Below are 115192 nucleotides of genomic sequence, written 5' to 3'. Positions count from 1 at the left end.
AGCTGGCAGCAATGACTCAGGGCTTGAGTGAGACCTGAGCTGTGAGGGTGGTGGTGGGGGCAGCTGAATCAAAGGCTGAGTTTTACAGAGCAGCCTTGGCTAAATGCTGGTCTCATCTTCCTCACCAGCAGTGTGGCTGGGTAGAGGAGCAGACCAGGTTTCCCTTCAGGACTACAGCCACTGCTGCAAACTTTTCCAGCCTAAGCAGTACTTCTGTATCACTTCTTGCCTTCACCATAAAGGTAAGCAAAGCCTCTCAAGAACCAGCTTCCCCAGGCCTGAGGTTATCTAAGTCTGTAGGCTTAGATGTTCCAGGAGCAGCTGAGTGGCCTCCAGGGTACCAGTGGCTCAGGCTCTTAATGGTGTAATTGGAAGAGGGGCTTGTGATACTGCATCCTGTGTAGCCACAGCTACCTCTAAGGGGGCTCAGACCAGTTTTGGACAAAATTAGAAGTTTCTTAGTTAACCCTTCTCTGTGTCTTAGGAGGACCCTGTTTTACTGTGTGGAAGAATAGCCAGGTTTTAGTGACTCCAATCCCTTGGACCTAGGTCTTTGTGTGTGCCTTCTAAGCCATCTCCTTCCCCATCTTGGGCTCTTTTGTAACTGCTGCCAGTGAGTAAGGATGCTTGTGGGATGGGTCCACCTGCTGCATCTCCTGGTGAGACGTTTCAGCTGTGGTTTGGTTGTCTCCTGGTGCCCACAGCCTTCCAGGTGAAGAGGATGCTGGTGTATGCCCTGTGGGCTTCCTCAGCCACTGAGGCAGTAGGATTTGGGAGATGGTTTGGGAAGCAATCAGATCTGCCTCTTTAAACTGCCAGTCTGTTATTTTCTCCATGTGTTGCTTTATACTTGGGGATATGCTGTAGGAAGGGGGTGACAGTCACCATCCTGGCCCCCAGCAACTAGTGGGAAGTGGAAGAGGCAGATGGGCCTGGCCCCATATGCAACTCCTTTGGTCTTGCTATGGGTTTGAGTACAGGCTCTGTAGCTTAGGTACCAGCCCTCACAAAGGGTGCTGGAACTGGGGGTGCCCTTGCTCTGCTCCCCAAGTCCCATTCACTACTGCCACAGCCCCACTGCAGCACACAAGGAGCACAAAAGCAGCATGACAGCAGCATGCAGCTCCCATAGGTGCCACAGCAGCAGGTGATGGATGACAGCACAGCAGCACCGCCATGGCAGTAGGACACAGCAGCAGGTGAGCAGTACAGCAAGCCCAAGAGGAGGAGTGCTCCCAGGCCCAGGCAAACTCAAGCTGCCTCTGCCAAACTGGCTGGGGCACAAAGCTGCCAGACACAGCACACCCATCTCTCTCCCCCTGCTCTATCCTGGGAGCAGAGCCTAAACCACCACAAAGCCTTGCTCCCTCCCTCAGTTTGGCTGTGCTCCAGGCTCCACTTAGCATCAATTATTCAGTGCTGACTGACTGAAGCCTTGCGGAGGCACGCAGGGCTTGATGAGCTTTCCGTATCATGGGAGGTGGGCAGGGATGGTGACGAGCACAGCCAGGGCTTGGCAGAGAGCCAGCGAGGACAGACACACTTTGTCTCCCTCCTGTCCCAGCTCCTGCCACTGCCAGTTTGGCTGTTCCTGAGCCAGGAAGGACAGGAGCCACAGGGGGCTGCCAGGCCACCACAGCCAAGCACAGCTTGGGGAGTTTGCAGTTCTGCCTTGGGGAGCAGCCCTGGGAGCTGGAGAGCTGCTTTGACAACAGCAGTGGCTCCACCAAGAAAATGGGGATTGATAATACTGGCAAATACCGAGTGCAGAGGAAAAGGCAGGGGGAGGACCAGTTCCTGGCTCGTAAGACCACTAGAATTTAAGCAGCAGCCTCAACACCATCTATGGCATTCATTTGCTGCTGGTCCCAACGCTGTCCAGCAAGTGGCTATCTGTAACCTTGGGCTTTGGGACTGTCCTGCTCTTCGTCCCCTGCGAGCAGCACTCAGGCCCTGGGGGCACAGCAAGGGGTACTGCTGCAATGACACTGGGGCTGACTACTCTCCCATCCCCTCAGGGACACAAGCCCCTCCTGTGCTGACACCCCTCTGCTGCAGGAACCATGCCATGACCTGGCGCTCCTGGCAGCAGCTGGAGGCCAGGCTGGACACCAGGCAGGTGCACCCCGAGGTGTTACCCTGCTCTGGTACGAGAAGGAAGGGCTTAGGCTTACCTGTGGGCAAGGCCCAGGGGTGGTCTTCCCTTGGGAAGGACTCTGCAGTGGGTGCTTGGCATCCCAGAACCACACCTGAGAGCCCCACCAAGCACCAAGTCAAGGCTGGGTACCTCTGCATTAGCTGGAGGGATGCTGTCAGAGGAGGGGGTGGAGCCATGCCTGTCCCTGGTCCCTGCAGGGACAGGGTGAGAGTACCACAGCCACAAGGCCATAACCAGGCAGATGCAGGGAGTCTGGGGATCAAGGATACCAATGAGCAGTATCTTACTCAAATTTTTTTTTTTTTTCAACAACCAAGTGAACCAAGGCTGTTTAATGGAGGAACACAACCCTCAAACCTAGCACAACTCACCTTCCCTTGGGTAAGCTGCCCTTCTGGACACTTCTGCTCTCTCCTTGGCAGGGATGCTGTTTTAGCAGTTGGATAAATGCCATATTTAAACCCTGCACTGCCTGTCACATAAGTAACCATGGCAGATGTCCAAACCCGGTCCCCTGGCCCTGCCCAAGAGCTAACAGGTTCACGGGAGCTGCTGGCTGGCAGGGGACACAAAGCAGCTTGTGCAGTAAGGCTGCTTGTGAGCACCTGGAACACAGGAGGGATGAGGTTTGCTTCAGTCCAGCCAAGGATCTCACTCTTGCCCACAGCATTGCATCCCTTTGCTGGCATTCAGTATGAAATGGCACAGGAGATATGCCAAGAGCTGCATCCTCAGGGTGCTTCTGTACCAGTAAACACTGTGGTGGTCAGTGGTGCTAGGGCTTTTTGTTTTTCTGTGGTGTTTCAGACCAGGTTTTAACCAGTTAATATAAACGAGCTAATTTAAGGGCACTGGAGAGCAATTTTTGTTCCTGTTTGATCTCTTAGTGAGGCAGGGCAGTGATAGAAGCAGGAAAACGAGCCTACAGCACTCAGTGGGTGACAGACACATGGGGATGCCAATTTCAAGCACTGCTCTTAAATCCTAGGGTTCCATTTAGCTAATTCTGGCCCCTCCACCTGCTGTCAGTCTTTGTGCCCTCCGTGCTACTCTGGCAAAGACAGAGGCCCTGTGTTCACCATCAACATGCTGCTGAACACCAAGTGGCAGCTTTCTCTCAGGGGAGCCAGAACACTGCTCACATTTAACACTTCAAAGGCAAGAGCAGCATGGTCATCTAAGCCCAGGAAGCCCTGGCCTTGAAATCTCGGGTGTGTCAGAGGTACTGCTCACTTACAGCTTTTTAAAATGCATCTTCAGCTGTCAGCAGCACCACCTTACGTTCCCAGTGACTGTTGTAAACGTGACTCAGCCCTGACTCATGAGTGTGAGTTGCACCCACCCACCCACCTGCTGTGCAAGGAGCTGTGTCCACCCGCTCCCCATCCTGTCCAACCCTCCCTACACTGCCTACAGGCAGGAAAACGAACTCCAAACACAAACTCTGGGCCAAAAAACAAGCTTCAGCAGCGCTGCTGATCAGCAGCTGTGCGTCAGAAGGGATGCTGCCCTTTGCTCAGCTGGGAGAGGACGATGGTAAGTAGAAAGGAGCATTTTTCTTTCCACTGCTGCTGGGGATGCCTGTATTTAAGTACAGTAGAAAATCAGGGAGGAAAGCAGAGATGGAGCAGGATGGACCTGTTACAGCTGAAGCCAGTGAACCAAGCTAGAAGTCATCAGGAGAAGGCAACCAGTCTTGGTGCAGCTTTTGTTTCTGTAAAAAAAGCTTGTGGAGTCTGAATTTATGCTAAACTACTTTAAACATTATTATTACAACCAAGTAAAACACAGCATCAAACACTCTGGAGAGTCTGGATCAGTGTAAAAAGGAATGATTGACTTTTTTTTCTAACCCCCCCCCTTTCTTTAAAAAAACACAAACTGAACAAACGAAAAAGCAGACATAAAAATGTTTTTTTCTTAAAAGTAATAATTCTAATACATTAGAAAGAGTCATGGAAGAAGCGTTCCACGCTGTAAACAAGAATAGCAAATAAAAAGGAAAGCAGATGGTAGCCAGGCTCTCAAAGTGCATGGCCGAGAAACCTTAACCTCAACTTCCAGCCCCTGCTGGAGCTCGGTCCTGTGGCTCCTGCTGCCTGCCAGTGCTGCAGCCACTCAAAGTGCTCTATCACAAACAAACAACACAAAGATAAACAAACTAAACCTAAAAAACCCAAACCCACAGCGTTCATCTTTACCTGTACGTGGAAGGCAGCAAGGCCAGCATTGTCTCAGGGCTGCAAGGGCAGAGATGGGGGGAGCTGCTGTCCCATGTTTGCTCACAGTAAGAGCGGTTTTTGCTGAGGGGTTGAGCCTGTTGCAGGGGGCTGGGCAGCACTGCTAGCAGCTTGGGTAAGGCAATTTGTCTTGCTGAGCTGCCATCCTCATCCTTCTCCTTCCCGTCCTATTCCCAGCCAAAGAGCTGAGGCTGGGCCAGGCCTTGCTGCCACAGACCCACCATGGCTGCAGCTTTGTCTGCGGCAAGAGGCAAAGGAGGAGACAGGAGCAGGCATCTCCTTGGGGATCGTGCATTGATGTGTTCAAGTGAGAGCATCACACCAAGGACAGCAATGCACGTTGCTGGTCGTTCCCCCAGGCCTGAGGATGACTGAGGACCTTGCCGTTCATTCCCATTAGGGCTTGGAGGGAGGGACAACCCCCACCCTTTGCCCTATCAAAGTTCATATTCAACATCATGCACCAAATGCCATGCAATGAGTACTGTGCATTTGATAACTCTCCAAAATTAGAGCAAACCACTTCTTTAAATGTTAATACTGCAAAACATCCCAGAAACACTGCATGAGCAGGCTGGGTGCACAAGCAACATGATGCGCAAAGGCTACGTGCCTGAAATGAGGAAAATGGGTTAAAACAAAGGGAAAGGGGTCTCAGCTCTTGCATCAGATGCATTAGAAGGTGTCCTGTGAGGACTTCAAGGAGAGCACAGAGCCCCAAGCTACAGAAGCCAAGCCAAGAGGTGACCAACAGCTTTAAGATACTTCTTGTTGCTTCCCAGTGAGCTCCTCTGGCCAGTGGGCTGCTAGTAAAAGGCAATGGATATCTATCCTGAAATACTGCTCAGGTATTTTAACACGCAAATATGTTTAACTATGCACAGTTACAGAAAAACATACTCTAAATTAAAGACAATTCAAGCACCGTTGTCCTACAAAGGACCTGTGGTGTCTCAAAACACAAACACTGAACATTCAAAGAGCACTTTTCCTCTAACAGCAATGCTTGACTCCTCACAACACCCCTGCGAGGTAGCTAATAGGGTTATCCCTGCTCTGCAGAGGGAGAGGAAGGGCAAGGTTGGAGGCTCAGTGGAAGATGGGGGCCTGGGACAGAGCTGGGGTTCCAATGAAAGCTGGGGGTGCTGTGGTCTGGCTGGCTACCTCCTAACAAAGATCCAGTGCTCCCTTCGACGCTCCCTGCTGCAAACATAAACCACCACACATACACAAGGCAAAATAGACCCTGAAAAATCACAGAACCATAGAATATGCTGAGCTGGAAGGGATCCACCAGGATCATCAAGTCCAGCTCCTGCAACCCACAAAGTAATTTAGTGGAAATTTCCTGCTGGGCTTTCAGGTAGGCTTTAGATCAGGTTATGCAATTGAAGCAGCCTGTGAGATAAAAAAAAATAGTTTTCAGAGTCTCCTTAAACTTAAATGAGCTTTTGCCCAGGATCACTGTCAAAGGAATGGGAATCCCACTTGCGGTCACACCTGAGGTGGAACTCGCAGCTACCATTTCTGGACAGCAAAGTCAAATCCAGTACATCTGGACAACTTCCTGCTTTTTCACTGATCTGCCTTCCTGATGAAGTCCCTTCACCTCTAGGGGGGGAAGCAGATGTTGGAACCAGAATTTTGGACCAACTCTTTCTATGGGGTGTCTCCTCAGATCCCTGCACACCTCCACCCAATGGCCTGGGATGTGCAGCAGCAGCACCCTGGGATGGGGAGGAGATGGACAGGCCTCCAGGACTTGGTGCACAAAGGACAAGTGGGCATGTGGGTACCCATCATGTCCAAGTTTTCTTCCTGTTGTTAATTCTGTGTGGGCTCAACCAGAAGGGTTAAGATCAGGTTCTGGGCAATGTGCTCCCCCTTCCCCAGTTCCTATGACCTTTCCACTCCAACACTTAACTTACTAAAAGCAAAAATGGACTTATCTGGGGCACTGCGATGAGATGCCATCACACCTCCAGCAGCTAGGTAGTGCAGGCAGGTTTCCTGAGCCAGCAGCCCCTTTTCCTGTTTGTGGAACAGAAAGGCAGCGAGCCCGCTCGCCGCACTGGCCCTGCAAAGGGAAAGGCCAGCAGAAAGGGCACTCAGCTCGAGAGACAAGGCTCCACCTTCATAACTGTCCTTGTCACCTTGAGAACCTGGGAAAGAACCACTCTGCTGGCAGCCCCCACTAGGGTGACACCAAGGAGATGTCCCAGGGACTCAGCAGCTGTTAAATCTGTTCTGAACACCATCCACCCCAGCACCAGGAGCCAGATACAGCTGAGCACTGCTTTGTGGAATTGCATAGAGGGGGCAGCGGGCTGTCTGTGTCCTGCCAGGACGCCATGGCACTGCCTGGAAATTCTGCTGCCTACAACTGCAGGTCTGGGAAATGAAATAAATGCTACAAAGCCTTTGAAAGCAATGCTGTGGCAGCACCGATGGGGCATTTTAAAGAAAGCATTTTGGACTCCAACACCTTGTGCCTGCTTGCTTGGCCGTGGGTTCCCACAGCAGACAGGAGCAGGAGAAAACACGCAACAAACTCACCAGCCCTGCCTCCTCCCCCAGGTGCTGGGGCTTGGGGAGCTTTGAGGAACAAAAAACCGAAAGCATTTTCCAATTCGTCCATAGGAAACATGCAAATCTAATCTGCTGGTGTCTCCTAGCGCTGGTGGCCACCACTTCGTCTCCTTGCTGGGCACTCGTACCAAAGCACAGCTTGACGTGCGATGGTGCTGTGCTGTCACCCCGACAGCCCTGCTGACAGAAGGGGATCCTGTAAATGACACAAGGGTGCTTCTCCAGAACCCACTTCTCCTCCCTTAACTTCCCCTTCCCCATCCCCACTAGAACGTCACCGATTTGGGCAGCTTTGCCAGGGAAGGAGAGCCTGAAAGGAAACTGTTCTCTGAGCGGGATTTGGCAACCTGCGGCGGTAATTTTGGTTTGGGGCTCAGCGGGGGTCGTGGGGCTTTCAGTGCATTTAACGGTTTCTGAAGGCTTTTCTGAACCTCTACCTCCTCTGAGTCCGGCGTAAGAGGTGGCAGCACGGAGGCGGTAGGCGGGGCACGTCCAGTCTCTGACAGAGGCAATGCCACCTGCTTTCTGTTCAAGAAGTCCTGCTCTGTCGCATGGGCCAGGTGGAGGGGAGTGGTGGTTTTGATAACGACGTAGGGGCTGTTCCCTTCCACCACAGGGGACGGTGCCCGCTGGGCGGGGCAGCTCTCGGCCAGCCCCGCCGCCTCCGGCTCTCTGCGGGACAAGACGGGCACGCTGCCCCCCGCCTGCCTGTGCGTGGGCAGCGCGCCCACGGCCTCGGGCCAGCGCGTGGGGCCGGTGGCGCTGCCCAGCCCGTTGTGCTGCAGGCTGAGGAGCTCTCCTGTGGATGCAGCTTTGGATGTCGAGCGCTTCAGGCCCGGTTGGTCCGGCAGCACCGCCCTGCGGTGCCTGTCATCCCCCGCCTCCTCCCCGCGCTCGCTCTCGGGGGAGCCATCGCTGTGTGACGTGCAGGAGAGCTGCTGGCAGCTGGCTGGCACAGGATGGGGGGCTGCTTCGAGCACTGCGTCTCTGCTCAGGGAAGGTGCCTGTTCTTCTGCCGGCGGGGCACTGGGATTTGGCTGCCACGCTGCCTGGTCTGGAGCAGAAAGCTCAGCAGTGCTGGAGACAGGAGGAGCCGGTCTGTCTTGGAGAGAGGAGTCTAAGGAGCTGTACTCAGCTGGGGCCTGGCGGGAGACTCCACGGCCCACCACGGCACAGCCAGGGGCAAGAAGAGGCTGCTCTGGAAGCAGGACCATGGGCAGGAGGTGTTGCTGGGCCTGTGTCTCGCTTGCCTTCGGAAGAGATGATGGCTGCCTGTCCACGATGGGCTGCACCTGATCCTCCTCATCCGATGGCCGCCCACCCGGAACAAGCACATTCGTTGCTTCAGCTGCTTCACTACCCTGGAAGGTGGGAATCCTCGCTTCCACCACTGTCATTCCTCCTGGTGCGCCAGGAACTCCGTGGGAATGGGGCTCCCTGTCTGCAGCGTGCTCGCTCACCCGGCCGTTCTGGCCATTGGCCGCTGCGTTTTCCTTTATGGCTACTGGGTTGAGGGAGAGCTCCAGGCCCAGGGGTTTCCTTGGAAACTCCTCAGGCTTTGCTGCATTGGAAGCAGAGAAAACAAAATAAAACCCAAACTGTGCATCAGTTTGTTTTTGCACGCCCCGAACGTGAGAAAGACAGATGCTTCCACACAACAGCTGCCAGCCCCTCTGGGCTGCCCCAGCTCCCAGCCACACGAGCGGGATGCTCTGGTCCCTGCTGGGGTGCCCACCTTCCCCTCTACCCACCTGGCGGGGGCAGGTCAAATTTCATCTTGCGCAGTTCAGTCATTGACACCTGCAGCTGCTCAATGACAGCGTCGTCCTCGTACTGCAGGGAAGCAGCGATTTTCTCCTGCAGAAATTCACGTAAATCTTCCAGTGTCATCTTCAGCAGACGCTCTGGGGGATGGGAGAAAGGAGTAATGACAGTGGCACGGACAAATTTCAGGGTACCACAAGCGTGGGTTACATCACACTTTGGGTTTATCTGGGATTCTGTTGCTGTTCCCACTCCACAGTGAGACAGCCTGAATGCTTTTGCCTCTCTCCCACCTTCCCACTACTGCTCAGGGTCATCCATACAAGTATATATTCACACCGCCTGAGCAGTAGCTTCTCAGTGGCAGGGCAATGGCAGGGCTGGGAGCTGTGCTGATGAGGATGCAGGTTTTGGGCCATTTCTGGAAGTTCTCACCAATGCCTCTAGGAGGAGGAAAAGCTCCATGAGACAGGCCCTGAGCGTCAGGCTGATCAGTCACTGCCGGCAGCTGCCACCACCAGCCAGGGATGCCAATTTGCACCAGCCAGCAGGCAGGGATGCAGGAAGAGGTGCTGGCCCTTACAAAGGTTGCGGACAGGGGTGGGATACAGGCAGGAATGGGTTGTAGGAAGAGATACCAACCCACACTACACATTCCTCAGGGAGGCAAGATTTCACAGCGAAGCTGAAACTTCTGCCTGTCTGCCAGTTTCCCACTTTTTGCAGATGGATAGGATACTTCAAGATTTATTTCTGCATAGCCTGTTCTTCATTTAACTGAAGGAAGAACAGGGCGGCTGTTTGCAGAAGCCAACACATGCAGTTTCATAAATTCTGCTGGCCCAAAGGTTGCCATCATGCACTCCTGCCTCAGATGGAGGCCAAAAGAATGACACAGCAAAGCTATCAACTTATGGGAATGAAGGGATTCAAAGTTACAAAGATCTCGAGGTAGAAACATCACTGCCTTAATGTTATGCAAGAAAACCAAGTTACAATCATTTTAGAAGTGTATTCATGGCTTTACTTGTCTCTCTGCAGAGTTTTCAGTTGAGCCACCACATAAAGTTCTGCAGACAGATGGGTTGCTGTCTGTATTGCCCCTAAAAGCAATTTTTGGGGCATAGTACATAGGAAGACGCAGCTGGGAGCATTTCAGGTGTGGTTTCTGTGTGCTGAGCACACCAAGTCAACCCTTGGGGCATATAATTTCCTCCCCTGGACTCTGCCTTTGGTGGCCAGCGCAGGGCACAAAGAGGATGGAGATGGCCAGCAAAGCTTTTCAGGTCAGCAGCATGAGGGTGGTCCAGCACGGTGCCACCACAGCCACAGGGGATGCAGTCAGGTGGGAGCTTACTTTTGTGCAGTTTGAGGATGGTGTAAGCCATGGCTGTCAGCACCCGCTCCCCTTCCAGGATGTAGATATCCCACAGCCGCAAGGTCAGAGTGAATGGGGTCTGTTCCAAACACAGACAAATCACAAATGGGATGATGAAACAGAGGCTGCTGCCATCACTGCATTACCTTGCACCAAAACACACAACAGGGCTAGGCTTTGCAAGTCAGGGATTCATCTAAAACACAAAAAAACCTCTTTTATCACCTCTGGTTTTGCCTTAAAGCTAATGAACTTGGGTGGCCAGGGAAATATTTAAAACCCATCCATGAATGCAGACAAAAGAGAAACTTCCCTTACAAGCATGCTAGCATGTGGATTCTCCTACCCTGGAGGGACTACTATCATCTTTCAGCCTGGTGAGCACAAAAAACAACTCCTATATCCATCCAGATTTCCCAGAAGGGCTATTTATGGGATAGGTCTGAAAGCCCAGTGATGCATCACTAAGCATAAAAAAAGAAAAATCATTCATCTGGTGTCCAAAGAAGAGGTCTTTCTTATACACATGCTTATTTCTGCCTGCTAAAAACACTTCTGCAAGAGGTTTTCATTTGCACTCAGACCCAATCTGACAAACAGGATTGAACGGATCCCCAAAGTGATGGAGCAGCCCATACCTCCCAGAAAAGATCTAAGGCACCTAACCAACACAAAAATTATTAATATTAATCCTGCTAAGACATTTAGGTTCAGATTTAGGATATTGCACTGACTCTCCAGAGTTTGGCACAACTGACCACTGCAGCTCTTACCATATACTACGGCAGTTAAAGGGATTTTGCATTTTAAACAGCTTTTAGTGGCAAAAGCAGTGAGTTCCCTCTTGAGGGGAAGAGGCTGTCCACTATTTTATAGAACACAGGGCAGCAGAAAATTGAGACTGGAGCACACAGATGTCTTAAATATTAGCAAATCTGGACACTGCACTCAAGTTCAGTAAGCACAATGCTGACCCTAAAAATAAAGTAGTCTTGGTTCAGGACTAGCAAATTAGCTCTGGACAAATCAGGGTAATTTTCTCACGCTTTCATATGTTTCCAGTCCCAATCCACTCCTCTGCCTGCAGCTGCTGCACTGCTATTTGTTGAGGTTCGTGCCCCGAGCTCTTCTTCTTTCTGTATTGTTTCCAGAGCCAAAGTGAGGTTAATTGCCTTTGCAGCAGTGCCAGTGGGCAAGAGAAAGATCTCTCCTGACTCTAAAGTTTATACTGCTGATGCTGAGCCATCTCCCTGCGACTGCTTGTGATGAGGCAGCAGGAATTGGCTTATCATCAGTGGCATGCAGTTATTTTTAGCTTCTCCCTTTTAAATTTTTTTTGCCTTACGAGAGTGTGCATAATATCCCACCTTACAAAATATTAACACCTTCTTCAAAGTATGGTATTTATAAAAAACAGGCAGATTAACTACGCATGCAAACAGCAGAGCAGCAAAAAACCTCAGAACATCCTTACCCGGTCAATGAAACACTGCAGGAACCACTTGGTTGTGTAAATCCCGGTAGTCATCTGCTCCTTGTCCTGGGGGAAGACAGCAAAGAGAGACAGGCATTTCACCAGGCTGGTTACTGGAGGTTCAAGCAGCTCAAAAGGCTTTGAAGGAGGCTGGTTGGTTAACTTATTCTAGGGTCTGGGTGCAGGGTGTGGCTGTGGTTCATCTCCCAACAAAGCCCCTGCTTTAAACACCGGTGTTGAAGCCCTGCTTTGGTACTTTGCCCAAGACATCCATTGACCCTGATCCTTGATGTGGCCAGACTTTAGCCATAGCACTGGAGCAGGATTTCTGGTAGAAGCTTTTCTGGCCTAATACCTACTCCAGAGATTTATAAAAACCTTCCAGGAGCCCAAACCACTCACTCCTTGCAGACTACCCTTTTTGTTTCCATAGCAATTCCCACGCCAGCCTCTCGGAGCACAGTCAAGCTGGTTTTGGAAGCACCACCTCATTGACATGGCATGGCTGCTGCAGGAGCAGGACAGCCTTACAGGCTAAGCAAAACTCTTAAAAACCTCACCATCACCACCTCAGTCTAACACTTTTCCATCTGTTGCCCAGTGCTGAGATGTGTGCAGAGCTGATATGACCTCTGCTGCAAAGCCAACAAAGCAGTGGGGATGGGAAGAGAAAGAAGCCTCAAGAGATGAATGACCAGCTCCAGCCTTTGCTTTTGGCTGGTGCTGTGCACCTGCAAGCCTGGAAAGCCTTCAGGAGCAGGAGGAATGAGCATCTTTCTGAGTTACTCCCATCCCCTCCCCTGTTGCCATATTCTATTAGCTTTCTGTGAATGTTTATATTCTGTAGTCGAGTCTTCTCACGCTTGTAACATAAACAAGAGTTGTTTTTCACATTCCTCTCTGATGAGGGACAACTGATTGACTTCTAGCCTGGCCACTGGGATGGAGAGGTGGTAACTTCATTCTCCAATCCCTGGTCACTGTCCAGAATCTATATAAGCGAAGTAACCATAATATAGTTAGCCTTCTTTTAGATTATGAGTACCATTTCTCTTCCTGTCCTCTAGCGACACTCCCCTGCCCATGACTATAATTAAGTGAAAACCTAAGATGGTTCTGTTTCACTTTTAGAGCCATTTGCAGCATGAAGCAAGAGCTGTTGGTTGCAGATGATGGTAATACAAACACCTTTTGCTGGAGATGGGGGCCACCATGCCCCTTGGGAGCATAAGAAAACTTTAGGAGTCTAGCCACTGAACACCAACTGTCTACACCAAATGCAAAGGGGGGCAAGGAAAAAAAAAAAGGGGGCAGGGGAGAGCAGGTGCTGCAAAACAGTGGCCTGGACATTAGACTGGAGTCAGTGTGCCCTGCAGATGCTCTTGCAGCCACCAAATGGGCCTGTACCATCTGCTAGAGAGAAGAGCAACTGGACGTGCCCAAGCAACAAAACATCCAGCAAATCTTATGTGCCTCCTGACTTAAAACAACAGCAAAGCACTTGGAGTTAATAATTACTGAAATAAGACTCCAGACAGACCAGCATCAGCCTTTGGGCCTTGCAGCTGCTGTAAGAACACAGCCCAGCTTCACTGCTGTTCCTCCTGCTACAGGCTCTGTAAGCCTTTCTGCCTGACTCTCCTAGGGAAGCTTTAAATTTTAGCAGTCCCTCCACTAATGTTGACCAGCAAGCAAATGATTGCCATTCACCTCAGCAAGATTTGGGCAACCCATTTAATAAATGTCTGCCTCTGCAGCTGAAGCAGTCCTATATATGGTTAGAAATATGTTCAGCTGTGCATCTGTTTGGCAGAACACTATATGAACTGGTTTATCATTAAAATGTAGCATTATTATAGCAAGACTGATAGTAAAGAGATACCATGTGCTTCTTCAGTTTGGGGAACAGTTTGTTTAAAATTTGCTCGTGGTGGGCTTGAAACCTCTGCAGCTTCGGGAACCCAGGAATGAAAAAACCTTAACAAGAGAAGACAAGAGAAATTTTAAAAAATACCATCAGGAAAGCTCTGTAGCAGTCACAGGGATGGCCTGATTTTCTATAAACTCATCTCTTGCATTGCCTGTTGAAGTTGGCTGAAACACAGGGTGCCCAGCTACCTCCTTTACACCTTCCTTTCCAGAGGTCGCCCCTCACCCCATCTGGGCAACAGGACCCTCAGACCAAGCCCAGCTGGTCCCTCTCACCCAGCTCCATGGTGCAGGCCCACACAGCTCCCACTGCCTGCCTGCCTGCGATGTGGCTTGGCCAAGAGCTCTCTGAACATACCTCAGTGCTTACCTAGGTTCAGAGAAAAGCTGAAGATGTTTGAACACCACAAGCTTGTGCAGTGTCCTGTAATCTAGTGGGACACACATTTAAGACTGTCCAAAGTTATCAAGGCATAAGGTTTAGCTTGCTGCCCATGAAATAACCCTCTGTGCACAGATTACAGCTAACCACAAGTAAGATGAAAAGATCTTTAATGTGTTTGAAATAAAGTAATACATCACACATTTAGTGGAATTACATCCACATTTAGTGTGGATACTCTTGGATGTACTTCTGTGAGACTTCTTATAAACTCATAACCTTGAGTTAATTGATTGCCAAGGGCAAAGTATCCTGGAGGGAGGAGAGCACTTCTGTGAAAGTGTTAATTACCGAGCGCTAAAGCTCAGGTGGATAAAACTCAGTTTTTTTGATAAGAACTTGTCTGCCTCCAAGAGTGAAGTTCAGCTCCCTAATCAGACTGTGCAAGTGGTTACGCCTCACCCACTTTAATTAAACAAATAATGTGAGGAGAAACAAGGCTCTACCATCCAACCTGAACGATCTTCCCTTCCTTTGCCAGGCACCCCCAGCCCCAGCCCAGCCTTACCATGCATGGCGTGGCGCTGGTTGGTGAGCAGCTGTGCCAGCGCCCAGAACGCATCCTCTTCGTTCAAGTACATCAGGAGGATGGCTGCAATCTGGCTCATCCCTTGGCAGTAGCTCACTTCCTGCAACAGTCAAGAGGGGCACACGTGCCATGCTGGCAGAACCTACCTAATGCTAAAGCTGCCTGTGCTTCCCTCTCCTCTTCCAAGGTCTGTCCCACTTCAAAGTCTTTACTGTTTATGTCCAAATTCACAGCTCCCATATGTCTATAGCATCTACCACATCACTGACTCAAGGAGTAGTTTGGGTTGGAAAAGGACCTTTGAGGATCATTTCATCCAACCCTCCTGCCATGGGCAGGGATGGCTTCCACCAGACCAGGCTGCTCAAAGCCCCATCCAAACAGACTTTGAACACTTCCAGGATAGGGCATCCATAAGTTCTCTGAGCAATTATCTCCATGCCTCACCACACTCATTGTAAAAAACGTCTTCCTTATGTCCAATCTATCTTTGGGATGACAAACAGCATGGGGCTCCAATGCTGTTTTGGATTCCTTCAGCCATATGAGCACTGAAGTAATTAAACAGTAAATAAATCTGGTAAACATTTATCTGGCATGAGGGAGGCTCCTTAACTAAACCCCTAAGCATCTTCTGGGATAACTGTCCCCTCCTGGAGGTGGAGACAGTAGCTTCAGCTGTTAATTTTGGCTTATTCTGCCTGTGTCCTTCAGCTAAAAATGACTGGTTTGCTGTAGTAAATAAGTGTTTTCAACAAGGATGCCATTTGGTGTAAGACAAGAAGTCAGAAACATGACAGACTGCCAGAAGACCAGTGTTGCTGAAAAGCCAAAGGGCAATCCCTTGTTCTTTGCTGACATTCGCCCAAACAAAATCTGCCAGATGTCATTTACCAGGTGACAAAATGAACAAGGGAGTGAAACAACTGTGGAAAGATTCTTGTGCTGCCCAAGAGTCTTGCAGCTCTCTGTACAACCCACTGTTAGGACTCAAAATTAGAATTACCACTGGCTAAATACATATCCATTTATTACATATATATACACATGAAAATATGTATGTCTACACAAATATACACATATATTAAGCTTTTCTTTAAATCTTTACATATAAATACATATAAATATATAAAGCACAATACTGTTCATGTTAACTGGATTTACTACTTACAGTGTTATAAACTGAGTATGCTGACAGGACATGGAAGAGTGCCTGCTGCCTGGGGAGAAAGAAGGATATTAAAACACCTGAGCATGACGTTTCCAGCTTCATGAGCACACCAGTGCATACACACAGAGAGTGAAGATTCTGAAAACACCCAACCAGCTGGTACTAAAGGCTTTTGCAAGGAGCAGAGCTCACAGAACCAGAAAGCTCATTCCTTGGAGACTCTGTAGGGCGACCAGGTATGACTTATCCCAGTGACAGTCACTTCGTCACCTCTCTCCAACCCCATCTGTTGTGAAGACCCCATGCCTCCCAGATGCTGATGGGCCCACCCCATCATCCCAAACCAAGCCTTCTGCAACTGTGACCCCTGGGGGACAAGGCACTGCAGCATGCTGTTGCTTGACTCAAGAACTGGGGCTGAGCATGCCCCAGTGTTGACCTCTCTGAAGAGAGAATCAGCAGTTCATCACCTGTGGGTCACACTGTGTGGGGATGGTTTGAGGAGAAGGCAAAGATGGCTTTGCTGTGAGCCAGGGAACCGCTGGACCCCCATCCAGCTCACCCCTCATGCATGCACTGCCACGACTGCCCATATAAGCCACAGAAGCCTTCCATACTCACTTCACACCGTAGCGATCCCGAAACATGATGTGGTTTCGGAAGGTGCGGTTAACGTCCAAATCGATCTGCTTGATTTCCGATGAAGAACTCTTGGCTCGTTCTTTCATTTGCTGCAAGGGAGAGGGGCACACAAGAGGCTGGAATCGGACACCATCTCAGCCTGTACCTCTCTCCACACAGTGAGAAGGCAAGATCCCTGCAGCAGGAGTGGCAGCTTGAGAGCTGCACAGAGCTATCCAGAGCAGGGGACACTGATGTCCTGCAGTGAGCAATGAACTGCAGCCCGAGGGTAAAGCCCCTGACCCCTTGTCTGTGCCGCTGGCCCAGGGAGAAGGGGATGACCCCACGCTCACAGGCTAAGACAGCAGCAGCTGCCAATCCAGCCTTCGCCCATCTTCCAATGCAGATACTGAGTTTTCAGAACCTAAAACTTTTCCAATTCAATTCCACTCTGATTTATTTTGATTTCTTTGCCTGGCTGACTATCATAAAGTACTGAGAGCACTGTTGATCCTTAAGGAACTATTATACAGATGTACACAGCACTCTCAGCTTTTCAGAGGCTCAATCAAGTCCAAACTGTTATGACAGACTCTGTGATCTCCAACTACTACTTTCCCTGCAGAAGAGAATCATCTTTGATTTAAGGAGTTTCCACTAGAAAAGCAGTCCTGGAATATTCCCTTGGACTGGCACAAATTTTAAGAAAACGTGTAGAGTCCAGAACAGAAGCTAAACTCAAAGCCAGGAAATCCCCATGTTCCCCCCCCAGGCTGGCTGATCATTTAAGACAGCATCACATAGAAAAAGAACTGAAGTCCACTGCAAAAAAAAATGGAAATTCAAATGAAAGTTTAAGACCACCTTAACCAATTGTGCCCTCAGAGCCCCAAGATGAAGATGCTCCATAGACAAATCTTCCTGCAGTCCCATTTGCAAACCACTGTTCAGCTCTGTACTGCAGGCAAGGACCACTATGGCTAAGCATCTCATCTCACAGCCTTTCGATACTAGCAGCGATCATGCCCTCCTCCTTTAATCTCTCCAGGGTCAATTGTATGAAGAAAGTACATTTTGTGACTGTCTTCAGGCACACTGAGATTCACCAGCAAGCTGGAGGCAGCAGAGTTGAGCAGGAAGCCCAACTTGCCTTGAGCCCAGGGTCAGGACCCCTCTTGGCTCACAGAGGAGACAGAAAAGAGAACATCTCCACAGATACTTATCATCTGTTCCAGCAGTTGCCATCCTATGAATGCTTATCAGCCTGATACCAGGCGCCTCCAGGCTGCTGTTGACCTCCCAAGGTGGCCACATCAGCTCTGGGGAACATCAGCAGGTCATTAGCACTCACGTGTGTCCAGCACAGCCAACACTTAGGACAACCACAGCATCTTGGGAATATTAACTCCAACCTTGAAAGCAGTTGTAGGGAGGAGCAACTGTACAGGGGCTATTTTGAATTATTGCCTGCACAGGACAAGTGAGGATAAAAGTGATGATGAACAACATAATTTTCCTCCTGTAAATACTGTGATCTCTGTATCCTATGGCTCTTTGCCCTCTATAAAGAAGGCAGATTACCTGGGAGAATATGACTATTCATGTGCACTGGGTCACTTCAGTTAAAATTTTCATGCTAAAGGCCTTCTTGTTTTCCCTGCCAGAAAAACACAGAAATCTCCCAAAGACTGTAAATACCCTACTTTGGGTATTTTTAAATCATTGCTCATGAATAGCAGGTAGGTCACGCAGCACTTTGTCACCTCCATGCACCCAGGAGGCTTTACTAATTGTGCACACTAAAAAAGAAACACAGGGTGGGTTATTCTCCTTTTTTCTCTAGTGTAAATAACCTGGGGCTCACAGATGCTCCTTTGAGCTCATTAGCGCTGTGAGTCCTGCAAGCTGCTGGCGGAGCAGAGGCTGGAAAGCTGAAAATCCCATCCCAAAGACCTTGTACAAAGCAGTAGGTACAAGCCAGGATGCCTCTGCTCTGCCCCATGGCCAATATGTTTCTCCTGCTGTCTTTTCAAGCTCCCCTCAAGCCCTCTAGCTGCAGCTAACAAACCTCAGGGAGGCAGAGCATCACACATACATCAAAGGCAAGCGTGGAAATGTCCCATAGTAGCCTTCAGGCTTTTGTGTCGTGGGCTATGTCCCAGGGAGAAATGGGGTGGCCTCAGAACCAGTCCCTCCAGGACACAAGTCTGAAGCTGAGGCTTAGTCCCTTCTTGAGAGCAAAACCCCTCATCATCCAGGACCTGCACTGAGCCTCTTCTGGAGGAAATTAGGGGAGATCTAATTAGTGGCAGCAGGCAGCACCAAAGAAGAGGTAAATTAAGATGATCTTGCAGAGGGTTTGCATCCAGCAAAGCCTATTAGTCCTGAAGCTCCTGTTTGGCACAGACCCCTCTGGAGCACAGATAAACTCCTTGCGACTTTCATTTGTCTGGATTGCTTCCCCGCCTGCGCAGCACAGCTTTGGGAGGGAGCACAGTTTGAATCTGCCTGCTGGGAGAGCTTCCTTATCTGTGCTGACTGTGGTGAGCCCAGCCTGCCTTCCCCCAGCCCCCGCGTGTGCCTCCATCCCCGCGGCACTTCGCTTGACTAACTGTAGTGAGTGTTAGCATCATCCTGCTTAATAGGCAGGGGTTGTTAGAAACACCTTTTGGAAGCAACACTCGACCTCCTGCCTCTGAAAAATAATTGTCTCCACAACACCCTGATCCTTGCCTTGGTACATGATGCAAGTTGGAAAATAAGTTAATTATCCACCATGGTCTTCCACATGCTGCCTATGGAAAGCATCCCCTCACTCTTGCCTGCATCCTTCTCTGAAGATGCAGTAACACTGACAGCAGCTTTGATTCCAACTTCCAGCAGAATAAATGGAAGCGGCATATTATGGAAAGCAGCCAGCTAACATGCTAAAAGACCCCAGCTTAATATAAACCCATGAACAAAGAGTTGATACCCTTGGCATTTTCAGACCTCACCAAACCCAGCTCCATCAACCAATCTAACCTCCCTATTACCTTGCTCCTGCCATCTTTGCCAGGTAGAGTCCATACCTCATATTTTCCTTCATTCTCCTTCTTCATCTTGTCGACATCCAGCAGAAGTGACCAGACCTGGCCTCGCACCTGAAGCGGGATCCCTTTGTACACACGCCGGCACATCTGCAGGGAGGAAAACACATGCGAGGTTAGCTGGGTCCTGCTGATAGCAAACACATTTTCTCCATGGTTTGCTGCTGCAGATAATCAACCATCTGAGCAGACACCCTAAGCAATCAATTCCTTTCCCTGTGCTGGCGAAGAGAGGGAATCTCCGATCTGATGGATGAGCTGAGTACCTGCATCCAACGGATCAGTCAAAATCACAGAACGACAGAATCATAGAACAGTTTGGTTGAAAGGGACCTTACAGATCATCTCGTTCCAATCCCCTTGCCATGCACAGGGACACCTTTCACTACACCAGACTGCTCATAATCCCATTCAACCTGGCCTTGAACATTTACAGGGATAGGGCATCCACAATTTCTCTAGACAACCTGTGCCAGTGCCTCATCACTCTCACAGTAAAGAACTTCTTCCTTACATGTAATCTAAACCTGCCCTCTTTTAGTTTAAAACCATAGCCTCTTGTCCTACCACTATCTGCCTGCGTAAAAAGTCATTCTCCCTGGTTTTTATAAACCCCTTTTACGTACTGGAAGACCACACTGAGGTCTCCTCAGAGCCTTCTCTTCTTTGGGCTGAACATCTCAACCTGTCTTCATAGGAGAGAGGTCTTTGTTCACTTCATCTCACAGAGGCTTCTTCCCTTTTTCTTGTCATAAAGCTCCCATTAAATTTCAATGGAAAACAGTCCATTGCTGACTATCTCCATTAAAAGAAAAAGCTTCATAAGAAAGAAAAATATCCTTTTCTGAATACTTTCCTTCATCCCACCTGTGAAATGCCTTGCAGCTGCACTACAAAGCCCACTGTAGCACTCCTCCAGATTCCTGAGGACCCTTGGGTACACAGAAGGACCTGTGGCATATGCCCAAGCTCCAGCCATGGAGGGCATTTATGTTGCCTCATGGTTCTCCCTCAGAACCAGGCAATTCTCCGGGAGAGGACAGAGGTGCCAGATTTCCAGTCATGGGAATGAGCTTGGAGCTGAGAAGGGCAGTGCGCCACCAGGCAATCAACTGGAGCTACTGTCACTGCCTGGTACAAATGCATCCAACCACCTTCAAAACCCCTCTTCTTTTTCCATAGGGTGTCCTGCTCCACGCAACTCAGGCTGATGTAAGAGAAGGACTGCAATCCCCAGGGAAGCACAAGATCCTAACAGAAGACTCTGGATGTGGACCTGCTACATTGCCATTGCCACACCCAGCTGAACACCTGCTTCGCTTGCCTTTCCTTTCACACCCACCTAGGACAACCAACTTTTTTATTTCCAACCTCACTTCTTAAGGCAAACCTCTCACTAGGACAAAGACCTTAACCATGGCACTGTGCTGGCTCACAGCCTCCATGAGCACAAACCGATGCTCCTCATTTCCTTCCTGTCTTTGTGGCAGCATTGTGTCTACTGAGGGCAAAACCCAAGAATGGTGGCCCTTGTCCCAAGGAGTTGCAAGACCAAGAGGTAAAACAAGAGATGGGCTTTAAGCAGCTAGGCTAGGGGACAGCAAAGGACAAACACCTCTATACCGGTTAAAAAAAGTATGTAAAATAACTCTGTAGTAAATGCCAAGATCACTCTGTAGGACCAGAAGAACCAGATGTTTATGAGGATGCTTTTCCACTCCATTACAATAAATATTTCAGTATTTCTGCTGACAGAGAAAAGTGTGACACATTCTGTTCCTGAGAGTGTAATGGACATTCGACATTTAAAATGCCATCCTCAGAACTTCCCAAATGCTTGCTCTGTCCAAAGCGTTCCTTAGCACCAGCTGTGAAGGTCCAGTGCATAGCCAGGACTAAATCCTGCAGAAATCCTTTACCAGATCCTGTCCTTCCCTCTGTATGCACCAAATGAAAGGTGGCCCCTAAAAGCAACCTTCCCATCAAGACATGCTCATGGGAAGGTCACCACCCTGTGCAACAGCATCCTGCATTTCAATGGGACATCACTAATTCACCATCTGCACACCTAAAGGCTCATATAAAGAGGCACTTCTAAGGACAGCAAACCTTTGCAACACGTGGGACAGATTCATCCCCACAGATCCATTTCCCAAGAGTCATTAAATCAGGATGAAAGAAGTGCAATGCATCAAGAGACACAAAGCAACAGGATTAGATCAACTACATCCCCAAAGTATTAGGTGCCCAGAAAAGCCTGGCTCCTGTAAACACTCATGACTTTATGAAGCAAAAGCTGAGGCGGAATCGAGAAACTAGAATACGTACCAATTCTGACAAGAATAATTCAGAGAAGATTACTTATTTCCAATGGATTATGAGAGACTGACAGCTGCCAAGGCATATGATGATACTCAGGTCCGTAGGAAGGAAATAATTTTGTTTTGAATTTCCAGAGGTGGTATTGTTATACTTTAATGAGTGCAACCCTTAGTGGCATATGGTAAACGTCTCTAATGATTTTCTTTGCAAAAGTGCTATAAAGGAACAGGGGAGGTGGAAAACATGCTGAGATGGAACTGAAATGAAATGCCTTCTTGTTATTTATCCAAGGGCTTTCCTCCTCCCACCACCTCCAGACATGAAAGTGATAAAACCTCAGAGCTGTGAGTTACCCAGAAGAAAATGAGCAACTCTTCATCGTGAAACTTGAAGGAAAACAGGGAAGTTACCACATAAGCAGTATTTATGATGGGATGAAAAGACAGAGGTAAGGCAGTACATGATGATAACTCCTGTACCACATGACAGTCAAAAAAGCCCCTCAAGGTCACTCTCTTTTGTCTCTTATAGACCACTCAGCTCTTACAGATAGGCTGACATGCAGGCTGACAGACCAATGCACAGGCAAGAAGAACAGACACCATTCTGCTTCACAAAGGGAGATGCTGGTGGTCAAAGCAATGGTTCAAGACACTGTAGAAAGGCTGTGTCAGCCAAGGACTGAAACCAAGTGTCTAAAACTTGCTCCAGGTTTTGCCATAGCATCATCTATAGAAGATCCATAGATCCATTTTGCTCCAGTATCATCTTCCCTCTCCAGGCTTTAACACACAAAGCTCATGGCACAGAGGCCATCATCACCCCATCCCTATCCCCCCCTGCCTACATATTTTATCTGTGGTAGACAGGATGGGGAACACTACGGAAGTACAGACAGCTCCATCTTCCTACACCAGCAATCTCCTCTGAGAAGTACCCAACCAATTGTTCCAGGTCTTGAGTAAGAGGGATGGAGTCACTGCCTTTAAAGACAAAACACCTTTTGCAGAAGTAAAAACAGCGAGATTAAAAAGAATTTGGGAGAGGTGGGTTGGCTTTTGAAGCAGAATATACACATTGCAGCTCACCTTCACACTTTGCAGCTCACCTTCACACTTTGGAGTCTGTCACTGTTATCTTCTCAGCCATGTGCATGGATCACCAGGAAGAGACTGCAGGAGCAATGCCCAAATTTTGGGTATACATGGTGACATCACTTTCAAGCCTTTCCATATATCCAGCACATGCCTCTAACACCCTAAAGCGGGGGCAGCCCCCCTTCCTCAATACCTTTAGGGCTCAAAGAGTGATCCTTCCAAAGAGAAAGGACTTTACATCCTCTGCCAGTGATACACCAGGGGAACTGAGCTGTGCAAATCTTCACCTGGAGTGGAGGATTTCCTTTTAGTACCACAAAGCCTGCTAACTGATGACATGGTTATGCAGGATGTTTGGCAGACTGGACATCAGCTCACATGGCTTTCTTTCCATATAGTTAATGATTGCTCCCAACTCAGCTGTTGTGCCTGCAGCTGGAGCCTCTGCAGCTATTCCTGATGGGGTGCCAGCAAAGCAGGGGCAAATTTAAATCCTAAAGCTGGTGGGGCATGGGCAGGCATTTACAGTTATTGCCCAGGCTATCTTTGGAGGGGAGGAAAATGCTACCTGCCTTTTCAAAATGCAAAGGAAAAAAAAAAAAGAAAGGGCACCCTGCAGCTCCCAGACATAACCCCCTTTCCTTCTCATGGCATTTGAGGCAGGAGATCTGACTTCAGCCAGCCCTGGCACAACAAATGTCTGCTGGCTCTCCCTGGCATTAGCAGACTGCTCACTCTTGGGGGTCTGTGTCAGTCCATACAGATCCCCTATTCATCCTAAACCGCTTTGCTGGCATGCACTGGATTAAGTGCCCTGCACTCCCGTGACCTTAGCAGAGAGGAGGCTTCCCCTCTGCACAAAGGCAGGCTTTGCCTAAAAACCAGACATCTATGACCAAAGACATCCCTCTCTAAAGGTCCCATCCCACATGGCCAGCAGCAAGATGCAGCTTGCAAATGATGCAGAGGTCATAGCCTCCTCCTATGACTGATGCTTCTGGCTGAAATCCATTTCAGGGCTATGATGAATAAATTATCCTGCAGTTGCAGTGCACACAGCACAGCCTTTTTTATCTGCTAAACTGTGCTGCCTGAACTGTGTAGATTCTTACATGGCACCAGCCATTTCCTAACCTTCCCAGCAGAGTCAAGCTGGTGTTTAAACCTGGGTTCAAATCACAGTGAAGAGGAGACAGACCACGAGAGCCTCCCTGTGCCGAACCCTGAATAACACAGTTTAGCACTTCTTTGCAGGTTTGACTTACCCTAACCCTGCAAAACAATGTCGTCCTTTCATGGATGCCTTTATTTTTGTACCCTTTCCCTTGTGGAAGTTCAGCCAGAAAACGGCACCATTGCATCATTCTAACCCCACCCATATGAGGAATTGGGCTGGGTGTCACTTTTTGCTGATCTTGCTACTGCAATTCAATTAGATTGTTACAAAATGTGTCTAGAACAGAGATGGAGACAGATCTAAGGCAATGATGAGCACAGGGAGCCCCAAGGCATTACTTTAATTAAGATAATCCTATTTGTTGCTCATCCTGAAACAGGTTATGCCAGAAATTATTTCAGCTCCTAGTCAGGTCATTCTAGGCAAGGAACTATAAAAGGTCCCCCTCTTTTTTTCCAGCCTTATTTCCTATAATCTGTGACAGTCACAAGACCCAGACTGCAATCAGCAGCACGCAAGGATGTACACAGGCTGCAGGTGGGGGAACAAAAAGCCAAACCTGCTGCTCTCTGGCGATGGCTCTTGCCAAGGGTCTGAAACAAGCTGCTTTCTTGCCCACTGACAGGTGGCTGCTTTGGGGTCAATGTCCTGGATGGGTACACAGCCTCACTCCACCTGCTGACATTTCACAACACAGAAGATGAGACAACAACCTAAGCCTCGATCAGATACTAAGATGCTGCAAAACACAAAGGCTTGCTTGCTAAGTCCCTCTTCATCAAACAATAGATATGATCAGATGTCTGCCAGCTCCAGCACATGAACAGGGACCAAAAAGGTTGTCCCTGAAGTCCAGGAAGTCCCAGTCTGGAAAATAAGATTAGTTTCTATATCATTCAAGCAGAGTCAAAGTCAGGGCAACTTCCTTGTGAAACTGCTTGCGGTTCCTGCAACAAGATTTTTTTTCTCCTCTAATAAAGCACAGCATATCAAAATTAACATCAAAGGGAAGGTTCTTGTTTTCAATAAGAGGATTTTTTCAAAGATGACACCTTAGTCATTGTTAAAACACAGAGCGGCTGTCTTGTGACATTTGAATTTCTATCATGTCAGCCAAATGGTGAAAACAAACCTGAAGGAAACGTGCAATGCAGATGTGGCAGCCTGAGCGCTCAGAAAAGGAACAGAACCAACCCACTCTGTTTTAGAAAAATCAGATCAAGGGCTTGTCACGTTTACTTTAGCTAGAACAAAACACATAGCCCTCTGACATGATTGTGATCCCAGCAAAAGGTCCTTGAAATGCCATAGTTGAACTGCATCCAGCTGTGGCAGCAGGAATATCTGAGTAGCTTCGATGCTCCTGACACAAGAGCATGGGGTTTCACATCTAGGTGTAGGATAAAACCTAATTTTACTTTTTTTTTTTTTTTTAATTAAAAGAAGGCACACTTCTTTTGTGCCTCTCAGTGTCTTTGCATTTAATGGTGTGTGGCTGCTACAGACCTTACAGCCTGCACTTGCCTTGGTGCAAGGCAATGGGTGTTAGGCTGGACAGGACTGAAACCAAAGCTCCTTTCTACTCCCCAGGGTCACCAGACTGCTCCTCCCCTGCTTGGGGCCAAGCACTGCTTCTCTGTTTGCTGGGCAAAGGGATGGTCATTTCCTGTCTCCCAGCATGGGACAATGCCATCTCTGTCCAAGAGTTGTCGACCATTTACAGGGTGTTATTTATAACAGCCTGTATTTATAACAGCCTGATTTTCTGACCCAAAGACCCTTAAAACCCTTTGCCATCCAGCAGATCTGAGTGACATCAGCTACAGCTTAACACCCCCATTAATTATCAAGGGAAATCCAAAACAGGGATCAGAGATCGCTACTGCTCCTGCCTGTCCCAACCACCTGACCCTGGAAAACCAAGGTGTGCATCATTACCCACCCCTAACACCCTCCAGACCTGAAGGAATTCCCTGTAGGCCTCTGGAATTTGGTGGTTTACCCATAAGGCCACTAACCAATTAGTGCTAACTTCTAATTAGAAAGAACCAAGTCACAGGAGAGCCTCCGATTTTGCCTGTGGAGCAGCACTGATTAACAAAGTAATTAGAACCACCCTGAAGTGAATAGAAGGATTGCAAAACCCCAAGCCCACCTTCACCCCACCCCTGCTGTCATCAAGATGATTTTGTTTCTGGTTCTTTTTTTTTTAAAGAGTGAGACTACAGCTGGTCTTTGCCTGGCTGAACTGGATGTGACTCTTCATAGCTGGGCAAGGAGGATGCTCTGCTCGATGTTGTCCCAGCAGCTGTGCAGGTATATCTCTCTACACAGCCCGTTTAACCAAGCTCAAATTTCTCCCAAAGACTCCCAGCAGGAGCTAGGGGCAGTCCAGCCAAACACCCCAGTCCTCCTGCTAAACACGAAGGCTGCAGAGGCCATGGCAACAAGGTAATGCCAGGCTTCAGCCCTCTCCTGTGCAGAGTACCACAAGCAGAGCAGGTCAGACACAACACTCCTCCCCCTTATCCAGCAACGGTCTTGTCATTAGGTTCAAAGGGGTTTTTGTTTCAAGAGGTTTGTAAGAGGAACGTATAACAAATACTGTTTATTAAAAACAATTCAGTTTTGAAGTGGTGTTCGGTGCAGAGTTCATTTTAACACCAAAGCCAAGACTCAATGTTGGTGTCTCCATCCCTGATTTCCACAGACAGGTGTACACAATGTAACACCTAAGTGGTTTCTCACAGGCACAGCTAGGAGCAAAATACAAAATCTAAGGTATTGTTCTAGACAAATAATTCTTCCCCCAGGGAGAATTACAAGGAACATCAACTGGGCCGTATCAGCCACATCTTCCACATCATTTCCAGGAGGTGGAGGCACAGAAGCGATCTGTGGTGTGCACTGCCCTCTGCTCTCACAGGGCAGGGAGCCAGCTGGGCACACAAACATCCCTGCTGTGCTCCTGCTCGCACAGGGAAGCAAAGTGCAAACACAGCAGCAGCATTTAGGAAACCCTTCGTAAAGCTATGTAAGTCAGAATAGGACTTCTACCTCGACTGGTAACCCAGAAATTTCTAGGAAAGCTTTAAAATATTAAAGATTAACAAGTAGAATCAGGCAATGTTCCAGAGATCTCAGGTTTTTTATTGACTTTTCAAAAGCCTGACTCATCATAAGGATCCATCACATCCACCCTTCCAGACATACACTCTTTCTTTTCCTCCTTACCTTGTCACTGTTTCTGTATTTGCCCCATTTCTTCAGCATCTTAAGCCACTTGTCCACACGTTCTATTTCCTGCTGTCTTTGCTGGTGCAAGGGAAAAGAAAAAAGACAAATTTAAGAAAAAAACACCTCAGGAGATGCCTCCTGAAAACACAAAACTTTGTTGTCTTAGGTTTAAACTTCCATGCAAAGACTTCACATCAGAGATGGGAATAATCCACAGGAGTGTGCAGAAACTGGTAATTTCAGCACTTGGTAATTAAAAGCAGCATTGGTGAAAATGACACGACACACAGGCTTAACATAGAGAAAGCATTCCCAAGAGTATTCCCTGACAATAAAAATCTTGGCCAGTCCAGCTAGACTCAAATCCTATACCAGATCAGCAGAAACGTGATCCATTCTCATTTAGCAGGGTCCTAACAGATGACATGCTCTCATCTCAGGGGAGATGACGAGGGAGATGAGGATGGACATGATGGTAACTACACCTTCCACCATCTTCCCTTGCACATGCAGTCCCTTTTACAAGCCACAACTGCTGAGCACTGTGCCAAAGCAGAGGGAAAAGCCCAATATTGCTTAGGAGGTGCTTTTACAGTGCCATGTGGAGGAGTAAAGCTGTTTGACACAGCAAAATAAAAGCTTCAACAGCTGAGCATCATGCAACAGCTGAGCTTTGTGCAGAGCGTCTAGCTCTGAGCGAGCAGCAGTGACCAGCGGGTGCTGGCTGTCTGCTTTGCTCTTACTTGCTCACTTGTTTTCTCAGAAAACATTCCCTCCCCAGCTGGTGTGAAAAGGATGCCACATCCATGATGACAGAGCTGGCAGCTCTCACCTTCTCCTCCAAGGCGGTGCGGGATGGCAGCTCCTGCTCGCTGGAAAAGCAAGGGGTCACTGGTTACTCCATAGGCAAGAAAGGGTGTGGAGGCACACAGGGTGCTGCAGCTCACACACCACCTCAGACACCTGAGGGGGTACGTCCTGGACTTTGTGCCCTTCCTACAGCTGTCCGCAGTATGAAAGAGGCAGGGGAAGCACCATCCAAAATCCCATCACCCAACAGCAGCTCTGGGGGGTAATCAAGCACTGGACATAACTGGAAATCCTGGGCATATATCTCCTCTTCAATGCACACATGATCAGCCATTTAAAGGGGGGGGAAGAAGAATTTCTGGACATCAACGGCTCAACCCACACCCCCCAACTCCCTGCACACAAAACACCCACTTATTATAACTTTTGTTCAGAATCAGAATTAAAAAAGGTCTTTATAAGCATTCTTCCCAGGCACAGAGTGTGCATCTAATTCATGTCCTCCTTAGGATGGAGATTTCCTAAGGGAACCAAAGACGATCAGGTATCTTGTCTGGTCTCTTCCTCTATCTCCCTGAATCATCGGGTGCAAACACAAGGGCCCCTCCCTCTGTGACACACCATGGAGACACAGGAGCATCAGCCTGCAACTTCTAATGCCAGCCTTGTGGTAGGAAACCATTACTGAGCCTTGTCTTGCAGCAGATTGAAAGCATCAGTGTCTGGACACGCACAATTGAGGAAAGAGGCCCATTTAGTCTTTTCTCCTGCATTTGGGATTGACCAAGTCAAGCCACAGAGCAGCTTATGGGAGAGATGCTGGGCCAGTGATGCTCAGTGCAGAAGGATGGTCCACACACAAAGGTCAGAGAGGAAAGGAGAGGGCAGGAGGACTTACTGCAGGAATCCAAACCGGTCTGTAACTTTGTAGAGTGTGAAATCAGCATCTTCCCACTGGTCAATCTGAACTCCTTCCTGTCTGCCCTGAAAGCAGAAAGGACAACTGTGAGCTGGTCCCAGCATCAGGAAGGCCCCAGTGTCTGCATCCTGCGCCCAAAGCCCACATCCCTCTCTCCTGAATGATAAAAGGCACAGAGCCAGAAGAGCAAAACCCGCACTGAAGAGCCAAATACAAGGCAGGCAAGAGAAAAATGCCAAGTTCAGCCTATCCAGCATTCCATGTGTGCCTCTGCTAGAGGCTGGGAAAAGCTGCACATCAGAAAAAACAGTGCTGTTGGGCATAAGCCATCCTGGTGTTAAGGGAGCACTGAAGCACTGGAAGCTCAGCACCTTCCAGTATCTATGCTGAGCACACATGGGACCCTCAACAAACTCAAGGGATGTAGTGAGAGGGGATGTATAGGAAGAGAGCTGGCATGGAACCTAATGGCATAAAGGTTACTGGGGCGATGCATGCAGGGAAGCAAAAGTTCTTATTTGATGCATTCCTAATTGATTAAACAGCTTCAGCCCCAGCCAGCATGCTGGGGAGAGGCACGAGGCTGGTACCTTCTCATACTTGGCGACGATTTCTGCTTTTTCCTGGGCTATTAAAGACTCTATATCCTTCTTCATATCAGAAGCTGTAAGGAGAAAAAAAGCAGGAGGGAGGGGAAAGGAGATAAGTAAATGTGCACACAGCATGTGAAATATTTTAGGAAAAGTGCTAATACAAAAAACGTTTACTGACAATTATAGCTTCCAGCCATATCCCACAGCTAAAATTAGGCTGAGGTTGCACAGCGTTTGTGGAGCTTGCCTGCACGCAGCAGGACCACCAGCTTCCAGCTCTGGGACACAGCCCAACCCGAGCAAGGGGGAGTCTTGTCTTTGTTCTCAGGCACACACATGACAGTATGAGAGACACGGCTTCTAAATCGAGACACGCAAACCAGCCACAGAGCACTGGCCCAGCACAGGACAGGCGCCAGCCGGGCGCTGCTTGGCACAGCATCCATGTGGATGGCAGCAAACAACCACGCTCCTGCCCCACCTATGGATGGGAAGCCAGGAGATGCTCTGCAGGGGCATCCAGAGGCAGATGTAACATCAAACAAGAAACTGAAAGAAGTTTTTGCCTGCTGAAGTGCGTATGAGACAACTGGCCTCTAGGTGATTACATTCTATATACAGCTCCAAAAGAAAACAAAACAGCAGCACGATGTCCCCACCTGTGCTGAGAAGGACTAGTCTTAGCCTAAGCAAGACCCAGTCTAGGTCCCTGAGGTCTGTGCCCACTGCTCTCCTTCATCCCATACACACACGTATGAGCAAGGTAACTTCCCACATCAAACACAATTTGAGTTTTGTCCTGTGCAAACCCAAAGAAGTATCCTCCCCGTCAAGCCATAACTAGTTCCTCATTTACTAAAGGTGGACCTAACACACCAAGGAGAAAACGCAGGCAGACACAAACCCCAGGGAACTGCAGCTCCCGGGGTGGCTGCAAGGAAGAGGGCTGAGGGAAGGTCCACCAAGTCCTCCTCCTCTGAAACTCTATGGAGCCATGACCAGCCCAGCTCAGACCAGCTAAGAGCTACGGCACCACCAAAAGCCAGGCCACCACAGGCCACATTACCCAAACCTTTTGGCCATTATAGTTCTCTAATGGATAGCTTAAACCACATCAAAGAGCCATCCTGACCTCTCTTCATCAGGATCCTGAAGGGTTCTTCCCATAGGACATGCTATCCCAGCTTCCGGCTGAAGATACATCTCAGCAGCAGCGCTGAACACTGAATGAGCCAGAGCAGCCAAAGGCATCACTTAGGATCATCTGATGAGTGGGATAAATTGAGGAGAAAAAATCCTCAGGGAGATATGAGGAGCAAAAGCATCAGCACTCTCCAAGGCTCACCCCACTTGTCTGCCCCTAAGACACCTGCAAGAGAGTATTTGTCTCATCCTAACAGCTCCTTAATGCAACCTGCTTGTTGCCACTATGTCTTTCAGGCATGGATGGAGATGGCCAAGAGATCCAACCTTCCCTAACTCTTCCTTTTGAAAGCAGAAATTTCTGCTAGTTGTCAGCCGTGTGATAGAAATATTGTATCGCATACAATATAATCAGGGCTCTTCTATGACCCATTACCAGGCAGCAGCACAAGCATGACACCGCTTTACACTCATTCATTCAGACACTGGAAAAATGCAAGTTCTTCAAATTCACGCCAGGAACGGGTGTATCTTCCCCTGTTATTGACTCCACAATCAAAACAAAGCAAGGACAGAAATATTAAAGTGTATTTTGTTATTTTATTTTTCCAAGCTGCAACTCCTACTTCAAATGCGAACTCTGATCAGTACATTTTTGAGCACAGCTTAATTTTCCAGTGTAGCAAGGTCTGAGTAACTGTCTCATTGTGTCACCTTAATACTTCTACATCTCCTCGTTCTCACATCTCCTGTGAAACTTACAGACAATTTCATTCCCCCAGTTCTGACTTTTTTGTTGTTGCTGTAATGAGGCCAAAAATTCCAATTATGTCTTTTACATGCTGCTAAAAATACAAATATTCTGCAGGCAACAGGGGAAAAATAAACTGTATGTCAGATTAAATGGGCAATTTTTCAAGACACTTACAGAGTGAAAGCTATTCTGAACATCTCTGACCACACTCTAAGAGAGTAACAAAGGAAGAACAGCTTGGTACCATGGGAGGATTTACCCAGCAAGAACACATGTCTTTTGGCATTCACCTCTGCAAAAGCCTCTCTGCAGCCAGAAACATCACACTTGTGCAAAGGAGACAGTTTTTCATCTCATGCCTGGAACATTTTTTTTCTCTCTATAACAGTGCAAAAGCCCAAATTTAGGAAAAAACTTGAAAGCAGAGAAATGGGTGATGGCAGTGGAAGGATGGAGATGACAAGTGGCTTCACCAGCCTTGGGGTGTGACCATAGTGCTGCTGCTTGGGAGAGCACAGAGACGAGGTGGTTGTCAAAGTACTCTGGAGAGAGAACAGAGCATAGCCTAGCTCTGTAACAGCATATATTGAATGGGGGTATTTTTATTTAATTCTGCACACGCTCAAACTCCAGAGTAGTTCTGACATAATGTTATATAGCCTTTCCTTGAGGAAAATGACACCTCGTGTACATGGAAACTACTGAGACTTATTTTCTGAAGGATTTCACGAAACACATCTTTTTTTTAATTGATGCAAACAGGCTTCCTATAAATAGGAACAGGCTGTACCTGCCATGCTTCTCCATATACCTATGTATGACTGCATACTTTTATTTTTTTAATACACCACTCTAATTAATTTCTCCAGCCTGCCACGCAATTGTCTCCTGAGAGTACTGTATTTTCCTAGCAGAGAGATTTTTTTTCCATGACAAATACACAAGATAAAGCTGCTATGAACAGGAATAGTAAGAAAATGTGAACTATGCAACAATGGTATTAGATAATTTACTAGGATATAAGCAACAGAAAGTCCCGAACTATGCACATTTAAATTCAACCCCAAAACAAAGTTATGAACTAGCTCCTTCTAAAAAGAATGAGTTGAAAACACCCACAATCTCATCTCGCACGAGCATTTGCAGCTTCCAGTTTACAAGTTAAGAAAGTAAAAATTAATACCAATGACAACAAGCCTAAAGATGTTTAATGATAATGCATTAGGTAGGTTACTACCTACCCGCATCGAACGTTATCCAACCATCAGCAAACCTGAAATAAAATACCCAATTTTTGAATGAAATCAGCTTTCCCTAAACTAATTCACCAGCTAGGAACTCAAATATTGACAGTGAGAAGAAAGTATCTGCATCAAAATCTAAGATTTCATGTCAAAATTGTTCTCCGTAAATCAGATTTACTGTTATACCCTTCCCACAAACCCCTTATTTTTCCAGTCAGATCTGCCAAGCTCCCACTGCCCCACATGGGACAGCACCCCCCAGGACCAACCTGGCTGGGAGAGGGGAACCTCCCTCCACCACTCACCAGCTCAGTGCTGCAGCCCTGCTCGCTGCCCAGGAGAACTAAGCATTTCCCACGGCCCAGCAGCAGTGCTCCTGGTGACACAGCCCAGGACACACACATCACCTGCACCCCCAGCCACAACACAACGTCTCACGCTTATCAATTCATCAGCAATCACCCGCTTGGCAGATGGGCTTTTGAAAATGAAAATACCAGTAAAATCTCTTCTTAGGAAACACAGCATAGCAACATGTTCTCAGTCTCAGGCTGGATTTGAGGATATTCTGGAACCCAGTTTTTAAATCTTTTGTACTGTAGAACAGTATCTGCTTGAGCCATTTGAGATTAAGACTACATGTTTTGTAGTTGGTTTCTATTTGGCAGGTCATTGAAAAAGCAGAAATGGGTTTAGGTGAATGTGTGTTCCCATTCCACTTTAAATAGAGACTGCTGCTAGGAGACAAATAAAAAAAAGGCAAGTTTTGACACACCGTAGTTCACTACCACTCTGGTCTCTATCAGAGTGAAACTACTGCTGTGGAATAAAGTAGCAAAGGTAGGTTCTTACTACAGTCACACCCCCACTGTTGAAACACAACAAGTCACCGTTCCTGTTTCACGTTCTATTTTAGAAGCACATTTAAATACAGCATTTCATGTCTTTGGCCATCTATGGTATCAGCCTGCAATTTTTGCTTTAGGGGAATAGTTTTAAAGGAAAAGTGTATACATATATGCAAGTGAAAATGCTTATACATCTGCTAAGAGGCAAAAGCCTCTCACAAGGTACACCTGCAGTCTGCACCACTTCCTAGCAAAGCACTTTTAAAACTACTACTCACTTGTAAAGCTACTACTAGTTGTAACAATGACTCATGTACTTGAACACCTTGGAATAAACCTGGCCATGCAGAGCAGTGAAAGCAACTAAAGCAAGCTCTGAGAAGCTGAGTAAGCCCTACCAGGGCTTTTTAAGTGCATGAAACAGGCACCTTGACACGCTTCAAACCACACAGGCTAAGGGCTTGGAGCGACCTGCCCGTCCTGGCTGTAGAATCTGTGGGGACAGTCAGTAGCTGCAAACCAAAAGGAGCTGTCATCAGAGACTCTTTTCCCAGATGCTCAAAGCCTTTCAGAAGCAAAGTGCATTACACCACTGCACATACCTACCACGCACAGCCAAAGTGAGCAGGGCTTTGGGACTGCTCCAACTGCATCACCACAGCCTGAGGAAACCTCAAAGCCCCCCAAGGCGCCCAGGAGGGGCTGTGGGCTGTTACAGGTGGGCACTGGCTGCCTGGATGTGTGCCAGTGAGGTGACAAGCCAAGGAGGAAGCGATGGCCACACGCTGCTGACTGCAGGCAGAGCTTTTGCTTCATGAGACCCAGCCCCACGTGGAAGTCAACCTACTCCTGAGGCTGTGGTACAAGACTGGCCAGCATTCCCATCCCTGGTGTTGCAGCTGCTGCAGCATCGCTTTACTAGATCCCCAAATTTCTACTCCAAAATGGACAACACACTCAGAGCACTTGCATCGAGGACTTCTGCTGATCCCCATGTGCAGATTCTCTCTCGTTACCAAACCCAGACTGCAAACATCCTGGCCAGAACAAAAGCTGGCCAGTTTCAAAACACACCACTGGACTGTGCATCCCCAACCTTAGCTCAAATCCAGCACACGATTACACCCCTGCTACCAGAAAGGAAATCAAGACCTGCACTTGCAAACTGAATTAACAGCTTCAGGAATTAAATTACTACCAAGCAGGATGAACCAAGAATAAGGAGATCCTGTTTGCATATTTATTTCCTTGACTACAACCCAGAAGAACACAAGCAAGCTTGTTTGTTTGTTTTTTTAAGAGCATAAAGAGCATTAAGCCAGCTAAATTACAGGAAGGTTTGCTTTAACTGTCTTGGGGACTTTGAAAATGATCTGTCCACAGATCACTTTAGATGAATCACAGATGTGCTACAGAAAATTCAAATGATCCTCTGTCCTAGTAAACTTGCATTGCATCTGAAACTGCACTGGATGCTGCACTGGATAAAACCACCGTCACCTCCCTCAGCGGAGGCAGTGGGAACACCAAAGCAGAACCTCTACTGCAACTCACTTTGATGCCACCAACAATACCCCAAAAGCCAGAGCATCCAGCATCATTGTAGATGAGATTATTAGCATGTGTAACCACAGCATATGACAGCTCTCAGTGTGATTCTTATTTGCTCCAGAGCCAGTTCGTGAGTTTGGAGAAGACAGGATGAAAACGCAACCCAGCTCCAAGCAATGTGCCCTTACCTGAGCCTTCTATCAGGTGCCAAGATTCATCAGTTCAGCTGGAGTTGTCCACTCCCCTGAAGGCATCTACCTGGCAGCAGTTGTCTCTGCTGCAGGGTGGTGAGGACCCTCCGTTGTCACAGCCCACCAGCTGAATGCCCTTTGGCTCACCCACACGGCCCCAGCTTCTCGTGGCTGCTCTCCTCCACCCTTGTCCTCTGGCACGTGAGAGCTCACCGCACGCGGCTGGCAGAAGAGGCGACCCACGCCCTCTCGTCCCCTGGGCTCACTGCAAAGGAAATAAGAAGTTGGTCAGTTTTCCAGTTCTGGCACAGCAAGGCACCCTTCTTTACCAGCACAGGAGTCTTTGAGCACAGAGGAAACGCAGGTCCCTTTGGAGCTGGTGGGGAAGGAATAGGGGAATAGGCTGTAACTGCAGGGCATACAATGGCAGAGAGTAAACTACACTCGTTTGCACTGTAAGAAAATCCTGGTCTGGTTTTCCTTGCCATTTTCCACCCAGGGTTTCCCAAGAAGGTCTGAGGGCCCAACACACCTTTATACCAGCAGGCACATTGCACTGGTAACTCAGGGGCAGAAGATGCCCCCTACCCAAACCAAAGGCACAGTATTACACCCAGCTCCAGCTAATTTAAGAGCATGTTGCCTCCAAGAAGGGCTGCAACAGAGGGTTCAGGCCATGCCTTCAGGACTTGGGTCAGGTTAAGACCAGTACGCAACACCATGAACTTGCACAGCAGAAGAGCTGGCAGCTGTGGCAACATCATGAACTTGCACAGCAGAAGAGCTCGCAGCTGTGCCATCTGAGCCACCTGAGACACCTTCCAGCACTTGCAGCTCTCCCTGATACATCCAAACAGCTACTCAGCAGAGCCCAACACAGAGCTATCACTTAGAAAAACCAACATTTTAGTTCTCACCTTCAGCAACCCAGAGGAGCAACACACTAGTTCCACAAGTGTGAAATCAAGACAGCATCCTAAAGCAAGATGCTCTGCTTGAAGTCAGCAAGCACTGGGCGGAGGAAGCACAGCTCACTTCTGTCATGACATGCCACTTTAATAACACCACCTCTCTTCCAATCCCCCTCACAAACACCAGCAAATGGACTTTTCCACACAATCCTAAGCTGTCCTGTGCTGAATTTCCCCTGTTGTCACCTCTCCAGCACGCAGACACAACTTGGAGGCCCTAAAGTGCAGAAGGCCTCACACCCTTTCAGAGGTGGACACCATTATAATCAAGCAACCCATTATACAGATTATATTTTATATATGTTATCACCTAGTAGGTTATGATGTGTCTTACACACATTAAATGCACATTACACACAACTGCCTCTATTCTCCCAATTTGCTCCAAGCTTTTACAGTACAGTTGCAAGCTGTGGTGACAACGATGACACCACTTTGCTGCTAGACTACGGCAATATCAAGAAACCCAAATACATTGGCCGAGTCTTCTAGTTATAGGAATAATTAAAAAGCCATGTAAGACTGCAACTATATGCTATCCAACCCCCTCAACACGAGCAGCACTACCAATAAATAAAACCTCCCTCAACCCTCTCCCTACCATCCCTCTTCCTTTGCTCCCAGTACTTACACCTCTCTCACACAGGTTTTTGGTGCTGTGCCTTCTCCCCAACGATGGAGATGGGAGGCTATAAACAGGAGGGCTGATAAAGAGATTTGGTCTCCTCCCTGCTCAGGCTCAGTAAGCCCAGCCTTGGTGCTTCTGCACAGCTCAGCTGTTGCAAAGTCAGAAAAGGCAGCTTAAGACGTAAGCTAAACCCTCTGAGCAGAGCAGTGAGTCTATAAGCAATTCTTTTGTCAGCTTCTGTTTTTAGACCTCACAGGGAATAAAAGAGCATCCAAACATTTTTTAAACTCTTTTTAACGTGAACTCATCTTCTAGAGACAACAATAGCAAAAAAAAAAAAAAAAAAAAAAAAATTCAGGTAAAGGACTGCACAGAAATCAAAGATGCATGAGTTATTTTTCAAAAGCGTCATTATTTAAATGATTTTTCATTTGGAAAAAAAAAAAGTAATCTGAAGAATGCTTCTTTTGGGAATTGAAGATTAATTTTCTCTCTGCATTCCCTCCTTTTTCTATTCCAGAGTCTATAAAAAGGAGGTGGGGGGGAAGCCAGAGGGAAAAGAAAAAAAAATCCTCTTTTTTTCAGGTGATGCACTGACCTGGAAGGGAACTATATCAACACAGAGCTTAGTAAATGGCTTCTTCTGTTTGCTTAAGACTGGAAAAGCAGGTTGCATTTCTTTAACCATAAACTAAAGGAAGCTACAATGATGGTCATTCTCCACTTGGACATGCATTCCTCCTAAAACACTATTTTATTCTTTTTGGTATATGTAGCAACACTACAGGACACACTACTCTTCCTTGTCATTCTTGCCTCCAGCTATACTTGGCAGCTTTGAGTAAGCTAAAGGCTCCTTTTGCTATTTAAAACTTTCTCTGGTTTTGGCAGTGTCAGCTAGAGGCCACCCACCCCCAACACGTGCTTGAAGCAGCAGGACGAGGACACGTGTCCTGGCTGACACCCAAGATGTCACCCTGGGCACTGTGGAGCCAGTGATGAGCCCTAGCCAAAACCAAAGGAACAAGGATGCAAGCATAACTTACCGTGCTGCCCCCTGTGCTCTCTTTGGCACAGAGAGGCAGCATCTTTTTTAAAACACATACGAAGAAATAACAAATGTACCGTTATATAAAACTGCTGGTAGAGAAAATGAAATAAAAGAGTAGGAAGTTAAAAATCCACTAACAAGATTCAGCTTGTCTGTGAAAAACTTGTCCAAAATAATTATTGCGGGGAATGACTTGTATGCTGTGGATATATAAGCTGAGTTGAAATGAGAGCTTTGTGTATCTTACACTGCTTTCCAGAGCCTCTGACTTCACCTCTTTTTTAGGAGGGAGGGATCTTCAGCCATAAGCCTGACCCCAACTAATGCCCAGCCACTAGGAACCACCCTCATTCCTTCAATCACTTTAATGAGTTTAATCAGCTCACACTGCCTCCAAATACAGAGCCCTTGCAGGAAATTATTTGTCTTTGGCAGCCTCTGCTGAGGACACTCCCTGACCATTTTGCTGGCATCCTGGACTTGCATTACCTTCAAACAGCATCTCCAGATGCTAATGCATGAGTTTTTGTTAACTTGTTTTCTTCTCTCAAAGCCCTATCCAAGCATATCCAGTAATAGAAAACCTGAGGGAAACAAGAAGTACTTGATCCAACACCAGAAAGTACCAAGAAAATGTCTCCCAAAGCTTTTGTAACAGCCTTGGAACTACATGCAGGACAGCATTAGGATACCTATTGAGAAAGATAAAGATTTTAACAAAGGGTCCAGGCCATTAGTTATTAGCAGTTAGTAGTTAGTTGTGGGTATCCTCTGTTCTATGTATCAATGTTATCTGTTAGTTATCTGTTTAATGTACTGTTGTACCCTAAAACCCAATCGTAAATGCACTGATTCTGTGGTTCGAATGTTACATTCATCCCGTCCCGTACTTTCCCTGCACCCCTACCTTAGTCTGTAAGCCCTGCTGCTCTCCGAGACACCGCCCACATACCAGCCTGCCCATCAACTTGGGGGCCTCGCCCACTCCTCGCCTGCTCTGGGCCTGTCACCGCCTCTATGCAAATCGAGTATAGCCGGAAGTGAGTTTAGAACCAAGAACCGCTCAGAACAGCGAGCCCGATCAAGACCCGGAGAGACGGAATGCAGCACTGAGTGGGGAAAGAGCCAAGGTAGCTGCCAGTATCATCTATAAACACCGAGAGGAGTCGCCATAACCTCTGAAGACCCTGCTAAGAGTCACCCCCCCTAGACATTCGAGCCATCAGTGAGCCTAGGGACTCCCGTGAGGCGTGGCTTCCGGCTCTGTGACGACAGCGGCGCAGATCCGACAGGATCTCCTCCTCGGCGGTGTCCGGCTGGTGCAGCGTGGGCAAGGGCATCCCTACCCCGAGCCGTCCCTCTCCTGAAATCACTAATAAAGGCATTAAAAGGAGATAACATCGACTCCTGCCCATTTATAACACCTATTTTTTTTTTAAATTGTATGAAAGGAATCTTTTTAATTACAACATATTTTTTCTCTTCCTTTTTTGCTTGTTGCTAACTCCTAAAATGAGCCTAAATTAAGAAATATGGAATTTTTTTTTTTTTTTTTTTTTTTTTTTTTTTTTTTTTTTGGTGCATGTGTGCACAAACACAACATCTTACTAAAATCATAGAATCATAAAATGGTGTGGGTTGGAAGGGACCTTGGAGATCATTTAATTCCAACCCCCATGCTAAGGACAGGGATGCCATTCACTAGACCAGGTTGCTTCGGGCCCCATCTGGCCTGGACTTGAACACTTCCAGAGACAGGGCATCGACAAACTTTCTGGGCAACCTGTTCCAGTCCCTCACCACCCCCTGAGCAAAGAATTTCTTCCTAACATTTAGTCTCTCTCCTTTTAGTTTGAAATCATTCACCCTTGTCCTATCCATATCTGCCCGTGTAAAAAGTCACTCTCCCTCTTTTTCTCTATGCCCTTTTTCAGTATTGGAAGGTCCTCTAAGGTACCCAGAAAACCTTCTCTCTTCTGGGCTCTCTACATGTTCTCTCTACATGTTCTCATAGGAAAAGTACTCCAGCTCTCTGATCACCTTTGTGGCCCTTCTCTGGACCTCCCCTAACAGTTCCATGACTTTTTCATGCTGATGACTCCAGAGCAGGACACAGCACTCCAGGTGGGGTCTCACGGGGGCAGAGTAGAGCAGGAGAACCCCCTCCCTCATCCTGCTTTGGATGCAGCCCAGGATGCTTTGGCTTTCTGGTCTATGAGCATACACTGTTGGCTCATGAAGAGCCAGCTCCAAGACAGAACCCTGAGGGACATCTCTTGTCACTGGCCTCCAACTGGACACAGAGCCACTGACTACAACTCTCTGACTACATCCAGCCAGCCAATTTCTTTTCTACCCAGCAGTCCACCCTTCAAATCCATATCTCTCCACTTTAGAGACAAGGGTGTCACGTGAGACCAAGCTGAAGGCCTTACTAAACTCTACATCGAAGAGACCAGTTGTTCTTCTTCCCTTGTTGGGTGTTGCAGTCACTCCACCAGAAAATGCCACCAGGGTTGGTCAGGCACAATGTGCCCACAGTGAAGCTGCGCTGGCTGTGTCAGATCACCTCCTCGTCTTTTGCACATGCACTAGCATTGCCTCCATAAGGATCTACTCCATGACCTTTCCCAGGCGCAGAGGTGAAGCTCACTGATCTGTAGTTACCAGGGTCCCCCTTTCTACCCTTCTTAAAAACAGATGTGATGCTTCCCTTTGTTCCAGTGACCAGAAACTTTGCCTGACCACTGTGACATTCGAAAAATGACAGAAAATGACTTGCCAGCCACATCACCCAGTTCCCTCAAAATCCTGGAATGCATCCCATCAGGCCTCACAGACCCGTGCTTATTTAGTTTCACCAGATGGTCTTGAATGTGGCTCTTTGCTTACATTGGGAGGGACTTCACTCCCCAGTTCCCACCTCAGAGATGTAGAAAGCCTGACTGCCGATGAAGGATGAAGCAAAGAAATTGCTAAGTACCTAAGCCTGATCCAGACCTGTAACTACCAATTTTCCATCCTCATAGTGGTTGTCCTCCCTTTGAGGGAACTGTCCACACAAGAAGTCCTCCCCTCTTCTCTTAGTGGAAAACATGTTTATAAAATCCAACCATAAGTAAAGACTTCAGGCAGAGATAATACTTCAAGCTTATGAAACAGCAATGGTCATGTAGGACACCCTGTTAAAAGCAGCTTTCCAGGTTAGGAGTTAATATGAAAACAACTCAAGGATTCTAGTGGTTTTTGAAGAGTGTTGAAATCAAGATCTGTGCCATTTGGTCCGGCCTTCAAAACACATCTCTCAATTTATTGTGTATTTGGCTGTTAGCATTTTACTGTGGATGATATGAACTTTTTATAGTTTTATAAACCATAAAACTGCCACAGGGCCCAAAAGACAGATACAGCTTTCCAGACAGGGAAAATCAAATGGTACCAACATTTTGGAACAAGTGATATTATTTCACTAGCAGTTTCTGTATTTAAGTTATACGTGCAATGAAATGATACTCAGGGGAGTGGTGGAAGAACAGCTGGGTGGGGTGGTGCTGGATGCCTGCCACCATGGAGCCCAGGATCCAAGGGAGCCAGGTGACATGGACAGACAAACCAGACGCCACCTTTCCATTTCTGGGTTTTCAGAGGCATTCAGCAACTTTGATCAAACACACTTGAGAAAGCAACACAAGGAACTTCAGAAAAGCCCAAGCTCAGAACCACAGTGGATCTACCTACTACCAGCATTTACTGTTTTGCAGGTCCTCAGCATTTTTGATGTGAATAATGGACAGCAACAGAAGTGGAAGGAAAGCAAGTCAAAGGGGACCAGAGCAGGCTCAAGTCTATCAACAGGAATACTTGAGAACAGTTTTCCCAGTAAAAGCTGGAGCTTGCAAAAAGGAAGTGACAGTATGAATGGAAGAACTAAAAAACTCACAAAACCTTTTATTGGATGAGATAAAAAGCAGAGGGGGAAGTTTAAAACAAGCAGAGAGAGAAGTTTAAGTACATGAGAGCTTGTGGCCATCATATAAAGACAAGCATTTGGTATGATGGAGGCCCATGCAAGGCTGTCCAGAAAAGCAGCAGTAGATGCTGTTCTCTCCAGGAAACAAACACAACTCAAGTATCACCTGCATTTCAAGATGCAGTTCTACTTAGCTGAAAACATGCTCAGCTGAAGAAAAAAGAAAAGTACTTTGAACTTGAAATGCACATTTACCTTAAAAATGCTTTAACATTTACCCAGCAAAGCAACAACTAGACAGCTCACTTTAAACAGTTCACTTATAAACACAAAATTTCAGTTAACTGCTACAAAAGGCATTTGCAAGCAGGATGATGATTTCCTCAGCAGCTTGGGAAATGAATCTTCCTGTTCCAAGATCAAAACCTAGGAGACCACAATGCATCCTACTGAAGGGCAGCTGTACTCTGCACTGTGCAAGAAAGCCTGGAAAAGGGAAGTTGCAAATAAATAAGCACCTAAGGGCAGTGGAGTGCCTTTTGATAAGAAAAACTTCTTTTCCCTAACGCAAAGAATGGTTCCAACACAAAGAATAAGATCCCTAACTGAGTTAGAACATGCCCGCAGGCCTTCAGATAAGACTTCAATCTAATATTGCATGGGAGCTTTTTGCCTTGTTTTTTTAAAACAAAGTATCAAATTCTTCAGCAGGGAAGGATCTTTCTCGGGAACAGAGATCCGAGCTGGTTCACACTTTATCATCACTGTCAGTTGAGTAGAGAGGGGCCTCCCTTTAATTTAAGGTGCAGTTGCTTCAATCTTGTCCCGGCTGAATACAAACCAAGGACTTAATCTGTTTCCCACTTCCCCTGTAAGCTTGGATCTGGATTTCCATCTTGGCCACAGACCTTCCTTTAGCATCTACTTCAGACACATGCACTGCTGCAGCAAAACAAAAGCTGTGTCTTTCCCACCCACTTTAAGCAGCCCTTCCTCATGGATATCTCCCCTGCTAGAGGAACGCGTGCACTGAATCTCTTTTCCAGCAGTAAAGCCTGTGCTACAACATGTTTCTCCCACTTCCTTCCATTGACAGCAAACAAAAGCTTGTTGCTCACTGTTACCAGAAAATATTTGCTTCCCAAATTGTTTCTGCCCCTTGTTTCAGAAGAGTTTTTAGTAGAGTAACAGCTCACTCCCAGCAATAAGGAGCAGCAGGGGATGATTTGAGACAGAGGCCCTCCGGAGCCCACCCAGTAAACCCAGCCCAGACCGGTCCTGCCCCTCCCAGCCGTGCGGTCTCCAGCACCTCCTCCATCCCCTTACAGGTCCCATAGAGAAGATAATGTTCCAGCAGCACGGCTTGAAGAGACAGGGCCACTTTGCACCACCAACCTGGCTTCAAGTGGCTGTTTTCCAGCTGCAAACTATTCCCTGAAGATACTGGGCCCACCCTGAGTATCTGCTGTACTCTAAATAGGCTCCTTTGAGAACCTGCTCTTCTCACCACACAGTGCACTTCCTTCCTGCCAGATCCCTTATCACCGCATTTCATCCCCAAACGACACAGATGAAGGTTCCACTCTTGCTGGTGCTGCTCCTTTATTCAGTAACCAAAGGAAACATTCTCACACCAGGCACTAAGCCCATGGTGCTTCTGCTAATGAGTTGTGATAAAAAAGTAAACCCAGGTGTGACATGAAAGCAGGCATCAAGGTTACAGTTCCCAAAAAAGCACTACTCAGTCACTCTTTATTTTCAATTTAATCTTTTTTTAGGCAACCAGAATATCAAATGTCAGGTCCTAAACCTAAGAAGGGCACCAAAAGTATTATTCAGGGTATGGAAAGCTCAACTATGGCGACCCAAGCTGACACACTGCAGACTCATGACTGAAACCTGCCCACGACTGCCAATGCTTTCATCCCGAACAGCTTTCAGCCATGGGTGGGGTCCCCTGTAATGAAAGGATTACCCAGATAACCACTTTGTGTCCCAAATTTGATGTACAGGAAAACGCACAACTGGCACCTGCAGGAGCTCCGCACCAGCCCTGCCCCATCTCCTCAAGAAAACTCCCAGGAGGCCTGAACTCCGGCCTCCATTTTGGCATAAGGCGCTGCCGAAAACAGATTTCAAAAACACGAGCTTCAAAAAAAAGTAAGTAATTTCCTGGTGCAAGAATATGGGGCCAGGGAGAGTGGTGCAGAAAGGACCACTTTCGCAAGTTTCTGATGTTGAATGATCCATAACCTCTTTCAAGCAAGATCCCCTTTCTGTGGCAAGCCCTGCCCAGCCCTGGAGCAGTGTGGGACTTGCAAAAACCCCACACCACACAGCCCACTCTCCCCAGCCAGTGGCCATAGGATGTGGGCTCAGTATTTTGGGGAGCAGCAAGCTTTTTCTTTTTCCTAACTCAAGGTTGAACACCTTGAGTCTTAACACCTTCACTAGACTGGGCTGTCATTTCTGACTGTACCTCTGGTCATTAAAAAGGCACCACAGCATAAAAGGATTTGCTGGAAAGCAAAACAGCCTCAGCTCATTTAATTTATTAGCAATTATCAGAAACCACTGATCTGGATTCTGATATATATATATATAAAAACAAGCAAACAACCATTTAAACCCATTCCTCATCCCTTCAGCCAGACACCTCTCCAGCCCCTCTACCAGGTTCTTCCTGGAGAATTTTCCTGGTGCCCTATGAGATGCAGCAGCACACCACAGATGCAGCACAGTCAGACCACCCTTGTCTGTTCTTCCTTCAGCTTGCTTGCTTTCATGTGTGTCTATTATTTACCATCAGCTTAATTCCTTTCCTCCCACAATACCACCAGAGGCAAGCCTGGGGAAATACATAACTGCTGTTCCCTTCGGCGAGCCAGACCATTTCCGTGCATAGCTACTGAGACACAACGTCAGCAGCTCAACCTGAAAATGCTTCTTCTCTCCTATCTTTTATATCACCTCTGAGAAACTTTTTCACAGCACCTTTGATGTTCACAAAAACCCAGGATCAGCTCAGTGCTCCCTCAAGATCTGCACTTGCTTTTCAGTCTGTCAGCAGGAGGTGAGAAGCCCAGCACCTGTTGGATGATGAACTTCAGGTTTCACATGGAAATTTATTGGCTCTCTTATCTCAGAGACATTTGCAGGTAAATCCCAAGAGACTCCAAACAGTCAGCCACACCCCAAACCATAAAGACCTGAAATTTAAACTGCCATTTCTTACACCTGCCCTTTCATGGGATTCCTGCACTACAGCATCTCTATCTGCACATCGTTCCTCTGTCCAAAACTTCCTCTTTCAGCTATTTAAACCTTGATCCTGCTTTCAACTGCTTTTAAGAAGCAGGCAGTACCAATCAGGCAGTTGCTACGGCTGGAGGAAAAGCTGAAGCACAAGCCATCTCTCTGACCTGGGAAAGGTCCTTCACGAGGTACACCCAGCTCTAACATTGCACCCCCTTAGACACCAGTATACACCAGAACACAGATTTCAGTAGTTCTGCCAATGGGCTGCTGCTCCCTTTACTTCTCCCCTGACATTTGACTGAAAAAGCTTCCAGAAATACATAAACTCTTTCTTTAGAGTTAAAGAAATGGATTATTATTAGAAGGTCACAAAACAACAACTTGAGAATAGCTGCATCTAAAAATACCCAATCCCCACACCCTATCTTTAGAGAAATCATTATCAGATGTCACTTCCCAGAGGTAAAAACATTTGTGGGGTTTTTTTGTTTGGTTGGTTTTTTTTCCCAGGGACCACAACAAGAGATCCTAGGAAAAGACCTTGTTTGTCCCCACAAAGACCCCACTTTTCTGCGCTACCTGAAAGACTCTCGGAAACTGGCACCTGCAAATCTGTATTTTCTTCTACCACCTCCTAACTTTGCAAAATAACTTTCTAAAGAGAACAAAGTATTTTGGCTACCCATACAATGTTGCAGAGTATTTGCGCAATATGGATTTATTTTGAGTTTTTATTATTTCAGAGTATCAAGGAGGTCAATATGGGAAGGACAACAAGTGGAGCAGCAGTGCAGAGCAGGTATCAGCACAGGGCTGGAAACTGCCACTCATCAAACCCAAATTCTAGACAGGACTGGAAAAATCTGCATTATGGACACACTAAATTAGTCTGCTTCTCAAAGTCTCCCACCTCTAAAGAGAAATAGCCATGATGCACATCAACTTTAGGGCTTACTTCGAACACTAGAATGAGCAGAACCAAGGAAATCAATTAACTCCCTCAGCAGAGACTTCTATACCTTTTCATTGATTAAATAAGCTCTGGTTTATTGATCACATTAAAAAAAAAAAAAAAAACCCAGGAATTACTGCAGGCAGGTAAGGAAACATCTGCAATAACATTTTAACAAACTGTGCACACACAAGGGGAAGCTTAGCACACCATAGCATGCTTTCCTCTCCAAAGACGTAACTGAAACCCAGAAGTAACTTCTCCAGAAGGTCCACAAACCTTGTCTAGAGCACACGCACTACTTTTTAACCCTTACCAAATATACGCCCTTCCCCCATTCATAAATGCTCAACCAATACTTTTTAAAGAAATCACTCACTAAATAATTTTGATAGTGCATTACTTTGGTGGCCAGCTCCTGCTCTGCTGCCCTCCACCCAATGCATCCTTTCCTCCAGGATAAAACAAGCAGTACATCTCATTATGTGCCCATTCCTGCTGCTTTCTGCCTGTCCATGCGGACATTTTTAACATCACTTCACCTGCTTCCCTGTTAAAGTTATTTGAAACTGGCCTGATGCAAAGTTTGGTAGCATCCCAGAGATTCAGAGTGCAAGCCTCCTGCTTTCGTTAGAAGTTAAGATGAATACACACCAAAGAGCACTGCAAAGGACTAACCTGGAAGTGATGAGCAGGAAGACAAACAGACCACCACAGCTATATTCTACTGCTAAAACATTTGCTAAAGATGTATCAGTGTGCTGGGGGACCCTGCTCTCTCCCCAAAGGATGAGGAGGAGGAGGAAGATTTGGGTTATTTTGAAGGACAGCCACTGAACACAACCACAGGGGTGTATTGGGAAAGGGGCAGGGCTCACATTCACAGCCACCACCTCCCTCTGTCCGTTCAGCCTGGAGAAACTTGGAAGACGTGCCCACATGATGTCATTAGTGAGCTGGTGTCTAAATAAAGGAAGCTTTTTATAGAATTTCTCACTGACAAACTAATTCCGGTAAACCCTGATAGCCAAGACGTCAAGCAGAAGGGAAGGAAAAGGGAAAACAATACCCGTAGCCTTGCTGGGGCCTGGACAGGTGGGTGGTGTCTCAGGAAAGAAACCTAAGCAAATGTACTCCATAATACCTACTTGGTGGATACAAAGCACAGAGAAGAGTAGGGCACAACATAAGGGAGACAGATGTGTTTTTACACCATCTGTCACATGGACACACAGCCTACTTTGGCATCAGGGTAGGGGAAAAAAGGATGAAGATGAGGAGAGAGGATAGTGAGAGAAAAAAAAAAACTGCTTACAAAGAGAGTAAATAGAACGTACTTCCATGTCAGAGGGGTTTTCCAGCTTCATATTAATCACGTGGCAATTACTGTGCTTCCTACAAGCAAACTGGGAGGGCTCTGCATATTCAAAAGACTTTTGGCCCAAGTGCCTTAAGTTCAAATCATCAGCAAATACCATTTGCTGGAAGTTTCAAAAAGCTAAAACCAAACCAAAACCCCCCAAAACCAACCCAAAAGTCTAACTAAAGGAAAACAAAGTGTTGATGTATGCCCGTATATCATCGTCTTCTTCATAACTCTTTGTCACTTCCAGAACGCTGTGGAGCAGTTCCCCTTCCTCCCCCTGCTCTGCCGTGCATCTTCAGCCGGGCATCCACATGGAGAGCAGTTGCAATAGCCTGGTGACTCATGCTGCAGTAATGTGGGTGGGAACTGCTCCCATGCCCAGCTCCGAAGGACACAGCCTTTTATGGTATTTTTAGCATGGAAGCTGTGGTGGTTTATAGCACTTTGCCTTTTGTCTTTCAAGAAAAGAACTCACAGTTCCCCCCGGGGCTTCAAGGATGCAACAGTGGAGCCCAGGCAGGTGATGAGCAAGGCAATCCTGGAACTTCCACACCCAGCCTCGGTAGGGATGCTCAAGGATGCCACACCATGGCCAATCCACAGGCTCTCCCTTCCAGGCAGCAGGTCCTTGGGTGGCTGCACCCCCCAGCAACCTCAGAAGAGTGGGTGGGGCATGTGTGTCATTTGTTCTGTGGACACTAACCACTGCAGCCCAGCTCTATAAGGAGTCACTCCCTGTGTCCCCGAGTCCCAACCACCCCGTGGCAATACACTAACAAGCTCATCCTGGCAAGCCATCAGACATTTAGTTTCTACCCTTGATGGGCTGCTGGCATATGAAAAGCTGGCAGGTACCATCTGTCTTCCTTCAATTAACTTAAGACTTCATCTCTCCAGAAAGTAGAAAATAAACTCTCTAGGGTTTCTGCTCCATACAAATGTAGGTGAAACGGGGCTAGAGAAAGCAAACAGGGATGTTCCATTGAAACCAGGTTAAAAGCACCAGGGCATGCAGTAGGAGACAAGCCACTCTCCTGGGCTTGAGGACCACAGCACACGGGATTCACACTTGCCAAGGTAAAAAAGCAGGCTCAGCTGTGCTCTTTAAAAGCTGAAGCTCACACATGAGATTAAAAGAGTATCCCAACATTACCCCATAGGGCTTGAAGCAGAACTCTGGCTGCAGACATGCAGTTGATTAATCACCTTACAGGACAGCCCCCCATTCCCCCTTGCAGCTGAAGCATTATCTGCTGTAGAAGAGAAAGTATGACAGTTTCTGCATCCCCAATCACTACTCCAAACAGCTACTGATTTTAGTCCTTTCAAAGTTATTAAATTCAAGAGGAAATTAAATTATAATCTGCACATGCCTAATAAGTCTAGGACGAAAGCTAGCAGGATGAACGAAAAAGCAGTGATCAAACCTCCTGACACAAAGCCACTGACATTAAAGCAATTTTTTTATTTCTTCTGAAACTCCAGCGAGCTCTGGAAGGAGTCAGCCTACCAGCTGGGCCAAATCAATAACAGAGTGCCCATACAGACAGATTTAATCAAGTGGGAAGCACCAGTGAAGAGCTGCTCTGAGTGACTTCTCAGGTATGAGAGACACAGTGAAGGGGAAGTCTGGGGGCCGTTTGTGTGGGCAAGCACTGCACAGCCCACAACATACCTTGGAGTTGAGCCAACAGCAACAGATGAAAACCCTCCAGCCCTAGAGTGCAAGTTTAAAGGTCACTCAGTGCATTGCCCTGAGGGCAATGTTGTGCCCCAGGGCCCAGCAATCCCCAGCATTTACCAAAAGAGATGCCCCACACCAGGGGGGCAACAGGGCTCCCTAGATAGACCAAAACAGAATCTTTTGCCCCTCGAGCAGATGAAATACGTTTCCAAATTTAGGACGTCTTCCTGCTCTTAGATAACAGATCAAGATTACAGAATTAAAGTTTAAAAAAAAAGGGGAAAAAAAATCACGTGAAAGGCTCCATCCTGTTCAAAGGAATACAATGCTTTTCCTGTGATCTTGCCCTAAATACCAGAACATCACATTCGATTACTATCCCATCTTACTCCTAAATTCTGCACAACCATTTTGGCTTTGAGGGCAAAATGAGCTCTGCCTTGCCTCATTTCTCATTAAACTGCTAACTACACAAAGCAGTAGCTGCGTAAGAGGCAGGCCAAGTTACTTAATTTTCATTATCCTTTACTTGGACCAATACTATGGAATTGGAGTAAAAAAAAAAAAAAAAGAAAAAAAAACAAAACAGGAAGGAAAAAAGGAACATAACAGAATAATCAGCCTAAACCTCCTACAGACAGAAAAGGAATGTATCCGAGCCTGAACTGAGGTTTACATATCCCACACTAGACAGACCTCTCTGTACTAAGCCTTTAGTTATCAAAACCTGCCATCTGTACCCCTGAGAAAGCCAGGAAAAGGAGGAAATGCCAGTTTGTCCCTACACGTTCAATTCTGCAGTTGCTGCAGGCAACTTGGTGCTGCTCTGACCTTGGTGTCCTGGCAGACCCCAGGGACCCTGCCCCCTGAGACCACCTGCCGCTCCCACCTCCAGCTGTGCAGTACACCTGCATTTAACATGCTTCTGGTACCTTGGCCCACAAACAAAAAGGCTTTCCCAGGCAACAGGTTCTCTGTAAACCTAAAAGCCTTGGATGCTGATTCTCACAGAGCAACAACTGCCCTTAATGCAGAAGCCAAGCGGTGCCGGCACAGCCTGGACGTGGGTGCACTGGTGCTCAGATGCATCCAGACTTTGCAGCTGATGGTATTTTCAAAGGAACAAGTTCAGTCTCTAGTGCCTGCAGCCCTCTCTTCCTCCAGAGGGTGTCCAGTGACCCTCCTGCCATACACCTCCAGAGCTGGAACACACCCCACTTTGGAGTAGACCACACTGTGGCTTGCTGGCACAGCTGTAGGAAGGGATGAATGCATTTCTCCTCCTCTTCATGGGGAAAGGGCTCCCTTTAAAAACAGGCTGCAGAGGATGTGAGGCAGATGTGCCTCTCCAGAGGAAGAAGAAGAGACTTAAAGCACTGGTGAGCGGGAGATTGCAGCCCTGGCTCCACTGAAATGAATGGGAATGCTGCTAATGAATTTACTGTGCAACTCAGATTTCCACTGCTCTCCACACAAGGCCCATCTGAACTACATGTAGTGTTTGCTGAAAAAACTCAGCTTTACCAAACTTCAGTTCCTTATGAGTTTTCCACGCTCAGCTTCTCACTTCCCCCTCTCAAATGTGCAGATGGGTTCAAGTACAGCAGCTTCTGCTCTGGACTCTTCTCAAAGCAGTTTGCATCATCAGGGTTGTTAATGTAATGACTACAGGAACCCTAGGCAGGAGAAAAAAATAATTCAAGAAATTACATCCTTCACAGGATCTACAGATGGCATGCTCCTCTCAGCAGTACCAAAATTGTTTAAAGGACAGTAGGAGACTTCCAGAAGCAGATGCAGATATTGCCATCACAGCCAGGTAAAAAGAAGGAGTCGATGGATCATGAGCCAGGTGGTGTTTAAAGCAGACCATCCACTGCTTTATAGGAAGGACCAGGGGGAAAAAAAATACAACCAAAAGAAGCATCCCATGTGCACAGACTTCATGACCTATTACCTTCACCAGTCCTTTGCAGGGCCACAGCCTTCAGCTGAAGATCTGCTTAGCTGGAACCAGTCGACAAATTTTATAGTAACTGCAGGCTTTAAAATCCTTGCAGGAAAATGCAATAAAATAAATAAAAATCAGCTGGGCAAGTTCTGTCTGATGACTCATTTTTTTTCCCTATCCAGTACATTGCCATGTGGAGAGATGTGGTATGAATCAACCCATTTTGGCAGCACAAGACAAGCCGGGATCCATCACTGCTCCACCGCACGGGGAACACCCTCCAAAAGGCTCTGTTTACCCAGCAGGAGCCAAAGCAATTCCTACACAAAGCCTGTAAGTACATTTAAAGCTCAAAAGTAATCTGAAACAGGTCCATGCTCCCCTCCAGCTCCATAAATACAACCCAAATTGGGTCATGTCCTAACAATAAATGAATGATACTCACTTAAGCCTACACTGCTGACATAATTCTAGGCCCTTTCATTCTCCTTGTACTGCAAGTACTAAAGATGCTTTTGTACATCCTCTGAAGTACTCCATTTAAAAAACCACGGTAACTAGGGCACCACATTCAGCTGCTCTTGGAAAGAAAAGCCATTCCCCTTCCCTCTCAATAGGCTCTTAGGAGGCTTTTAAAGAAAAAAAAAAAAATTCACCTAATCCAAACTCAGCTCCACCAGGATGGCTGGAGCTGGGTGCTGGAGATCGGGGTGAGCATGACTACCAGGTACACTTGGCTCTGTGGTGTGACAAACACCAGTAATAGCGCTGCACGTGGGGAAAGAGAGCCATTACCTGTGTGCTGCACTTAAACAGCACCCAAAAGTCCCACTTTAAGTCGTTGAGTGTGACAGCACAACTGCAGCATTCAACGCGTAAAACATCTTATTTTCTTTAAAAGCTATTGGCCGCTCCTAAATATCTCAGGTTCTTTTTAGGGGATGACAAGATTATTCAGTTTCAGTACTTTAGCATGACAAGGACTACAGGAACCAAGAAGCAAGTTTTTCTGTTATTTTTGCATGGCAGTAAAAGTTTAAGGGGTTTTGGTGTTGTTTTATTTCTTACTCATTCCAAATGCCTCAGAAAAGTGAACTTCCCTACATGGCAGCTTTTGAAGTTTGCCTGCTGGCAACCAGAATCCTCCTCCTTTTCTGAAATGGAAACATTCAGAGATGTGGGCACAGAGATCAGATGGAAAGAGCAAGGCAGTTCCCACTAAAAAAGCCATTTACTAGGAAAAACCCCACCATCCTCAAAAAGAGACATTTGTCTAAAATGGAAGGTCCATTATTTGTATTTTTAAAAAGAAAAACACTCATTAAAAAAAAAAACCAAAAGACATGCATAAGCACCAGAAAGTCTAACAACTTTAACATGATCTGATTCACTATTCCTTGTACACAATTTTAGCAGACTTTTTCCAAATCCCACTATGTACTGTTATGGAGCCACATTCCAAGAGTCAGGGTTTTAAAAATAGAAGCCTTTAACCGCAACATCTGCAAAAGTACTTTTAAAAAAAATAAAAAAAGAACCAAACAAAACTAAAAAGAACCCCTTTCAAGTTCTGTCCTGTTATGGAGGCCATTCCCTAACTGATGCACAGAAGCTCTTGGAGCCTCTCTGGAGGAAGCAGCATCAGACTCACGACAGCACTGCAAAATTATAGCAAAATTCATGCCTGTTTGAAAGAGATACAAACTTGGGAGAAAACAGGCAGTTTTAAAGGACACATTCTTAAATGGGGAAACTGAGGTGTGTAATGATTAGCCAATGCCTCAAACAGCAAAAAATGTATTCCTTCTGACTAACACACTGTCATCCTTGCTAACACAGGCTGTCGCGGTGAGAGACGTGAGAGGGTGAACTGAGGACAAGTGCAGCAGTTATCCTTGAATTCCCGACTCTGCTCCTCACACCATCCACTGTTACTTATCAGGAGAAAAACAGGAGAAAACTTAAAAAGGAAAGCAAGACAATAGTGTGGGAAAACGCTCTCAACCAGATAGGTCAGCCTAGATTGTGTGGGACTTAGAGCCATAAAACAGGTACAGCACACCTGGCTGCCTTGAGAGACATGCAGAGAATGAAGGTGTTTGGAAGCTAAACCACTGGACCCTTATTCTCAACTACAAGGGAATAATATTTTAAGAAGTATTACAACTCATACATGAGGCAAAGAGTAAAAGCTAAAATAACAAGAGGCTTGTATGAGATGTCCCCATTGTCACATTTCAATAAGTACCACAAATAAGTACATTTTTTACAGCCAATATTTAGCATTGCTTTGTTGCTACTTTTCTTGAGACTCCAAGAGCATTCTCCTCCATATGAAACTTACAGGATGAGAAAAAAATAGGAAACGCTATCACTCGGGGTATTGCTCTGGCAGGCCTCTGCTCATTTAGGCTTTTGAGGGTGGAAATTTGTTATGGGAATTAATGAAGAGAATTAATTCTGGAGCCTGCTGCTCCCTGCCATCTCTCCTGGGATGAGCACAGCAGCTCCTGGCTGCACTCCCTTGTCTCCATTGAGCATGAAGCAACTGGGAATTCTGCTCATAGTCAATTTTATGAATGTTTCAGCAATTGCATCCTCCTTCAAGTAGCTATCTGAAAGCTTACCCAAGCCCGGGCCTTCTGCCACACCATCCGGCTGCTCTAACTAATGAACTCCTCTGTTTGTAAATCCGTGCCCTGACAGACACTCTCTGCCACGTGGGCACAGCACGCTCACACAGCCACACACGCTCCCTGCTCCCAACCCGCCGCAAGGCTTCTCCAGCCCCTGCACCCTGGGGGACAGCAGCCCCTTGACTTCAGATTGACAAAGGCGGGTACTCTGCAAACTCTGCTCCGGCAGGAAGGGAGAGGGGCAGGAGAAAGTTCTCCAAAAACATTTTACTCACTTTGCAAAGCCAGACTCTGCCAAAGTTTCATCTCATGGTGGAAAGACACCTGGGCACACCAAGCCCCACTGAAATTTAGCTCCCAGAATCACTGATGCAATCTGCACTGTGGCAAGTCACCTTGTTTAATGTCTGTCACCTTTGGTCCAGGCTCTGCTCCTCCCTTCAGGAGAAGGCACAACTCGAACAGCGGAATTGTGGTGCAGTGTTGCCACATGGTTTTTCAGGAACACAAAAGATGAAAGAAAGCTACTTGCATTTGGAGCAAAAGACAGAGAAGTGCTTTGTTTTAGCATAAGAGTAAACATTAACCAAATGCTTTTTGGGGAGGAGATGACAGCAACCTGGTTCTGCTGCTGTTACTGCTAAAGAAACACTATGCATGTTCTGGTCACAAGCAAAGAACAAATCCTGCATGCACAGCGAATACAAGTCTCACAGGAAACTACAACAGGTACTGTGGGACCACCCAAAATGCCGGAAGAGAGGAAACGTCCTGCCAAGCCATCAGCGTCTGATCAGGCAGGCAGCTATTTTCTCTGCTCAGACTCGTCAATTAGTCATCTTAGTGCTTGGAGCCCTTGCCATGGATAAAGGCTCTTCTCAATCTGCCACAGGAACAGGCACCAGAAGATGGAGAGTTTTGAGGAAATTCCACTGGAAAGAGAAACCAAGACACACAGGAAAGTTTCACCACAACAAGTTACCACACACTTTTTACTCTAATGTTGATGGATCTCCAACTCTCCAACATGGACCAGCACAGAGAAAACACAAGGCTTAGCAGAGAAGTAGAAATCTGTAGGCTTAGCTTCTGGCCTGCTCCCTTCCTCACCTCACCTGGAGCAAGAGCTGGCAAAGCTTTCCCATTGTCACCCAAGCCCATACCAAGCAATATGCACAACGCAGAAGTCCATAGACATTGAAATATAAATCTTTGCTGAGGGGAGATCAGAAAAACCTACAGACAACACAGGAAATTAAGCTGCTATTAAGTGTACTATTTGTTGTGGAACATGATGGTCAATTTGCTGGATGCAACATTATTTCCATCAAGCCATCTCAAGCAGTGGTGCTCTTGTACAGGAGCCTGTGAGTTGGGCTTTGGATATTTGGCTTTTTCTATGTGTATGGACATCAGCTCTGGAAAATTTTAGGAAATGGGGCTGGTTATTTTCTTATCACAGCATTCGGAAAATTGAAACTAGTTCATTTGTAGCTTTCAGTACTTTAAACTAAGTGAATAAATGGAGAGAGCAGCCAACTTCTCTCTTTGTCTAAATGAATTGCTGAGATCATGCTGTTAGCTAACATCACTCACTTCATTTTTGGCTGGAGAGGCAGACAGTGCAAAGGGGTGTCCAGTTACAGGATGGCAACACTGATAAATTGCCTAAAGTTTTAGCAAGAAAATAAATGCAAGATGTGCAACAAAAATGCCTGCTGAGTAATAGATCTGGGGTCATGTGGGCACGTTTCTAAATTCCTTCTCTTCGGTATGTTCAACAACTCTTCCAGCTAGAAGCACAGAATGCTTTTGCAACTAGGTTTGCCATTACTCTATTTTCTCTTCAATTACAGGTCAGTTCTAACCCCTTTCAAAGCATCCACAAAGCATTTGCCTGAATTCAGACTCCAGAACAGCACAGTCAAAGCAGAGAGTGGATCATCATGAAATATTAAGCTGTGGGCACCACAAAAAAAGGTACCTACGTACTGAGGCAAGAAAGAAAACAACCTGCAGGACACACTGGTGTCATGCAAACCATATTAAGAGCAAAGACCAAGTCTTCACATTGAAAGACCATGAGACAGCAGATAAAAAAAAGTTAACCAGAAGGAGAAAATGCCTCTTCCAAGTGACCCACAATTGTGTTGTGGCATGTTCTGCTACTCAGAGCGAGTTATAGAAAGTATCTGCAAAGTACCATGGAAACTGCAGGAGGACAACACTGGTGCAGCTGTTAAACCTTGAGACTCCTCCTTCCCTGAGGATCCGCTCTGGTTGTCACCAGGGCAGTGGCCAATCTGGACCTTGGCTGGAGTCAGTGTGGCAGGTATTCCACTCTTAAGCTACCACACATAGGCATTACAGAAAAGCTGGGAGAGGTTTGGGCTCCAGCATTTAAACCCTTTGACCAGGCATCTTAAGAGACTGCCTCTGACAGGGCTCTGAAATACAAGCAGAACAAGAGGAGATCACAGATACTTCCAATTGTTCATGCGGAGAACATCTTTCCTGGACAGAGGATTCAGAGGAGAAATGTTTTCCCTGGTGCAGAGCCCCAAGCAGTGAGACACAGCATGTCCTGTCTTCTCCACATCGTGATACTCTGAAACAGAAGCTGCAAGTGTTCAAAGAGACAAGAACAAGTGCAATCCTTCATCTACCAAAAGGCAGCTCAAACTCCAGGACGGAGATCCCCAATGCGTGGCACAAAATTTATCCAGCATCTACAACCATCAGCCCACTAGAAAAGACACACACTCATGATAATTGGGCCACAAACTTTATAAAGGAAATCTGAGGGCAAGAGGCATCTCCATCTGCATGGACATCCCTGCCACACAGACCACTGCTATCTGATGGTGCAACAAGCAGATTGTGTTTACAAACCTCTTGTACCACCAGACATGACAAACTTCCAGGAAGATACAGCAAGATCACCTCTCTACACCACAGCTTTCTCATGCACATCAAACCCTCCCAAAGCCATTAATTGATAGCTGATGCTGGAAGGCCATGACAATCACTGCACTCACAAAAAACAGGAAGGCGGTGCTGTGGACACTGCTGAACCAAAGGAGCTTAATTTAAGCCACTTTACTCTTGCACTTCTCAGGCAGCTGAAGGACTGAGGCACTGTTTTCAAGCTGTTCCTCTGTCTCACTAAGTACCTTAGTCAAAACCTGGCACAAAAAAACCTGAGAGGGTGTCTTTGGGTGTGTTTTGCCTCCAAAACAAAAATATCTTTCATTAACAGTGGAAACATTCACGGCAGGGAGGAAGCTGATCCACTCGACTCAAAGGCTGCTCTGTCTGTCAGAAGACGCATGAACTCAAGGTCCAGGAAACAGGTTAATGGCTCACACAGAGGACACCTATATCTCCTTGAACCAGGAGCAGATCCAAAACCAGTAACACGGAGCAGAGATCCTTCTCCTTGTGGCAACCAATGCTCCAGAACAAACTAACAACAACAAAATCAGACAGGCCTCTTCTTCTGAAGGTTTTTTAGCCACTTCTGCTTTGAGAGAAGAAATGATACGGACTTTATGGAGATCACTCAACTTGTCCTCCAAGCCAGAGCATCTTGTAAGCACTCTGCCTGGATGTCAGACACTGCATGTGCACATAAAAGGAAGCATTTGCTCACTGCTGTAGCTACTTTCCTACCAGGCTGACAAAATGCTTCTGATTCTTTGTGCTCCTCCTGTGCTTCCCATCCTAGGCATCTGCTTCAAGTGCTCACATACACTAAGAGGACTGAGGTACTCTCACACCAGGTTACTCATTTCTGACTAGAAGAAACCAAGAATTTTAAGGAACTAAAATGTTAAATTACCAAAATTTCATGAGGATTCTCTCACCAGTTGCTGGTTAAATAAAAAACTGAGCTCTCTGAACATTGCAGACAGCAATAATGAGAGTGATGATCACAATTAGAAACTGTGGGACAGTCATCTCTTGCTCCACAGAGAGGTGCAGATAAACAACATGGCACTAAACAGCTCTGGGGCTGGCAGGGACCACTCAGCTAAGGGGGTAAAAGCCATTGCTTGTGGAAAGGTGCACACAGAAACATGTTATGCTCTGGGACCGACAAATCCCTCAGCTGAGAAGGTTAAAACCAGGACATCCCATCAATGGGGTTTTTGCATTCATGGTCCCCCAGCTGTGAAAAAATGAGAGCTGACAGCAGTGCCAGTACAAGCAGTCTGTCCTTCCTCCTGTTCACTAGGTTTATGTGCCGACAATGCAGCCTGTGGGCACATTATACTTCCTCTTTGTATTTGGCATCCAGCTAAAACAATCCTTTCTCTTCTTTCGTCTCTCACCTCGAAGAGTTGGGCTTCTGGCAGTCCTGCTCATGTGCTTGCAGGGATGCATCCTTAAGCCAGCATACAATGCTATGGCAATAAAAACAGTAACCTAAGCATCGCTGCCTTATGCCAGACTTTCAAATGAACCAACCCACCTCAGCCTGAAGTGCCCTGTGGACCAGGGCTCCTCTCCTGTTGCCATGGAGAGATGCTCATTCAGAGTGGCCAAACAAGTCTCTCAGCACTGCCACAAACTGGTGCCACAATGCTTACTATGCAAAGTGAAACTAGAGGCCAATGCTGGGACAAGTTTCCTTCCTTCATTCCCACAATACCTCTCATTGCACCAGAAACAGTGAACAGAACCGGAGCGGCCCTGGAGAGGCACATCTCAACCCTTCTAAACAGGGCAAGACCAGAGTCCTGGCCTTCCTGCATCCTAGCTCAGCATCATCGGTCACTTCTCATCACCCAGCCTGCTTTTGCCTAGGATAGCACCACAGAACCATTTGCATCACCATCACGCTCTAAAAGTGCCTGCCATCTCCAAGCTGCAGATTCCTGGCCAAAGCAGCAAGCCTTTGGAAGTCACTGATGACTTGTTTTTTCCTCCCTCACCTATATCAGTTCATCTGAATAGCAGATGCTTCCTTTGTTAGTTTTGGTTTCTGTTTTGTTCAGAGGTTTGCTCGCTTCTCTTATTTGAGCTGCTCTTAACAAAAAGCCCAGCTTCAGGCATGGCAGATTGCTCTTTTTTGATCTGCTAATACAGCTGATTTTTTTCCTCTTCATTTCCAGGGAAGAACAGCTCAGCCCCCAGGAAAGAGACACAGCAAATACACTTACCTCAGACCAGCAGAGCATTTTAGTGCAGAGCTTGCACGGAGCTGGTGCCCTCCAGCATCTGCTCTGTAGGCAAGAGCACACCAAGGGACAAGCTCAGCAAATGGGGAAAGCTGACAGCTCCTTGCCTCTTTGCTGCAAAGCACATCCCAAAAATCCTCTCAAGAACGTACAATAAGCCTCTGATCCCCTGCTACTTTCATAAATTGAAATTCTAGATTTGGAAGGAGAAAAATATGTCGCTGAAATCAATCTAAAGACTTCTCTTTGTTAGGGTCACATTTCCACAAAAAAAGGAGGTGATTGCCCAATTTACAGATCAATGCAGTTTATAGAGTTCTCAGTAAGCACAACAACTGTGACTTTTCAAGTGCAGTCCAATAGCTAATCCTTCATTAGATATATTCATAGCTAGGTATAAATATGAACAGTTACATCTACAAGTGAGGTTTTACATAGGTAAAAATTCACACTGTATACCCTTTGCAGGGTGTTCTTATTGATACATGAATCATATTTTCATGCGTACAACTGCAACTATTAAGAAAGCATTACAGGCATCTTACACTTGGTCTAGTGGAAGGTGTTCCTGCTTATGCAGGGGAGTTGAATGAGATGATCTTTAAGGTCTCTTCCAAAACAAACTGCTCTGATTCTATGATCTAGCTGCTAAATTATTAACACTTAGTCTGTTTTCCCAGACATCATCTTTGCAGCTTTTGCAACCTGGTTAGGAACAGCAGGGGATTATTTTGTCACAGATACCAATACAGAACAGAACTGCCTTGTACCTTTGCAGCATGCCAAACTGGAAGGACAGAACTGAACTTTGGTTTGTATAGGAGTTGTTTTAGCTAGACTAATATACCACTATCATTACCTCAACAGCATAATTAATGAGTTATGGCAAGATCATAATAACAGGCTCTTTAAAAGGTGTGCCAACTGCCAACCCTATCTGTATCACTTTGCATGACAAAGTGTGCCAAGCCTGATATTCTGCTTGAGCAATGGAAAAAACAGCTTTTTGGGCAGATCCCCAGGACAAACACTCACAAGCAGACACAGCAGCTGGTTTTTCCACAGACGCCGAGAGACGAGTACGCTCGCAGGCTTTTCCATACATAGACAGACATACAAAATCCCTTGACTCAAAGAAAGTTTAATTCAGAGGGTTTCCATCAGGAAAGCAGGAGCCTCTTTCAAAACATGCCTGCCAAACCTTCAAGGCTAGGAAAGCTCAAGCATAGATTTTTTTTTTTCCCTTTTTCATTTTTTTCCCCCACAATTAACACCGTGGGTAAAAAACCAGCCTTGGTATCAGGCTACTTACAAAAATGTTCTCTCTCAACACTAACAGTAAAAAATGTTCAAAAGAGCTTTCTAGTTAAAGTAGAAGATAAACTAATTTAAACACAACCATGCATATCTGGAGGGATTTTAGTACACCAGACAAAAAGAGTCAAAGAGAGAAACTACTGCAGCACGGAGATATCTACTCGTCCGCTCGCCTTGGATGCCTGAAGTGGATCTCCCTTTTGGTGGCAGAAGGAAAAGGAAACAGCATTTTCACTCAGAAATAATATTCAAAGTGTCAAATATGAGTCCTCCTGAAAATTACATTTTTTCAGTTGACCTCTAATTTGAAGCAGATTTTTCAAGGAGGGGCATCATCAAGTTCTTATTACACCTTAGGGATTTTTAAGTAATGATGGCTACACCTGATGCTGCAGTGCCAGGGTTAGGTCCTTTAGTAAATTACCCATTCATTTAACCTACATGTAAAGCCTTCTGAAGGCTGAACATGAGTATTTTTGGCTAATATCTGAAAACAGCCAAAAGAACAGCTGCTTCAAACAACCAAAAGGGAAACTAGATTAAAGAAGGAAAGAAAGAGCATCTTTTCCTATGGAAATAAAAGTCATGCTTGGAGTATTACTCCAGGTCAATATAAGCAAACAGTTGTGGAGAAAGTGGTCTTTTTTGTACTGCATACTTCAACACTGTTTTGAAGATAAATAATTACTATCCCTCTACACCCGTCTCCCAAACTCCTCAGAGAGGCTGATACAGTGTGGCATGACTTGAAAGGAGAACAAGGGCTGAAAAAGAGGACAAGCTCTTCTGCTCTGGGGCTAACCCACCGCACATATTGCTGTCCCACCACAAAACCCAACCAAGAAAAAGCATCTCTCGAAAAAACCCAAGGGTTTTAACTCACATTAAAAGGACTTGAGTTTGCAGTTTATACACACGAACTCTGAAGAGATGCTCTGAGAAACGTTCTTCTTTTGCGGTTTTTCTAGCAGCATCATCATTACATCATTAAAGGAGAGAAACTAATTCCTTCAACATGCATTCAGCCTCTAGTCTCTTAATCCAAACACTTCTCTATTGCCATTCGAATAGTCAGACGACACGGAGGCTGTTTTGACTAGAAAACACACCACTGGTTTCTCCCATGTGGATTTTATTACAAAATTCTGTTGTCATACAAAGGATGAAAGAGAACAAGGACTTGAGAAGAAGTCATTAATCTCTCTGTGTGCCCCATTCTCTCCTTCCACCCTCTTTCCCCCACCCCTATCTTAAGGAGAACTATAGCCAACAGAGCACATTGTTTATCAGAGCATATCCAACTTGGCTGGACAGCTGCAACAGGTACTGGGATTGCAAGTTCAGACAGTTACCACTCAAAACCTATCTCCTGAGCATCAGATCACACACACTGCAAACGCTGCAAGGTCACGGTAACAAGTGGCAGCTGAGAAGATCGTAGTGACTTGCTGTGGTTGGCGCCTCACATCCTGTCCCTGAGCAGCTGGCTCACCACAGCCCTCTCACTGCTGGATCAGCAGGCTCCCAGGACCTGACAGGTCAGGAGACCTTGTGCCCACTCAACAAGACAGACAATTATTAGAAGAGAGGGGAAGAAGTCAGACACATCCTAGGAAACATCACTGCTATTGCTACAAGTACCATATACCTGGAAAAATGCCACCCAAAGCTGTTCACTGCTGTTGCACTGGAAGGGGGAAAACCCAAAAATGCAAATCAACCCCCATCTCAAATAAATAATATTTAGTTCTATAAGAACCTGAGTGGATAAATTCTTTATTGCAACTAATTTTAAATTACGGAAGCAAATTTAAGTGTTGGCACAGCCAGATCATCGTGCTCTGAACAAACCAAGGGAGGTTTGCAGATGTATTCCATGCTGACCACAGGGTTCAGCTTCAGAGTGCAATGTAGGTAAAGAGACACTTTGGTGCAAAGCTATGTCAAGTCTGGTAAACACATATGCATAAAGATCCTATTAATAACCTGTTATTTCTGCAGGGAATTGGGGGAGGTTGAAAATTGGTCTGGAAGAGTGGAACATGTTTAACATGCGGGATGCTCTGTAGAAACTGGTAGTAGCGGGTTATGTCACTAGAAACGTTTCAACAAAAGTTAACTCCGACAAGGTTATGAAGATCTGCTCAAAGGTGAATTCAGCACAATCTTAACTGCAACTGGCCAAAACCAAACAAAAGCTACACAAGAACCTTTCAGAAACTCCAGTGTGAGTGCTGCAAACAGCTTTCCTGCCTAGAGCTTTGAATATAAGGCCTTCTATAACAGGAAAGAAATATTTTCTGCAAAGTGACCCAAAACACTCCAGAAGTATTTAGGGGACTGCTTTCCCCTTTTGTCAAAGTCAGAAGGGGAAAAAAAGCCCATAAAAGTGGAATACAATGTGAACAATGATGAGCTATTCATTCCAGAATGAAAGCTGCTTCTGAGAGAGAAGGGGAAATACCCACCACAATAGCTTTGGAAAACACTGCCCAAAACCCTCAGGAAAAGAATAAAAAAATGAAAACATACTTTCACAAATCAGGAATGATAAAAGTAACACAGAAAAATTACAGCAACTGTATATTAGGAAATAAAGACCAAAAAGAAAATCACCATGGTCGAGCCATTTATCATGGTTCCCATAAGACAGGTATTTACTCAGTTTAATCCAGGACTGCAATTAGTAGAAAACTGGTACCAGGGGTTTTGGCAGCTTCTGGCACTCATACCATGCAGGGTTCCACCCCCTGAACCTCCTGAGTCCAATGCTCCCACAGCTTCCACCTAGATGTGGGACAAGCCCAGCCACCATACCTGGGCTGCGGGCACCATTGCCAGGGCCAAAAACAAAGAGTGGAGGATTGATTGTCAATCCCTTTTAAAAAATCCTCTTTGATATAGATGCAAGCTGCTAAATCCCTGAGGGACTATGCTTCTCCTTGGTGTGCTCCTCACCATGCAACACGGAGGTCTGGAAACACCTGGGGCTGATGGCAGCACTGTCAGCACTATCAAGGGCTGTGCATGTGCCTGGCCCTGCCCTCCTGAAGAACCCTTTGACAGTCTCATTTCCACTCAAAGCATGACCACTGGGGCCCCAAAAACAGCTACCCTAGAAATTATATTTTTTTAGACAAAACACATATTTCAGGAATGAGTTAATACACTTGGAAGGAAGCACAAGACACCTCCTTGTACTGGCATCTTTCCAGCCTCCCATCAGCCCTGCCACAGCAATTTTGCAGGGCTAGATAAATAAAGGAGGAAACGAACAGCAAGCAACAATTCTAGGAACCTACCAAAAACCTTTGCCATTTCAGGTTGCCATTTTCACCTTTTTTCTCAGCCTCATCTTCTTGGTGTGGGACCCTGCAGCATCCTCTCCAGGGCACTTAGAGAGTGAAGTCCAACCACAGCTGCACAATGGCCAGCTGTGACTTAACTCTGCATCTTCTCTACAGCTAAAAGGCCAGGAGCAATGCAAGACCACTCAGGTTTTGTGGACTGTGCCATCCACAGCATCCTGGAACTCAGCAAGGGTTCAAGCAAGAGGCTGTAACTACAGTTTCATAAATCACCAGCATACCAAACCCATGTTTTCCAGCAATGTTATTGTTCTCCTCCCCTTCCCCTCTGCACAATATCTCAAAGAACTAAAAACACTTATTATTTATCAATCCAGCAATTCTGAGAGCTACTTAGGAAGAAAAAACACCCTGACTCTTATCAGATGAGACCAGCAGGACTTCAAGGCAGAGCATTGGCACTTGTCTGGAAAAAGTGGAGCCACTCAGACAGTCTCAAGGAAGGAGCAAAACATAGCCAAAAACACCCTTAACGAAAGCTGTACCTTTTCTCTGAGGAAAACAAACAAGTGAACTACATGGAAACTCAGCCAAAAAGAAAAAGTAACACAATCCCTTGTGAACCGATAAAACATGAGATAGCCCACTGCATTCCCAGCTTAGCAAGAAGCAGCAGACCATTCTTACTGCTTAGTTTCTTTCTAAATCTGGGATATGCTTTTTTGGCAAGCCTGGATTTCACCTGAGGGTAATGCAAAAAGGAGCATAAAAAATCCCAACATGAATGACAACTGAAGAACAGCCATCTGTGTGGGTGTCGCTCTTTCCAAACAAAACTTGGAGTGAAAAGGGTTTTACAATAAGCCAGCCAAGAAAAGGGAAACTTCATCAAGAATCACAGTGGGATCTGCCTGGAGATTATGCTGCAAGCAAGTACCAGGGCTAAAAGCACTCCCCCTGCCCACTACCGGCAGTCCTCCGAGATGTCCATCTGTCCACTGTTCCTAATTTTCCCTTTTGAAAACTGCAGTGAACTGCTGGGGAGGACACAACGTGTGGCAAGTAATTACAGAGCAAAGCAGAGCAGAAGCACCTTTGGGGATAAGCAGCAATTCAGGCAGTCACCGAATGTTGACCCTCCATGAGGGCTGCATGAGGTCTCTGCTTGTGAAACCAAGCTGAGGGACACTGGCACACTTGTGCTGGGAGGGCTGGGTAAGCACAAACTGCGGAATGCCCACAGAAGTGCTCACCTGCACTAAACAAAGGTTTTAAAAATGGCCATGTGAAGTCAGCTCCGTTCTTTGCTGCAGGTAACCCAGAGAGTGCCAGAATTCCCACTGCTGCAGCCTCCCATGCAGACGTGAGTTCCAGCATTCAGCCACAGACACGGCAGCTGCCCACCTGCCCCAGTACCTGAGACTGGAGGCTATCAGCCAAGTTCAGCTCTCAGCCTACTTAAAACCCAGCACATTTGCAAGGCACAGGGTCAAGCTGGAGCAGATGGAATGCTGAATTAGGCTGCTCAGCCTCCATCCAACTCCTTCCAGATCATCTCCTGTTACACCACTGGAGACAGGGTATTGATTCAGACATCAGCAGTTTACACGCACCTTTGGGCCAACCCAGGACAGTGATTTTCAGCGTCTTTGCCAGCAGATTACAACGTATTCCCACATACTTTAAGCATAGATCAGTAAAACCAGCAAAAATTCACTGATAGAAAAAAAATTTTCTTATCAGAGTACTCAAAACTCAAGGTGGACATCTCCTCCTCCATAAACTCACTTGTCTGGAATGAAACCCTTCTGAGCATCAGAAAAAAAGCTGACCCAAGGATGCCCTGAGATTCCTGCTCATTTTGTAGCAAGCCACTGTAAGAGGAAATTGAGCTGAATATTGACATGCTTAAGGCCATTTAAAGCAGAGACTAGCTTTCCTAACACATCAGTGCTCTTCCAGCCTCTGAGGGAGAGAGACGGAGAAGAAGAGAACTGCTTTTGGGAAGAAAGCACAAATAAGATAGGAATTTCCCTGAAATAACTAGCAATGTAAAGAAAAACCACAAAACCCAACCACCCACAAACTTTCCCTAAGGAAAAGCTTCAAACATACGAAGTTTCTATATCCACAGGTCACCAGGTGTATGGCAAGCATGGGGCCAACTGCTGCCTCAGCACTGGGGCACACAAGATCATCTGGATGCCACATGGACAGGAGATATGCAAATAGGTTTGCAACTAGGAAGTCCCCAGTGAACTAGGGAACATTGAATAGTTAAAACAATCCTGAATTGCCAGCTAATACAGATGTTTTTTAACAGAAAAATAATAACAGGCCTTGGGAAGACATAAGCCCCTCCCCCACAGAGAGAAGAGTGTCACCTCGGCGCTTATTTTTTCCGAGTCTTCTCAGGAAGCTTGGCAGGAAATGGTAGAGACTTCCCGCACTGCATAAATTCTTTTATCAGGTTAAATCAGATTAATTCCTTCAGGAAGATTACTGTGGCAGGCAGTTGATGAGTGCCCCTACCTTGATTGTCACGGTGCTTCTACCCCAATGACTGAAACAGCACTTAAAATTTTGTTTCATCCCCAGTCCTTTCACAAAGATGCAGATCTGTTATCTGCAGGCAACATATACCCACTTGGACCAAATGCAGAATACACCTAAATTCCTAGTGTTACTTCCTCTCTTTTTTCTGATATCCACACATTCAGAAAAAAAATTGGAGTTGAAGAGTTGAAGGGTTTCTCCTTGTTTTTTTAGTGGAACCATGACAAAGTTGCTGTGCAATTGTCTCTTGGGGGAGTCAGGGCAGGGAGAAAATGAAAGATAAAGCAAACTGCTGGAGTTAAGCTGCAGCAGGAAACAAATCATTTGCATGCCCACATGTAGAAACAACTCTCATTTTGTCAGAGTAAGCACCAAGGGCTTTGAACACAGTCATCTACTCTCTGGTGTCATTCTCAGACATCTGCTATGTGCAGCACTACCAGCTAATGGTAACAAAGATGACTCTGTAAAAGCAGCGGTGGAAACGTCTGAGGAGATGCAAGACCAAGAAGAAAACATCCCTGCACCCCTGAAAGGTTGCTGCTCACATGAGAAACCAGTACAAGACCCAGAGTGGTTAGAAGCAGTTGGTGAAAGCAATGAGGCATGTGCAGACAGTTTGTCCCTGAAGCAGCAGCTGCAAAAGAGAGGAGAAGACAGCTGCAGCACTGCCCCAGGACATCCCATGTGCCACCCTAATCATTTCAGGGTATCTGACAAGGGTACTCAAACATGGGCATGACACATTCCACATCATCCAAAAGCTCAATCCTAGATGAGCCTCCAGTAGCCCCAAAAATGGGTGCAACAGGACAGTGCAAGGCACTGCAAGGACAGAAATTTTCCCATGGATGCTGCAGTTTAAGGTGACTGATAATTCACGGCTCAGGGTCAGGCCAAAAGGCTGGCTCATTGACCACCTGCCCCTGAGCAGCATTTCCCACCCACTCTGCTTAACTTCTGTGGCAGCCGTCAAAAGGAAAAGCAAGAGCAACTGAGACTGAGTTAGCTCCACTGCAGCAACACAATGCTGTTCTCAGCTTGCACTACTCAACCCTTATGCTCTCACAACAGTGTCCTACGTTGTTTTTCAAGTCAGCATTTAGCTTTTTTGCTAGCTAATATAACATTTCCTCTCCCTTCCCCCAGTCCAAGGATTTGGCAAAATTACTTCTGCAAATCCTTCTGCAAATGCTGAACTTTTGCCAGTTAGACAGGGAAAGTCTTGACTAAAAATAAACCACGTTTCAGAAAATAGATCTCCTTCCACTACAATGAAGTAGTGGATAATGCACGCAAGCAGATCTGCCAACAGAACACAGCCTCCGGATTTGCACAAGAATCTCCTCAAGCTCAATAGACAGCTGGAACTCCTGCGACTTATCCCATCTTAACAAAAAACAAGGGCAGGGGGGAAAGGAGAGAGGTAAGGTTGAGGGTGCTGAGATAAATCAACTTTCAACCCGTAGTGGCAGGAAGATAAGCACCACCACCACCACTTGCCTGTATCCCCAGTGAAGCAAGTTGGCCATAACCCATGGGAGGCAGAGGATGGCATTCCCTGCATAGTCACTGCAGAAGGCAAGAGTTTGTTACAGGAAACTTGCTGCAATTCAGGCATGAGAAGGGAATGACCTGGGATTTTTGCCACCTGAGTCACCAGGAGTCTGGGACACTGACTAAGTGCTGGCTCCCCCGACTCAGACACACCTGCAACAGCTTGCTAGCAAATGGAGGCACTCCTACCTTTGTTGTTCCCCTTATTGCGGTTTTCTGTTTAAGAAGAAGCCTTTTACAGCTGAAAGTTAATTGAAGAAAAGGAAAGCATAAGGAGAAGGCCGGCATGAGAAGCACAGGCAGTGCTCAACCAACCAGTTCTGCTCTCAGCTCCGAAGTGGAGGGCACGTTAGCCCACATGCTGTGATAAAACCCGGGAAATACAGGAGAATTAGGTGGAAACAGCTCCACCCTGACTCCTACTCCTCCAGCACGTCTGCAGCACCGCCCAGACAGTCCTGGATCAACCAGGTTTTCAAGAAAGATCTCTTTCCATAATGAATCCATTTCACTTTTTCAGGGATCAAGAAAGCTTTATGTAGCAAGTTATGGTTATATCCTTATACAATCAAATGGGCCATTCAGGCAAGCTAAATGCAAGGCAACACCATTTTGATGAGATCCATGAGGGATGGATGTTTGCAGAAGGAGCTTCTTTTGCACCTAGGGCAAGCTGAAGGTTCGAGCTCAGCGTGCCAGGCCAACCCTCCTTGTCCATTAACACTCCCACAGCAGGATCATCCACTCCCTTTTCAGACCTCCCCCAAGGAACCACAGATGGCAAAATATTCCACTCCAATTCCAGTTGCACACACACCTCTGAGCAGCTGGGAACACAATTCCAGATAATACAATTGTAGACTGCAACCCAGCCCTATACTTCCCCCTCCTCAAAGTAATCCAGAAACTGAAATCTAGATGCAAGCAGATCTGCTGGTAGCATAGCAAGGGGCGTCACTGAAAGCATGTTTGGCATGTCAGGGACTTCAACCGACATAAGCAATGCACTTAGAATGTCAAACAGTTGCAAGGAGCACAGATTAGATTTTTCATTTGAGCACTGATGCCTTAGAGCAATAACAAACCCAATAACTCAGGAAAAAGGATGGACAGGGCAGTGCAGGGGAGGTACTACTCCACTGCTCCTGAGAGCAATCAGTGGCAGAGCAGCGCAGTAATTATCCAGGGAGGAATAAGCTGCTACAGGCTGTTCTTGCCATACATGAAGAGAACAACAGCAGATTTGTTCCTGGTTGGATACCCACATGCACACAGTTCCCTCCCAGCCCTCTCGGGACGCAGGCGGACGCGCGCCACGGGGGAGCTGCCCAAGGTCAGCTGAGCAGGAGGGCGCAGCAGCGCGAGCTGGGCCGGGATTCCCCAGCTGGTGCTCCGGGAAGGAAAAGGCAGCGCCGGTGTGAGCAAGGAGCGTGGCCTCCCAGGAGCTGCTCTGCAGCAATGCTGTTTTCCAGCCTTCTCCTCAGAGGGCTCTCAGCAAGGCTAAATGCAAACCTTATCTTCTGCCTGGGTGTTTTCATAAAACCTCTGGATGGAAAAAATAACTATTCACTGCAGAGCAGTCTGCAGTACAGGATCCATTCCACACCCATCAGGCAAACCCTGTAGACATTTCACCCCTGGCCATGCTCAGCCCCTCTTCCCCTCACTAGGAACATGACAAACATACCTCTTCAGAGCATCAGCTTCTCCTATAGCACTGAAAAGGAGCCAGAACACGATTCCCATCCGCATACAGGAACTGGCAAATCCTGTAAGCATTAGAGAGAATAGTAATTAGTGACATTAATAAGAGCTGGCTGGTGAAAAGGAAAGATGCCAAAGTAATCTCATGAGAATCAGGAGGGTGTTAGATCCCTGCCCTGAACACACTCCTGTCTTGCCCTGGCATCACAGCAGAGGTACATGGCATGAGGCTGTCAAGGGACTTCTCCAAAATCACAGAAAGAAGCCAAAGTAAAAGGCAAGATGATGAGCCCCAAACCACAGCTGTTCATCCAGTAAAGCCTCCTCAACAGCCAACAAACTGAAGACAACATCTATGGGCAGGGGCAGAAGAGGCTGGTAAATGGGATGGAACAGATCACCTACAATGCCCCTACTGTGCTCCCTGAGATGCTGCTGAAGATCTGCTCCACAGCACCTGTGCAATTTCTTCTAGTTTGCAGAGAAGGCAAATTCCACATAATGTCAGAGCCAGGCTGCTTCCGTTTTTTCATCGTTATTGATTCATCATTACAGTTTCATAATAAAAAAGGCTTTATATTTTCCACTGATGGTGGTATAAGCTTTTGTACCTTAGTCACACAGAAGACATTTAACCAGCACTGAGCAAGACCTGTGACAGAAGTCACCACTGCAGGCTGCTAAAATACCTCACTTCGGGCATTTGAAGTGCCTGCTGCATGCCAAAGAAAAGTTGGAAAAAATGTTTTACTGGAAACAATTCTAAGCAGCCACAAGGAGAAGTTTTTCTGATGATACAATTGAGGCAAAGATCACCACATCTAATGTAATTTTACTTTTCCCATCCTGTTCATGCAATTGTTCGGGGATAGCAAGGAACATGGTGGATGGAGGAACCATCCTCAAACACAATGTAACACAGAGAGGATCTGGAAGCTGAGGGAGGTAAGGAAACAGTGAGACAACATCTCTAGTCAAAACACCAAACCAGCAAGAGGAAGGTACAGAATCAGCCTGACAATGTCTCATGTACTTCCTGCCAACTGGACTTCATTATGTACTGTGAGAAAACTTACTCATGCAGCACATCAGTTTACCCTGGACTGAGAAAGAGAGACTTGCTTGCTTTCCACAGTCTCTGCAGGCGATTCAGAGACCTGTCATTGCCCGCTGGTATTTAAAGAACTGAGAAAAAGTCTAATCCATTTGTGGTTCCCCCCTTTCTGTTTTCCCTTTATGGAAGGGCTGAAGGCATTTCTAAGGATGAAAATAATGCTAAAGGCCACAACACTACAGCACAGACCTCGGACTCCAGCCTCAATCATAAATTTTCCACCACCTTGTTGCTCTACATTAACCAAAACACAAGTGTTATCTACTCCTGTTATGTACCTCCAGGAGGGTCTTCTGTTGTTCTTTTGAAGCCAGTAAATGAACACTGTTCAGCAGCTCTACAAGGACAGAAATAACAGGACAAATCCAACCTGGCCAATAATCTTCAGCGGTAGCTTATGTACAAAAGTATGGAAAGGAAGGAAATTCACACCTTAACTTCACATGGCTTAAATCTGAAGGGGGGCTGCCTTAGCTTTGTAGGACTTCATCTGCACTGGTATTGACCCATGCCCGCATCAGGACTCAGCACATGCGGAGTATCAACATGGCTGCCACACAGACAACTTTTTCTCCCTTCCTCCTCCAGTTCCTTCTCCATTTAACAACTTTCTCAGTACAACTCCTACTCTCAGACAATGCTGTAGAAACATCACTGGCAAAGTTTTAAGTCCTCGCTTCCCAGTACTGCCAAGCAAGGCAGAAAGAGATGCCTGAAGCTTTTTTGAGTGTTGCTGGATTTAATCAAAGCCATATGAAGGTGGCCTGGCTTGCCTTCCCAAAGTAACTGCAGCTCTCAGACAAAGCATTTTGTCCCAGAGCAGACAAATATACGGGAAACACAGCAGAGTGCCAAGGAATCAGACTGCTCAGCTTCCTCCTTGGTTCCCAAACTTCCCTCTTGTAGTGCCCAGCAGAGTCACTCATCCCAGGGCTGCTTCTCCCCAAGACACAACCAGGCTCCAGGCAACGCACAGTATGGATGACACGTTCATGACAGCTAAGCTCCTCTGCTGCCTTCTTGCAGCTCCAACTTGTCCATCAAAATATGTATTTCTCAGTGTCACCATCCCAGCAGACCCTCTGTCCTTAGCCAAGGTGACTGCTTGTTGCAGACTGAAGCTGCATTGTAGAAACACGATAATCTTTTGTTTCATCTAATGCAGCAAACAAAGATTCAGCAGAGTTTATAAAAAGGTTATGAAGCAAGGCAGCAGAGGACTGAGTGATACTGGGTGACTACAGAGATGGGGCGTCCACAACTTCTGGGGGCAATTTGTTCCAGCAGCTCACCAGCCTCATCACAGAAAACTTCTCCCTTATATTCAATCTAATATTCTCCTTGATACATTCAGCAGGAAGCTTTACTTAAAGCTCAAAGTCCTCCCAGAGGGAAACCTCCCCTGGGTTAACTGGGGAGCCAAACCGGCAGCATGTGCACGAAGCCATCAGTCAGCAGTGCCCCACGAAGGACTCTTCCAACACTGTAGCCTCGAGAAATATGAATGCGCTTGGCAATCCTTGCCACCCTTTTACATGGAAGGAAACCGGAACAGAAGCAGGACACGCTCTACCAGGGGCTACACAGCTGCTCTTCAGCAAGCCATGCCCACTCCCACATGCTCCTCAGCTCAACTGATCCAAAACTACCCTCTGCTGCCACAACAGACAGTCCTGCCTCTTCCCTTCCCCCACTTCTACACATCCCAGCCATCTCTACACTAGAGGTAACAACCATCATTTGCTTGATCCAACTGGAAGCTGTCCCAGAATTAAGAAAATAAAGGGGAAGAATTTCTGGCAGGAGAACAGCCTGAGATCAGCTAAAGTTGATAAGAAGCATGACCTCAGAAAGATGTGGCACTGTGGCATAGTGGTACATGTGTAAACCTAGATGAAACTTCAACCCATCATATATTTGTCTTTGCACAGGGTTAAGTCATGTAAAATCAGTTTAACAGCTCTATTCACTACTGAATGACTGAGCATGCTCCGTTGCTCACTTTTCCAGAGGCCCATCCAAAACAGCCTGTTGGTTGCTCTCTGAGGTCTCCAAACTAGGCTGATGCACCCAAACAGCAACACACCACAGCTATTGTCAGCCTTGCAGCTTACCAAGGCACAGCAGTAAAAGAAAATTCCTCCAAGAGGTTGGGGGATATTTTTGGAGGAGGAGGGGAAGGGGGTGTTTCGTCATAGCTGAAGGGTGTTCTCAAAATATTTCCAGGAGCAGAGGAGCAAGGACAAGCATATGCAAAGGATCTAGCAAAAGCTCTTAAGCAAAGCAGACAGCAGGAAGTTGAAAATAAATACGCAAAGCCCTTTGCAGCACCAAAGTTCAAATCCATCTGGTATTTCTAAGGTTGTCACGGCAGCCCAGAGAGGGGATTTTCCAATTCCTTGCAGAGAAACCCTGGAAAATGATGATGGAAAAGCAGAAGCACAGGCTCAAACTCTAAGCCAGACCTTCATCCCAGGAGTGTGGAGGAGTGTGGAGGGAGGAGCACAACACAGCCCCACATGGTCCCCACAGGCTGGCTTGTCCCCAGCACCGGGAAGCTGAGTCCCCTCCACTCCCACCCTGCTTCTCCTCTGGCACAGGTGTCGGTGGAGGGGTTGCAGCAGACACAGGTGCAGCTCAGGGTACCTACCAGAGGGGCTGCCAGCACAAGCCCTCACACGCCAGCCAGTCAACCTCACCTCCGAAACCAGCAAGAGGCACAGTGCCCACCTACAAAGGACATGCCACAGGGCCATGCTGAGTGAAGGGAGCTGATCCATCCATTTGCCCAGTGGTCCCATCCAAGCATACCAGCAGCAGTATGATGGAGCTCCCCACCACTAGCTCCTTACAGAGGGGAAGGAGGCAGAGCTAATCCTGCCTTGTTTTTCTGAGTTACACAACATTAGTCACACAGGCTTCTGCCCCAGGGCCCCCAGGCAAGCCTTGCCTTCGATGGTTGCTGTGTGCTCCCACTGAAACCACCAACTCTCGACAGGAACAGACAAGCACAGTTCAAAAACTCACATTTGAGCCTCCTTTACACACCTTTCACACAAGCACCCATAGCTCCCCCTCCACTTAACACAGCTCTTTTTCCCCCCTCACCAGAAAAAGCAACAAGTTACTCAAATTGAGTTTCCAGGGCAGTGAAGTCAATTAACCAGCTACAATCTCCAATTGACCCATTCCCAGTTTTCCCGATAACTGTTACCATGCAGACCACATGCACACCCCCAAAATATCCCAAAGCATCCTTGAGAAAATCATGGACTTTCTATGTAATATAGCTCAAGCTTTTGTCTCCGCAGAAATGCGTCTTAGTTTAAAAAAAAAATATAAACAACCACAATGAATCAATTCAGGTCAATTTTTACCGAGAAGAGCTTCAGAAGTCAGCTCCAGCTTGGTGTAACCACAGTGCTCATGCAAGGCAGGACAGAAGAGCCGTCACATCACACATCCAACATTCACGCTGGGGACCTTCCAGTTGCCTGCGTGCCACCTCCCAGCAGCAGGGACTTGGGGCAGAGCACAGCTCCTCAGCTTGCAGGGAAAAGCAGCTCATTGCACTCACTGAGACACCAGTGACCACTGATAAGAGATGGAAGCAATGCCCACACCTGTTTCTAAGTGCAGATGAGCTGCCAAAGCAATCAAGCGAGCAGAGCCCTTCAGCTGCACCTCCACAGAGGTCTTCTGGCCCGTGCCACAGCTTTGCTTCCCTCATTCGCTTTGCAGCACCAGCAGGAATTGCTCTGTAACGCAGTTTTGCAAGCAGATGCCTGCAGCGGAAGCAGCCTCCAGTGCACAGCCTCTTTGCTCATTTTAATGCAATTTCTTGAAATCAAACAAGAACAGCTAAATTCATTCTCTCTGAGCTCCGGCAGGATACGGGCTAACCCAATCTTCATCTCAGTCTGCCACTTCCAGCAGTCAGAGAATATGGAGTAGAAACATTGTTTGAGCCATAAACTAAAGACCAGGGATGCATTTCCCAGGGGCAAATACCCATCCTGCTCAGCCTCGCTGGGAACGGACCTCTCTGTCCATCCAGCTGTCCTCATGCCAGATCCAGCACCCTGCTGTAGGTGATGTGCTGTCTCCCTGTACTGATCTGCTTGGATATGCCATGGGGCAGTGGAGATCCAGCTGGCATCCATGCCCAAGGCAGGACAGCAGTAAGGGAAGAGATCCCTGTAAAATCCAGACAAAACTCTTGAAAAACTGCTTCCTTGGACACACAGGAAGCTGACAACAGCCCACTGCCAAAGAGGGGCAGAGATACCCCCTGCCCCTTCTCCCTCCAGTCTGCTGGAGGGAAAAGCTCTGGCTGCCATGGAGCCTCTGCCTGCCATCAGACTGAGTGCTGGCACATGAGGGTAAGATGACATCGATTTCCATCCAGACCTTCAGATGTCAAAAGCATGGTGAGGGCAACGCTGCAGGAAATAAAACTGCCTGAGTTCTCACAAGTCTGTAGAGAGGCAGAATAGCTGAAGGGATTTATAGACCAAGCCTGAAAACACACACACACACTTGCTGAGTCCACCCCTTGTATCGACACATGTATGGTGCAATTTTTTCCACAGAAACCGGATTACAGCACCCTACTTTAGGAGATGACTAATCACATCTTAAACACATCAGCTAGAAGCAAGTTCAGCCTCTTCAGTCGTTAAGACCTTGTGAAGCTTATATTGGTTTTCTCAGCTATATGTTACCTATGCCCCCTTCCCACTCCAAATTCAAGTTCCACCTGCTGCACCTCATGGCATCTTTCCCTCACAGCATGGGAGACCCTGAGCAAACTCCAGCCAGATCTCTTCACCATACAGAGGTGTCAAAGCACAGCCATCAGGTCACCCCTGCCGAGCCTGCTGTGCGATTTACACCATAAGCTCAAGGCAGGCAGAAGGATGTATCAGGCTCTGCTCAGCCTCCAGACACTTAGAGCATCTCTGGGAGGTCAAGGGATGATCCTACCAGCCCTTTATCCAAGGGAGCTGAGTGGTGGGTGTCCACCATAGCTACTGTAAGCCTGGTCAGCTCTGCAGCAAACCTGATGGGAAGGCAGATGTGGCTCAAAAATACATTTGTAACAAAATAACCCAGTGCCAGGCCACCTAGACTGTGGCAGCACCAAGGTGGCTCAACCATGCACCTAGGCCACAAGAGCCATCAAACAAATCAATGCCTTGCAGGTCAGATACAGGTTTCCCAGTGAAACTTATACAGCAAGTCAAGGAGCAAAGCAAATAGTGAGGCTTTGAACTAATTTCAGTAACTTTATCTGGTTAGCATTTTAAGCAGCATCACAGGTAACACTTCTGACCCACTTTGTTACCATCAGAGGAACCAACACATTACATCCTTCCTGATAAATCCCCCCCGATCATATATCAACACTCTCATGGTCACTTCTGACTCATAGAACTAAAGGGGAGGGAGGAGAGAGAGATACTGTAAGACCAAGGCACATTTTTCAAGAAACTGTATTTCTAAATATGCACGTCATTTTCCTACCTGCTCCTTCATCTACTCTGTATTGAAGTGTTTGACAAGACACGTAGCTCACTATCAGTGCAACCTTGCTCCACTCAAGCCCAAATCAGAAGTCGGAGCTTTAAAAGAAGGAAATGAGACACTCAAAAATTTTAACTTAGGGTGAGAAGACCACACTACTAAGCTAAAACTTCTGTAGTCAGCTATGATGCAAACAGAAGAAATTTTTTTAAAAAGCAACTGCAGTAGCTCCGACTGATGCTGTATCCCCCAACATCCTGCCACCGTGGTGGTGAGTGGCAGATGTGGCTCTCGCACGCATGACCCTCACTGACTAATGAACAAAACTGAAGGCAACGGGAGGCAGGAGATGCAAAAATTCAGGACAATCTGCTTTTGATCCTGATTTCTGGTAAGTGAATTGGCCCACAGCATGTGCATGAAGAAGGCAGGTATGTCTGCACAGCTGCTGCAAAGAGAAGTAAGAGATGCAGGAGCAGGCTGCAAGACTTGGGCTGGCTGTCCCAGGCGCTGATAGGTCACCAAAAAAGCATGCACCTCACCTTGCTCAAAGAGCCACTCTCCCCCACACCTCTTACAGCAGGAGACACCAGCAAGCTGGTGAATACACTGACAAACAAGCATTTTGAGCAAGCTGGCTTTATTTCTGCTGTCAGGATGCCAGCAGGGACCTGAGTCCCGGAGAACTAAGGAGATCAGATATGTACTGACGGACACTCAGGCAAAGCTGGAGTGATGGGGATACCCAAGGGGCTAAGCAGCCTCAGCAACTGCTTCTTCTTCACTGAACTTTTTTCCTCCACCTTGGACTGATGACAAGGAAAATCCTTCACTGAGCTCCAAAAGATGAGGCAAGTGATTTGTTTGCTTGAACTTTGGAGTCCCACAGCACCGGGACTCACTGGCACTGTGAGCTCCCACCCTGCTGGACACAACTGCTCAGCTGCTGCCTGCGGCACAGGAAGCTCCTCTACAGAAAGCTGAATGGTGCTGGCTCCTGTGTTTGATTTCCAGGATCTAAACCACAAGGAGAGCTAAAAATATTCCAATTAACCATTCCTTTTCAACACAAGTTTTGATGATGGTGCCACGAGTGTATTATACAACTGCAAACAGGAAGATGTGATCTACAAATCAAACTAAGAGAAGTGAGAAATCAGAAAAAAAATATTTCAAAAAGAAATCAAATTGAGCAAACAGCTAGCCAGGACCCTAAGTGCTGAATTCAAGCATGGACCTCATCCCAAAATGTAGAGAAGCTTGTGCTACTTGCAGTTGTGGTGGCTGGCTCTGAGGTGCTAGTGCGCTTTCTGGTGTTACACACACAGGGTATATAATTTCTGTTCTGCATCGATTATACACAGACAGCTCGTTCTGGCTGTAGCCCATACAAACTGTCTCCTGGATCAGCTGGCTGCTCAGCATGGTGCCATCCCGCATGTCAGGAGTTAAGCAGGAAACTTTTATTCCCTGTAAAACCCATTGCAAAGAGACAGCTACTCTCTGGAGTCAAGTATTTCCTCACATGAAGATTTAACAGCAGATTTTTTTATCACTGCCCAGTCTTTGCAGTGATATGCAGACTTTAAACATTGTCTGTAGGTAATACTGGAGTACATTACTCACAGCAGTGCACCTGGGAGAACCAGCAAATCCTCTCCGTTTGAGCCCGAGCATCAGCTTTACCATGGAATTACACTTATCTCTCTGGCACCAGGCTCTCATTAATGGAATTACCAGGCAGGCTGCTTGAGACTTAACACTTGAGAGAGGCGGTCCGGGATGGCTCCGCTCCAGCCTCAGCCTGCAAAGCCGGCACTGTTTCTCCATCCTCCAGCAAGCTGCCACCAGAACGAGCCCGACCCCGTGACGAGAACCAGGGAAACAAAAGGAACAACCCCGAACTGTCCAGGGCAATCAATATCTTTCTAGGAACACCCAGGCTTCTTGCCAGCTTTCTTCCAACCCTGATTTAGCTCTTCTGCAGTGCAGAGGGGGATGGCACACGCAGGAGCAACTCGGTGGGATGTGGAGCCGGCAAGCGTGGCTGGCACTCGAGCAGACACTTGAGGGGGGACAATCTACACCGGTCCCTCTACAAATACCTTAAGCTGAGGGTGTCAAAGCAAACCCACAGCTACCGAGAGCATCCACTCACCTTGAAAATCAGAGCAAGCACTCCAGTCTGAATACTTGCTTCAGAAATACCCACTGCTGCTTCAAACAGGGAGGTGTACGGTAGCAAACCAGCCGAGATTGCTACCCTCAGCATATGAGAGTATCTCACACATTCTAGAAATCTGCCTTCCACACGGCAGCTCTTGCAGCACCATGCTGAGCAATCTGCAGCATGGCATGAACCAGCCCCTTAAAGAACCCCTGCACTACTCAGTAAAATGGACAGCTGGGATGTCCTGGGCTGCCAAAAGCTGAAGGGGATGCAGCAGGCAATGCTTTCAAAAAGCTGCACTCGTGGCTCTACAAATTCATCATCTGTGGGGGCTGTTCTTTACACAGAGAAGCTGTAGGCTTCTTTAGGTGGTATATTCCCAGTCATCAGCAAGACAACTTCTATAATCTCAGTGTGAATTGAGCACAAGGAGAAAACAGAGATCCACCAAAACCTGAACAATATTTGCCCAACATTGTTCAGGAGCACAGCTCTGCCAGAGCAAGTGGAAGATAGAAAGGGAAAAGCAAGCACAAAGTTTATTTGCAGAGCATAGATGTATCCTTCCAACAGCTTGAGCTCTGAGAGCTGAACTACTCTCCCCTGTAATTAAAATGAAGGAGAGGAAAGCACAGGGATTACTCCAGCATGACTGTGAAGGGCTGACAAGCTTTGAGTTTCAAAGTCCACCTTAACACATATTCTTTAGTGCGATTTTAATTCTAAAGAAATGGAGAAAAGAGGTTTTGCTGTGGGAAAAGCTACTGTAGAACCCTGTTATTAAACCAAACAAGGCACAAATGAGGGAGGGCTGTGGCTGGGGTTGACCAAGCAAAGCTGAAGACAGGCCTCTCTTCCCCCTGCCTCTGCATTTGCTCTGCCAGGAGCTCCCAGCAACACGATTCAGAGGCAGACTGCCCCGTGACAGGAAAAACACATGTAACACCAGGCGGTGAAACCTCACATCTGAGAGCATCTATGCAAAACACAGCCTGAAACATATTTTCCAACTCCACAGAGTCAGCCTGATACTTAGCAAAGCCAATGGTGAAATGCTGTCGCGTGCATTGAAGGTGAGACTCCTCAGCAAGAGAGACTCTCAAGTATCTCCTTGTTTTCTCCATATCAGGGAAAAAAAAAAAAAAAAGAAAAAGGAGAGAGAAGCCAGGGGTAAGACTGTGGGGTTCTGCAGCTCAGGGTGATGTAAAAAAGACAGGAGAATGTGAGCAAAAACAAAAAATTACACAAGTGCAGTACTCTCCAGTGTGGCACCCAGGGAAAGAGCTACAAAAACTACTTTCTTTTCAAAAAAAGGAGCCATCAAAACCATGAGTCAAGCCCAAGATAAGAAATCATACTGCTGGATGGGTGCGGCTGCCTGCTTGTTTGGTCGCTGCTGGGTTTTTTCTTAATGATAAACATGTCTTTCAGAACATGTTTGTTGGCCAATCTTCGCTCTGACAAAAAAAAGAAAAAAAACAACAAACAAAAAACCACTCAGAAAGAAGCTCACAACCATGAAAATGATAAATGAAAGACAGGAGAGTTTCCAAAGAGCTCCGAGGTCATACTTCACAGGGCCTTGAAAGTAAGATGCAACATCTCAAAAAGAACAAAAGAGAAGTAAATTTAAAATTCCAAGTATTTCAATAAAATATCATTCAGATAATCTATTAAGCAAACTCTGCAAGAAGCAGACCCCATTCACAGAGCTTGAAACCTGTCAAGTAAAATAAATAAAATATGTTTGGTACCTATTTCATTTGCAAGGCTGTTGATATATAGGAATATTCAATCAGAAATTCATAGTCTGGAGGAGGATAGCTCAGCAAATGTATCCCAAAAAAGTAACTTGTATATCAGAGGCAGAACTAAGGCAAATCCCTCAGGAAGAGTGTAAAATTGAGCAGAGAATGAATGGTTTTGAATCCAACACAACGATGGCTTGAACACAGCCAAGGCAGAAGTAGGAAAGTACTGCAGGAAAGCAAAGTGTAAAGCACCCAGGAACTCAATAGAACAAAAGCCACAGCACGTCCCATCACTCTCACCAAACTCCCTGCCGGCTCAGTGAATTGCGGTGACTTGGTGACTGGGATCACAGCTGACAGCCTGGCCAGTTCAGCCCAAGACCCTGCTGCTCTCCACATAGCTAGGTGTTAAGCAGCCACCACCGAGATTATACAAGTTTATTTTGTAATCGCCTTGGCTGAGAAAGTATTTTGTACTGGCCACCAATGCTTTCTGGGTTTTGTCATGTCTGATTCAAGAACATCAGAGAGGAAGAAAAGTGACTGAGCACAAGGCAAGATACTTACCAGAATGACAGGTATTTAACTGAGTCCTGGATATCGCTACTGCTGAACACAGCTTTAATTAAATGGTGCAAGCCCACCAATAGCTCTGTCTTCCTCAGCACAACGCTCACAGAGAAATGACCCAATGCTCTCATCTGCTTTGCTATGCACTCCTTGATTGAGGGCATCCCCTTTTCCCGCATCCAAAACGGGCACCAAAATCCCATCTCTGGTCAATGCAGCTTCCCAGAAGACTCCAGCACATGCCCCCATCTGCCATTTAGACAGGCACCTGAAGTTCCCTGCTCCAGAGCCAGCATCTCCTTCCTTGTCCAACACGGAAATTGTTGCCTTTAACTCTACTCCAGCCGGAACACAAGAGTAAAACGGAACCATTTCTTGAAGGAAAAGACCTCACGATTGACCACGGTGCCAGATTTCACTTCTGTGGGTGTTGTTTTGAAAGGAGATATTGCAAAGCAAGGCGGGGAGATCCAACTGCCCGCAGCAGGTTGGCTCATCCAGGCATCCCAGCTGCCCCAGCCACGCGCAGGACCCAGCCCGGATGTCCCAGCATGGATGGCAGCAAGTACTGGGGGCTTCCCGGGCTGCCCAGCCAGGCCGAGCGTCACCCCGAGCCCCCGCGGGCTCTGCGCCCCGAGGGCCGTCAGGGGCTGCCGGGTAGGCGAAGCCTCCGTGCAGAGTAACCGGGGTCATCCGGGCAGCTCCTGCGCCCTTCATCAGCTGGGGGGGCGGGGGGCTCGACATTTTGTGGGGTTTTTTGTTTGGTCGTTTCGTTCTGTTTTGAAATCAACGCAGCCCCACCGCGACTCAAAGGACCAGCCCAGGCCCTTGGCAGAGTATGTGCCAGGCGCTCCAGCCCCCTGCTCTGACCTCCACACGCACCGCCGCCCCACACACACACACACACACACACACACACACACACACACAGAGCCGTACGCATCCTGTCCCCCAAACGCCCAGCCCTTCGCAGCCCCCCACCATTCCCGTTCCCATTACCAATCTCGTTCCCATTCCCGCCCCGTTCCCGTTCCAACTCCCATTCCCGCTCCAGGTCTCACCACGGGGCGCATCCTCCTCTCCCGGCGCGCGCCCAGCCCGGCCCGCCGCCGAGCCCCGGCCCTGGCGCTCCCGCGCAAGCGCGCTGGGAGCCCCGGCCGGGACGTGTAACGGCCGGCGGCACGCCGCGTCTCGCGAGAAGTGACTATCTGTGCTCTGGGTAGGAAGAAAAACAGCCCGGGGAATTAGCTCAAATGGTAGAGCGCTCGCTTAGCATGCGAGAGGTAGCGGGATCGATGCCCGCATTCTCCAGCTAATTTTCCTGCTCTCTGTTGTCAGCCTGCTGTCGGTTTCCATTGCGAACCAAAGCATTACTGGTTTTGCCTTTTAAAATGCCTTTTATCCTTGTTTCCTTCTCTTGATATTCTTAAAGGCCACAGAATATGCCGGGTTGGAAGGGACTCACAAGGATCATCCAGTTCAACTCTTGGCCCTGCACAGGACACCCCAGAGTCACACCGCGTGCCTGAGAGTGTTGTCCAAATGCTTCTTGAACTCTGCCGGGCTTGGTGATGTGACCACTTCCCTGGGCAGTCTGTTCCAGTGCTCAGGGACCCTCTGGGTGTGAAGAACCTTTTTCTAACATCCAGCCTAAACCTGCCCTGACATAACTTCATGCCATTCCTTTGAGTCCTGTCACCGGCCACCGGAGAGATCAGTGCCTGCCCCTCCTCTGCCCTCATGAGGAAGTTGTAACTGCAATGAGGTATCTCCTCCAGGCTCAGCAGAGCAAGTGACCTCACCTGCTCCCAGTACAGCTACACAGATATGTTTGCCTATCATGTGCTTAAGGCAGGCAGAACACTGTCTGGGTATTCCTGGCACTGCAAGAGGATCTTTTGTTTCCTTTTTGAACATTGGACAAGGCCAGAACAGTGAGCAGCACCCACTGCATCCAGTTCTTCCCGCACAGATCTAGCCTCAGCCTTCCCTTTCTCATCCCACCCAAGAACAAAAAAGCGTTCAGAGATCTCTTCACCTGGAGGACTCAGGTAGAGCCGAAACACTTGCTTGCCTTCTATAAATTTAAGAAGGAATCAAACCACCTCCAGGGGTCATTGATGTAGGTGCCATTTATTAAAACAAGGGTCAAGACTTTGCTCCCTGAATTTATCCAGGTGCAAAGTTCAAGCAAGTGCTTCACGTTTGGCTCCTGCAACAAGCCACAAGGAATAACCAAAAGCTTTTTGAAAAAGAGAAGCAGTTTTTTAAAAACTGATGGTGCATCTTGGAAAAAAAAAAAAAACAACCTCACAGGATTACACTCAGCTGGCATTTCCATCCCTGCCACAAACTGGGAATCAATGGAGAAAAACAATTCTGAGCACTTTCTTCAGTTACATGCCCAAGGAAATGACCTTTCCGGCAAATTTCAATGACAAAGAATGAAATTCTTCTTTCAACCTTCTCACAGGCCCCAGCCTACACCTGAGGAGACTGCAAAATATCCCACCCCTAAACCTCTGCAGGAAATTCATTCCGATAGTCCGAGGAAGAACTGGTTTAGAGAGGATGCAGTGGGTTTTTTATGGCACAAATCTTATGGGGAGCAGCTGAGGGAACTGGAGATGTTCAGCCTGGAGTAAAGGAAGCTCAGGAGAGCCCCCATCACTGTCTACAGCTACCTGAAAGGAGTTTTAAAGTTTTAATGAGGTGAGGGGGTCTCTTCTCACAGGTGACAAGTTACAGGATGAGTGTAAATGGCCTCACGTTGTGTCATGGGCGGTTTAGATTGGATAATTGGAAAAAATTCTTCTCTGAAAGGACGGTCAGGCATTGGAACAGGCTGCCCAGGTAAGTGTTGGAATCACCATCCCTGGAAGTGTTCAAAAGGAATGTGGATGTGGTGCTCTGGGCTATGGTTTAGTGATGAACACAGTGATGCTGGGTTAATGGATGGACATGATCATTTTGAGGTCTTTTCCAGCCTTCGTGTATCTAGGATATAAAATTTTGGGGGGGGGCACAAATACCCATGAATTCTCATGGGTACACTCATGGAGACTAGAGAGAGATGCCTCTGCTGGCAGAGGACATCTACTATTTCTTTCTGCAAAAAGGCAATGGTAACATGCAAACTGAAGTCTGAAAAACAGATGAGTGTATGGTTGTTGGGGTTCTTTTAGCTTCAAGGTTTCATTTTTGCCTTTTAAAGATGATTTGAACTCACACTTCTGAGTCATGTATAAAGCCATGAAATAACCACCTGTCCCTACAGTGGCCTTCAAAGTTTCAGCAAATTATTCAAGTCTTCCTGTGCAGCAGGATTTAACAGGAAAGTGAAATCCATTGCAGTCTCCTATTTCATCAGCTGCTACACAGCTGGCATGAAGAGCCTGTGTAGTGAAATACACCTGTGTTTCTGCTCTGGTCCTCTCATTTTCCCCTCTAGCTGTGGCCCCATCTCAACCCTCAACTTCTGCAGCGTCTTGGTGACCAAGGGCAACTTCAGGTTGAGGGAAAACCAGAGGACCATAAGCCTGGGCAAACTGATGCTGCATCGCCCTCTGCAGACGGGCAGGCAAACACTGCCGCAGGCTGAGGCAGAAGATGAAGAAAAGCAGGGATGCGAGAAAAATTCCTCTGACAGTACTTTTTCTGCAGGTGTGTTGGTTGATGAACATGTCTGGAAAGCTCCATTTTCTTGGGGCTCCATTTTCGCTGGACCCACTGTGAAAGACTGTATCCACCGGGATAAAATATTACACATACACCCACAGCATTACTTCATTATAAAGCTCTCCACTCCTCCCAAAACAAAACCAGTGTAAAATGGAAACAACAGTTTTTCTTTTACAAGAACAAGGCGACCACATCAGAACAGCAAGAATTTCCTCCCTAATGGTTTTCTTGTGGGAATATATAATGAGCTGCCACAGTACAGAACATCCATATGTATGTGTGCACTATGCAAGTTAGGGTGAGCAATTGCCTGTATTTGCTGAAAAACCCAGACCTTGCTCAGCCACCTCGCTAACAGCTTGTTACCAGCACCTGTTTTTTGTTGTTGTTGTTTTGTTTTGTTTTGTTTTGTTTTGTTTTTTTGAAGCTCAGTCAGCCCACTGACTCTTCAGGAATGACCCAAGTTTTTTCTCACCCTACAAAGCCTTACTTCAAGTTTGCACACAAGCTCAAGGAACAAATGGCTTCCAGCAATGGATCAAGTAGGATATAAACAAATCACTCACTGCAACAAATGGAGCTGGGCACATGCTTACAACTCGCTGCTTTGATCTCCACAGCTGAATTTATGAATGAATTTTCTGGTAGGGATCACATAGCCAAGTTAGAAAAAGATCTGTCACTACTCTTAGAAGTTTATTGTCTTTAATTACCATTAAGTATACACACAGAGGCATCATGAGAGCAGAGAGGACAGAACAGGAAACTGCTAGAAGGGGAAAAGTCAGAGTTTTCAGTTTACACTAATGGCCTTAATTTAAGTATTCTTTTGTAAGTTTGCTCTAGGGTTATGTGCACAAATATAGTTTTGAAATAAAGTATTCTTAAATACAGAGACACATCTCAACTTCTTCAGGTCCCAGGACACAAGACCTGCACTTCATGCCTTCATGCCTGGTGCACCCAAAGGCAGCAGGGGAGAGATGGGCATCACCATGCTCTCCCCTCCCCGCTACAAAGACCAAAAGAGGGAGAGGATCTAAAAAAAGAGGAGGTAAATTTGAATGAATTCAGAAAAGATAATGGGAAGCTGTGATAAAGAAGGGAACACAGGGCAGATATGACTGCCAGACTCCCCAAGGAACCTTCAAGGAATCAGCCTGAGTCTGTACAAATAGCCAAATGGACATGCCTTCCATGTCAGGAGTCTTCCACTGTTTCCATGACAAGACATACGCAGGTATTTCTCACTAGTGTTTGCTGTTGGCTTTCTCAGCCCCATTTTGTATCATTTCCTCTGGATCCATGTGTGTCTGGACGAACAGGACGGGCTGGTCCTGCTTGCTGGGGTAAAGGGCAATAGATTTTTCCAGAGATTCCTTTTGTTGTCCCCACAGTGAGGACAGCTAAAGGGTTGACAGGGAGACAGAAGCACATAACCTTTTGTCATGGCTATTTGGCCTGTAAGTCTAATATTTCACCAACACAGACCAGAGTGTATTGGGTGCTTTGCCCAGGGCAGGAGTTCTACAGGAGGCTCACGTGACATAAACCTCTCTGAAACCTCTAACAAATATTAGATTTTGTCCTTTAGAGACTCCTGATAAGCACAGCGAAGCGGGAACCAAAGGCAGAGAGATGCCAGCAGTGGCTGGATAGGAAAGCTCAACACCTTTGCTGTTGAGCTGAATGACAGACATTTGACTTCAAATTGCCTGGTTGACCAGAGGATCTCCTCCCAGCATTAACTTTCTTCCTAATACTAGTGATCTTCCTGAAAGCATTGTGCTGAGCAAGAGGGGCAGAGACATCCTTCACCAGCCACAGCATCCCCTCCATTTGCCTGCAGGGAGCATCCCAACAAACACCAAAGCCGGGAGCTCGGGCCATCCCCAAGCTTGTGCCTGTGCTTCAGCAGGTTTCAGGTCAGACCCAGAAGCACAAGGACTGTTCTAGCAAACTCTGTGTGGATGACCCTGTTTTCCTGAGAAGGAATGGGGAAGAGGTGAATTCTCTGGTGTTCAATTCTCTTCTGGGCACGAGGAAGGTGGGTTTTAGCTCACTGAGCTCTCCTGGTGATTGGTTCTCATCTTCTCCAGAAGGATAATAAAAGCAGCCAGAAGGAAAGCCTCTAGTGTTTCTCCTGTGGCTCAACAAAGGCTCTGTTTCCCAGGCCATCATCTCACCATCATCTCTGTCAGCATCTGCAGCCACAGGAGGGAAAAACAGACCTGTCCTTCTGCTAGTGGATCATTTGCAGGACACTGAAACATTAATTCATCTTCACACCATTGAGAACCCACAACTATTGTGCAATGCAGCTTGAATGATGGCAGAGTTTTCCTTGAGGAGGAGAAGAGCCAATGGGAATTTAGGAGGAGGCGATGTAGGAGTGAGGTCCATGCTCACCGCTGAGGGGCAGTTTTAGGGAGACACAACCAGGCTGTGCCCAAGGGACCCTTCCAGGCAGTGTGAGCATTCAGCTTGTGCAGAAGGAGGGGGCTGCCTGTGCCCTAGCCCCTGCTGGGACGTGGGATGCAGAACCGCCAGGTGAGGTGACAGGTTGGCAGTAATGTGCTCAGCATCACTCCTAGGCCCAGCAGGACAGGCTTGCCTGGAGAATGGAGACACTATACAAACTCCATCATCTGTATCCACACTTCAACTCTGTGGTGGCCTAATTTTTGGATGGATCCTTCAGTCACAACTATTCCCTTGCTCTGGGCCACGGCGAGTGGCCACATGATCCGGTGCAAGAAGTTAAAGCTGCCTCTGTCATTATCAGGGGCTTTTTGCAACATTTGCTTTGCCACAAGCCAGACACAATCGTGTGCACAGTGCTTGCTCCGCAAGGCCCTGAAGAGCTGCCACTGGAGGAAAAAAGCCGTCAGAGCCCAAAACTGTTTCCCTCCCTCTAGCAGGCACCGTGTGTACGACAGCAGAGGTTGCGTGGTAACGACAGCAGGAAGGCGCCAGCTCTGCCCCCCTCGCTCCGCGCAGCACCGACAACAGCAAGGTAGGGATCAGCGGCAAAACCAGGCTCTGAAACTCCCGAAACTTTCCCTCCTGCATTCCGGAGAGGGGCTCGGAACCGTTTTAAAGCCGTGCTTTGTAGGGAACAGCTGGTTGTGCTTAGTTGAACTGTTGTGTGGGCCAGGGTTATGGTGTTTGCAGGATGAAAAAACTGCGGGAGATGCTGAGATTTTGGGGGTGGAGGGAGGAAGGCAAGTCGGGGTGATGCCTAGTGCCTTTCGGCACTTCAGAACCTTTCTTTGTTCTGTCTTGTGAAAACCTGAATGAGCTTTTACCGGGGCTAAAACTACCGGGAAACAATAGGGAGGGAGACAGGGAGTAGCCGGCAGGCGGAGGAGGAAGGGAGCCAAGGCATGACGAATCCCTTCCAGCCCTGACCAAGCGCTGCCACCCTCGCCCCGCCTCGGGACGGATGTGCGGGACAGCCACTGGGCACTGGGGTCGGGGGGGGGGACGGTGGCACGGGGAGAGCCCGGGAGGGCAACAGGCAACAGGCCCGGCAGCAGCGCAAGCCCGAGGCGCCCATCCTCCACTGCTGTCACAGCTTCGTTCCAAAGAGCTCAGAGAGAGGCCTTTGTGCCAGCGAAGTGCAGCTCTCTGCTCGGCGTGTTGCGCGAATGAGGGACACACGCACCAGGGAAGACTCGTCGTGTATAGGACTGGTGACCAGGGATGGGGAGCAGGGACATCCCAGGTCCTCCAAGCTGACCCCCCTGCACAGCTCTCTGGAAGGTGGAAGTCAGGGAGACCACCGAGGATATTTTTGTTGTTTCCAGTTCGAGCAGTTCCTAGTTCCGAGCTCCCTGGGGAAGTCCTGGCTCTCCTGGCCGAGACCTTGCCATGGTGCCTCTGTCCTGGATGACCTGCCTGCATTCCCATCTTGCTCCAGGTCCCAGCACACAGCAGGGGTTGCCCTCCCAGCCGGTTGGGACACTACCTCATTTTATGTTTGATACTCCCACCCTCTGTGCATCCCCTCATTATAAGGATTTATCCTTCTCCGGTCTTGTTTCCTGTGAATCCCAGTGCTCCTGCTCAGGGGGGAAGAGCAGCAGGGAGATTAGGATGCATGGGGGAAAAAAGGGCAACAGGAATAAAAGAAAAGTGAGGAAAATAGGACAAAAATAGAGAATTTAGTGAGAAGGTGAAAAAGAGGGAAGACATAGAGTAAGATGAGAGATGGCAGAAAAAAGAACAAAAGAGAATGGTGAAAGAAAGGAGAAGGAGGAAAAGAGGGAAGGAAGGAAGGAAGGAAGGAAGGAAGGAAGGAAGGAAGGAAGGAAGGAAGGAAGGAAGGAAGGAAGGAAGGAAGGAAGGAAGGAAGGAAGGAAGGAAGGAAGGAAGGAAGGAAGGAAGGAAGGAAGGAAGGAAGGAAGGAAGGAAGGAAGGAAGGAAGGAAGGAAGGAAGGAAGGAAGGAAGGAAGGAAGGAGGAAGGAAGGAAGGAAGGAAGGAAGGAAGGAAGGAAGGAAGGAAGGAAGGAAGGAAGGAGAAAATGGGGGAAAGAGGAAGAAAAAAGGGAAGAAAGGGGGAAGGGGAAAGCACATGAAAGAGAGGAAAGTAGAAAGTGAAAAGGGAAAAAGAAAAAAAGAAGGAAGTGGGGGGGAAAAGGAAAGAAGGCGATATGAAAGAAACAGATAAGGGTGGAGGGGGTAGAGGCAAAGAAGGTCAGAAAAGGGGGAGAGGGAAGCAGGGAGAAGTCAGGAAAAATTAAGAAAAGTAAAGACAAGAAGAGGGAGAGGAGAAAGGGCGTTGTCAGAGAGGGCAGGAAAAAAGGAGAGGGGGAAGAACGGAGGGAAAAGAGTAAGGAAAAGGGAGAGAAAGAGAAAAAGGGGGAAGAAAGGGAAAAAGGGGAGGAGGGACAACTCCTGCTCCTCCCCGCCGCGCTACGAGGCGGAGCCGTGCCGGAGCCAGCGGCAGCTGCGCGGTGGCGGCGCGGCGGTAGGAGCCGGGGAGCCGGGCCGGGCCGGGCCGGGGGGAGCGGGGAAGGAAGAAAGCCTGAGGGAAAAGCGCTGCCTGCGGTGCGGGAGGCGGTGAGCACCGGGGCGGGGGGGATCGGGCAGGGGCGGCAGCGGTGTCGGCTGTTCACCGCGACGGGACCGGGCCGCTGCCCGGGGCTCCGAACGGGATCCCCCCATGGCTCGCTCGAAGGCGCAGAACTCGGGGCTGGGGGGAGAACCCTTTCTGGATCCGGGCGGGGGATAAAACGGGAGAGTGCCCGAGCGGCGCGGGGAGGGCTGTGACAGTCCGGCCGCCACTGTCCCCCCGCGTGTCGCCGCTGGTTGCGATCCCCATCACCCCGCGACACGTGGGGCTGTGGTGCCATCCCACGGAGGCCGTGGGCCGGGACTCCCGGCAGCGCTCGCGTTGGGAAGGGCAGGGCAGAGGCCGAGCACGTCCGTGAGCTCACGATCCCGCTGGCGCCGTGTCCCGGTCCCGCCGCGGTTCCCGGGCGCCGCCCCTCCCACGTGGTGCCGGGTTTGTTGTGGGTGCGAGCTGGCCTGTGGGAGCGCTGGGACCGGGCTGGCCTCTCTGAAAAGCCAGTTTGGGGTCCCCGCGATGCTCCAGCGGCAGGAGGGGACGGGGGTGAGGGAAAACGGTGGTGACTGCAGCTCACATTCCGATGGGATAGCTCAGGGATTAGTTCTTTTACAAATGCCCCGTAGTCTGAGTCACGCTGGCAAAACCAGGAGACCAAGGCTGCGTTTTGTCCCCTACTACAGCGCTGCTTTTAACCCCATCCCTTGTAGACTAAACCTAGAGCTCAGCTACTAGCCTCGGCATGTTTTTGTGCACGTTTATCTACGCAGCGCTCTGTTTACATCACTTCAGAAATGCAGTTTGACTGCAGAACAAAACAAACAAACAAAAAAATTCTGCTTACCAGCTTCTCTCTTCTTGGATTTGCCCAACCAGGGTGATCTGTCTAACCTTGGATATTGAATTGTGGAGGAAGACCTCTCCCATCCTCACAAGTTCCACTGTTCACATATAGACGTGTGTCCAGGATTTTTAATTTGAGCCCAGCTAGTTCTCATGCTCATCTTCCTCATTCACCCAAATTATCTCAAAAATACCCCAATTTTAAGTACAGCTTGAGGTTCCACAATGGGTGACGTGTACCATGCTGGTGGAACTTGGTGTCTGTGTGGCTCAGCAGTGCAATAGTGAGTAGCACCAGTGTCCCTGTAAAGCTCCTTCTGGTTAAGGTCCCTTGGAGGTGGAGGGCGAATGCCTTATTCTCACACAAGCAGCGTTCGGATAACAGGCTTTTGTTATATCTCTTCAGGATTCCTCTGCTTTTTTCCTTTCAGAGGATGGCCTTCCCAAGTCCCAGACAAAATCATTCCAAATCTCTTGGCTTTATACTGGTGTTTGCAGGTTTTGGAAAATTATAATCTGTCCCCTTTGCACAGTATAGGTCATGGCTGAGAGCTGCAGGGATTGAAGAACATCATTGCTTCTCAGTCAATTTTTAAAAAGGTGGTGTTGTTTTGTTTTAATTTTTAGGTCTTATCTCAACTGTCAAAATGGAGCTTGACATCCAGTGTGAAGAGATGAGCCCATCTAGATGGGCTGAACTTCTGACCACAATGAAATCCTGCAAAACCATCAGGTAGCAACTAGTTGTGTATCATCTCTTTTGAGTAGGAACTGATGCATTTCTCTCCTGTGCTTTTCATCTTCAGAACTGTTTGACCTGGGGCTTAGAAATTGCACAGCAACAGGAATGAGTCTACCTATTTTTATCCAGAAAGTTAATTTAAAGGGGGGAATAAACTCCCACCCTCTTGCAAAGCTTTTTCAATTACAGATAAATATCCTTTGGTATGAAGTAATGTTGCCCTGTTTCTTGGTGTGCCATAGGGCTCAGCTAGGTAATGTGATTTAAATATTTGACCACCACTTTGGTTATTCTGCCTTTGCCTCTCAAGAGGAGGAAGACATCACCCTGTGCTTATTAGGTTGCACAGTCTGGGTTGCAGGCTAAATGCTGTCAAGTGATTTTGGCTTCAGTAGTCAGGTATGAGCCATGTGCCATCAGCTTCTAATTCTTCACTGGACCTTCAGAAGCTGCAGCCTTGTTTGTTGAGCAAACAGTGTGAGGGAACCATCTCCTGGGGTCTGAGGTTAGGACAGGGCCCAGAAGAGTTGCTACTGCAATCTTGCCCCTCTGCTGGTTGGGAATTCACACTTCACGGGATGGCATCATCCTGCTGGGGCTGGAGAGGGTGGGCCACTTCATGCCAGCAGTGCCTCAGAGGGAACTGGACCTGGTCAACTTCCTTTTCTTTTGCAAAGGAGGCTTTTGCAGGCAAAGCTTTGTGGGCTTGGCCTTGACTTCTGCTGTGGCTGGCAGAAGGCAGTGGGGATGGTTGTTGCCTGGGCAGAGGCTGGGCTGCTCCAGAGGCAATGAGTGGTGCAGAGGGTGACTGCTGCAGGGATTGTCCATCAGTGTTGGACATGATCCCATTGGAAGTAATGTCTTCTTGCCAGAGAAGGGAAGGAGAACCCTCACAGACCCTCAGTTTTCATACTGTTGTCTAAGGAGAAATGACCAGGCAAATTTTGGCACTCCTGGCTGTGGCTGTGCCTGGGGCTTATGGTTCTTCATGAAACCTTCCTTTTGATCTGTGTCTTTCTGCCTCTCTCTATACCTGTCCTGTGCTCCTGATCCTTTCCTTGGCTCTCCTTTCAATTCAATTCAACCCCATGAATTTAGCAGCACCTAGAAGAATGCTGTTGTCCGGTGGGAGAATCCACTGCCAAACTGCAAACTCAGGGTTTGTGTGCTGAGATTCCTGCTGGAGGGAGATGGTGCAAACAGCATGACTCACCTGCAAGACACCAACTGCTGATGAGTGTCTCCGGGGCTGGCTGCAGATCCAGCTGTTCTCAGCGCAGAACCAGTCTGACAGCCTGTAGGATGGCAGGTGGTTGGTCACTGTCACTGTTCCAACTCAGGCACTTCCTCCAACTCTAGGGGGATGACTTGTGCCATCTTCTGTGCAGCACAGAGGAGGAGCAAGGCTTGGGAAGCTGCCATCCAGCCCATCCTGTGGTGCAGCCCAGAGCACACCTTGGTTTGGGCCATGCAACACCCAGCAGATCCTGTACATACTTATGGAGGCATCCCAGAAACTGCAAGAGCATTGCCCACTCTGCTTTCATGAGCAGTGCTCCAGCCAGGGAGAGCAGAGCAACTCTGAGGACTAAAGTGCTCCTTCGCTCCTTGTCTTTCAGGCTGGATGATTGCAATCTCTCCAGCAGTAACTGCCAGGATCTCTCTTCCATCATCAATACAAATCCATCCCTCACAGAGCTGAAGCTGAACAACAACGAGCTGGGAGATGAAGGTGTTGAATACCTGTGTAAAGGGTTGCTGACGCCAAGCTGTAGCCTACAGAAGTTATGGTAAAGCCTCACTGATTGTTTTGCTCTGTCATGCTGTCAAAGGAGTGTTTTGAGGTCTCTTAAAGAATCACTGGCAAAGGCGGGTTTAATATAAAAGTGAAAGCACAACAGTTTGTTGACAAGGTTCACTCTGCTACTTACTAGATGGTTAAAGCACATAGAGAAAAAGCAAACAAGAATCTAAAGTCAATAACCAATGTCAACCAAAGAATTATCTACATGGAGGCTGGGAGAAGGGGGAAGGGTCAGGACAGAAAAGGGTGAATAAAGAAGACAATCCTTTTGAATGCCAGGGTTTAGAGTCCTTGCTAAACTGAGTCCTGGACTGGACCAACACTTCAGGCCTAAAAGTTTTAACACCACTTAAACTTAACAGCACTCGATTAATAGCTTGGGTTAAACAATTTAACAGAGGTTCACACAGAATTTGCTATAATGCAACAGTAACTCACAGGCCTAACTTACTTACATATCTAAAGTACTTAATAATCAGGACAGCAACAATCACAGTCCATTTGCTATAGCATATTCCCACTCACAAGCACACAGACCTAAAGGAATATGTACAAGGTGCTCACCTGTGGAAAATTCCCCTCAAATTCAGTGAAGGACTCACATCAGATGCCTTTGAGGCAGAGCCTCGTGGCGTGGAGGCGTGCCAGCCCAGGACCGTTCAACGATCCTTGGAATGCAGCAAACTGGAGAGTTCCCTGCTCTGAGAGGCATTTTATAGAGGCACCCCACCACATTGTAGCATTAGTGAGCTTCCCTCAGCAATCCTGGTGCAGGAGCTTTAGTCAGAGCCAGTGGCTGCTGCCTCTGCTCCTCAGAAGGTCTCAAAGAGATGCCTTCTCTGTCCAGCATCTCTTCTGCAGGGTGCAGGAGTCCTCCAGCTCCTATGGGGAATCTTGGATCCTCAGGACACTACCTTGTAAAAATCATTTGCATTATAGATCAGACATTAAAGTCCCTGTGCCCCTTGCAATGAGGAAAATAGAAAGAAAGTTGACTGTGAAGCTGGTGAAACTGCAGTTCTCTGATGGGCCTTCAAGAAGTAACTGTGGTACTCTGTACTGGAAGAATGAAGTAGTTTTTCAGAGAGTTTGCCCTAGGCTTCAGACTTCTCCACATGCTCAATTAACAGCCTGGATTAGGGTTTTTCAGTTCTGTAGAAATAAAATTGTCCATTTTGGGGTTCTGGTAAGGTGCCTTAAATAAAAGAGGAACCAAATAAAAAGGAAGTAAAAGGAAGGGAAATATAAAGAGCAATAAATAAGAGGAAATAAAAGAGCAACCAAACCCAAGTCAAACCTCCCTGCACAACACCTCTCCATTGCTCCAAACTCTTATCCAATAACTCTATAATAAACACCCCGTAGCAGTACTAGCACAGTTCCTATGCTACTTCTCCAAGCCTGAGTGCTGAAGGATCAATTTCCTAGATACTTCTTGTACTATACCATTAAACTAAATTATATCCGTGGCTGGATGAGATTTTAACTTCTGCCTACTCTGGATCACATTTCTAGAGGGGGCAAGAAATCGTAAGTTGCCTTTGCTTAATCTCTGGGGTCAGCCTCCTGATAATTTAAGCCATTTCTATAAAGCAGTTGTGGCGCTACCTGTAGGGTGAATTCTTACTGTGCTGGAGATGCTGTATGAGTGATTACACTGAAGGAAGCATGCGAGCTATTGCTTGTGGCACAGGCGTAATTGATAAAATATTATGGCACACCTGGAAAATAATGGTACTAACCTGGACAAACCACTTCCTAGAGGGTTATGCACCATCAGAGCTGTGGAGTCCTTTCCAAGCTCCAACCTCAAGATAAACCTCTCCGAGAAGAGCCTCTGTAATTCTAGGAGTGCATTTCCCTCACCCCTGTTGCCTCTCTCCTGCAGGCTGCAAAACTGCAATCTGACAAGTGCCAGCTGTGAGACCCTGCGCTCTGTCCTCAGTGCCCAGCCATCCCTGACAGAGCTGCATGTAGGGGATAACAGACTGGGAACTGCTGGTGTGAAGGTGCTGTGCCAAGGGATGATGAACCCCACCTGTAAGCTGCAGAAGCTACAGTAAGTAGTCATTGTGCTTTTCTGGTCATCAGGCAGGCCATGGCTGCCTTTCCCTTGAGACAAGGAGGAGTTTTGTTGCCGGGTGTGGATTTGTTCTTGTTTTACCTGAAATTGTCATCCTATTCATGCTGGTGGGTCTCGTGGGTTTGGAAGAGCCAGGTGTCTGTTCCGATAGGCTTTGTTTAGCCCTCCTGGCAGTGGTGGCAGTAAATGCAGGACTTCTCAGATGCCCAGGAAACATCAGATTCTGCTGCCCTTGGTCCTTGTTTCTTGGCTGAGCAGGTCCTGGGTGTATTTGCGGCCCCCAGCTCCCCCCAGGCGGGCCCAGAGTTGGGGCTCATGATGGTGTTGCAGTGTGGAGCTCAGCTCTGTGCTCCAAGCTGCCTGTACGCTGGTTTAATGGAGGCCTAGTGTAAAAATTGGTCTTGCTAGGGTACCCTGTGATCTAGTTTAAGAATTAATGCCTCCTGAAATGAGCAGAGAGATGCTGTTAAAAACTCTTACAGTTGCCTTTGGTTTCATGTATTGCCTGATCTCAACTCACGTTGGCACGTTCGGTGCTTTGGCTAACACACACCAGGCCCAGCTGATTCTTGTGGCAGCAGAATGTGTGAGAAGGGTTGTCTTTTTGCCTGGACTTCTTTTCTTCTTGCAGGCTGGAGTACTGTGAACTCACAGCTGATATTGTGGAAGCTCTCAATGCTGCTCTGCAAAGCAAGCCCACCCTGAAGGAGCTCAGCCTGAGCAACAACACGCTGGGAGATACGGCTGTAAAGCAGCTGTGCCAGGGCCTGGTGGAGGCAAGCTGCAACCTAGAGCTACTACAGTAAGGAAGAGCTGGTCATCTCTAATGGCAACTAGTGCTGCTGCTAGTCACACCAGCCATAGGGCAGGAAAAATTGCTGTCAGGAACGCTTGAAATGTAGGCCAGATTTTTTGCTGGTTCAGATTTATGTAACTGGAAGCTGCACACAAATGTCTGGGGCTTTCAGTTTTGGAGATTTTGGCACTCCAGGTTAAACCAGCGCTCACTAAGGGAGACTGCTCACCTGTGTCTCAGAGCAGAGGTACAATCACCCTCAGTGGCTCTACTTCTTAAACTGGAATTACCGGCCTGTTGAGTATACTTATTCAGAACCCTTTTTTGCTACAAAACAAAGGTGCTGGGTTTGGCCTCATTTCTGGGGTAAAGCCCATGAAGGGCTTTCTGGGAAAAGCACAGTTCATTTTATCTTGCCCTTGAGGTTCAGCAGGGGTTGGCTCAGCAGGGACTCTCTGTGTGATGCTGCCAAAAGTTCCTCTTAAAAAGGATAACTGATGAAAAGGGGAAGTTTGGCAAGAACAATCTTTGTGTTAATGCACATGAATGGCTGGATCAAAGTGCCCTGCAGCCTCATGAAATGCAGCAGCAGTGTGTTGCCTCACCCAGAATCCCAGCTTGTACACCTGTATCTTCTCTGAACCTTGCAGGACGTAGCAGTGCCTGGCTGAGCTGCACTGGTTTGGAGCAAGGAACCAGTCCATAGACCCTTCTCAGTCTGAACTGGGCTATTGGGGTGTATCTAACACAGCGGGTCTGGAGCAGCAACTCCAGCTGTGCTTTTTCCTGCAGCCTGGAGAACTGTGGCATAACCAGCGACAGCTGCATGGAGATCAGTGCTGTTCTCAGGAGCAAGTCATCTCTGATGGATCTTTCTGTGGGGGACAACAAGATCGGGGACTCCGGTCTGGCTCTGCTGTGCCAGGGACTGATGCATCCGAGCTGCAAAATCCAGAAGCTGTGGTAAGGGTGGGCAGAGGTTTCTTAGATCCCTTCTGCAGCCTCTGAGCTGTCTAAGTTGTGCTGCTGATTTGCTCCTAAGTGGAAAGTTTGTCATTTACCCATTACAGTCAAAAAAGTGTCTCAGCTGCAAATCAGTTAATTCCCAAAAAATGGGGTGGAGAACACCATGAACCAGTAGGGCCACACTGAAATTGCTTGGATCAAATTCTGGGGAGAGGGCAAATGGCATTTATGATGGCATTGTCTTGACTTCCAGTTGAGTTATCTGTCTACTAGAAATGCATATTTCTGTTTCCTTTTTTGAGCGTTACAAGCAGAGCTTTTGGTGCAGCAAGTGGAAAGTAAGGAAAGGAGGAAACTGTGTGGTATGGAGTATGAAAGGATCCAAGAAAATGAGACAATGTAAAGAAGAAATTCAGAATACTAAAACAGGACTGCTTTCTAATCTAAGTCATTCTTGGGAGAAAATAACATTTTGTTTTTCCCTGCAGGTTATGGGACTGTGATCTCACAAGTGCTAGCTGTAAAGATCTCTCCAGACTCATCAGTACAAAGGAGACCCTCACAGAGATCAGTCTGATAGACAATAACCTGAGAGACTCAGGGATGGAAATGCTGTGTCAGGCACTCAAGGATCCCAAATCTAAACTTCAGGAGCTATGGTGAGCTGCTGTCAAGTTTCACATACCCACTGCCTTCTTTGGAGGCCTCACTGAAGAAAGATGTAAGTGAAGTTATGCCCACCCAGATAGATCCTCAGTTGTGATGGTTCCATAAGCAACTCCTGCTGGTTGTGTTACTGAAAGGATTTATAGAGCTAAAAAGGGCTTTCCTAGACTTAAAGACTTTAAAGGGATTTGTATTTCTAAACTCGTAGACACTTTGAAGATGTGTCTCATCACAGCTATCCTGTTATAAGCAAAAGGAGACCAAGCATCACTTGCAGAGTTCCTAACTAATTGTTTTATCGTGCAGCAAATGGCAGTTAAGAGACTTGAAGTTTGAAAGGCCTGATGGAATAGCAGAAATGAGTGCCGTGATCAGATATCTCAGGTTCTCCACTGGAGCTAAACTCTCTCACTGATGAGACAAAAGAAGGCTGTAGGGATATTAAACATTTCTCAGCATCCTATCCTGTTGACTGTGTTACCTTTTAGGCTGGGATGGTCTGGTGGCTGGGAGAGGAAATTTGTTCTTTCACTTAGAACTTGAATTTTCCTACATTGCAGATTCAGCTCCTGCCCCCAGCTGGGTTCTTCCCCTGCCCTGGTGGCCTGGAAATCAATGGGGTGCCTCAGGAGTGCACAGTGGAACCAACAGTGACTGTGACAGCACACTTCATCCTTCTTTGTTCCTGTGCTTTTTGGGAAAGTGCCTTTCCTAGGTCCTCCAAGACAGACATCCCACATAAAGAGTGGGAGAGGTGCTGCCTAGAAGGGACTGAGCAAACAGGCACTGTAAGGAGTACAGTGATTGCAGGAAAGCTCTGGTTCCTCTGTTCCCACTGTTCAGGGTCCTCTTAAGTAAATATAAAGAAGTGAATGGTGCTTGATAGTCTCTAGGTGTCCCACCTATAGATCTCATGTCATTTTTGCCTTGCAGGGTTAGGGAGTGTGGGCTCACCACTGCTTGCTGCAAGGCTGTCAGCTCTGCTCTCAGCACCAACAAGCACCTGAAAGTACTGCACATAGGCGAGAACAAGCTGGGAGATGCAGGTGTGGAGCTCCTGTGTGAAGGGCTGATGCACCCCAACTGTAACATCCAGTCCCTATGGTAAGGTGCACTCTCAGAAGTCATCTTCTCTCTTACTGTATGAATTTACCCTTTGTTTTCTACTTCCCTGGTCCTGATAGATGCCAGCAGAAGTGCTGGTCTAGCCTCACTAGAAGGAGCATCAGGTAGCTGGAGCATCACCCTCAGCCCTGGGGTGGGATTTGCCTTCCCCATGAGCCTGTTCCCTTCCCAGCTGGGCCCAGCGCTGGGCTGTGTGATGCTCAGAGCCCTGTGCTTGTTTTCTCCATGCTGTTAGACAGAAACCAGCGCTGTGCTCTGATGCTTGAATTCACAGTGAGTGAGTGGAGCAGACAGGTCACGGGAGTCGACAGAAGACTTGCAAGTCTGTCCAAAGATAAGTCTTTTGACCACTTAAAGCTACTTGGTCATCAGCTGAGAGGCCTCAGTTTCCCTCTTTAGAGAAGGAGTTGCAAGTCTCAAGTAGAGTAATAAGAGAAGATGATGCATGATGGTAAAATTTGGAATAATTTCAATGGGTTCCTTCCATGCCTACAGCCACACACTGTTATGCTTTAGGGAGGCCTTTGAGGTGTTCAGCAGTCACCATGAGGGCAGCTGTCTCTGTGGCAAGACCACAAGCCAGCCCCTGCTGATGTCTCTAAGACTCCATCTTTGCAGGTATCTCTTGTCTGTGCTGGGGATGTCCACACCTGCTGCCTGGGCGTGGGGAGTGTTTCCTGGAGCCAGGGCTCACTGTGCTGGCCTCTTCCTCCTCTCCCTGCAGGCTGGGTAACTGTGACCTGACAGCAGGCTGCTGTGCCACCCTTGCCACCGCCATGGCCACCAAGCAGTGCCTCACCGAGCTGGACCTGAGCTACAACCCTCTGGATGATGAAGGCATCAGGAAGATCTGTGAAGCCTTGAGGAAGCCCAGCTGCAACGTGCAGCAGTTAATGTGAGAGATGGTGGTAGCCCTGGCAGCGGTGGGAGGCTGGTGCTGGTGAGGGAGTAAAGGGGTCCTGGGCTTTAAAGTCAATTTCTGGCTGCTCTCAAAGCTAGATGGCGCCTTTCCTGGCATACGCCCTTCCCATACTGGCCAGCTGTACATCTTTCTCTTCCCTTAACAGGAGGATGCTGACTAAATCTCACTTGCCTTTTTGTTTCGGTGTAGTTTGTATGACATTTTGTGGAGTTCTGAAGTGGATGATGAACTGAGAGCCTTGGAAGAGTCCAAGCCTGAAGTGAAGATCATTTCATGAGTGGTGACTGCCTGCAGAACAACGTCAAAGCAATGTCCTCTTCTTAATCTGAACTTTTTATAAGTAAAACTAATTAACTTAATAGGGAATTTTCTTGTACCAAAACCATTTGTGGATTCCCTGAGTGGGTGTCTGGGGAGCTGATCGACCTTCTCTGCGTCTCTGGATGTACTAACTCTGAGACTCATGAAAGCTGCAGCATCACTATCCTTGAAATAAACAATTACTGTCTTGTAGAAGTGGGTCTCTAGCCTTTAGGAGCTCTTTAATCCTATAATCCCTTCTAACAAATTAGCTGGGCTTTAAACAGAGCTCCTTTCCCAAGGCAAGAGAGCTACCTACTGTATTGTTACTGGGTGGTGCTTTTGAAAGGTCTCTGAGGAAAGCTCTCAAACCTAAATGTTTTTAATCTAAAATTGAGCTCTCCCCTGTCTTTCCCTAAAAGAGTTCTTGGAAAAGCAGTGGTGGCCAAGGCACTAGAGAAAAAAAAAGCTGTTCAGCTGCGTAATGTCAAAATTCGTGTCCTTTGAAAGTTATTTTCCTACAAACAAAATATGCTGTGTGCATTTCTGCTAGTATGGGAAATGATTAAATGATTGATATGTTTGATCTGGCAAAGAGTAGTTCTACAGGAACTTTATACTTAATTTTTCTACTTATAAAAATAAAATATATCTGTATATTTCTCCTTTAAGACCAATCTAGTTACTTGTGAATTGCAATACTACTAACACCTTGTTTTACTTGTTTGTTTTTGGTAAGTCCCTAGCTGAAAAATGCCAGGAGAAGATCTTAGTCAAGGCTTTAGGTAAAGAACAAGCCTAGAAGACATTTCAGTTTTCAGGGGACACTGGGGTTTCATGCCCAGAGTTGTAACAAACCCTTGTTCCAACAGAAAATGCAGCTGCTGCACACCTAAACCACAAAAGAATGAATACAGCTTTAAAAATATAGAAAGCAAGCCTGGCATTGTCCTTGGCTGGCCATGCAGGATGAATTCCAAAAAAATGCCATTCCCCAACATGTCTTCCTGGAGTGGTCACTTGGTGTTTACTTCACTGGCATGTTCTGTGCGGCACCCATGGTAAAGGTGTTCTCCAGGCTTTGCATTTTGCTGCTCACATTCATCCTGTAGAGGCCACAACTGGCTTTTCTTTGTCCTAGAAGATCTGACCTAAGCAGTTTCTACAGTAGCCTTCACAAACCTAAAACAGTGCATGAGAAATAGCTTAGTTGTGCCTTCAGGCAGGTGTGAAGGATAGGATTTGGTTTTTCCTCAAGGCACATCTCTCATAGCTGCCCAAAATGCTAAAAATCCACTCATTTTTCCTTTGGTTTTCTCCATCAATAAAAACTTTCCCGTTCCAAGGGGCTCATAAACAGGCCTTTCAGTTCTTGGTCTCTCCTGGATTTGGCATGCACAGATGCCCAGATTAATTTCATGCTGGGGGAGAAGACAGGGCTCCAGAGGGTAAAGAGATGTGTAGGGACAACCAGAAAAATCAGGCATCTGGGAAGGTATAAAAACAGCGCTCTAAAAAGACAGCAAATAGTATTAGAAGTGGATTTTCCTCATCCTGGCTACCAGAGGGGGGGCACTGTGCTCTCGCACTGCAGCTCCAATGCCTGGAAAATGCCTCCTCTTCCTCCCACAGTGGCAGAGGAGCATTGGGAAGGGTCTGCCACCATGGTCCCACTGGGGGCATTCAGCTGGGACAGCCTGCTCCCACCAGGGGTGAAGTCCATGCCTGCCTTTGATCCCGGAGTAGCTCTGCATTTCCTCCAAGAAGGCACACAGAATTTGGAAAAGTCTCTGCAGCAAATGCCACATGTCCAGCTGCCAGCCACAGCAAGGAAAACCACAAGAGCCGTAATTTGCCTCCTCATGAGCTCAGGGCATCTTAGGCCAGGCCAGCCTGACAGAGCTCTACAGTTCCCCCAGGATGGGCATCATTCTGTGCACTCAGAACCTGTGCTGTGCTTTAGAACAACGTTGAGTCCTGTGCTTGGCTCTAAAATGCAGGCAGAAATCCCAGGATCCAGGAGCAAGCCACTGTATCAAGAGGCACTTGTACTCTGAACAAGTTTCAAGCAAGGATCTCTATTCCTACAAACTAAATTGTTTTTATTCATCTATTTGTTGGTCTAGCTCACTTCCCTGACAAACCTTGTCATAACCGTGAAGTTGGGAGAGCTGAAAGACATGGGAATTTGCTTCTGCATTTTAGATGTGTGGGTAGGCAGCATGTTAAGCTAAAATAGTCAGGAACTGAGTCACAAACCTTTTCATGTGGACTAGGTAGTAGGCTGGCAGGCAATGCCTTACTCACACCAAGATCACAGCTGGAGAACTCAACAGTACTGGGACATTGCACTCACATCCTGGTTCTCAGGGCAAAATGCTTGGACCCCCTTGATACAGTGGTTTGTAAGTACTGACTTTCTGCCAGCAAGGGCTGAGTTTCACCTCATATAATGAAGCTTAAGGACAAAATTATGCAGCCAAAATAGAAGAATAAGAAATACAAGTATGACTTTCATTTTAGGCAAATACTAGAACTTTAGAAGACATGCCCCAGAGGTCTTCAATTCAGAGAAAGCAGATCTGTATTTTGGACCTCAGTAACAGAAACAGTGGTTTAGGGTGTAGTAAAACTTCAGGTTTCTGCTAGTAGTTTCAGATTCTACAACATATCTAATATTTTATTCATCACAGCATATGATCTTGAGCTGGGAGGTCACAGCGTTCCAGTTAACATTGCCAGAAGCAGTCAAATAGACATTACTGTCCTCACAGTTTATATCCCAACCAAACCTCCTACTAGTCATGGCTGCCCTGGTGTCCCTGACTGCCCTCTTGGTGCCTGGGCTTTTTGGAAAGGAGATCCAGCACAACAACGCCCCAGGTACCAGCTTCAAATAAAAGTGACGCTACCAGCAATTACAGGGCTCCAGTTGAATCTGAAAGGGGAAATCAAGCCCACTGTGTTTAAAGAGTTAACCACACACAGCTCCCTGCTCTAAAAACACTGCTTGCCATCTGAGTCACTCACAAACCTCTATTAAAATAGTCTGAAAGGGACTTACTTCTGGCCTTTTGCACAGATCATTGTGATTTTCAACTATTATTTACAATACATTTCCTCCTTTCTGTGTGCCGATGTCATCAATCGCCCTTTCCTCCACCACACCTCTATTTCATCTTTTACTAAGGGGAAAAAAACATGGGGAAAAACCCCCACCACTAGGCAGGAAAGTCCCTCTCCCCATAAGGTAAGAAGAATTTTGATTTACTTTACCCATTCCCCTCATCACAGCTGCAAATGAACCATGGACGTTTCTCCTCCAGGGGCACAACATCACAGTCCCCTCCTTAGTGAGTGATGCTCTGGCACTCGCACCATAAACACCAGCCAGTCCAGTGCACTCCCAGCATGGCGAGGACTTGCAAATTGGCAGGTTGGTGAATATGTGAGGTTAGTCTTGCCTCTCTCAGCTAAAGCCAGATGCATCCACTACGAGAGGAAACACAGCCCCCAGCCCCCAGGAGGAAGAAACTCTGCTGGGTCAGATGACTGCACAGATGATAAGCCTTTCCAAGCTAGAGGGCAAATCGGTGGCGTGTGGGATGCAGGACCATGTGGCTGGGGGGGGATGGAAACTTTAATTGGCCAATATTGTGTCAGAGCCTATCTGGTTTGCAATTAGAGGCAGGTATGCAGTGGGAGAGGTGAATGGTTGGCACTTCCTCAAGCCCTTGAAGATGTTCCAGAGCAAACACTCAGGAAAAGTCCCAAGCCAGGCTGTGTGCCCTCAGGCTGGCGCACAGCAACCCACAATATCCACAGACAGAAATAAAGTACCGGCACAGCTGTCACTTGCACAGGCACCCTATATGCAGCTCATGCAAATCCTCCTGTGCTGCTCCCTGTTTCCTACTTCATTGGTGATTATCACATGCCAGGAACAGCCCCGTGCCATCGGGACAGCGCACAGACCTAGTACTGCCACCCCAACTTCTTTGCATCCCCTCTGTGTTGCTTCTGCCTTGTCCACACCTCACAGAAACACTTAGTTCCGACCCCAATTATGCTCGGCAGATGATTAAAGCACCTCTTTGCTTCTGGGTACAGAAATGCTCTGCAGGCCATACTGGGATTGTCTGGGAAGTACTGCCTGCCTCCATGCCTTCTAGGTGCAGCTCAGCTGAACCAGCTCCTTGTAGCCAGGTTAGAGGTGTCAGCTCATCTCTCATGTGCCGTAACTGCAAACCAAGGCGTGAGGCTGCACTCAGAGATAACCAGAATATAAAGCACCAAAGAGTTTGCTCCATGGCACTTCCCACAATGGGGGAAAAGAAGACTGTTTTGTTCATCCCTGACTCCAGTGGGGACTTGTTGCTTTCTACCCATCAGGCTCCCAAGGGGTCCGTTCCCTATTCGGTGCCACAGGATGCAAAGCAAATCTAAATTAGGCACACTACATGGCACGCAGCCCTGTCTCCTAACTACAGCAGGATCAAAGATAGCTGTAATCCCACCCACATGGGTTAGAGTCACCTAATGAATGCTCTGGGGAGGAAACCTGGCTGGATCTGGATCACTTGAGAGAAAGGTTGCTTTCTGGAGAGAGAAAATGGGACTGATCCCATTTCCAGACTTCTCAGGAAAGTTCATCAAAGCCCAGATGGGATAAGGAGTGAAAACCAGATGAGGGAGGAAGGAAAGCACTGGAGGATAGTATTCTACACCCTTTCTCACCTCCCTCCAAGTTCTTGTCCCTGTAATTTAGCACCATCTTCTGAAAGAGAGAACCACTCCTGCTATTCAGATGGCTGGTTGCTGCTAAGTGTTTCAAGCCTTTCTAGGTTCCTGGATTTTAGGCCAGGCAGAACTGAAAGGGTATGGGATGGCTTTGGCACATCTCAAACAATGGATCCAGCTATGCAGGTTGTGAAAAGATTAAAGAGTATTCACTGCTGGCATCAAGCTGCTACAGGATATGTTTGTCCAAAAAAACAAAAACAAAACCAAAACCAAAAAACCCCTACTGCTTTGGATAGACAAAGTAGATTTAAAACAACTGCATAGCAAAAGCAGGTGGAAAGCATATACTCTTGGCCCATTCATTTATACCGTGCCCATGAAGGGCTTGCAGTGCTGCAAGGACTTCACAAATCAATGTGGATTGGTGTCACCAAGTCCAGCAAGGGGTTAGAATTACTCTCCTCCAAGCCCATCAAGAGTTCCTTCATATCTTGCCTGGTGCCCGCTGGGCCTCTCCCAGGGCCTGCAAGGGAGCAGGTACAGAGCAGCTCTCGTTGTGACTCTGACAGCTGGATTTTCCAAGTAGGCACCCAAAACACAAACCCTCTAGAGTTTTGCTGGAGTTAATGAAGCAGCAGCCTCTCCATCTTGTTCCTTCCCCATGTATGCCCTGTTCTGACCTGGGTTCACCAAAACTGGCTCCCGCCTTGCTGAGTGATTTCTCTTTGGTGAATGACAGTGAGTTAATGAGTTTGTTTGGAACCAGAGTGTCTGCTGTAGAGATGGAGATGTGCAAAATACAGCCTGCACTGCAGCTGGGGAGCAGGGGCTCACCTGGAGCCTCGAGCCTCTGGCAAAGGACCTCAGGAGAAAGCCAAGGTCAACCATTAGGGTTTTGGAGCTGAAGTTATCGACAACCAGATGCCTATTAGACTCCCACTGAAAAAGATAAATTAGCAGCCTATGAGGGAGTTCAAGCCACCTCAGGAGTTGCTGGGACAGAGGCATCTCCTTTTGGCACTACAATTGCCTGTCCTACACTGGATGTTCCCAGGAAGCATCCCCTGAACACATCACATAACCAGCGCTAGATGGAGTAAGTGGGTAGCACTGATTACACAACGAGCCCGAATGGGAAAACCCTATTTCCTAGGAATCCTAGAAGAGATTATGAACTGGCCAGAAGGCACAGATTTTGGAACAGTACCTGAGAAGGTGACTTGTGCCCGAGAAGCACCACCATAAGAGTTACCAGAAAATGAAAGAGGCTATGGGAGCTGGGAGAGTGTTGATAACACACCTGCATTTTGGCGAGTGCTAAGCTGTGACATTCCTTCTCTCCCATGAAGGGCCTGGGAGGGGAAATATCCAGGCCAGCTGACCCAAAGCAGCTAGGGATATTCCATACCATATGACATCAGCTCAGATATAAAAGCTAAGGGAGGGAGAAGGAATGGGGGGCGTTTGTTATTCTACAGTGTTTGCCTTCCAGAGGGTCCTCACTGATGGGAATTAAAGATTAATGTTTCCCTTTGCTTATGTATGAGAAAAGTTTTGTTTCCCTATTTTTCTTTGCTAAACTGCCTTATCACAACCTAATAGTGCCCATCTTAACTGGCACACAACCAAATGGCAGGCCTTTTTTGGAATTCATTCCCAAAAGAGAGAGGAACCCAAGACAATATATTTTCTACACAACATTTCACTTCCATTTCTATCCCAGTAATATCAAATCCTGCTCTTTCTCTCAAACATGAGCCCTTCCTACATTCCAGTTATATCATAGAAATAGAAAATATTCCTCTTTCACTCCAGCAGAAGCTCTTCCCAGGTGTGTGCTACCTGTGCAACAGAGTCCAAGAATACTTGAGATGCAAAGTAGAATATAATAACCTAGAATGGAGCAAGACACAACACAAGGTATTTTACTTGCACCATTGCACTTCCATTTATATCTGAGTAACAGAAAATCTTGTTTTTTCACTCCAACAGAAGCTCTTCCCACGTGTGCACCAGGACTACACCAGTCACAGAGATGCACAACAGGGAACTGGGGAGATGAGCATTCTGGGATATGAGCAAAACAAGGTGGAGAGGTGTCACAGTGTGGGACAGGGACCTTGGTTTGTTTCCTTGTGCATCAAGGGGAGCTTCGAAGTTTTTGAAATACAAGAACAAGAGAAGTTTTTGAAAACACTGGCAGGCAAATTCCTGGAGAAACTCTTGCAAAATCTCTCCTCTCACCTGATCAATAGTTTTAATTTACTTCCTTCTCCTTTAGCCATTGCTGAAATTTTCACTGAAAAAAAACCAATTGCAAACCTTTCCCATACTTTTTTCTTCCCCTATGACCAAACGGATCCGGTTTCTTTTCCCACTCCAGCCCGTGTCTTGGTTACTGGATGTGGTTTCCAGTAAAATTAATTCTTCAAGTTCCCAGTAACCTTCCTGCAGCTGGCCATGGCTCACTGGGGAGGAGAAAGCCCATGCAGGCAGCTTTGCAGTAGGGACATGGCCAGCTCAGCAACAGGAGAGAAGAGGCAGCACTAAAATACCACTGACAGCTGGTATGAACAAACTATTAGAGGCTATTAGAGGGTTGCAGCTGCTCCTCTCTGATTGAGACAAGGACAGAAAGAAAAGCATAGCAAGAGGGGGATTAAAATCTGAAAGAGCCTGTCCTGCATGGCCAGGGGTGAGGGAAGTAGCTTATGCTTGCTCTCCCTCTTGCAGCACAGGCTGGGCTGTGAATTTCATTCACTGTCCAGCCTGAGCTAACACACAGCTCCTGAGCAAGGCCATGTTCTTTCCAGCTCTTTCTTCCCACTGCCTGAACCAGGACGAGATGCTCATGTTATGCCAGGGGTCCTGGCTGTACCACACAACCCCTCATGGGCCCCCTGGCTCTACTACAAACGCACTAGGTCTAAACATGTCTTCTTTTCTTACTACCACTGTAGGAACAGGAGAGATGTTCAACATGACCAGACTATAAAAGCTCCATACCTCTCTTTTCCTTTTGTCTTCATTTTCCTTAGGCAGAGTTGTTAAAAACTGAGCTGAACAAGCCATGCTCCTGCTCCATCTTATCCTCCAACAGGACCACAGACCTCAGCAGCATGAATTCAGGACTCCTGCCCTACTACCAGAACCAGCCTACCCTTCCTTCCTTCTTTCCTTCCTGCCTTCCCATCTGGGTCCAGCTGCTGAGGAAGGTCTCATCCCACATCCCCAGACTCCAGTGTGTGGTCCATGAGGGCAAAAATGGGTGGTGAAGAACTGCAGCAGACCAGTCTTTGGGATCACTCTGCTCCCTGCAGGATGCTAAGATAGAGAAAAGCACCCTGAAGTAGGAAGTGAGACAGGCTGTGAACTCCATAGCCATAAAGAAGGGTGTCTTGCCCAGAGAAATGTGTAGTGGCTTCTGGAGATGACTCCTTCTCTTACCCCTCTGAGGAACAGAGGCAGTCACCAGGCCTCATGGTACAGCCAGATGAGAGGCTGGCCCTTTGCAACATGAATAAGACCCCAAAATTGCCATCAGCAGAGGGGTCAGAAAGCCCAGAACCCCCCAAACTCTTTAGCTTTCAAATGAGTGCCCTACCAATTTCTTGGGCATTTTATTTTGGGCTCATTATTGAAGTAGTAGGGGGGTATTGATCTCCCCCAAATAAAGACAAGCCAGCACTACAGAACTGGTACAAGCTCACAGTTCTCCAGGTGTTATCTAGGGGTGTAACCAGCCAAGGATTGATGCCTTTCCTGGGGCCACATAATCCTTTTCTGGTCTTAGGTATGTTTGCTCCTTGCAGGAGCAGCCAGCAATTGCTGGCAATTTTGGAGCAATTGCTGCTCTTAAAAGCGCTATTGGACTAGATGGCTTGAGGCTCTGAACCTGAATGGCAGTTCCCACTTGTTGCTACAGAGATCATGTTCAAGAGATCATGACAAGTGTTTAGTTGCACATTATTTCAAAGCCCCTTTGATCTGGCCCCTAAGTTTTCCTGGGGGAGCAAGAGAAACCCAGGGAGCTTGGATGGGATGTGGGAAATGGCCACATGCTGAAGAAACAGCTGTGGAGAGGGGACACAAAGAGGGGACTGAGGGCTGAAGCCATGTGTGAAGCACGTGCAGTGACAGCCCCAAGCCACCATGGAGCAAGTGTGGGCAGCTGCCAGAGGACATGCCCTTGTGCAAGGGGATTCCAGCATTCCCAGCCTTCCACACAGTCCTGGCAAATCCTGCATGGAGGAAGGGCAGGACTCAGCAAGGTCAGAGGGGTCATGGCCTCCACACAGCCTGTTCAAGGCTGTCTGAGAAAGGGGACAGGGTGACTTAATGCTGCTTGATGTTCAAGAGCACTAGGTCATCAGCTGGGTGGAACCGCAGCAGAAGAAGTTTTTAGGGTGATACCACTGAAAAAAAGCACCTGGATTTCCCTTCTTGACATGGGCCCCTTTGCTAGCATAAGGGCCCAATCCTGACTTCCCCAAAAGTCCATGATTGTGAATGGAAACATATGAACACAGGCCCTAAAGGCTGGTAGCATCCCTTAAATGAGTTGAGCTGTGTACCTTATGGATGCACAACTGGAAGATAAAAAGACACTAAAAGATTGATTGATTGATTGATTGATTTGTCTAATCTCAAACAAGAAATGTAGCTGGGAGCTTGAATTTGTATTGAGATCCTCTCCAGCACCTCAGAAAGCCATCGCCATTTCTTTTCCTAGCAGCCTGCCAGGCTTGGCTTATTAGGACTTCCCAATTTGTTACAGAAAGAGTGAAAACAGAGACTTTGGGGATATTGAGGTGAAACCATCTTGGTGTGAGCCCTACTGTGCTTGCACAGAACAAGTTGGTAACAGGAATGTATCCTCCACCTCTCTACTCTGAGATATGAGACAGAGGCTTTCCATGGCAGTACAGCCATCCTCAAAGTGAGCATGGACACCCACCTGTGCTGCAGGCACAAGGGTCGTATCTCATCTCTGACTTCTGTGCAGAAGCAATTTCTCCAGGGAAGGAAGCTGCTCCCAGCACCCTGCACTGGCAGGGCCAGACCCTGGCAGCACTAAGGTGGCTGTGGGGCCCTGCCCTGTCTCCACGTCCAAAGGAACACCGGTGTGAGACACACCGGACATGTACCTGTCTCACATCTTCCTCCTGCTGCAGGAACCTGTGATGGATCCTCAGGGAGGGCTGAAGCTGGATCTGCCTCCCCACCCTTCTCCCTACGCCAGCTGGATCTAATGGCCCAAATGTTTTCTGCACCCTGAAGCAGGGAGTTTAATATACCTGATGACATTTTCACTGCCACTAATTCTAATGAATCCTGATATTCTTGCTGTCTATATCTAGTTAGTGTTTTTCTGAATCTTGATGTATTTTTGCCCTTGGGAATTTCTGGGGCATGCTCACTGCATGTCATAGGGGAAAATAAATTAAAGAAAAATAGATTTTCACAGCTTAAAATTTCCTTTCACCTGTTTCACTGTCATGATGTGATAAGAGACACCTATTTATCATTTCCTATACTCCCAGCCTGTCTTGTGACTGATTTCCCAGGCTTTCAAAGTGGCAGATTCCCTCATAAAAGAACCATCTTCTGACTTGCCTGCAGGCAGGTGTGGGTTGCAACACCAGTCTCCCTTTGTTTTGCATTTTTTCTTAGTGGCACTGCTTAAAAATCCTGCCACTATGCTCTAGTCACAAGACATAGAAGGTTTCACCTCTCTGAGAAATCTGTTAAAATGTATGGATGAGTTTCGAGTAGAGTATCACAAAAATAAGAGTAAGGTCACGGAGGCTTAGGCTGGTGTTGAAAGCAAGCGAAAGGAGGCCAGTAGAAAAGGGGAGGGGGGGAGAGGTGCTGAGTTGAAATGGGTGACCCTGCAGTCACCCCCTCTTTGTACAGTTCCTCTCGTGTTTGCTTGCCCTACAGAGTGTCTTTGGGGGGCAGCACAGGCCTGGCTCCCGGGTCCTGTGCAGGCAGGAAGAAGGAAGCTTGGAGGAGGAAGAGCAGAGGGAAGGCTGTGATGTACTGCAGGCTGGAGGGGGTATTGGAGCTGCGATGGGGTGTCCCCAGAGGCCAGTGTCCAGCTCTCTGGAGTTGAGTTGAGCTGTGTCCCCAGAGCCCTGTGTGCAGATCTCCAAGGTGCAAAGCCCAGGCAGGGCCATGGCACTGGGTGACAGCTCAGGGCTGCCTGCAGGAGCTTGGCTTCTGGGCGGTGAAAGCTCTCCAGGTAAACAGGATTTTAGAGCTGCAAGGAGAAAACAGAAACTAAGAACTCTCCTTGTCATCCTCTGTCCTCCCCTTCCTGCAGAGGCCAAAAGTAATTTGGTTGTCTTTGAGGGTTTTCCTCCTTTCATCCACGACCATTTGCAGCCCTTCCAAGCTTCAATCACCAGAGCTGTCCACACACAGCAGCACTCTGATGCCACCCTGACTGCCACTCTGGGGCAGAGGCATTCTCTGGCCTCTTTGAGGATGGACCGCTGTCTCAGTTTAGAGACAGGATTAGAAAAAAGACACTCTGGAGTGACTGTCTCTCTAAAAGGTTCCAACAATCCCTTTCCACCAACAGGAAATGAATGCTAATGGTGAAAGTGGAAACCACCCCTCCCCCCCCCCCTCCCCCCCCAACAGTTTATTAACAATCAGAATGCCCACAAGGCAAGGCGGAAAAGGTAAATAAGTGCTAGATATAAAGCTGTCAGATCTTATCCCTCCACACACCAGAACAAAACCCCAAAATGCCAGGGAAAATACCCGCTCAATTTGTGACGCCCCGTACAAGATGGCGCCGGCGTCTCCCTCACGCAAGAGACCTCGAACAAGCAGAGCTTCACGCAGCAGTTCGGGCAGCAGATGAAAACCTGGGCACTCTCGGGGGTCGAGCTCGTCTCCACGGCACAGGAAGCAGCTGGGCTGGAGCCTCTGGGTTTCCTTTCTCTCCTCGGCTCGGCTTCCCGAGGTGTGGGGCTGGAACGGAGCGGCCCCTCTCCCACAGGTGCCATTTCTCTAGTCTCGGACTAACAAGCTGTCCAGTTCACCTCAAAGGTAGCTGAAGGATTGCTGCTGCAGCTTCTCCAGGGCCAGGGAAGGGAAAAGCTGTTTTTGCCTGCAATGACAGAGCCAAGGTCGCCAAGCAAAATCAGAATGCACTGCACCCTGAGAAGTGAAGCTTAGAAAAAGCCCGACAGAGGGCCCGAGGCTGCCCGCTCCCCCCGGCCACACACCTTAACGACACGACAGCCATTTCGGGGCACAAAGAGGAGAATCATGGAATAGATTATCACCGTAAATCACCCCAAGACAACCACTTCCTCAGGTCTCCTACGGTGGACAGTTTTTCTCTCCCAAACACAATATATTATATTTCACTTGAAGTTCACCAGGTCTGGGGCTGTGCTGCCTTCACATGAGCATGAATGGACAACAGGTATGATTCCAGATGCAGCCAGGGGATGCTGTGTTGAGGAAGAAAAAGGAGGCTTATAACTAAATACATAGTATTTCTATATAAATATATATATATATAATTATCTGTCTGTAAAAAAATATTTAAATAAATTCGGGCAGAAGTACAGACAGATGGGCAAATAGCTCTGCAAAACCTACCAGGAAAATATCACTTGAGCAAAGTACTATCAAACCACAGAACCATAACTTTCCTTTTTTCTTCATGCAGATTTCCCTATCTCAAGGCACAGGTGTGGAGAAGAAGTCAGCTTCTGGCTCACAGGTGAACACACCGCTCAGGAGACTGTTATTCCACCCTCAATATAATGAGTCAGTGTGTTTATACAGTTAAACTGTTAAGATAATTTTACTCTTCAAAGTCTCAAAGCTTCCATAATTAGCCTTTAGCAATTTTAGGTTTGGAGCTATTAACATGAGTTGGAGGTTCATTCCAGTACAATTGCCTGTCCTGGCTGTTGACTGTTTGACTGGTTTGGGGTGCCTGGGATAGCTCTGACAGTGAACTGCAGGCTCAAGCCCTTACACAGCTTCTCCTGCCTACCTGTAGTAACTACAGGCAATGATCTTCGTGGGATTATAAAGCAGAATGCCCTACTGAAGTACTAAAAATGTTTTGGTGATGCACTGGAGGGTTCCAGGAATGCTCAGGGACTGGGAACCATCTGAAAGCAGCACAGAATAGAGACATGAAGGCTTTTCCCTTTGGTCTGAGTGGCTTCAGCAAGAGGCCTTAATTACCTGGGATTATTCCTTGTGTTTTCTAGGGTTTGTGCTTCCTTCTTCAACAAGCTTGGCTTTGTAGTGACAGGCTCTCATGCAGGTACCAGCAAATTTACATGAGCTCAATGCACAGCTGCTTTTCTGGAGCCAGGATCTGGCCCCAAAGGCCCAGTGCAAGTTCAGCCTGGGACCAGCAGAAGCCCCCAGCATCACCAAGGTTTCTCTCTACAGACTCCATGCATTAAAATGAAGACAGGCTTTCCCTTACAAGTGGCTGAGAGGGAGGGGATGAAGAAGGGGGATTTCTCACCTTGAGCTCCTGTAGTTGCCTGAGGGACAAAAAGTGTCACACACTTTGCTTTTCTCTCAAAAACAGGCCTGGAGGGACCTTCTTTATTTAATGCTTATGTAGCCTTGGCAAAACACCATGTAAGTGGACTTGAAACAACATGTCCAGTTCAAGCATACCTGTCATTGTTCTACACTCATGTTAGATCTCCTCAGACTATGGCAAATCTGAGATTCATCTCTGAAGAGAAATTTTGGGGTCAAACCAGTTCAGTATTTTGTCACAAGTCCCCTAAGCCACGGTGTCCCGTGCTATGCTGCCATTCAGGGAACTCTGAAGGTAGCCAGCATGTGTCACTGAACACTTTGAGAGCTCTGGCATCCAAGACTTGGTCCCAGCCAGGAGAGTCTTCAGACAAGGCTTGGGTGGTAGAAACAAAATTATTATGGATTTGCCGCATTGAACTGAACCTCTCTTCAGCTGCTGGCCAGGAAAAATCATTTCAGAGGTGCTGGCAGCCAGCCCGGGCACATGGATGAAGGCTTGAGCAGCCTTTGATCGGCTCAGCTTGTTAATCTGCCCACTCGTGCCACATGTCTCCTCCCCAGGATCTCCCAGCTGCTTTGGTGCCTGGCAAACTCCCCATATCCACCCTTCCTTCCCTCCTCCTCTCTAAGCACCTGCTTTCCATGGCAAGGGAGGGAGTGGAGCCCCCGGCTCTCCCCATCCCTGCCAGCCCAGTCATTGTGCAGTGCAAGTCCTGCTCTGCAGATGTGTCAGCTGAAGGGAAGAGACCAAAGGGAGCTGCCCAGATAATGAGCTATGCATCAAGACCGGGCATCTCCCCCCCACCCCCCCCACCAATTCCCATGCTCTCAGTACTGCTGGGCCTTTGGCAGCCCTCCCACCATGACCATAAAGTCATTCCTGACTGTGCTTCTCATGCCCCACACGAGCCCTTTGGGTAAACAAAAGCCACCCCAAAATCTCTGCCAAATGTGAGCCCTCCCTCCCCTGCCTGCAGCATCCAGGCTGGCAGCTCCCTGCCCTGTGTCCTGCTGGGGTCCCCTCCTCCTGGCCTGTGCAGCTGTCCTTGGGGATGGTGGCAGCTGCTGGAGTGGGGAGTGGGGATCTTTCAGTTTGTGATGGACGGTCATGGGAAGGAGTCGAGTCTTGCCCTGCTTGCCTTCCTGTGTACCCTCAGCTACCTCCCTGGCAGAGGTGGGCATCCTCAGGAGCAGGTGAAACTTCCTGAGGTCCAAACCAGATCGGATGCTGTTGACTTGAAAAATCAAATCCAGGATGATTCTAACCCTCCTGGATGAGCATCATGGCAGTGGTGGTACAGTGGAGTTTGCTGGTGAGGTGAAACAGCCTACTTGCCTGACCCCAGCCTTCCCCCACCATCCCTGTATGGTAGTGGCTGCTGCTGGGAAAATCAGTGATGCATCTTCTCTGGAAATAACAAGCATGTGATTGTTCCTAATCCGACCTAGCCAAAGCAGTCCCTGCTAAGAACAATCCCTCATGAGGAGTGTTCCTGATGACCTTGGACAGAAGCTGCTGTCCTTGCCAACCGTTTGCAGCTACACCAATATTCCTTCAGAAATATTTCCTGTGGATACAGCACCATACTCCTCCAGAAATGCCAAACTTTGCCTTGGACACACAGGGCCTGATGCTGGGCAACATCTCCCACTCAAGCTGGAGTCCCATACAAGTGTAAACCATCACATGCAGTGAGAGGTCAAAAACAGAGACTGAGGAAGCCCCCCTAGCTGTGCCTGCCCCCATGCAGCTGTGTCCCCCCATACACCACTCACACATTCTGCATGGGGATATGATCCCTCTGGGAGCTTCTCTGTGTGTTTTAAGATTCTTTCTGTGCTTGCAGGACAGAAGTAGTGCGTGCTTGGGACATCTCTGTGTCTGCTTCCTCATGTGATGTCACACCACTGCCATATGGTCCTCACCCAGTCCCATCAGGTGGTGGTGGCCCGTGGCCCCATCCAGGCAGGCAAAGCAGAGGGCTGTACCGACAGCCAGCAGTCAGAATTTGTGCTTCCTCCCCCCTCCATTTACCCCACAGAAACAAAATGCAAATATGTGTTTAAAAAAACAAACTGCAGGGAACTGGCAGGGGACTGGCAGGAGACCAGGTTTCATGTCGGTGTCACTGTGTCAGCTCTTGCAGGGCCTACGGCAGCATCACCAAGACAACAACCTTTCAAAGGAGGAGCAGTCGGTTCCCCTGGAGAACAGAGCAGCAGCCTGACCCGGCAGCCTCCAAGGTCTGCTTTGCTCTAGATAAGCATCTGCTTCCCCACGAAGCACTTATCTCCTTTTCCAAGGCTCTCATCACTGAAGCTAAGAGGCTTCATGACTGATTTACCTTTTCCAACAAACTAGCTGGGAGGTGAGTATTATTTCATGCTAGAGATAAGGGCACATTGATTGAACTCA

General features: G+C 47.4%; 2 protein-coding genes and 1 non-coding gene across 8 annotated transcripts; 2 read left to right on the top strand and 1 right to left on the bottom strand.

The window, feature by feature from the left end:
• Window positions 1–7253: 7253 nt before the first annotated feature.
• On the bottom strand, window positions 7254–74058 carry LOC120754216 (USP6 N-terminal-like protein). The gene is made up of 18 exons (XM_040067568.1): window positions 73854–74058; window positions 69346–69427; window positions 51108–51203; window positions 50675–50826; window positions 35268–35535; window positions 29537–29610; window positions 28926–29011; window positions 28050–28089; window positions 27215–27295; window positions 19367–19474; window positions 16296–16405; window positions 15675–15723; window positions 14483–14603; window positions 13486–13580; window positions 11604–11669; window positions 10109–10208; window positions 8739–8891; window positions 7254–8548 (listed from the first exon to the last, which is right to left on the bottom strand). Exons 6-18 carry the CDS (start codon window positions 29600–29602, stop codon window positions 7254–7256), a joined length of 2370 nt encoding a protein of 789 aa, XP_039923502.1. The 5' UTR covers window positions 29603–29610; window positions 35268–35535; window positions 50675–50826; window positions 51108–51203; window positions 69346–69427; window positions 73854–74058.
• A 7673-nt stretch (window positions 74059–81731) lies between these two features.
• On the top strand, window positions 81732–81804 carry TRNAA-AGC (transfer RNA alanine (anticodon AGC)). The gene has a single exon. It is a non-coding gene; the product is annotated as a tRNA-Ala (tRNA).
• Window positions 81805–87088: 5284 nt separating this feature from the next.
• Window positions 87089–99708, top strand: RNH1 (ribonuclease/angiogenin inhibitor 1). 6 transcript variants are annotated; one of them, XM_040068301.2, is made up of 11 exons: window positions 87089–87190; window positions 90716–90821; window positions 92450–92620; window positions 94523–94693; window positions 95349–95519; window positions 96306–96476; window positions 96968–97138; window positions 98079–98249; window positions 98787–98888; window positions 98995–99165; window positions 99382–99708. In XM_040068301.2, exons 2-11 carry the CDS (start codon window positions 90736–90738, stop codon window positions 99467–99469), a joined length of 1473 nt encoding a protein of 490 aa, XP_039924235.1. In that variant the 5' UTR covers window positions 87089–87190; window positions 90716–90735; the 3' UTR covers window positions 99470–99708. The 6 variants fall into 6 exon arrangements, with proteins under 6 accessions (XP_039924235.1, XP_039924240.1, XP_039924236.1 ...); XM_040068302.2 differs by lacking the exon at window positions 87089–87190 and adding an exon at window positions 89110–89146; XM_040068300.2 differs by lacking the exon at window positions 87089–87190 and adding an exon at window positions 89116–89238.
• Window positions 99709–115192: the final 15484 nt, after the last annotated feature.

The sequence above is a fragment of the Hirundo rustica genome, chromosome 6 (assembly GCF_015227805.2).
Source record: "Hirundo rustica isolate bHirRus1 chromosome 6, bHirRus1.pri.v3, whole genome shotgun sequence".
Classification (NCBI taxonomy): domain Eukaryota; kingdom Metazoa; phylum Chordata; class Aves; order Passeriformes; family Hirundinidae; genus Hirundo; species Hirundo rustica.
Note: the sequence above shows the minus strand (reverse complement) of the source record. Positions and strands in the feature narration are given on the sequence as shown.

Excerpts from the sequence above, each read along its gene's own strand:
- LOC120754216 (XM_040067568.1), bottom strand. The coding sequence starts at position 29,602 with ATGAAGAAGGATATAGAGTCTTTAATAGCCCAGGAAAAAGCAGAAATC. Across the intron at positions 27,296-28,049 it reads GCACCGCCTTGGAGGAGAAG|CAAAGACAGCAGGAAATAGA; the intron begins GTGAGAGCTGCC and ends CCCTTGCACCAG. Across the intron at positions 10,209-11,603 it reads TGCAGTGTTTCATTGACCGG|ACCCCATTCACTCTGACCTT; the intron begins GTAAGGATGTTC and ends TGTTTGGAACAG.
- RNH1 (XM_040068301.2), top strand. The coding sequence starts at position 90,736 with ATGGAGCTTGACATCCAGTGTGAAGAGATGAGCCCATCTAGATGGGCT. Across the intron at positions 90,822-92,449 it reads AAATCCTGCAAAACCATCAG|GCTGGATGATTGCAATCTCT; the intron begins GTAGCAACTAGT and ends CTTGTCTTTCAG. Across the intron at positions 94,694-95,348 it reads TGTAAGCTGCAGAAGCTACA|GCTGGAGTACTGTGAACTCA; the intron begins GTAAGTAGTCAT and ends TTCTTCTTGCAG.